The following is a 121,896-nucleotide window of genomic DNA, read 5'->3' on the forward strand; positions in this document are numbered from 1 at the left end:
GCCCATATTGGGGTATTCCGGAGGAGGAAGTGGGGGCTTTTCCTCCTGGAGGATAAGAGGGATGCTGGAGGACGGCGGTGACTTGGAATCATCCAACTCGTCTGCAAATATTATGGGAACTCCTTTCTTGATGAAAGTGGCCTGCTCCTCTATAGTCATCTTCCCCTTGCGCTTTTTGCGGTAGCAGACCATAGCAATGATCCCAGCGATGAGCAGCAGGGCTGCTACCACTACAGCTGGAATGACAGTGTGAAGGTAAACGTCGTCGCTGCTCCTACGACCGGTCCCAGGTGAAGGGGTAGCCGTCGGAAGAACCGGCGCAGGCACCTCTCCCGGTGGAATAAATGTGTAGCTCTGACATTTATTGGTGCCACGAATGGAGATGTTGATGGGTTTGAATTCGGGCTCCATGGCTTTGACGAAGGCCAGTTTCGGTGTCCCTTGGGGATCAGAGATTCTGTTGCTGAGAACTGCGATCTGGTCCTTTGGACAAGGGCTCTGCTGGAGGCTGTTATTGGTCCATTCCACGATGATGGAGCCCATCGTGATGCTTCTCAGGGTCACCGTGCTGCTGTTCCTATCCCCGAGGGCATAAGCCAGCTTTTTGGTCAAAAGAATCTTCTTATGGACATCGTTGCTTAAAGATTTGGGGTCCCCATGAAATCGAGCTGCAAAGACAACTGATGGTTTGTCATTGGAGGACCAACGGTTGACTCGAACCTCAAATGCATCCATTATGCTCTTCCCACCCTTATCAGTGGCCAACATGAAGTACTCATGATTCCCCTCGTGCTGCTCCTCTGGAAGGCCGTACAAAAGCTGGATGGTGCTGTTGAACTGAATCCAGGATGTTTCACTCACTGCTTCTTTGGGGGTCCTCTTCAGGGTCAAACGAAGCTTGTCAGTAGTACCGTCCTCGTGGTCATAGAATGCATCGGCAGCAATCTTAACCTCGAAGTACGTGCCGACCCATGCAGTCACCTGATCAATGGGGTTGCGAATATCCGGAGTTTGATTTGATTCTGGAGCCAGAGAGAGAGGAGTTGTCCGCCTCGGTGGTTTAGCAGTGGTGGACTTTGGTTCCCGAGGAGCTGGGGTGGAGGTTTTGAGCCTCTTGGGCTTCCTTGTGGCAGTCGGTTTGGGTCTTTTGGTGGTGCTTGGTGGTGTTGGCAAAGCCGTGGCCTCCACAAATGTAGGCCGAGTCATGGTAGGCTGAATAGGGATGGTGCTTGTAGTTCCCAGTACTCTGGTGGGCTGGGGAGGGCCTAAGACAGGTGTATGGGCTATCTGATCTCTGACCCTCATAGTAGGCTTCACTGGAAGAGGCAGAGGGCCTCGGACAGGGGGAGCGAAGTTCTCCGTTGCCGGGGCAATAGAGGGTGAAGTCGGCGTGGGAACAACACGTGAATAGGGCTCCTGATGGACAGTTGGAGGAAGCAGGGAGGGCACTGGAGTAGGAGTATTGTACAACTGCCGCCTTACCCGTTTCACTCCATGGGGCTTTTTGTTGACAATGTGCCAGCCAACCACAGGGTACCCGAGCCGGGATGACATGGTCCCATCCTTTGCTGAGGACTGAACACTACTAATGTCAGGGATGCTGCCCTGATCAAGGGCACATCCAACTTTCCACGACAGCAGGGCCCCGTTCTCCACCACCTTCTTAGCATTTCCTGGTCCAGCCATGAAAGCAGACATGTCAAAAAGGCGGTTGTTGACTACAGGCACCACCCTCATGTGCTCCAGGGGCACGTGAGAGAATTTCCTCATAATGCTCAGTAAGTTGACCCTCTGCTCAGCAACCATCTTTGTCAAGTCAGCATCCAAGATTACAGTGAGGACAGTGACAGGCTCCTCAGAGCCACAGGTGAAAGGCTGCAGGCCACCGATATCAGACTGTAGAGTGAGCAGGGCAGGCTCAGTGTCTGCCCGTTCTTCTGGGTATACTTCAATAGAGAAGACAGTACTGGGGAACACTTGGCTGCTAGTCTTCTCAATTATCTCCTCGCCCGACACCTTGATATGATACACACCTTTATCTTGCTCCAGGGCCAAACCTCTTAGAGTGCAGCTTTCTTTGTCCCAGTATAGCCAAGAGGGTAAAGTTTCCTTTCCCATCTCAGTGAGCTTCAGGAGGGAAAAGAAAAACAACATTAATGTATTACATCACGAGGATAATGAGAGAGAAAAAAAAAAGTGATCGATATGCATCAAAAGTAATAAAATGTTTCACAAAAGACCCAACTGATGTATTAAAGTCAATACTTGGTCTGAAAAGCCGCTTCAATTTTATGTTACAAACACAAAAAAAAACAAGAGTACATTTTTGAAGTTGTAAATAGGACATTTGGGGTTTTAGTTGTGTGAATAAATGATCACACATATAACTTTGCATTCACTTCTATTTTATATTGAGTAAGCTTCCGGTGAAACAGGAACTAGAATAAAAATGAATGCAAAACCGAAAAATATGTAGAGTAAAAGCATAAATGCTTTCACCCTCTCCCCAGCCCCTACTCCATTCAGTTTATCAAATCTTTCCAAATTTGAACAGGAAGCAGAGTGAGCTTCTATTCATAATAACTGTGTGAATCATCACTCATCATTTTGAGTTATTACTGTATGACAGGATATCATTCTGAATCACCACTTGGGCCAATAATAATAATCTCATCTCATCCGCGAATTTGACTGGAACAAATTGCAACACAGTCAGCCTCAATCAGCAGTGATCAAAACTGAACACTTAAAATGAAATATTATGCATTTGTAAAGTGACACAAAAATACTTTGGCCCATGAGCCCAGTGTAGTTCACAGAGGAGACATAAAAGGACCAAAAAGGTAGCAATATTTGTGTTTTGACAATTCACCGATATCCATTTTGCTTTCTTTCAGACTATACTGAAGTTCACCAAAACCTCAATTATAGGCCAAGACCAAAGAGCAGCACGTGTTAATGGGGATATCATTTAAATTCTGTACAATAATCAATTTTACACATTATAAATCAGAAAACTCAATCTCTGGTTTATCATTTTCAATTAAAAAGTCAGATTGGGGATAAATACATATTGTATATTTGTTATTTTATGACACAATCTAGTGAAAACCCTTAAGCTAGTACTTAAATAATACCTGGCTTGTGCTAGTTTCAACAAATATAGGGCCCTTCTAAATAAAAAGAAGACAGACTGACTTTCATGTTATGAGTGATTTCAGATTACATGGCAAATAACAGTCACATCTAATCAGCACTAGATTTATCTCAATAGCGACTTCTTTTTTTTCCCCCCTCGATACATCAAATCTGAAGCGTACTTACATGGACACTGCAGCTCGCATGAGCCGGTCCTGGTGGAACTTTCAACTGGAACACTTGGCCCACGATTGCCGAGGAATCCGGGATGCCTGTGGGCACTCCCCCGTTCTTTGCAGAGGAATCTGGGACAGTTATAGGTGGTCCTTCACCAACTGAAGACGCCGCAGTCTGGAGCTCTGAGAGCACAGAGGACCGCATGGAAGCCTCCAGTTCCACAGACATTATCTCCACCAGTGTCTCTTGCGTTTCTGGCACATTGCCCTGGGCCAGGGTCGCCAGAAGCCCTATTACCAGGGGGATAGTCCTGCACGATAGAAGCCTGCTCCTCACAGCATCCCCGCAGCTCATGTCTCTCCGTTTACAGTGCATAGCAATAGGCCTTTGGGCTGCCCAACAGATGTCTATGAACAACTGAAGAGGCCACATGCACTGAAGTCAGTCTGATGATATGCTTGTGGGTTAGATTCCCTAGTGATTGGTTATGCTCGCAAATGTAGCGCTTTCTCTTTGTTGTCCTCTGGGATCCATGAAGAGATCTTTGGCAGCCTGTTAGACAGCCATGTCAGCCCGCTATGTTGGGGGGTGGGAAGGGAGAAAAAAAAACAAAAAAAGCATGAGTGTGATAAACATACATCAAAACAGCAGTGCAAACGTACAAGTAGTATTACTGCTTACATAGTAGTTTTTGCAGATACCCATTTGAAGTGCTTTTAGGATTTCTCTGCCAACTAAGTTTACATATTGAATGCTAAATAACGTTGCATACTTTATTACGCAAGTAACATTGTAGGTTGAAAGTAGTATATGGTGCTACCGCAGCGTAGGATGGTGCTGGGTCATGGCTTCATTACATTAAGAAGAATGTAAAACTACAACACACTTCTCCTGTGTACAAAAGTCACTAAGTGTACCATTTGCTTGACTGTAATTTTATAAATATTAAACAATACATTACCCGTTTCTACTGAAATATAAATGTAACCAAAGTTTAAGATTGTTTGTGCAGATGGCACCAAATATTTTTTCAACTTTTATTTCTTATGACATTTGTAGTTTCAATGTAATAAACATCATTAAAAAAAAACTAAAAAAACAACAACACATTGATCACCTACTGATTTTCACTTTTTGAGTTACAGTGGTTCTCATGAGATGCGGCAGTGTCAAAGGTTGTTTGTCTTGGTTGTAAGTTTTAATTAGGTGCCCCGGGGGTTGGAATTAGAGTCTCCATAGTACTGACCCAGCCAACCCCAATCCTGTAGCAATCAAATGGGCAGAGGAGGGTCAGCCATTTGCCAGGAATCCTAATGCTTGATTGGCAAAAGGCTGTGACGTCACCTGATTCACTCTAAAATAGTGCCTGCTCTAAAATACATGCCATATTAATTATCTGTGCCATTATATCAGCCAGTTTGTACAAAAACAAGAAGAATGTTTTGCACAGTTTGAACTAAGCCCTGTGACACTTGAAAAGGGATCTCTCAGCAACCAACACCAAACATCCATACATTTACTTTATATAGGTGGTAACAGAGGCTCAGCCTCACAGTCTCATTACATTTAATGATCATAGTGAGAGGTAGTCATTACTGAAATCAACCATGCATACAACTGCACAGTCTACCAGTAAACTGTATGCCTCCAAATGCAGAAGCAAATAAATCAAAGCTTCAGATTAGTTTGTTCGCTCACTCACCTACTGGCTCTCTCCCCCTCTCGCTCCTTTAAGACCACTCAGACAATTGATTACATACATTTTGTTTAAACCTGAAGAACATGAAGACAAATTACCATTCCAATCCCCGACAATAACGCAAGCCCGGCTGCTCTGACATCCGACACTCAAACATCTGGTTTATCCCTGTTCCTGTCGGAAGGTACTTCAACTATCTGAAAAGACAAGGACACAATCCATAACATTTTTATTCAATCTTAGTTGCTACTGTGTGAGGCTATATTTTTTTAAACTCCTGAAACCTATTTAAATGAGGCTTGTATGCAAGTCGTGTATTCCAACGCTGCTTATTCAACAGTTGAATGACTTGGATTTTCCCTGCTGAACAATTTTCAATAGAAAACACTGTTGCAGGTGGGATTGATCACAATCTCTGTGGGAACTGAAACGGTAAATCCTAAAGATTATGTGAAGACCTCCATCCTGTGGCTCAGATTGGTGTCAAGGTAAAAAAAAAAAAAGAAAAAAAAAAAAGAAGGTTGATCAGAATGTTCCTAAACCGGCACCTCCTTTAAGGTTTTTCCACAACCTTTAACTCAAACATTGAAGAATTTGTGCTTATACCATACGGTAGAGGACAAAAATTTGTGAAACACATTTGTGAAAAGCTTACAAGACATTGACCTATAAAGCTTGAATCTTACGGGAATGAAACAAGTGTGCTTGGAAACTGTGTTTCGCCTTTACAGTTTAACAAAGAGAACTCAATCTTTGGAAAAGCCAGTTAAAAAAAAAACAAGATTGTGTCATTTCATTATCTCCGTGACATTTCTGGAAAATCAACACTCAGTCTTCTGTTAACGAGTCAACAATGTTACAACTAACAGCTATTTTTTTTTTTTTTTTTTTTGCAACTTTCAATTATAGTCTTTTCAAGTATATTCAGGTCCGATCATACAATTGTAAAAATCATTATCAGTATAGCGGTGCACAGCTCAGCCAATGCTATCAAGACATGGAGCCCACTGCTTTTGTATTCAAAAAATAAATTATGAGTCATCCCTGCCCAGTGGCCATAAACCTACATACAGAGGCAGCTGCAGTCAGTTACTACTGTTTGCTGGGAAAATCTACTGTGTCAGTAGAACATCTCCAGTTAATGACTAAATAAAACATGCAGGCTAATGCATGTAAGATGACAACAAACTATGCTGTGCAATCTTTGCAGTCTACTTACAGTGAATGGCAATGATTAATATTTACTTCAGGAATCTGTCAGCTGGGAAAACTATAACATAGAATCAACTTCCATCCACATGACTCCTGTAACCTCCAGTAGTGGTGTGCCGTTACATATCAATCATAATAATACAGAAAACGGTAGCTCATAGTAGCTTGGTTACAAAACACCAGGGTTCAACAAACCATGGTAATATGCAAGAGGTGCAACAACACTAGAACAGGAAAAGGGGGCAATACAACAAACTTATTTCACCATCTCAGGCAGAAGTACCTGGTTGGATACCAGGAGAACTCAAAAGCTAATAGGAGTTCGAAACCTTGCAGACATACTAAATTGACTCAGCACAGCATCTTTGAATCTTTGTCAAGCTGTACTCCATATGAAGAAAAGAAAACTATGTAAAGGAAATTACCGAAGCCATTATATTTTGTACAGCTAGGGATTTGAGGGCAGACAAATTTAGAAGGAAGACGTTACACAGCTCATTTAAAAAGCTAGACTTTAGATACAACATCTCTAAAGGCAATATATTTCAAAGAGAGCCCTCCTGTTTATGCATGAACATTGTGAAAAGTTAGCAGCCACATTATCTTCTGCAGAATACTACACCTCGATCACAGACGTCTGGTTGAGCAGAACTACACAGCCCTATCTAAGCCTGACTGAACTACATAAAGCAGTGAGTGGAAGCTGCCTTGAGATTAGCTATTTTCCTGAAGACCACACAGGGGAAAATATCACAAATGGTTTTGGATGTTGTACCTTACTTGAACGCAAACTATTTTTGCATGACTGTTGACGTTTACAAGATTGAGGGGTACATTTTTTTGTTCTTGGCACATGTTTGTGCACTTAAGTTTTGCAACGGAGTCTGTTTAGTTGGACTGTTCAGATTTTATACAGAATCCAAATCTCACTACTACTAAGTTACTGTTGTTGTTTACAATCTAAAAGAGAGATATTTTTGTAAAATTCTTACTGAATATTTGAAGGCAAACTGTTACATTTATGTGTTGTTGTTTTTAATCCACTTCTGCTATGATTCATGAGTAACATTTGTATTTTACAAATGTTTCTACACTTTCACAGATCTGTAATTTAGTTTTGCTACTATTGTAAAGTCAAATAAAATAACTGTAACCCAAAGGTTATCTGTTCTAATTTCACCACCAAATCACAAATGAACAGAGCATTGAGTTATATCTCACTTTTCCCATCAGCCAGTTGAGACATGCTCCTTTTGTGGGATTTTAATCTACTGGAGGCAGTTCAGTGGGCTGTATACAGCATAAACCACCACCACCCTACCCCTCCCCACCACTCCCATCCCCAGCCCTCTTCTGACTCAACCAAAAACAAAATACTACTGTTAGGGACACATGTTCATGCAAGAATACTCAATGACTGCATTTTCAATAGCCTACAATCTGCAAGCTGTGTGTAAAGACAAAATACATTGCTTGATTCATGTATCCATTTGTGTTTAAATGTAAAACAAACATTTACATGCAAATAGCTTTTACCCATGAACTTAATCTAATTCAAAATGAACGCTACACCTCACCTCAGGCTGTTGCCACACACAAACACAAACACGCACAAGAAAGAAAAAGAAAAAAAAGCAACATCTGAGCATCAAAGTAAGCTCTTCACAATGTGGCCTAGATTTTATCACGTTCTCATTTTCACAGTGTGCGAGTAATTCAGAATCCAAGTCAAACAACATCTCATTAAGAAGTATGAGACGTTTTAATATGTTGATTTGCTGTGTTCAAATGAACAATAAAAACAACATTAAAATGCAACATGTGCATAATAGGGTGCATTTAAGATGAGCAAACCTCAACAGTAATTTGGATGTGTCATTTGAGGAAAAGCTTAGTAGTCAAAACGTGGCTTAACAAAAAAAAAAAAAAAAAAAAAAAAAAAAAAAGAGTACAGATGAAGCCATGTCATCTGTTGTTGAGAGGATTGACCTTAAAATACCTTGGCTAAAACTTAAAAATAATAAAAATTTTACATGTACTTTATCACAAAGACAGTCAAAGCCTATTTTTTGATAGTTCACATTGCTCACAGAGGGGATGGCTGTGCGTCATAGCTATTGACATGATCATTTCTTTGCAACGGCATAAAGGCCAAGCTGTATGGCACTCTTAAATAGACTGCAATTTCAAAAGCCAGGGTTAAATCAAGAATTTTTTTTCTTGTTGATACATGTTGCAGAGTCACATACAACACCATTATTTCAAATTAAAGAGCGTATATGTTGACTATTTAACACAAACTTGTTTCACTTTCTATGATAAGCCCTTTGTGTGTATGGTAAACAGTGCAATGACACAGGTGTGTGGGGGGGGGGGATTTCTGCCCATTTCACGCTGAGGCCTCCTCTACTGGGGAGAGGGATGACACCGTTTTACAAACCACGTATCCATCACGCAGTCTGCAGTTCAACAGTAGTTAAAACTTGAAAACCATCAAAAATAATTAGGGCTGCGATGCACAGTGGCACTCAGGGCCAATTGAATTGACGTACCACATCCAGCAGCCTCTAGATAGTGCATGAGCTGAATAACAAGCATATCCACAAGACAAGCTTGCTTTGCAGTTGGATGTTTCCCTTGTGTTGCCCTCTACTCTGTTCAGCAAAGAAAATGAAATATGTGGAGAGTAAAACGCACAAGTCGGCCTCGGTTGAGTGAAAGTCTAAACTGGCACGGTGACCTGAGAGCAACTCCTTTAACGCTACAGGAAAACCCACAGTATGCTGTCACAGCCCCAGAGCTGCAAGTCAACACATCATTTTTGGTGTGTTTTCATGAATTCATAGCTCTCTAAAGCACCAATCAAGAGTGAATTGTGAAACTGTGACAACGCAGGCTAAATCTCTTTCATCTGAAAAGTAGCCTTTTGTTAAAAAAATAAATAAAATAAAAATGGAGGTTGTCGGCTGGTTTTCTTCAGTCATACGAACTGATTTAGTCACAAATGGCAACGATGGGGAGTTCACAACACGTCGGGATGTTCACGCCAATTAGCGCTAGTAGTAAAAACCAGGTTAAACCCGATCCTTCTCCGTGAAACGCGAGCAACCATACAAGATGCCGAGGTTGACGGCAGTGTGTCAAATCTGACGCGCGATTGAACAAACATCAACATCGCGGTTTACCGTTTCAAGACTTGACAGGAAAAAAAAAGAAAAAATTGCTGTCCCGGTAAAGCCGGTTCGTTTAGCCACTCGCTGTCCTTACAGCTAACGTTAGCCACCGGGCCCCCTTTTTTTTTTTTTTTTTTCCTCCTGTTGGACGAGGCCTTTGTAAAAAAAAAAAAATAAAAATGACAACGCCGCCCACGACGTTCAACCTTGATACATCATTTAGCAGCCCAACCTTAAGACAATAAACTCTGCTTTAATAGGAGGAGGAGGTATTGCTTAAAATGTAAAAAAAACACCACACACCCGGTAAGTGTCTGCGTTTTGAATGCTACCCTGCATCCGTCCATCGCTTAGCGCAGAGATGCACCTGCTTTTTTTTTTATTCTGGGCGGAAACGAGCTGCTGTGCGCCGGGGGTATCCGCCACGCAAACGCCCAGCTCCCGTTCAAAAATACTTGCACCTACACCGTTTGCAAAAAAAAAAAAAGTTAGCCGATACTACGAGTACAGTTATTAAAAAAAAAAAAATTAAAAAAAACTCGCCCCGTGGAAACAGCAAAGTCGAAAGAGGAGCGGACCCTCTGAGTGGGGCTAACTAGCAAAGCTAACACCGAGAGTGTGTGTGTGTGCGGCTGACAAAATACAAGCTCGTTACCTGTCCTGTCAGCCGACCGGAGCCCGTGGCTCAAATCTGTAAACGAGCCCGGCTAAGCACACATGACATGGAGGAGGAGGAGGAGGAGGAAGAGGGAGGGGGGCGGCATTTATTTTTTTTTTCCAGGACGCTGCACCTTGCGAGAGCGACAGGACCTGAAATTCAAACTGACCTTGTTAGCGAGCTAGCGTTAGCTACCTCGCGCCGTAATGTCTCCTCCTCCGCCCGGAGAGCGACGCGAAGACTTCCCAAATGCCATTAAACACGCGCTTCTTCCTCAGCGGCACAACGCAGACATCTGGTCCGGAGTGAGGAAGGAAGGAAGGAAGGAAGGAAGGAAGGAAGGGTTACCTGCGCGCAAGTCACCGGGGCGGATAATCTCTCTGGTGGTGGTTGTTGTTTTTTTTTGTTGTTTTTTGTGTGTGTGTGTGTGGTTAATCTACAGATAGTTCACAGCTCCGTGTTGTAATTATGTCGGCTCGCTACCCCTCCCCTCGCTGCCTTTCTCTCTCTCTCTCTCGCGCGCTTGTCCTTCTCCTCCTCCTCCTCCTCCTCCTCGCGCACAGGTCTTACAGGTTGAGGGCCGATCGTGTGCACGAGCGTGACTCCGCCTCCCTTATAATGGGAGACACGCAGGTGAACGCACGCGGTTAAATTAGGTGGGTTTTTTGTGTGTGTGTTTTTTTTGTACGCCGTGCCGACCGTCGCTTTGTGGTCACCTCGCAATTATTTAGCGCCCGCACTTAATGATGACGATCACGCATCGCCACGTATTTAATATTCCAACCTTGAGTGGAGTTACTCGCTTTAATCTTGAACTCGCCGCTGTGAAGGCAATTAGAGTGGTGACCTGTAAAGTAAAGGCTGGAGGAGCTTTTGTCTGCAAAGCCCCCCCCCCCTGGTAAACTGAGTACATCTGGTCTGGTTGTTGTTTTTTTAAAGTGGGAAAATTATATCTAAATTTTGTAGCGCTGTGACTGCTTCATCATATTTCTGAGAGTGCTGAAAACCATTCAGTATGTGGCCCTGGTAGGCTTAAAGAACCTTGAAATCATTGGAATAATTTATCATCATTTTTAGCTTGTGAATGAAAATATATAACGTATTAATGCTGATTCACATTTTGACCGTGAGAAAGTCGGCATTGTCGTCTTTGTTTCATATTGGACACGTTATCAGTCCTTTATTCATGCTGCGTAAAGAGGGAAAAGTAGAAACGAACAGATAGAATCCTTATTTCACAAATAGGACAATTTAAAGCTGGTAGAGCTTTCTTCAGCAACTGTCTTTGTCAAATAACGTTTTAATATGACAGATTGTGTCTGATTTCTGTTGTTTTTAATTCAGCCTTTTATCAAAATTGTATCTGAAAGGACTTTTGCAGAGAATGAGCCTACTTTGATCTGAACAGGATATAATGATGCTGGACAGTGTGCAACAATAGACATTAAACAAAGGACATGATATACTATTAGCACGTTTGAAAGATTTAAATTGCCTAAAGTTATCTTATAACCTCACCTCAGTTTTCTCAGCAACACAAACTTAGAACGTCAGTGAAGATGGATATTTCTCTGCAAACGTTGTTCTACATCTATAAGAATGTGCTTCTTTGATGATGATTAAAAGCCCTAAACACAGAGGTACTTCTAGCTAGGTTACTGTTCTGTTGTGAATGCACTCCAACAAGTGACAAAAATTACTCTGAAGAGATCTTTTCAATAATCTGCTTGTGCTTCATAACATCTTTCAAAGGGTTCATTGTAAGAGACTGGCAGAATGTGTAAGTTGTTGTTGAACTAGGGTCAGTGCTGCTTGCTTTTTAAAGCAGAACCATGATGAGTTGAGGACCATCCACGGTCTAAAGGTTATATTTGTACAAAGGAATGTGTTGTGTTGAAATGATTAACAACAGAACTGACTTGTTTTGTGTTTGCGCAGGTGAAAAAAATTGTGTGTCAGTATTTACACAGTCTTGTGAAAACATTTCTGCCTCCCATAAAAAAAGAAAAAAAACAGATTTCTAAATTGAAGTGGTTTTTTTTTTGCCAGCACAAATTCTCCTATTGATTGTGGTATCAGTACACAGAATGTCACGGGTGAAAATCAAATTTCAGGGAAAACTCAGTTGGATGAGGCATATTATTGATGAGATGTGTGTTGGACACAGCTTGCAGTAATGTGCATTTGCGTCAGTGCATTTGAGGAACACTTGACTGCTGAGTGAGGGCAACTGCGGTATTAGTCACAAGATGCCAGTATGTGGCTGTTAAAGGGTTCAATAAAGTGTTGTCAGGTGAAATTTTTTTATCACATAAGTACTTGATCTTTAATCAACGTCCAATACATGCTCATCCAATATTAAGTCTGCAGACATAAAAGATGTATATACTATTACTGTGTGTTACTTTTATACTTACTATAGCAATAATGGAAAAGTCAGTATTGATTTTGAGCCACTTCCTGATCTCTGACATTGCAAAAGATTCCTTGAGATCACCTTTCTTCACCTTGACAACTTCCTTCCTTCCTTCCTTCCTTCCCCTTTAAAGGTGGAAAAGAGACATTCAAAGATGGTGACATTTCTTTGCAGATATATTTTTGAGCCTATTTCAATGACTAGTTACATTAGCCTGCATTATTATGGTTTTAAATAGGGCATGAGCTCTATTGGGAAAGATACTTGAAAGAAGAAGTAAAAGTTTAAATAAAGAGGAACATCTCCCAGACTGACAGCCAGTGCAGAAGCAGAGGCAAGCCGCACAGTACATTTTTAAAAATGAAACAACAATCACAGATGTCATTATACTGCCAAATAAAACCGCCATATAAAGCAGAGGAAATGGGCATTTGTATCATCTGCTTTGCCAGCAAATGATTAGATGTCTTTCACCCCAAATAAAATATTTGTGTGAAAAATGTGGTGCCATTTACATGATGTCATCATCATACATAATCATAAACAATAAACTGTGCAAATATCTTGGAGCAAAAATTGCCTCGATGTTCATGGCAACAAAGAAAGGGCCTTCATACACTGATAAAACCCTTGGCAGGCATGAGTAGGATTTTTAAGAGAGAGAAACGGAGCCTGTCTGTAATCATTCAGAGAGCTGTCAATCATCTGAATCCTTCTAACTCTTTGTTCACCCCTGCAAGGCAACAGTGTGAAAAAAAAGGACCATACACATGTGTGCATGTAGACTTGACAGAATAGATCAGATATTGAGTATCAGAATGCATGAATGTTTATCAGTGAAGTGATTCTTTCACATTTGGCTGGCAGAGAAATCATCATCAACGGAATAATTTTTGTAAGATTGCACATTGCATTTACACATTACGTAACACATTCACGGTAATGAGAATCTTTCTTGTAATCATGTTATACCTAATCATCTCTAAATCAAATGAATACACCATCTGCACAAACATAATAAGTAAACTGTATCAGTATCAGTCAGCCGAGAAGAATACATGCATTTACTGGCAGTCGCTGTTCTCTCATCCCATTGTTTACACTCAGGACAGATGAGGGATTTTCATTGCAAATACATCATCCAGCTCTCATTTTGTCAAAACAGACATGCACAACAACACTTGCAGGTCTACTAGACCATGATAGCCCCACCGCAGAGGGGCTTTCATGTGATTGCACATATCAGTCAGACTCTTGATGTGTGAGCACAGAGAAAGAGAGAGGATTAGGAATCAGCTGACTCCCCACATTTTCTTCCAAGTGACTTATTAGAAGGGTTATTCTGAGCGGTCTGCTGGACCGCTGAGGGGGTTGGCTGAGTAGTGAGAACCTCAATGGAGCCAATCTCTCGCACAATAGTAGATTACTTTAGACAACCCTTCTTGGCTTTGCTTAATAATAAACGGAAGGACACTCTCTAGGTTTTCTATGTTGTGCTCACTCAATTCTCTTTTTCACCCTCAATTTTTTGTCAATCATAATTCAGAGTATCCATAATAGTTTTTTAGTTCTCACATGACAAGGCAAAGGTCTACAGTAATTTGCAGGGCCATTTCTTCAAGATCAGCCCTGAAACACTAGAAATAACGTTTTAGAAAGATGTAATTTATCTGTTTAATAGTTTTGTTCTTGGTCTGCAGTGGGTGCCTGCATGGTTCTTTCAAAACAAGTGAAAAGAACTTGTTTTGGTGAGCTGATAATAGAGCAGGAAGAAGAAGAATTTCTTTTCAGCACAGCGTCTAGACTACAGTACCGTTCCTGTTTGTGCCTGCTGGGGTTATCTGTTCTCCCTGCTCAGCACAAATACAATGTTTTAAAAGGAATCATCATTACTTGTGCATATTTACTCTGAAACACATTGTTAGCGAGCCACCTCTCTGTGAAAACATCCACTTGACGAAAAAGTGATTGGCCCAATATTTTTGTCTTATTGAAAAGAAAATTGGGACATGTCATTTCAGCACATCCTATTTACATGTATCCCAGTGCAAATTAATCCCATTCCAGAATTGCTGAAGCAAGTTATCTGACAATTCACAAATTACTCTGGATAATTAATCCACCATCAGAGACCCCGAAGGCAATTACAGTTGACTGGACAGTTCTGCACATTCGACCAGTGGCAGATCAGGCTACTCCATTACAGGGTAAACACAGCTCTTGAGGAGCTAAATGAAAGTCTGAGGAAAAGCACCTAATGACCATTGTGACTGGGGTAATAGTTTTGTTATCAGAGACAAACAGGCCTAATGACTCCTAAACACACCAAGAGGACATCAGCAAATGGAAAAATCATCAAAGGGAATGACCACAGGATGACCCCAATGAAGAGAAGGAATCAAATCAAAATGCAGTGACTGCCTCAATGGACCCTGAATGTTTACTGCAACTTTAACAGTCACCTGAAATACACTTAATGTAATCCAATGGTGCAGTAACATGATTACACACTCCAAATGATCCTTTTGCACATTATAGTTATGGTGACATAGTCACAGTAGCGGTTCTCATCAATTATTTATTTGCCAGTTTACTCAGTAAAGTTGTCAATCAGCTAAACTCATTCAGTTTATCCTGCTAGTGACCTGGTTGATCCAGAACTTCCATCCAAATCCCCAAAACTCAAGAATAGATTGGCATGAAACTTGGCAGAGAATGAATCTTGAATCTTGAATCTTGACAGCTGTGGTCATCTTTTGACAACTTCGCTGACATTCCTAATTCTTGGTGAAATGTTTCAACAACAACTGGCATTAAACCTGTTCCCCCTTCAGATGAATCGTGAATGTTTTGATGATGCTTAACTTTAAATTGATTATATGATGATATCACTGATGATATTCCCACCAGTCCAGCAGTATGTTGTGTTTTGTTTTATTAGACGATGTTCACTTGCTTGGATTCACGTTCCTATTGCCCACAGCTTCAGTCTTCGCTGTGCCTATAGTCTGGAAAACCTGCTTGTATTAAGGTCTCGAGGCAGACCGATCAGTGACCAGTTGGGGTGGCTAAATGGGATGACGTTGAAGTCAAGCATCCGTCCGTGCATCCGTCTGTTAATCCATCCATTCATCCATCCATCCATCCTCTAAACCCGCTTTAATCTAAACATGGTTCGGGAGGCTGGAACAGTATATTGTTTCAACAACAGTGGCTGTGATGGTTTTGGTGCTCACCATATGTTATATGGTTAATATGGTTAATGCTAAATGGTCTACACCCATTAGGATTTAACAACTGGAAACAAACACCAATGGAGCGTGACCAGAACCATGTTTATTCACACAGTGAATTTGGGTCTGATTATACTCAGCTAAATGTGCACATGCCAGCACACAAAATTAAGAAAGTAAATATAGTAAACATTGTCCCTGCTTAACAACAGGAAGTTAGTATTGCTCATTGCACCACTGTTTCTAAGAACAGCCTCACAGACTGCAAGCATGGCTGTAGACTTTTTTTTTTAAATTTTATTTAGTCCTTCCAGGTAACCTTGGATGTCAGACTTACCTACAGTATGTGGCCTATATACCTGGGAGAGTCCAATCCCTTTGAGAGTGACAAGCTTGTTCAGTGTAACCTGACTCTGTGTCCTCTCCTGTTACCTCTGTGGTCTAGATAATCATCACCTTCCTGTGTTTTCCGTCCTCAGCAGGCTAAGAGATTTATTAACTAGCAAAAACATGTAAGGTCCCAGGAATGTGCTCCAGTTTTGTCCATTGGACCTGACGGTGACTGGCACGCACGCCTAACGTGGCGGGCAGCTCCGTCTCATTAAGTCTACGTGGGCTGCCGACTGTGTGACGCAGCACTCCTGCTGAATATCTGTCTGAGGCCCTGGGCTTAGGGAGGATAGAAATGGGGAGAAAGCGAGGAGACCCAACACTGGGTCCCAGGTGTGCACTTAACACTACCTATCAATTCCTGCCTGGGGTTAGGGAGACTACAAGCCAGATCAAATCATGAGTTAGAGGTGGAGGATGCATTTCAGCCTGTCTTATTGCCTGGCTAGTAACATGTTAAGAGTTCAGACTGAGATGGAATGAGTCAACGGCTATGGGAATCAAAGCCACACATCAATCCAGGTGATATGTGGGAGAGGGTGAATTAAATCGAGACTCTGGGGCATCACTCATAATCCCAAGTTGATGTCATACAGTTGTATGAAACAGTTTGGTCACCACTGAGAAAATTACATATTTGTTGAAATGAAAAAATGAAATACAACCCGAGCAGGTCAAAACCTAAAATAATAGAAAGAGATTTAAGTAAACATTCATTGTGACCTCGGCAAAAGAACTTAGTAAACCCCTCTTTGGTTGATGTCAAGGCTTGCAAACACTTTTAGTGGCCAGTTTTTCTGTTCTTGATTTACGAATTTGCAACCACTCTTTCTGGCAGATCATTTCAACAGATATTTTTTAATCTTACAAGAATAGCATGTTTTAGATATCCTCAGTTTTTCTGTGATTTTAAAGTCAGATGACTGTGGGCTGTCCTAAAACCTTCAGCTTTTGTTTCTTGAAGTTCATTGCTCTGTTGAAGAAGCTAACTTCAGTTTCAGTATCTTGATGACTACATGACATTTGTACATTTGAATCTGACCATTTTTAAAAAGAAGTTATTATTCCCTGTTCCATGTTTTTGTGCCAGTGATGTTCAATATTTCCACTGCTGCACGTTTTCTATCATACATTTTTTTCTCCTTTTTTTCTCCAACCATAGTGACTGTGGCCAAATAGCTCAATTTATCTTCCATAGCATTTGTTTCCTAAATGATTCCAGCTTAAATGTTGCTTGTGCATACATTGACTTTTTTGACAAAGAGGTAAGAGCAGGTAAGGTTTACTTCAGATTAATTTCTGGTAATCCTGTTTGTGCAAGCCTTGCTGCATAGTGGAGCGGTGCACCACTAATCTAGTACCAGTTAACCTTAATGCAGGTCTTTTGCAGTCGTATGGGGGTTTCGTTTTTCCTTTCTTGCCAGCAGACATGCAGCTTTATTTGAACATTTTCTTGGTCTTCCAACTCTTGGCTTGACATGATATTTTGGACAGTGGAACTTACAGGCTGGAAACACCTTGATATGTTTGTTTTTGTAGCCTTTGTCGGCATTCAGATCCTCATTCAGTTGTTCAGAGGAGCCCATGGTTGTTAAGTGTTACTACAAATATAAAGAGTCAGAGAATTTATCAAGCTTTTGAAACGCCATCAGCTAACAGTTTCTAAAGGCAATTCTTAACAAGTCCTAATGAGTCAACGATTTTCAAAATCTTACACGTCACGACCAGTTGATTGCGCATGCCACAATTACTGTTTGATTTTTTTTCCTCCTTTTTTTATGTTCATGAAAAAAGGCTCATTTTTGATGTATCCTTGCTACATTGTTGGTATTTACGTGCACTTAAAAGTCGACAAAACATGCACGCATGATCAGGAGCAGAAAAGAAATACCAGCAGCGTTTAAAGAGAAAGAAAGGCAGAAAAGCTGCCTATTATGTGTCTCCCCGTATCCACCCACTGCTTGGTCCAAGGCTGTCTGTGCTTCTTAGCTCTTGTACAGGGACTCTCTGTGATACAGCAGCGCAGGGAGCATGGTGCTGATGCCAAAGTCCTGTTATCCAAATCCGTCGGCACTGTCTCATTTAACAGATAAGAGGCTAATCTACAGGGTGGGTAGGAGATAGACCTACAAATACAAGGGCTCTCTTGTCGCTCGCTCGCCATTCTCTACATTCCTGGAATGTGTATAGGCATGTGCAGACAAACAAAACCTGTAGGATCTTTTCCTTTTATCCCCTCGGCTCAGACGTGCTGTTATAGAATGTAAATCACAATGCATTTGTTTTATTTCTCTGCCTGTGTTGTTTTTGTTGTTTTACATGTACACCACAGCTATCAATGCACCTTTTTTTTTTTTTAGCCTGCAACATTTTTCTAAAGAAAGAACCATAGTTACAAGCGGAACAACAATGCCGGTGCAAAGATTAAACTTATTATTGCTTAAATATGGGTAAAGACCTCTGATCTCACACGATGGCTGATTAAAAATAGTCTATGAGTCAGCGGACATGTGAACAGGCAGCTAGTCTCTCTTCAGTACAGACAGTTGGCTTTGGAGAAGATTTTTGAATCCAAACTAGGACTGGCTTTAGTTGGGATTTTATCATGCTTTTGCCAAGAACAAACAACACCAAAATAAAGTGTTTTAACACAGATCGAAGTATATCTTAGAGAAAAGTCCCTTTTTTGAAGTTGAAGGTTCTCAAATTTCCATCATAAGAAATCATACAAAAATGCTTACTGAATAAAGTTGCCAACGGCAAGGCCAAGCTGTTAAAAATGTAATTAATATGTTACAACTTTCCAGTTTTTGGATACTCAGGGGAAGGAAATTTCAGTCATTACTAAAAAGGCTGAGGTAAAAGACCTGGCCTTGATATCCAGTCAAGTCTTTCAAAGGCCAACAGCAGAACATCGCTGCTTCACTATTTAGCCTCCACTGTAAATACATGCAGCTGAATGGGTGCCCAGTAAAATAGTGAATGGGACAGCAATGGCTTAAAAGTGATGAATAAACAATGGATTGAATAATTAAAGCCCAGGGGCACAGAAACAGGCACAAACTGTCACGCTAAGCAGATCTCCAACAGAGTGTTTCTTGCCGATTGTTTTTGGTCCTTTGTTAGCAGCATAGCTACAAACACCTCGGCCTTTAACCTTTATGTTGGGCCTTCGTCACTGCAAATCATCTGCACTGATGGACGCATGGTATGGGAATAAATGCGAGACCAACAAGTGGGTGTTTGTTATTCAGGATTTTACGTTTTTTTGAAATTGCAAACGTATTCAAAATAAAATGTTAGAGCAGGGTTCAGTCCTGTGTTCTTCCCGCCCACATGCCTGAGTGTCATCGGCCAAGACACCGAACCCTGAGTTGCTCTCGATGGCAGGCGCGCAGCTTGCACGACAGCTCGGTTGCCACAACCACAAACTTTCAGTACTTGACAAATTTACCAAAAAAACTTCAGAATATCTGGTGTTGCTACACTGACGTGGCATTGTTTCCAGGTTTGTTGTTGTGCTCCAGCACAGATCTCGTTACCTGTTTCCCCACCTCAGTGCACTTTCAAGATCAAAAGCTGTTTGAAGGTACTCTTCATACTTGACACATGAGACTCAGCAGATAGCACTCTCTCTGAAGTTGCAGTCAAGAGCCTTGATGGCATCCTGGAATAGAAAATTATCCAAAGTAAGTTCTTCTACATGTTGGCTAAATGGCTCACTAGCGGCCCCTTTTTGCTATAGTATGACTTTATTTTTCATAATTTGGACATGCTATAGTATGATTTAAAAAAAAAAAAAGTCATGGCAAAGCGGGGGATTGAAACATAAACCTTCTGCCTGAGAGCCATCCATGTTAAGCACTGCACCACCAATTTTCCCAAGCATCAGTCTGCTTTGTGAAAAATCTTTGGCTATCTGCAACCTATAACTCCACCGTCCACAAATATTCATTCAAATGCGACCAAAATTGCCGCAGACATTCTTTGGATAGTAGATATACATGTTTTCAAGGGGGTCTGCAGTGATATTAAACATCTTCCTGTAATGTGTAGTGTTTGCAAAACTTTTTCAATTTCTCCAAACGTTTCAACTTCACTAAAAGTTGAATCACCATCAACAGGCCAAGGTGGAATCTGAACCATTAATAGCAACCTTGGTGAAGTAGAATCTTTAACCTGTTGAGTTAACCAGGCTCAGTTGAGTCACTGGAAAGCTCTGAGTGAACTCCATGAACCACTTTCTCCGCCGCAAACAGCTCTTCAGCGCTGAAGATAGTCCAGCGGTCCACAACCTCATGAGGACACAGGTTTGAGCCCCGCCCAAGGTTACTCACACAGTTCACAGTGGGTGAGTAAGCCACATGGTTCACAGAGGGCGAGTCCCTGTAAGGGTAAGCCACATACTTCTGGGTTTACAAGTTTTGGGTTTGTGGTGTAAATGCAGTCATACTAAAACCAAACCAAAGGTCGACAATACAAAAAAAACAAAAAACAATAACAAAAAGTAAAGGGTGTGTCTAAATCTTATTGGATTTCTGTCTGAACTACCACAAACTTTATCCCCCAAAATCCCATTAATATATTTTAATGCTATACTATGACGTTTTTATCGTATTTTGGACGACATGCTATAGTATGACTTTTTTCTTTTCATATTTCAGACAACAAGCTATAGTATGACACAGTTGTGCAGTGGTTAGAGCAGTTGCCTCATAGTGAGAAGTAATTGGGTTCAATCCCCACTTGAGGCATGCATGTCAGTTCAGAAAAAGGTCATACTTGAAAAAGTGATTTAAAAAAAAGTCATACTATAGCATGTGATCCAAAAATCATTTTTGTATATAGTGCAGCCAGGGCGATGCGGCTAAGTTTGATGTTTCGCCGTGACACAGGAAGTTGATGTTTAAGGTCAAACGATGCTCCAAATCTCACGAAGCTTTGCGCATGCGTCAGGCACCAACTTTCCTGAGTTTTTGAAGATGCAAAAGCCGCCAAATAAAAAGCAATTTTTTTTTTTAAAGAAGAATAAGGAACGAGATCGAGAAAAAAAATGTAAACTACAAGGTGGATTATGCGGACCCTCGCGTGCAGCACGTTGAGGAGCCGGCAGCGTGCGAGGGCCCCGTATCACCGCTTGCAGTTTTAATTAGGGCCCGAGCACTGAGCATCGGTGCGAAAGCCCTATTGTATTTATATTATATTGTATTTCGTGAAAATGTTCTCGCTCTTGGTCGTTCTTCTTCTCCTTACGTAAAGTGATTTGCCTTTTTGGAGGCTTTGTCATATTCAAAAACTCATGAAAGTGGATACACATATGTCTCCCGGCGAAAAATGTCGTATTCTAGTGGAGTCGCAAGTGGGCGTGGCCAAATGGCTCGAGAGCGCCCCCTACAGAGATGCCCCGGCGGCCACATTTACCTAAATTCACAAAATCCGGTGGACACGTGTATCACCCCTAGACGCACAAAAAAGTGACGTTGCAACATTACGTAAACTCGACAGGAAGTCCACCATTTTGACTTTAGTCGCCATTTTGGCCGATTCTTACACATTATTCTTTGTTGAACTCCTCCTATGGATTTTGTCGTGCTGACTTGAATTTAAATTTCTATGGATAGATAACATGTTTGGGATTAAATCTTATCAAAATAATTTGTTTTCGTCTATGCGTGTGCCCGTAAAGAAGCGGCCATTTTGAGTGTCTGAGCGTCTCACCATGAAACCACGAGTTGCTTTAAATCTTATGTACATGGACGGTCTCCAAACATCACAGGTATGATAACAGCCCCACCCTGAAGACCTCTGTGTGGTAATATTCACTCATAGTCATAGCGCCCCCTGTTGGCCACTGGAAATTACACTTTTCATACTTTCACATTCTAAGTCGAGCTGGTTGATCACATGAACGTAAAGTCGGGTCACAATAACCTAAAAATGTAGTTGACGATATATTGAGACATTCGTTCGACTTTGTCAATGGGCGTCGCCGTGACGATGCGGCAAAGTTTGATGTCTCACCGTGACACAGGAAGTTGATGTTTAAGGTCAACGGATGCTTGAAACCTCACGAAACGTGTCACATACATCCGGCATGGTGAGACGATACATCTGAAATGTGTTTTGTGAGCAGGCGTGGCCAAACGGCTCGCCAGCGCCCCCTGCTGGAGACAGGAAACGAGACAAAAATAGCAACTTTAAGCAAGTATACGCGGTCCCTCACGGGCTGCACGTCGGGGAGACGGCTTCGGGGGGACAGCTTCGGGGGGACGGCTTCGGGGGGACGGTTTCGGGGGGACGGCTTCGGGGAGGCAGCATGCCGGAGTGCGAGGGCCCGTACATCAACTTGTCTTTTCAAATTCAAAGTAAAGATTCACTGTATATAATCTGCTCCATGTTTTCTTTACAGTATTTAGAGACCTTAAGAACATTAACACAGAAATAATATGATTTGTCATTTGTTAACATTATTTCAGTCTCTACTTTGGCAGTTTTACATTTTTGTTCCCTCTTTAGCACCTCTTTTCAATGAAAGCCAGGACTTCCCACACTTTCCCACCATACTTAGCAGATTGAGTTCCTGCCTACAGGCTGTTTTTAACCACAACACTGGAAACTATACCGTCATAATGTTGCCTCCATTGCACATTTGAACACCTGCGTGTGACACATTATCCTATGGCCTATTCGAGACATAGCCTGGAGGAACACTTCCTCTCACATCTGTCGTGATGTCATCCTCAGTTGTTTTTTTTGTTTTTTTACAGACACTGAATTAAGTTAACTATAGACCCATGTCCGTGGCTGTGGTCTTGTTACTGAGACATTAAAAATGGAGAAAAGTGCCCACACAAAATCTTCCCGTTTAATTTTTTTTTTTTTTTTGAAGGTTTCATTAAAATTGGAACACGGCTTTGGACAAAGCTTTATTTCTCTTAGTGCAGGAGTAGACTCCATTGTTATTAAATGAAAGGGAAAAGTGGTAATGATCTGTCTCTTGTAAAAGACTATGACGAATGGTGCAGATGGTCATACATTCACTAAGCTCTCAAATAATGCTTTTAAAGTCGTATCTTTGGATTTCAATGAAATATGTTTTAGCCCTTTGTGGTGTCACAGGATGTCTTCACCATTACAGCTAAAGCAAAGCTTTTTATGACGGTAAATGTGTACATCTAACTTTCTGCCTTTTTATAATGATAAATGTGATATTTGAAAGGTTTATTTGGTTTGTCAGGTCACACCTCTCTGGTTGCTGCTTACCTTGTAATTTAAGTCAATTCTATGCTTGCTGTGGTTTCAAATTTCTGAGAGTTGTAGAAACACCTATGAGCTGTGTTCATGCAGTGTTGGGCGAGCAAGCTTTGTTCAAGGACATGTCGATGATGAGTCGAGAGGCAACACCATTCATAATTCAATCTCCAATATCTTACTGACCATGCCTGAGATGTAACCTGTGACCTCGCTGCATTTGTATCAAGGGGCCTTCAATGCTGCTTAGAAATCAGATAATGTACGGGCTTCAGTAGATTAAATTGCCACGTTGTTATATTTCATCTTTTATTTTTGTCCATGTCAAGAATCATTAAATTACTCCACTCTATTTGGTGACCTGTGGGCAAAAGAATATGAGCAAAATGTGGTGAGGACGTAATACTATTTTAGGAGACAACTGTTGTGATCACTCCTATCAGATGCTTTAGGAAAACAACAACAACTCAATACTGTATTAGTCAAGAGATCAATGTATTGGTGTTGGTAGGACAACAACTGAAATTATGGTAATCAACCTTAAGGAAGTGCCTGAGTGGAGAGGTTAAACCTGCAATAACCAATGTGTTTGGTAACTTGGGGGCAGTGGTTTTGAACACAAGATCGACATAACATCACCTTTTCAGCTTTAAATACAAAACAGAAGCTTATTTAGCCTCCACACTCAGTTACAAAGCAACATTGTTGTTTGTTTGTGTGTTTCTGGCCACCTGATAAATGTCAGACCAATATCCACTCTATTTTAGCCCTTTTTTTTTTCTTTCTTTCTAACTCCTGAGGGAAATAATTGGATCTGTAGCTGCTGAATGCTCTACTTGTTCACCACCTAGTCGCTACACAGTCTTTGTTTGTGTGCTGGGCAGATAGTTTACGCAGGGATTTTATTGTACAGTAAAGTTGTTGGCCTGTCAACTAAACAATGAGCAGAAACCTGAGCTATAAAGCTCCTTAAAGGGGAAATAAGCTTCAGATCTGAGTGACAATTCTCTGTGGGTTCATCACATTCAACAACATATTTGTTGTCACATTGTTTTAAAATTTTCATTCGATATAAATATTGATTAGAACCGTAACGAGCCGAGCAGATAACTTCAATACATTAATGACAGATTGAAAACGCAGAAGGTTGTGAGGAAGATGAGAATTCTTTCTCTCTTAGCTTTGATACAAATATCAAAAGCACCATTAAAAGTGCCTTGATTCAGGAGGAACAGCTCTCCTGTGGATCTGAGGAAAGCTCAAACTGTAGATTTATTGAAAAGGTGCTTTAAAATGTTCTTTAAAATGTGCTATGACCATGTCTTTTTTGTAGAGTTGACATTTAACTTGTCTTATTTCATTTGATACATTTGTATTAATCCTTCCGACTTTGCAGGACTTTTTGTATGTCATTCTTGTTCATGTTTGTTATGTTTTATTATAACGTATTCATATGAACTGCATGAGCTAAATGGCTGATCAAGCAGTGAATGAAAAATATTGTGTCACACCACATGACATTTATATAAAATAAATAGAAATATGGAAACACACGGTCGCTTATCATCCTCTGTGTCTTTTCTGCATGACATTTTATAATTGTGTGTGGCTGGAAAATAGAAATCATTTATAGATCAAGGCGAACGTAATCCTGATTCTGTAAGTTATTTAATACCAAATCTCCTATTAGTATTCTAACTCCAGCCTGTTCCATCCAATGTTTCCTTTGCCTCCATTGTTCAAATCAAAATACTCTCCTCAAAGCAAAGCCATACATCTTCAAAGGAACATATGGTAATTTGTTTTATAATATATGTCACCATTATGCATAAAAATGCAAATCCTTATCACTGTTTGCTCTATACAAGATTTCACCTAGATGCACGTTATTTGTGTTCCTGTTTTATTGTTTAAAGATGTACAGTGGACATTTAAACACCTGCAGTTTCTGTAGTTTTATCCTCTGAATTATAAAGGAAGTGATTTTTTTTTTTTTTAGTTCGTAAAAGAAATCTCTTTCATGTTTTGTAAGTAAACATCAAAAAAGAAATGTCAAACTGTTACTCTTTGCCTGAGAGAGAATCAAAGATGATTTTAGCTTTCAAGAAGATCAAGCTTTAACTTCAGCTACTGCAGAAGTTACTTTAATGAAAGGCTAACCTGCTGTGAGCTCTGGTATGTGGAAGCAGACAAAAGCAGAATATGTGCATTCCTCCCTCCCTATCATTCACCTTTATTCACCTTTAGTCAGGACAAAGTTAAGAAATACCCTGGAATTCAATGCAGAAAATATTAAGCCATGTTTGTTTGTGCCTGAGAGGAATGGAAAGAAGAAGAACGATGCTGCACAACGGAGTAATTGTAGTTGTTGCCCTGGTGTCATCTCTTGTTGTTTCAGTGCCATTTAGTAAGAGAGGTATTTGTTAAGCTTGAATGCTCCCAGCCAAGCAGGGATGACGTACATTGTGTTTGTCAAAGCAAACGGGGGCACGTATACCACGGCTGATTACAGCGTAAGCGATGCTTTTGTGAATTTTGATCACCATCTAATTTCCAGCTCTATTTGATTATAGAAATGATGATGTAACAAAGAAAACACGTGCGAGCAGTTCAGGCTTAACCAACGTAAATGAGAAATTATCCAAATATAAGATGCATATCCCCAGTGTGTGAGGTTAAATCACTGAAAATGAATCCACATAATCAAATTAAACCAATATGAACACATAATTTCCTCTCTCTTTTACACCCTGGCGAAATACAACAGGCACACTGACTTAGAAGACAGTAATTATGATTACTGCAGCTGACGGTGTTTATTATTGTCAAGTGTATTTCTGCAAGCACAGTTCCTTCACTCATTTGTCGTATCTGACATCTCACTTTAGCTCACCATGACTGAGGGCTGGCAGTGCTCTGACCCTCATGTCCCTGGTGGAGATTTACATTGAATTTTTTTTTTTATACAAATCATCATGTCTCTCCAAGACGGATTTAAAATCACACAGCACCTCCTGCTGTTTGAAAAACAACATCTCACATGCTCCATCAATGGTCCAGATGGACCACAGAAAGTTATTCACGAAAGTTTTTGTACAGTTAAGTGCTTGATTCATGTGGTGCCACTGTGTAGAAACTCCTGTAGAGTTTTCTTTGTGAGGCTGACAAAAGTAAGCAAAAGTAATCCCAGCTAGAAATGATTCAATGTTCTGGGGAGGTTTTCAGCAGGAAGGTTTTTCTTTTTTGTTCGCATAATGTTCTTCTTAAAGGTTGGATAACATTCTCTAAAAACCTTCTGAAAACCTTTTGATTGTGTTACCACAAAACATTTGAAAAACTTTTTTAAAGCATGTTAGCCCACTCTAAGATAACAGTCTGGGAACATTTCAATAATGCTTGCTACTGAAAACCCTTTAAGAATTAGGGCATAAAAACATTACTGGAACATTGCATAATATAAAATTAAATTGAATTTCCAGCTGGGATGCTTGCTTCAAAGTTATATTCATATAGTTGTAAGTTATATAAGACATCTCATTAATAAGGCTATACTATCTCTTATTGACAGTTTCCTGTCTTCTGGCATTCTCCATCCACAAACCAGATTCCTCACACTTCCCTTCCTGTTCGCAACCACTCACCTGTGTCTCTTTCCCAAATCACTCCGCCCTGTCTCTCACACCCACCTCACCTGTTTCCCATCCCGTAAACCAGAGGTTCCCAAAATTTTCAGATCATGTATGAGCCAAAACACATTTTACAAATCCCACTTCCCACAAATACCAACAATTTTGTATCGAGTTAACATGAGCATTGTACTGACATTTTACATAGCCAAGCTTTGACAACTTAGTTTTCGAAAACATTTAAATGAATCCAATTTAATTTGTACAATATTTGATTGTGTTGTACATGTGTAATAAATATTGTCTGTACTAAGAAACATTAAATGCCAATTTTTTTGGGACTTGAGTAATGCCATTGCAAATATTAGGTTAGCAGGAGTACTACCAGCAGGTGGAGCCTCAAGTACCAACAATGGTAGCATGCCACAGTTTGGAAATCACTGCCCTAATTAATTAGCAGTATACATCAGCAATCGCTCCCTGGTTATCTACCTGGCTTTTATGCCATTCTTATTCCTGTTGTTGTTCTGTTCATGCCGTAGCCTATTTGATCCTGAATCTGCCACCTGTACCTGGCTGAGCGCCTGTATGTTTACTACAAATTTAACATAAACACTGAACTGTTCCTGCCTGATTTGTGGGTCTTTCCTCCGGCTTTCATCACGGGCCCTGCCACACTAATTGCATCTCTTTCGTCTCACTAAGTGACAGTCTTAGGGATTAAAATCTGCTGAGACCCAGCAGCTCCCTGTAGGCCATAATCGTCATCATACATTTGGAAAATAAACACGCCATAACTTTAACAAGCTGTGTGAATGTATATGTTTATCCACACCAATCTAATTCTTATTGTTGCAGCCTCTCCGCTCCTTTTTGACTTCCAGCCAGGACAAAAATGTCACCATCAAACAGACAAAGCAACATCAGGTAACAGCTTTACAGAGACACTAGTAAAAATGTCAAGCAGAGATGAATACAGGTCTATTATTTAGAAAAATCAACATGAGCTCACATCCATCCCCTTCTCTCATTGTGTTGTGTGAATGAGAGGCACCTGAGATAATTTGTGATATAGATGGAGATGTCAGGCTCAAATTACCGAGACGGTCCCTCCTTCACACAGGAGCAGAGGGAGCTGTCTACATGTCTTGCTTCAGTGTCTTTAAATTAATGAGCCGCTTTGTCAAGTGACAATTTATTGGAGCTGTTTTTCTTGGTGTGAAAAAGATTAATTCATGTCGTGCTGTCACTTTAATGTTGTTTGTTTCACATGCTTCAAATGAAAATAAAAATATAACCTGGATTTATTGCGACTGAGAAATCGCCATGATTTAAATTGATGTTATAGCTGCAATCCTTCACGCAATAAGAGGCTATATGGAAAATGGATCAACTGAGCATTAAATATAATATAATACATAAATCCATGAACATGCCCCTCCCCCCCCTCCACACACACACACACACACACACACACACACACACACACACACACACACACACACACACGCACACACACACACACACACGCACACACACCTCCCTTTTCAAAGGACCATTTGCAACATCAACATAAATTCACTAGATGGCGCCATTTGAGAGGAAATTGCTAATCCCAGAATTTGAAAATAAAACGTCACGAGAGCTCATATTTTACATTTCCAACGTCAACTTTAAATGAGCACATTTTTTTTTATTATTTCTTTTATTAGATTTGGCTCAAAATTTATATTAAACACACATATCATATTGATCTATAGCACAGCGTTAGACTTAAGCCTGTGACAATTTATCAAAGGCAGTCTGACCTCTTATGTGAATTTATGTATACATGTAGCCTATACATTATAATCAATGATGTTTTATTAATGAAAAAATGAAAAAAAAAAAAAAATACGATGACGCATTGTTCAGGCACAGTTGGCTGAAACTTTTCCCTAGACCGTTCATTTCTCCACGAAAATCCTCACTATGACTGAGATAACGTATATTGCTTCAAATTTTCCGAACACTGAGACTGATTCAGCAACTATAATTTCCCCGGTCTTGCCACGATTTCAGACCGCGCAGAGGCTCAGTGATCCTGAATGAGTCAATCTGCGGTGCGACGCAGAGGGAGAAGCGCTGCTGCCCTCCCAGCAGAGGTCCTTTGGGGACAGAGAGGATCTCAACGCACCACACCGGCCGAGGCGGGGATGCAAAACACATTGGAGACTTGACGGCGGCTGAGCCACCGGATTTTTTACACTGAGAACACTCGGCTCTGTCCCACGAGCTTCCGCGGTTAACGGTGATCGGGGTGATCGGGGTGGTCGCCGCCTGCATCTCTCTGTGTGCGTCTCTCCCCTCCTCAGCGCACAGGCGCCCCTGCACTCCAGTCTGCTGACACACCGGGAGGACAGTCCGCACTACGCCTCCGTGTGATTGGACTCTATGTGGATACACAGCCCGGTCAGCACTGATCCATGGGGTTAGTTTAGTGGCAACTGCAGCCTGCAACCTTTTACATGAAAACAGGTAAGTGACTTACAGGGGTTTTGTTTTTTTTCGGAAAGGCACATTTTTGGACAGCATGTTCCCAATTATACAACTTGAAACAGCTCTTTCTTATCGCTATCGACACTTAGTGTAGCCTATTATTAGTCGAATTACACGAAATGGAGAGCCATATCTTTTGAATTAAAAGCCAACAAACTCGTCTTAACGAGCAATTACCAAATTAAAACCACAACCAGGCATTTTAACTGTATATTTATTTCTGTCCCTCTGAATTTAAGTCCCTTGAATGTGTTTTTTGCTACCTGGACGCACTCATATGAGAACAGTGTAGGATTAAAAACCATTTGTGTGCGCAGCTGAATTAATGAAGCCATAAAGTGACTGTTATTTTGGTTGTTTTGTTTTTTTAAACCTAGCATATGGCAGGAAGTCTCCAGATGAGCAGGGGACAGCAGTAAGACCGAGGAGACAATTGGCCTCTTGTGTGGGGACGGTTTTATGATAATGAAAGTGGAGCCCGTTGGCCAGGCCAGTCCTGAACACAAAGATCATTCTCAACAAGTCCCGTACTGTGGGCGCCTCCTCGGTGCTGAGGCAGCGAGTGTGTGACAACACCATTATTCATTAAGATGCCTAATTGCACACTGGATGGAAACGCGGTCTTAATAAGCTGACCCAATTGAAAACCAAAAGTTTATTATTATTATTATTATTATTATTATTATTATTATTATTGTTATTATTATTTTACCATTACATTTAAGACTCTGTGGTCACATTTGATAACAGTTCAGATGGAGAAGAATACTACACTCTTTAACAGTTTCCACATATTTATAGTTAAGAGTTGGGCAACATATCGATATTGTATCATATCGTAGTACGACTGTAGATATCTTCTTACATTTTGGATATCATGGTATCGTGATATGCCATGAGTGTTGTCATCTGGTTTTAAAAGCTTTATTACAGTAAAGTGATGTATTTTTCGGAATGTTCCATCACTTTATAGTTGTTATTTACCTTCACGTCTACTTTATGTATGTCATTGTGTAACTATTTTGTGAAAGCACCAATAGTCATGACTACATTATTACAGCAATGTTGATATCAATATATTTAGTCAAACTATATTGTGATATATTGCATTTAGTCCATGTCTCCCAGCCCTATTTGTAGTTAGTTTTTCTTCTAGGCACAATTTGCAGCCCATAAACACCACTCATGTTCAGAATTACTTTCATTAAGCAGCGTTAAGCACATTAATTAACCATACTGTTGAGCTTCAATACAAATTTGTCTTGATATTTCAGATGAAATGAACATTTCTCCTCCAGTTTTATTTACATTTTGCATGTTTTGACCTGAATTTGTCCATTTTAGCAGCACAACATGGCTCACATGAAACTGAAGGGACTGATCTTCTTTCCAGTATTCGGTCCAAGACAATCAATAAAAAACATCTGAGTGTCGACCTGCTGATTGATTGATAGACATACTCATGAATCTTGCATGTGCATCTCCAGTATGTATCTGTGCAAACAAAAGCGCAGCAAATGACGACACAATTAGAGAACTGCACATCAGGGTGTAGCTGTTTGTGGCAGAATGCATTACATCGTGATGTAATGCATTGTGTGGCAGTTTTACTGAAAAAGTAGGAGAACATGATTCAGATTAATCTTCCAGAGCACATAACAGAGATCAATAAGGAATAGAAATTTCTTCTGCGAGTGTGTGTGGTGAAGGGGGCGTCTGCTCGAGTCCAAATACACTATTTATTCCTGGAAATGGAATAGGGCATACATTGTGGCTGATGTGAGAGGCACACACATCTTTTAGAGAGGCTCCAGGGGGAACAAAGTCAGGCCATCATGTATTGCTGATTCTCTGTCCAGATGCAATTCCTTAATGCACTCTGAGAGTCAGAGATCTAATAAGAAGTGGAAGAACATCTTCAATAATGAAAACCCACCTGCATCGCTGCTACAGAGAGGGCTGGGGCAGAGAGGCTTCATAAATAACAGAAGCCAGACCTGACACGTGCTGCTCCAACGTCTGGGAACTGCCAATAATCCCCCTCATCTAGTAAGATGCTGGTCTTGCAGAGTGACGTGTGTGTGTGTGTGTGTGGGGGGGGGGGGGGGGGGGGGGGGGGGGGGGGGAAGCAATGCCTGAAACAACAGGCACAATGCTTCGTTTTAGTTCGCAGTCATCAAGTAAATGCAGCCCAGCGCAGCAACTTCACTCTATTAAACAGTTCTGCTGTAAGACACCATGGATATAAAGACGCCTTTTACTGACGTGGAGAATAAAAGAATGATTTATCCACAAAGATCCCGGGTCTTTCCACTGCCTAAAAACCTTATGCTGATGTTTATTTTATTCAAATTATTTCATAAGTCAATATGCTGTCAAATTTGCTTTAATTTAAATTATACTTAAATTCTGTAATAAAGTGTCATACTTTTGGAAGAATCAGTATCATCATCTCTACTCTGCTGTTATTTTAGATGTTGTTGTCACAAGAGCATTGTTGTTATACATATTAATTTCCTCTCCAATACTCGAGATTAATCCCCTGTAGCAGTTAACCTGCATTTGAGTAATTAACCTGTGCTTGTCGCATTCTAATAACTACAGACTCTTGAGGCACAACTCCCCACTTTCTCTGGCTTCGCGGCTACATTTTTGCTTTGTGTTCTTTATCCTGATGTTGTACCACGAGGCAGGCGACGTTGTACAGGACAGCACGAAACAAAATCCTGTGAATACATGTTGATTTGAAATCGGGCAGCTTCCTTGTAGATAAACAGTGTCTATTGCTTGGCTTGTGACCTTCTTATGCTGCTATGAAGAGACCCTTTCTTCTGAAACACGATGTGACCCTCGCTGCTGCTGCTCTTAACACGGACCCAGTGGCTGACGGAGCTGCGGGCTGTCCCTGCTATGAAAAGATAGCACTGTGTCGAGCTCCAAAGATTGACCCAGCTGGCCTCGTGACTCTCCTGTTGTGTCTCGCAAAGAGTCTCATGAGCGTGATTTATTTAGTCAAGAAGTTATCCTCAAAGAGCAGCTTTCATGCTGTCTGTACTGTAACAGAGACTTGAGAAATAACGATAGGTGTATGCTAAGCACACCACTCCACCGAGTAAGTCCTGTATATCAAGCCAATAAGCTAAAAGACTGCCTTCGTGACAGTAATCCGCTTTGCGCCACAGTATACTAAATGGAGGTTTTCTTTCAATTGGCCATCTGCATCTGTGTGTTTTTTTGTGTTGAAACCGAGAAGGAGAGAAGCTTTTTTATCCCCCTTCAGCTGCCGAGTGCCTGAAATATTTAACAGGGACTGCACTATTTTTGGGTTTGTGCTCAGTTTGTTGTGGAGCTTATGTAATCTGTAGTTTCAGCTCAACGTGCATGGCAGTGTTTTATACCAAATAACACACCATCGACTCTGCTAACTTAAGCGTAGTGATACTGTAAATGGTGTAATTTTTCAGCCAAACTGTACACACCACTATAAAGGAGATTGTGCAGTTGAGATTTGCAATGTAAATGGAGCCAGACCTCCTGCGCCATCTGTGCACTCATGAATTGAATTGCCATGTTTCATATGTACATCAAGGAAGCTAGGACTGGTCCACATCGTGTCAGGTTTCTTGTTTCTTGGAGATATTGATCAACTCGTCTCTCTTCCTTCCAACTGCCTCCATCTCTCCTTCTGTCTTTCTTTCTCAATTTGTCTCCTCTCCACTGTCCTCCCTCTCCTCTCCTCTCCTCTCCTCTCCTCTCCTCTCCTCTCCTCTCCTCTCCTCTCCTCTCCTCTCCTCTCCTCTGAGGTGTCAGATTCTCTGACTCATGCCCTGGTGTGGAGGATGGGAGGAAAGTGGGGATGAAAGAGAAGAGAGAGAAGTCATTTTGTAGATAGAGAGAGTGACCTTCATCCAGTAAGAGGGATGGGATAAAAGCTGGAGTTAATACCCTGCCAAAGTGTATTCTCCACTATGCCAAAAAACCATTCAGAATGATATATGGTCCTAATAGAAGCTCTCTGATAATAAGAGCCATGCCATTGTGAAGCAAGGCAAGGCAAATGATCAGAAAATTCCAGTGCTGCATCCAGAGGGATAAACACTCTGGAGAAGTCCAAACATATAATCAAATGAAAACAGCACTGCAGCATGTGACATACAAAAGCAATTGAAGATTTTCATATGAAACCGTTTTTCTATTTCCAGATTAGTTTGTGACTGAAAGCTAAATGCCGTCGTACAGTACATAGGCTTGGGCCGCGCTGTCCCCATGCTAACTAATGCCAGCGTGAACACAGGCTCAGACAGTGTCACTGTGTCTGGAGCCCGCAGCCGCTTGGGAGATAACAATTGACAGCCCAGAAAAGCGGCCCTGTAAGGTTCATTATCGGTATGTTTGTGTTGTTTTATCCCTGCTGGCAATAATGAGAAGGAGGAAGAGACTCGGGTTTAACTAATGAGGAGATCTTTGTGAAAACAACTACATCAAAACCTGATCAATGGATGTTTCTTGCAGAGGCGCCATGCTCTTTCAAAGGTACACATGTATTAATAGTCACTGAGTGAGAACCCACCTAAATACTGCTCCATCCTGACTGTCATACAAATTGATGGCTTAGTATAGACAGCCTTAGTAGTGCGTCAATTACGCTGCTATTCATCAGCGGCAGGATTCACCTGTAAATATGCAGATTCTGCCACCAAAGGTGATCTGTACCTTGTAGACATTTTGACATGAATGGAAGTGATACGAAGAAACCCTGACAGTATTGATTGATGCCACTGTGACATACGGCAGACTTTACAAATGCAGCTATTTCTAATGTCAATAATTCATGTAAACTGTAGCTCGTGAATGATGAGTGTTATAATAGTGAGAAATAAAATGCTCTCGAGTCTAGATAAAAGACACTTGGTTCTGTGGGAGGTATTATAATTTTTTTTTTTTTATTTTTTTTTTTTAATATCAGATCCTCATTTAGTAACCATCCTGACAGTGCTCCTATTTTGTCATGCCAGCCAGAAAACCCACACTGCTTATAAGGCACGTTGATTTGTCACAGGACTTTGAAAACCAAAGTTTGATTGTCTTAGCAGATTTGTTTGTATAATCTGCATTAAATCTTGTACTTTTAAAACACCACATATCATGGATTAAAAACGCACTGCCGTGTGTGTGTGTGTGTGGGGGGGGGGGGGGGGTAATCTTATCAGCGTCAGCCCACATTTAGACGCAGTGGCTGCAGAGAACTGTTGGCCTCGTCTCTGCTGCAGGAGAAGCCAAGCTGGCTCCAGGAGCAGCAGGCAGCTCGGGGGTCTGATAACCCTCTCTGGGGCCTTGTGGTTGACAGGCGACTCGCACTGCAGGCTGACACGGCTATGCTTTAACACCAGATGAAGCCAGGGGCTGATAGGAGAGGCCAGTCCCCTCTGTGCCGAGGGCTGACCCCTCCCATTATATGTGACAGAGCTGAGATAGACACGCTGAGAGATGAAACACTGCTCTTTAATTTCAAGCCTCTCCTGTTTCACAGCAAAAGCGCTCTCTTTCTTTCTCTCATCTCGATAAGGAGATCGTGTAAGTGCGGCTATGAGATAGAGAATCCTTTTCATACTCAAATCAAGTGGTTGTAGGTCTTATAGTTGTAATCTTTGCCTGTCAAAATGTCATGTATATATATATATATGTATCTACATTATTAAGCTACTGTACTGTATATTTTGAAAGGGATACAACACATATTTTCTCCATCAGGTTCTTATTATTAGCAAAGAAGTCCTTCACGAACACACAATTTTCTGCCAAGGTTAGACCAGCTTTGGTTCTTTCCCATGTGACATTTTTTATATTTGGGCTTTTTTCTCTGCTCTTCTTGGTAGATTAAAGAGGTTGATGTCACATTTTCTCCCACCAATCAGGATTTAGGAACATTTGAATAAAAACTGGAAGAGAGTCGAAGGGTTTGCTTAAGGTTGCCAGCTCTGTCAATCAAATCTGATCAAACCACAGTCACCATGATGAGGCAGAATTTTAAACATTAAAGGTGTTTTTCTTCTTAACTACAGCTAATAGAGAATTTGAGAGTGATCATATGATGTAGATTCTTCCTCTGACAGGAGGTTTAAAGTATACTTTCTTTGCAATAAGATTCTTTATATTGTACATGCAGTCTTCTTTCATCTATGTTCATAACACTCTGCAGCACAGCTCACAGAATTACTGATGAATCCCAATATGACCTGTGGCTGTGATGTAGTTAAAGCTAATTCAAACATACAGTCTCTCTTTGAATATTTCATTCACAAGGAATTGAGTTCATTTAATCAAGAAGCCTCTGCATGAAGTTTAAATTCTGCTGTGAACGAGTGGTGTGTTCGTCCTCCACCATCCACTATTCAGAGCTGCTACATACACTCGCGTATGCAGTCTATAGTAATAGACATATTAGTCATAGACACATATGTGCCCTTGTTTGTATGCTGCACACATGTTTGTTCCCTGAGCCTCTGATTTAAGTTTGGAAGAGGAGTCTAGAGGATTTTTTTTTTTTTTTCCCCCTCTTGTAATTTTTCATCATTGTTCGAGTGGATGACGTTCTCATTGTGTCATCCCATGTCCTCGAACAGCAGTAGTCTGAGTTTGTTCATGACAGATTGATGCACAATGTCTTCCTGTGGAACTTCTCGGCAGATCAAAGCCTCTCCGCTTTTGTGTTTCCACTGGACACTTTCTGTGTGTGTGTGTGTGTGTGTGTGTGTGTGTGTGTGTGTGTGTGTGCGTGCGTGCGTGCGTGCGTGTGTGTGTGTGTGAATTGTTGGCTCCTTTCATCCCAGCAGCTGTATGTGGGTTTGTTTGAGTCTTGTTTTGGTGCCCACAGACCTATGAATGTCGCCGTCTGTATGTGTGTTGGGGGAGGGGGGCGCTTGTGTGAGCATGTATGTGGATGGTCTCTCACCTCTTGCCCCCACCGTGCGCGTGTACTCACATTGACACCTTCTCACTTGCTGCTCTATATGTGCCCACCCGGGGGGACACCCTGTCCTCTCCGCCTCTGTGTGTTTAGCGTATGGACACTCAATACCGCAGACCCCCTGTATGTACTGTATGCGGAGGGGAACCCTGTTTCTTGTTCGTTCACCATGGAGACCAGACGTGTCCTCTTACCTTACTCATTTCCTATAAGCCAGCCCCGAGCCGTCTGCTCGCCGGTCATATGAGGGACATGGTTGTCTCAGAACAGGTGTCCAGTCCTCTAGACAAGCGGGCTGTACAGCATCCTTTTCATCTCGACAGTCTCTCTGGAGTGGAGGCTCCTGAAAATATGGCAGGGAAAAAAACAACAACAATTGCTGGCGGCTGTCAAGGGATGTATGCCGGTTGCTTTTATCCGTGACATCTTTGATGTATAGTTTGCGGAAGATTGACAAAAAAACTCCTGGATTCTTGCCACATTTAACTTTCAGGATCATTTAAAATTTTGGTAATTGATCGGTTGTTATTTTTGTAATGTGTAATGATGTCATTTATCCTATCTGTAATTACAACATTACACAAACCAGTCAAGCATATTTTTGTATCTGTTAGATACATGCTGTCACATGTTATACACTGATGAGCCAGAACATTTAAAACACTTATAGGAGAAGTAAAACATACAACAGCGCAGCAGGAAGTCCTCACTTCATGATGATTATAATGTTCAGCTGTTATCCAGTCTGATTGAAAGAAGTGTTCATTTATTTAAATGATCGTTTTGGAGACTTTGGATTGTACTAAATGGTTTTCTTAACATCTTGTCTAGCCAATTTATTCAAATAGTCGGAACAAAACATTAGGAGCCCCCTGACAATGTAACCGTTCCCAGTTCAACAGCAACACAAATTACAGTTTCCAAAATGACTCTTTCAATCAGATTTTATAACAGCTGAATATTATAATCCTCATGAAGGGAGGATTTATTGCAGGGCTGTTGTGCTATACTTAATGCTTCACCTGTCAGTGGTTTTAATGTTGTGGTGGATTGGTGTACACTGTGGCATTCACGCAGTTGTTATATGTATAACATGAATAGATCATTGCAGGGAGTATGATAATGTCTCATAGAAACGTTTTGATAACTTCAATTTATAAATAGTTGTCACGATTGTTATTCCACATGTGAAATGTGAAAATGTGAAAGAAAAATGCCTAACCCAGTTTCCCAGAATCCATTGTGGTATTTCATTTACTGTCAAACTGTATTTGACACAGCAAAGAAAAGGTGGAACCGGCAAATTTCAAAAGAGTGATTGTCAATACAGCTGGCGATTATTCTTTTTTTGATCGACTGATTAATTAATTGTTTCAGCTTTAATACAGAATACAGGTACACCGTATAATTGTATTATTTACAACAGGTGAAAGTACCATGTATCACATGGAAGTTACAGAGGAAAACAATATGGTGCCAGTTAAGATGTAGAGGTTTGCAAACATGGGTGATAACAAGCATGTGACCCTTTTTGCAGTGTGTATTTTATAATATGAAACAGAACATTTAGTTGGTAAAGGAGACTCTGCTTGGATTCTCATGTCCTCGTGGAGTGGCAATCCGTTGTTGTTTTTTTGACTGCCTCCAGACTTGTGAGTACAATGGTTTAATTCACAAGAACGTTGGATTTAATTAGATTGGGCTTAATTCAAAGCAGAGACAGTCATAATAGAGGTGGTGGTCTTGAACTTGGACGTTGCTAATCGAGTTCCACAGTGCACACCCGCTTCATTTCTGAGGTCTGGAAAAAGGATTGAAGGTGGTGCTTTGAGCTAAAAGCCGATCAGCACGCCAGCATGCTTACAAAGACAATACTAACATGCTGATTTGAAGCAGATGTCATGTTTCCCGGACTATGGACTTACTTGAGGTGTTACCTCGAAATAAATTGGTTGAAATTTAATTTACAACTTGCTTTACAATTTTCCAATGATGGGCAAAATTTGCTAATTGCAAATCTAAGACCAAAATTTCAACAACTCAGAATTGTCCTTATAATACAGTTTAAACCTCGATATTTTCTTCTAAATTGCCGACTGAAGACTCTTATGGCCATTTGTTTTTGTGCCAGTCATTTGGTTTCACAAAGTCATGCTTAATTTAGTACATATAAAGATGAACACGAGCAGTGAGTCACACCTTAAAGCTCCTGCATGCTGTATTCAGTCAGGCATGGAAAGCCCAAGGTTATAAAGTCAGTGACAGAAGAGCAGGACAGCGAATGGTCTCTCGGCCTCTCTCTCCTGGTCTGACTGCATTTTGGCAGCCTGGTGCTACAGTCTGTACTTTGCTAATTCTCTGTTGTGAGTTATCAGGTTTAATTTAGAACAGAGGGGCTCTGTTCATCCTGGAACGCTGCTGCTTGGGATTCTGGAAATGAGGAGTTCAGAGGCTCACCGCCCTCACACAGACACAGAGCACATGCCTTGTTATCAACCCACAGAATTGTACATAATGATCCTTCCAACCATTAACTCCTAATGCAATAAAGTGCTAACATTTTAGCCATGCCCTTCAGTGCCTAAACGTAATGAAGTTAGCCCACGGGTTGCACAAATGTGCTTTGTGAAAACACACGTGTTCAGGATGCATCGATCAAGCTTAAAATCATGATTACTTGGCCTTACATCTGTAGCTAACGGCGAGTAAAATGCTCCAGCTTTTGTTTATCTTCGGGCAGCTCTAAGGGCTTTGCTTGATATTTGTGGAAATGGTATGGAAATAAGCTTCTAACTGATAGTTTTGTAAGTCAATCCAATGAGCATCATTTTTTATTTTTTTTTATTTTTTTTTTTAAAGCAGAGGAAGTTTGATTTAATGCAATATAATCCTGCAAAATGACACTCTGCTTCACTTACTGCCACATTTTGACCGGCATGTCAGACGATGGCATGGCCACGTTGGGAATATAAAACTCAGAGACAGTCAAGGTCTGTGATATCTTAAGAAGGATGCGTGCGAGCATTTAAACGTGTCTTTGCAAGCATCTGGTGCATAAATAAATCAGCCAAGGAGCGATGGCCTAGCGCAAGTAAAAGCAATAAACCTGCCTACAACTAGTCTCTCAGGAATTGGATCTCATCTAAAATAACACCCATTTATTAAACATGATCTCCTCTCATAGCTCACCAAATCTACAGACAGAATGCAGATTTATAAAAACACACACAAATATCAGCAGGATTGCAGCAATAGGCTGGTATATAGTAGCACTGTAGGCTGTTTGGAATGCATCTGGCAGACAAACAAACAGCCTTGATGAATCAAAGAAGAAGGAGAATTTGTTACTGAATACGAGTGGTTAACATCAACCATGGCGATAAAAGATTCCATAGACAGGTTTGGATTTCATTAAAATCAAATGCATTTTAATATTCTGTTGAAAGGAGAGGTGATGGTACATACATGGCTCTATTAACTGATTATTCAGTGAGATACATTTAAGTCATTCGTGATGGCAATTTCAGTCGGACCACCGCTTATCCTCTTATCCAATGAAATACTGTGACAGCATTTTTTTTTTACAGACATTCATGGTTCCCAGATGCCGTATCTGAATTGTTAAAATACTGCACGTGACAATACTGTACGAAAAAACAAATGACATTCCAGCCGGCTCTCATTCCCAGAGCGTCAAATACCACTGGTTTGTCAAAGCTGTCGGTGTCAGAGAAATATGCACAGGGTGCCATTTGGTGTCTGCACTGTGACTCCCCGGGTTCAGTTACACGTGATGGAGTAGAAAGAGCGCATGGGGGAGAGGTCGGGATGGTTGGATGGAACAACTACAGGACTTTTACCCAAGAAACTGGTATAAAAGTCTGCGTGGAAGCAAAAATCAACCTGGATTTCTTTTAAGTAAGTTACTTACATAACATTACGTATTTAGTTAAGTTTTGGTGCCAAAACCAAATCCATGTCAAATTTAATCCAAACTATGATCTTTCCCTAAACCTCACCATGAGGTTTTTGGTGCCTAAACCTGAGCACCAAAGAAACGAAGATGCCGATAAGCCGTGACACAACGTCAGTCTTTGACGCACTGATGAAAGCAGGTTGGACATTCCCATCAGCCTCAGCTGTATTTTAGTTAGCGCTAATGCATTAAATGCCGTATTCTGCTAATTATCACCCTCTCATTAATCCTTCTATATGCACTCACCCTGTCCACGCTGACAAATGTAAGCAAATATAAATCAAGAGGAAACATGAATGATTCCATGAACTAATTATATACATCATGCTGAGATTGAGAGCAGCCAGGTGTCTCGCACATTAATCACCATGCTGTGCGTCACATAACTGACATGCACGAAGCTGCTGCCAAACCGTCGTTATGCGATCAGTACCGATACTTCTCATTTGCCGTCTCCGTTTAAATTCTGCTCCGTCTACCTATACAAGTGTCTTTTTTTTTTCTCCATCTGACCATGATGGAGCAGATAAAATCAGATCCCCAAAAGAAGCTCCAAACATTTTCCATTTTATGGAAACTGTTACGAATTGAATTTGATTAACTTTGCATGAATCTCACGCCAGAGGAAAGACCTTTTTTTTTTTTTTTTTCCATCCAATTTAAAAAAAATCACTCTGCTTGCTGTGAGAGAAACTGCTTGTCAGGTAATGAAGACATAGATAGCGTGTTATTCATCGATGGCCACCCACAGTCTGTCAGGATCCCAACGCTCTGATGAGATGCAACGTCGCTGACACTGCTGGTGCTTCAGGTCAATATCCTGCACACACAATGGTGTTCATTATGACTTTGTTATGAGCATCTCCATCAATATTACATCGACTTAAACTCATGAAGAAGTTCCTTGCTGAGATACTTACAATTATAGAGCGCTGCCTGAAAGTCCTTTGACGTTATAAATGTGTTTGATTTCAGCTTTGATTTGTCTTCTATTCATCTGAACGTTTTGATCTCTCAGAATTAGCATTCAGCCAACAATGCAGTTAGACACAGTACAAGCATGCAATTTCCGAGAAATGAAGTACAACACAGCCATTAGTTTTAATAGTGCCACATAATGTTCAGTGAATGATGACACCGAATTAATGCTACTTGTCATGAATTTTTAATGGTTGTGTGGGTGCATCCCTGAGCTACATCTTGTGTGCAAACAATGGTGTATGTGTAAGGATATGAAGCACATTTGTGGTAGGAAACAAGTGTTATATATTTATGCGAAAGGATTACCAATTCTATTATTCTATCTTGTGTTCTCTCTCAGAGCAGCACTGAAGGACCCCGGAGAGCCAGAGAACGAGTGCTGGCCTTCACTTGACTGTGTGACCAGCGAATGAGCCTTGTTCATGCGTCTCCCTGCGTGCCACTCCCACATCACCATGAACTGTGAGCAGGACTTTGGCGACGGGGGCTTGGGAGTGACCCTCACACTACGACTGCTCATGCATGGAAAGGTTGTTTATGAATGAATGCATGCATGCTTGTGTGCGCACCGCATTTTTAAGCTCAAGATTTGTCACAGCATCATAAATTGTGAACCTGATTCATCAGCCTATTCTCGTTCGTCAGATACTGCTGTTTTGTCAAAGCCGTTGCTTCAGAGAGATGCACACAAGGTTCCTCTCGGCGTCGGCAGCACCGGTAGAAGGAGCACTCATATGCTTTACTTAAACTTAAAGTAAGCAATGCCACAATCAAAAAAATACTCAATTACAAGTAAAAAGTCCTGTATTCAAAATTTGACAGAAGTACTGTCAGCAAAATATACTTAAAGCATCAAAAGTAAAAGTACTCATTATGCAAAATAGCCAAGTTTTGTTATATTCATCATATATAAATAACAAAAATATCACTTCATTGAGCAGCATTTTAATGTTGTCATGGTGGAGCTAATCTTATTACATGATACTGTTGACGTGTCTAATCTCTGTATATTAATGCATATAAAGCAACTGATCATATATTTTAGGTATAAAATATTGTAACTAGGGAAATAAATTAGTCAAATAAATGTAGTGGAGTAGAAAGTACAATATTTCCCTTTGTAATGTAGTTGAGTGGAAGTATAAAGTAGAATCAAATCAAAATACTTAAGCCAAGCACAAGTACCTCTAAATTGTGCTTAAGTATTGTACTTGAGTAAATGTACTTAGTTACTTTCCACCGCTGGTCTGCACTGTGATGAGCAGGGTTGAAGAGGAAGTAGAAGTACCACAGTCGGCCTGTGGAGGCTGGAAGTAACACAAGACTTTCAGCCGAGAAATCGGCATTAGAGTCCGTGAGAAAGCAAACGTCAATACGGATTTCTTTTAAGTAACGCGAGTAAGTTACTTATGTAATGTATTCAACTTTTGTATCGTATGTAAGGTAACTTATGTGACGTACATAACACTACTTGAATATAATTGCTCATTTGAACCCAAACCTAGTAGTTTTCGTGCGTAAGCTTAACCAAATTTCGACCGTATCACATTTAACCCAAACCACGATCTTCTTCTACACTTAAACATAGTTTTGGATGCCTAAACCGGAGGCACCTTGTACGTATGTCTGAGACGCCAGCGGGCTGTAACTAAACAGCAGTATTTGACGCCCTGGGATGAAAACAGGCTGGATTCATAGAATTAAAGAATAAGGGAAAGTTACTGTGAGGATTATATGTTTCTGCTTTTCTTCGATTTTATGTAAGTAATTACCTTTATCTCTTTGTATTCAGGAGGTTGGCAGCATCATAGGAAAGGTGAGAATGACTATTTTTCTTCCATTTCAGAAAATACTGCATATATAAGAGGTATTAATCTTCAAAAAAACCAAATTAGGTCAATGTTTTAAAATGTTATACCTGGGTATAATCTTATGTAAATCAATAGTTGTTTTCTGTTGTTCTAAGCCGAATACTTTAATGATAGCTTTTATGTGGATTGTGATTCAAAATAAGATTTTGTAGAATAATATCTCTCTCGGCCTTGATTGTTTTGAAATCATCAGAACACAAAGCCCTCTAACAAAGAGTTGTTGTTCTGAATATCCCCAAACTAAATATAAGAGACCTCATCAGCTCCCCCACCTCCCATAAAGGACCACAGTTATCCATCAAACCAAAACATTTGTGCATTGACTGCAAGCCTCCTGTTGAAACTGAGCTCCAAACACATATTAGTGTTGGCTCCTCGTGGGCACTTTTAGTGTCTGCTAGGAAGGGCCTGTTGGGACTGTGCTGCCTCAGGGTCTCCTGCTATTAAGCCTACGACAGACATTAATGTGAGAAAGGAGAAAAATGTATAAATGAATGCCAAAAAATTGGGAAGTGCTAGAAAGAAAGACGCCACAATGTGTTGAAATTTCTCAGGAAACAGATATAAGAAAGCAAGCGGGCGGAAAAAGTGAGATGACTTTGGTACATACTGTGGAACTCAACAGAGAGAGGCTCTTGATCTGCAGCACTTGGACTAATAACTAACTTCTCCCCCTCCCTTCCCATCTCTTTGGCAAACCTCATCTCTTTCCCATCAATAGAAGCCCAGTCACGATAGACCACAAATAATATGTTTTCCTAGAACATAACATAAATGACAAAGTAGTCCAGGTGTGAGATGATGTTGCTTTTGATACTCTTGTAAGGAAGTGGTTGACAGCTGGTGCATGAAGGTGTGAACAGAGGTGTGACAGCTTTGATGGACTTTAGCCAAAATAAAATAAAAAAAAACAGGGGAGGGGCAATCAAAAAAAAACAGCAGAGGGTGTGCTGCAGTGACACAAGTCTGACAAAATGTTCTCGTCCCTGGCTTCTTCTTCACACACAGAAATATGCAGCCATGACAGTTGGTGTGCATATCCCTTGTTTAGATATACATATGATTTTGCAGAGTTACCGCAGAGGACACAACCACGCTGAATTTTATTCTGCTTCACATCCATCCGACGTGATATGAAATGACAGGCTTCACGTCGGCTCTGTTCAGACTGCAGGCAAAAATCAAATTTGTTCCTCGAACCAAATCTTTAGGACAGACTGTCCGCACTGCTATTCGTGTGTCCAGATATCACCTATCTGCGCTGGTTGCTGTGGTAACGATGTACGCGTAGCTACACTGGTGACGCAGCAATTCATTTCCTCCGTAGCGCCGAAGTTATCAAATTGATAACACTTTGTTTGTGGTAGCATATCGTTCCGCCCACTCTGTAACGTTTAAAATGAAGTTGTCATTGTGTGTCGCGTTGTGAACGACGCAAGAAATCTGATCTGCGACACCAGAGCGTTCAGACTGAGAGGCATCTGTAGAAACCGATTGGAAATAGAATTTCAAGCCACCACCGAATGTCGTTTGGATCCAATTTGAGCTCATTACACCGTGATGTGACTATTTTGATTCTGTTTAAAGCCCTTCATCTCGTCTTTTTCAGAAAGGAGAGACTGTGAAACGAATACGAGAAGAGGTACAGTGTGTTGAATGTTGTGCATTGAACCTCAACTTTTCATTCTTTCACTTGCATGTGGTTACATTCTGCTTAGTATATTTGACCATTTTCCATTTTTGTGTCATGTGAGATTACAGTTTGCATGTATTTTTGAGTTGAGCTGCTACCATGTGTACAGTTTGTCCCTTTTTTAAATGAAGACATGAAGTGACTGGATCTCTTATATTTTCTGCATTCATCTCAAGAGAAAACCTAATTTAATCTCAGAAGGCCCTCTAATACAGGTCAGGCTTCCTGGCACTTGTATGTAATAATAACAGAGATCGGTTCTTGTTGCTTGTTTGGGAGCTCTGAGTCTGAAAAGCACACAGAACAGGTACATCGTCTGAATTGCCTTTTGGGCAATAACATCACCTTTTCAATTTAAATCCTCTCACTCTACCAGTCACTGCACCTCCTCCAGCAGCCCTCTCACCAAATCCCTTTCCTCTTTCTTGTCCTGCTTAAAACCACTTTCTTTTTTTCTCTGTCTGACCCTCCATTCCCTCTTTATAAATCTCAAGGGTGCAGCCGAACTAATGCCGCTTGGTTAACTCTTTGCGTTAAGAAGTAATTAGGCTGACACTGTGGCGGCACATTTGAGTCTTTCACTGGCTGCCAAGGGTTTTTTGTTGTACTTTATGAGGCAGAAGGATAAACAGAGGAATGGTGAGGTCATAGGACAATGCAGCACTACAGAGCTGCTGGATAAATCACTCACCCTTGGTAGTCATCCATCCATCCATCCATCCATCCATCCATCCATCCATCCATCCATCCATCCATCCAGATAGACAGACAGGCGGTTTTGGCCTTTGTTACTTCCCAACTGTATGAGACTCACTGTCAGTCCCTCCCCAAGCTGGTCAGGCTTCCTGGCTTCCTGGCTTTTAGCCACAGCGGGAGAATGACTCACTGGACTGACTGGAGGAAATGTCCCACAGGTCAGGGCACTGCTCTGTCAATACTCATGTGACTTTAACTCGTAATACAAGGGCACAAAATGGAAGGAGACAAGCACAGGAGACGAGGGCGACGCCTGAGGGAAAAATAGATTATCAGTCTTAGATACAGAGATGTGCTGTAAAGCTTTCAGTCTCACCTCCTTTACCTCATGTCACTTGACTTTCTCACCCATGGATGTGCTGAACTGACCAGTATCTGGCTACCTAAAACCCTTTTTTTCCTACTTTGAAACCAAACCAAGAAGGGAGAGCTTGAGATTTGGGGAAATAATGATTTTGTACCAAGAGTTAGATGAGAAGATGAATACCTTTTTTATGTCAGTATGCTGAAGATAAAGATACAGTTAGCAGTTTAGCTTAGCATAAACCCTGAAAACAAGGGAAAACAGCTAATGTGGCTCTCCTGAGAGGTGAAGAGTAAATCTCGATTGGACATGGTGTTTCGGTCAGCTTAGTTTAGCATGGAAGCTATGGCTAGAGGGTTTCCGTCCAAACAAAACCTGCCTACAAACATCTTCTAATTTTACTAACTATATCTTGTTTATTTCCCAAAAAAAAAACAAGTTGTGTTTTTGCGGAAGGTACATGTACAGTAGGTGGATTTGAATGCTTTTGGACAGAACTAGAGCAGCCTCTCTCCTGACTTTATGCGAAGCTAACAGCAGTTTAATGTTGAACCTTCAGCAACTTTCAGCAATAACCTTTTTTTTGTAACTATTTCTTTATTGGTGACAAATAAATGATCTGATGACTTCTGTTCCAACAGAGCAGTGCACGGGTAAACATTTCAGAGGGCTCCTGTCCAGAGAGGATCATCACCATTACCGGTGCCACAGACAGCGTCTTCAGAGCTTTCACCATGATCACGTACAAACTGGAGGAGGTAACTTTGACGATTCAGCGTTGGGGAGGAACTCGTTGCATGTAACTTACGTAACTCAAACCTCGTTACATGTCACGAATTATGTAATTCAAAAAAACGTAACCAAGCAGTAACAGATTTTTGAGAAAAAGATATGTGATTAAATTACAGTTACTGTTCAAATTGTTGGTGACTAGAAAGATATTACATCCGACTATATTCGTTTGGGTAAAAAACAAATCAATATGCATCACTCTAACCAACCACACCGAGGCGGTTGGCCATGTCGTTGGATGACACAAAGTGATATTTAAAAAAAAAAAATCCTTAAGTTAGAGTTGGAGTTAGAAACTGCGAACATAATCAGCCCTATTTATAGTTCTCAGCATGGAGTCGACCTGAGTGTAAGACTTGGTTTGAGGTCATGATCTGTTTCAAAGTTATATGGAAGAATTTTGAACTAAAGTTTGTCAGTAATCAGTGTTGAATACTGTTGGGAGGTTTACCCTGCGTAGTTTAAATCTATTTTTAGGATTTTTCCGCTCTATTGTCCACTTCAAAACATTTGTTAGAAAAGTAATCAAAAAATATGTCTTACATTTTCATCAGGGTAACTAGTCATCTGTTACCATTACATTTCAAAAGTAACCTTTCCCAACACTAGAAGCATGCCATTTATTGACACAACAGAGACATTCATTCAGTTTGTCTCTTCATTTTACAATAAAACCAAAAGGGAATGTTGGTTACAATTGTATGTCTCTTACAGAGGAAACCAAAGATTTGTATTTAGCATGCTTTTGAAAGAACTCAAAAGTCTTATTGGAGCCAAAATAACTTTTGTCAAATCTGGGAAAAAGTGGTAGAAGCCATTACACCACCACATCTCGGCCGTACCACTAATGTGTTTTTATTGCTATCGATTATATTCTAAACTGAAGTGGTGGAAGGAAAATATTTTTAGTATTTCCGAGCACTTGATGTGCTTTCAGACTCTGCAGAGGAAAATTTGGGATACGTGGATGAAACTGCTGTTGCAAAACCATGTGGACTTCTTTAAATGACATGATGTTTGTTGTGCAGCAAGTTGTGAGATCACATAATTTTTTCCTGGATGACACATGTTAAGTTCAGTTCATTAAAGTACAAATGTTACAAATTTGTATCTGTTAATGAGAAGGATTTGTACACTACTAATGAGTTATAGATGAAAGTTTCCTCATGCTATTAATTCCCACGGTGACTGTCCATCAGGACACTAATTAATATGTCTAAATGAGAGCCGTTGTCACTCTGATTTAGCATCACAGCAGACGCTGGCACAGGAACAGGTGGTCCCCGCTCAGGTCGGCAGCCTTCAGTAAACATATGCTGGCTGGGAGCACAGTACAGTATTCATTAAAGATCTTTCACACTCACCTCTTTTCAACCCTGAAACTCCTGCGTTTCCATAGTAACGTGCTAGCTGACCCCCTCTGCGTCTCTTCCTGCATAGTTGAATTATTGTATGTCTGACACCTATAATTAAAAACAAAAGGTAATTATCAGGTTTTTGGCTAATAAGTATTAGACTCTGTATTTGTTTCTGTCTCAGTAGTTTATGATTACGGAGCACGAGCTCACTTTTTTTTTTTTTCACTTGGCAGCTGATCACTTGTGTGAGCTGTTTTATGGATAACATTTACCCAACGTCTGCCACATTTATGCAAATACAGTGATTTGATCATCTGAATTTTTTCCCCAATAAACACAATACACGCGCTACACTGTCGTACATGTGTTTTGCTCTCAGGTGTCGAAGCACAGCACACATGAAAGCCACATAATCTTTCTGTATGGGAGTCCTTAACCCACCAGCCATACAATATGGTTTGGGGATTTAAGCTCAGGAACTCGTTGTGTGAGCAGTGCTTCTGTCACCCACTGTCTTATATCCGCCAATTCGCTTTGAGAACAGGAAAGTATGGGAACATTCACAGTTGTTCAGATGTAACTCGTATTTTTAGATCAAATCATGAAAATGACGCCCAGAGTCTTGTGATTGTACAGAGGAGCTGCATGCTCCTCTTCTAATGAGACGAGACGTCAGAGAGCCTGATCTGCCTCACTAAATATAGATACGAGTAGAGAGGCACATCAGAATATGCTTTTTAAATAAAGTTCACAATTATTGGAAATATTGTGCCGTTCCCCTCATAAGCTAAATCCCCTGAGGCTACACATCCATGCCGTCCCCTCTTAAGTCAAACTCTACTAATTTTATTGCAAACTGGCCCCAACATAAACCGTTCAAAAACAAGCAGCATGCCTTGCATTCTGTCACACATTTGTTGTGGATTGAGCTCTGATGGGAAGAGAGATAGCACAGCGTATTTACATATCAAAGGTTTACAGAGACACTGTTCACTAATTAAAAGCTCTATCTCCACCCACAGCAGAGCAGATGGATGTTTGCTACCTGCACTATAAAAACACTCTTCAAATCGCTAAGGTTCTTGGTCCAAATCATTTTTCTAATGTTGCAAATACAATACATATAGATTACATAGACAGACTGCATGCACTCATTCAGTCCTAGGCTGTCTTTATCATCTGAAATTGTTCGTCATATATGTTGATTTCAACTTCTTCAGCAAATCAAGATACTGTTCCCTTCAGGTTGTACACCATTAAAATAATGCGTAATTTTACTGACATTTTATAAGAAAGATTTGGCAAGAGTAAGAGTTAAATGACAGGATTATAACTGGTCTCGTTTTTTTGTCCTTTTAACATACAAAAATATGACATTTGAGTCCGGAAGCAGTTAGCCTAGCATGAAGATCGAAAGCACGGCGAGTCAGCTCGTCGGGTTCAGTCAAAAGTGAATCAATACGTCCACCTCGTAAAACTGTCGTTAATTAGTGAGATGTAAAGATGTTGGTATGTTTCCCCCCGTGAGCTCAGGCTCAGTTTTTTATCCAGCATATACAGGAACATGCAGATAAAGAGGCAGAGGTTAATGAGGTGCAGATGTGGGTTGATCTTTGTTCTCTCTGCCTCGCAGCCAAAGCTCCACCTGACACCTCCAGTATGGATCCCACTGGCTTTCCTGATGTTGGATATTAATGTTGAAGCAGTAGAAATTAAGCTTGGCTGCACTGTAACTGCAAAACCGCGAGTGTGTAGAGCCTGCTTTGGTGTTTTTGATTTTGAAATAGCACTAATAGGCGGTGAAATGTTGACTCATCAGCTCATTATGATATGGAATAATTGGGAGAGATTTTACCTTTACTCATCTTTTACTGTTTAATTTTTAGTATTTACAAAATTCAGCCAAGTTACTGACTGAGTAAAGACTTGATCAAACTGAAATTATAAGGGTGTTTAAATTATTATGAACCTCAAAATGACCAATATAATGAGCTGAAATCAAACTTAGCTGCTGTTCAGTCCAAATCGTTGGAGTTAATGTGATTTATCTCTTCCTCCGTTTCCCCCTTGGCCCCTGCTGTCAGCTATTTTCCTTTAGGACGCTGTCTCCTCCTTCTTTTCCAGCAACTTACACTACATTATTTTTCCCATATCTCGCTCCAGGACCTGAATGTGCTGGTGGCCAATGGCACCATCAGCTCCAAGCCACCAGTCACCCTGCGGCTGGTCATCCCTGCCAGCCAGTGTGGCTCTCTCATCGGGAAGGGAGGGGCCAAGATAAAGGAGATCAGAGAGGTGAGCAGCCAGAACACAAATCTACTCGATCCTCTCAGTCCTCGCTGCAAAGACAGGTCTAAGACTGAAATATGAAAATAACAAAATCTATTCCTGGAAATGGGAACAGAAGCTGCAGCTGGAAGGGCCTGATATTCATCCTCTACAGTTTTGCTGAGTTTTGGTGCACTGCCCTATCCTGACTCCGCCTACCCGTTGCTCACAGCTTTAGTCTTTGCTGTGATTATAGTCTGGAAACCCTGTTTGAATTATGGTTTGGTCGGCCATTTTGGAGGACGGGCCAATCAGTGAACAGTTGGGGTGGCCGAGTGCTATGATTTTGAAGTCAGACATTTTTTCCAACAATGCCGGCATTGGTAGTTTTGGAGCGTACTTCATGGTGGTTAATGCGAATTCGTTAAAGTTGTAGACTTTATCGAAAATGGGTCAAGTGCAAAAATGCCTTAAAGTGCAATACCACTGAGGGCCTGGCTACAAAAACCCTCTGGCTCCCATTGAAAAAACAAGTCTATTAATATTTTCCACATCATTATTGTGTCATTTGCTAAATTTGCTCTTTCTGATCAGTGCTCTGGTTGTCCTTCTGAAAATAATTCCAAATTAATTTGATATTGGGGCTCAAAGAGACGCACATCTGGTTTGGTTGACATGCCTGGGGCGCAGTCAGTTTTACAGAATAGGTGGGCGGGCATAGTGTCCTTGGGATCTCAGTCATATCCACCCCTCAGTCATCCCCAACTCCTCCCAATATGGGCACTTCTGACTCAAAAAAAATCAAGATGGTGACAGCCGAAACACCCTTTAAAACAGGCAGTTCACAAACCAATGAGTGGGTTAGTTCCAAAATTAACCTGAGGTCTAAGGCCATTCGGATCCAACAACTGGAAACAATCAACTATGGAGGGTACCCAGAGCCATATATTCACACACAGACTTTTGCTATTGCTGTGTATCTGCAGTAATGCATTTTAGGTATTACATGCTCCAATTCAGAATCACTGAAATTACAGTTTCACAACATACACTATGACTCAGCAGTGGCAACTTTGAAAAGGAAAAACAGTCCTGACTACATTTAGGCCCAGTTGAAACATTAGGATTAGATTTATCAGATCTGTTGCCAGAGACATCTGACTCTGTAACTATAGCTCTGTACCAATCTACAAATAGAATCTCTCTCATTTGAGCATTTACTGTCCCCAGCAATGGTAGCCGACTGATTTTCTGCAGTTAGAAAGATTATTTTTTTTTGTCTTGAAATATCCGAAAGCTGTTTTAGTTGTAGCTTTGATTTATTTCTTTGGTTGCTACAGCACACATGTTCAGTAGCAGAAACATTTATGTGATTCAACCACGGCCTCCAGAAATATGTTGATATCAGCAAATGTAGCTAAAGCTTAAAAGTTTAAACTCAACCAGCACTCTTTGCCCTGATCTATCAAGTTACAATTAAGAGCATGACATCCTCTAATTGTAGATTTAATTTACCTGTCGACTGATTTGATGTTAAACACACTATAGTGCTGTTGGTCTCCTTCAGTATTGGTGGAAAACTGTAAAGGTCAGCAAATCCAGCAGAGAGGCACCGAAAGGAGCCGCGGCAATGTAATCACGACTTGCCTTATCTCTAAAATCAAACTAATCCCTTTTTAAAATTTTTTATTAACTCCTATCATTTGCAGAGCACCGGAGCTCAGATACAGGTGGCAGGGGATTTGCTGCCCAACTCTACTGAGCGAGGGGTGACGATATCTGGTAATCAGGACTCGGTAATCCAGTGTGTCAAGCTCATCTGCACAGTAATCCTGGAGGTAGGAAGCGTACCATCCTTCTCTTTATGCCATGCACCCACACCTAGCTGACACTTTGTCAGACATCAGCTGCTGCAGCTTTGTGAGCAAAATAATTATTGTTGACATGTTTTTATATCACCAGCATGCAGTTATTGTTTATTCCACTGCAACAAAGGTTAATGCATTTTTAGTGGGCGGTGTGTGTCTTTTTTGTTATGACTACGTTGCGTAGAAGTTGACTAAATTCAGAGTTTTCTCATTTAGGACAGAGAATACTGAAAAAGTACCCACATTTTTTTACTGTTTGGACCCTCTGTGCTGCAGTCTACCACGCGAGACATCGGCTAGAGTCGAAAGGTGCTGTTTTCAGATCGGAACTCAGTATTCTCAGAGAAGACACCAAGTTGCTAACCAGAAACAAACTGGCCCACAGCAAAATCTGTCCACCTTTAGACAACAGCTCTCTTGAGAAAATCGAGGAGGAGATGAGAGAAAAACAACCCCAAGCACAGTTTCTCCCTGTGTGTTCATGGAAGTGCACAAGTCCTTTTTGTTTTAGCATTGCAGCTGGACCTGACTGACTAATTGCTAGTTTGATCCAGTTTTCCAGGGCTTTCTTCAAAGGCTTGCAAGTTTCATTAAGATTCAGTGCCAGCAGCATCTTGCTTTTGGCTCCAAGATTTAAATTATGTAAAGTTATACAAAGAATTTGCTTCGACTGCTCTACATTTTAAACTCAAAAACTGTATCACTAACACGGCAGTTACTTGATAAGATATACAGTGTCTTTTACACGGTATAATCTTCTTTTCTTATTGGTGTTTGAAGAATTTTATCTGAAAATGTCTCCTTGTCAGTGGATGCTTGATTTATCCAGAGGAATAACCTCTGCAGAGCCTCAAGGTCTGATATATACTAAAGCTGAGAGCTATTATCCACAAAGAGCGCTTACTACACTCTTCAATTATTCAATGAATGATTAATATTATCAAAAGAAAACAAGGCAGGAAATAATGTTTGTGTCATTAGCAGTTTAGCTTGCATTAATTGATATTGTATATTAATGTACCATGGAGTTTAACACAATTTGCACTCCATTTGCAGGCTTTCACAGCAATCCTGTCTTTACCTCAGAATTGCAGTGTGGAGCTTATTTGTGTCTTCAAAGATGAATTCACAGTCATGGTTTATCTAACAACCTCTGACCCCGTGGCCTGTTTCCGATTCCTTAGTCTCCACCAAAGGGTGCAACCATCCCCTATCGACCGAGCCCCTCACCAGCAGCTCTCCTCATCGCCGGGAACCAGGTGAGAAAATGAGATTTTACCACACACATTGGGGGGGGGGGCTTATCAATGATAGACGAGCTCAGTTGTTCTTAAACCGCAGGGAGAATCTTCCTTTCCGGTGATAGGGGCTTTACAGGGGGTTCGACTCGGGGTGGGAAGGGGGGGGCTAGATGTAGGTCTTGAACGAGCAATTGAATGAATCGGTTTTATGTTGGAGCAGTAAAAGCACTTTCAAGCTATCACATTTCAGGGGAGTAACAGAACTAAATGCTGAGTAGGATGAACAAATTAATGACAGGTGAGAATAGAAAAATAGGTAATGACCAGTAAAAAATAGGATGGTCTTCCTCACGTGTTCACTGCCCATATCCAAGAGAAAAGTCTTTCTGGCACTGAGCAAAGTGAACCTATTCATAGTTCATCCGCACAACACAAGCTCATGTAGAAGGTGAAAGGAAACATACATTATATCTCATGTTCTAGATTGAAGAATAACGTGAAATTTGGCTTGTTTTGTACTAATCTCACAAATATAAATAAAGGTTTAAAGCATGCAGGCATGCTTGCATTTTATTTAGCACAGAAGACGAAGTACGTCTGAGGCTGATGGGATTGCTGTTAGTCTTTCAGTTTTCTGATTATAACCCATTGAATTGAACAAAATTAAAACCTGATAGTGGGAAAAGTTGAGAAATCATTAAAGTTATTACAAATCCATGTATAATCAAATTACCTACAACCACATGCTAGACAAAAAAGTTTATAGGTTTACCAAAGTCAAATGGGACAGAGATTTTTATCCCCAGAGCTCTGCCGCTAAAGGATTAGAGCTTGGTTACTTTTATTGCACCAACCGAATTGATACGGTACTTTCAATTGAAAAATGCCTCGTTATTCGCTACCAAGTTTTTATACACAGGCTTCATTCACACTGATGTTTTTTTTTTTTTTTCTTAAAATGCATAACGTGTGACGTTTACGCAGAAGTAAATCTAAGTAATCCGGAGTTAGTGAGCCACAGCATTAACCTTCCGTGGTGCCTATTTTAGTGGTGCCCGTGTTGATTAAAAATGACTCGGGTTCAAATTAGGTAAGTAAATCTTACATTAGGACGCATTATTTCACTCTTTTCACAGTATTTTTTGGCCACACAACTTTCTAATTTGCCTGGGATACAGTAACTAGAGGCCTACCTAGTGCCTGGGTGTTTAGGGAACATTGGTAAGTTGTAGCTACAGAAAAAAAAACCTGGGTTACATTCTCGCCCTCTAAACTGCATAAACATTAAAGATTTCTACTGTTATGTGTAATGTGACGGTATCGGTATTGACATTTATTTTTTATTGATACCCAGTCCCGCAACTCTAAAAAATTCGTAGAACGCTTGAATCTGCATTCTGATTTACATTAAACTACAAATAGTTATTGGAGAATGTTTGCAGGAGGTATTGCCAAGGATTACGTCTTTTATTGGAGTCTTTGATAACTCCGGTGCTGAAACAAGACTCATGTCGAAGGTCCTCAGTGGGGGATCGGGTGTTTTTTGTGTGTGCGAGTGGTGGGGTTGAGTGGTATAGATGCTGCCGTTTGAGAAGGGACAGATATCCACCCTCCCATGGAGCGAGTCACAAGATTAGCAAGTGAGTCTGGAGACCTGCCGTCTCCTCTGGCTTCAGCAGCAGCCAGATATTCTGCATAGCTGTCAGCAGTTCTGACACTGTTTGTGCTGCCTCAGGCTCTGGTCAATTTATGGAACGGCTTTGTGTTTTTGATATTCCTTATAATAAGCTATTAAATTAAAGCCACGATCCTAGTGACTGGGCTTTAATGAAGGTTGCACAGTGATAAGGAATGTTTGTACAACGTGTCAAGGAGAAAATGAAGTGGATTGGAAAAAGGTCTGTGGATGAGTCATAGCCTATAAGCCTGTTAGGTGTGCTAAAGTGTCAGAAATGCAGCCTCGAGAGCCCAGCTCAGGTCAAATTTGTTCTGTAGCAAAACCCCAGAAAAGAAATTGGAACTTTTTTATTTAAGATTTTCACATCAACTTTCCTGCTGCAGGTTTTCAGCTTGTGAGCACATATATTTACTGTCACTAATCATCACTCCTAATGCAAAAAGTAATTTATAATAATGACAAAATGTTGGCAATGAGCTCTATTTTTTTTCATTTGTTGCTATGTGTTCGTAGGTGTTTGAAGCACCGGAATTTGCACCGCACCCTCTTTACTCAGTCGCCCAGGGTGGCCTGGACCTCCAGCAGGTAATCGAACAATCATTCATGTGAAGTCCTTGAATAAGCTCTGTTTGGTCTGAATATAAAAATCTCTCGAGAAATCAGTTCATTTCCAAGCTGGAGCATAGGAACGAGTTTCAGGGCTGTGAGGCTCTGAGCAGTGAGGGAAAGGAGGGGTTGTGTGGTATGTCCAAAGTTACACAGTCCATCATATGGCATGAGGCATTAAAAACAACAGCTGAACATAAGCTGCAGCTATTGTTCTAGCCTGTCCATAACCCCTCCTGAAACACGATGCCATCACACACCACAGCTCTGCCATCTCTCTTTTAGTCCTGCCCAGCTCTGCACCAGAAACATTTCGGCTTTGGGAGTATTCCTCCCATGACAGCAATAGAAGATACTGTCATAATATCAGAATGGAAACAACAGCCTCTGATAAAACAGCCCTAGACTGAAATTTTTTTTTTTTAATTGCGGGTATTGTTTTCTAAAGAGTTCGCAATTTAGATCACTCACGCTGTAAATGGTTGGATTATTGCAATGAATTTGTTGTGTGTGTGTGTGTGTTTGTTTGTATAAATAAAGCTCTAATGTATTGATACATTGTAAAGATGAGCTCCCCTCCCCAATTTATGACCATATAGGATGGACTGGTAATAGTAGCCAGACTGCTGGCGTCAGGCAGAATTGAGTTAAGCTAAGTGCTGTCTGGTCAGGCCATAACTGTAACTAGGGAGGGCTGCACAGGCATCACCCTTTCTAATTAGGATAGATGGATGGATGGATAGATAAGATAGGATTGATAAGATAGACAGAGAAATACAGAGAGAAATATATATATCTTTTAATATTTATATATTTATATATATATATATATATATATATATATATATATATAGAGAGAGAGAGAGAGAGAGAGAGAGAGAGAGAGAGAGAGAGAAATAGAGATTTAGACATATAGACAGAAAGATATAGATATATAGAGATAGATATATAAAGGTATATAAAAAAAAAGCTACAAATATATAAAGAGATGTAGAGCTATACAGAGAGATATATAAGGAGACATACTTAGAGAGATGACTTTTGAAATTTAGTCATTTAGATAGAGATATAGAGAGACAGACAGAAAGAAAGGGGTATATATATATATAGCGAGAGAGAGAGAGAAATATATATAGAGCTATAGAGAGCTATAGATAGAGAGACTGACAGACAGACAGTTAGATGTTGGTGGGAAGTGATGGTTAGAAGAGGAAAAATTATAACATCTGCGTATCTGCATTATTTAGGATAAAGAGGGGGTTTGGGTGATATTGAAGGTAGAGATGAATATGATGTCAGCATCAGAAAATAGGAGAGAGAGGAAGCTTTGCTCTGGTAAAATATTGAAGGTGACATTATTGTATTTAAGATTAATTAATCAGACACCATCTTTACAGCTTGCTAAGATTGACATTTTCTACATTGTATACTTTGCGTTGCATGCAACCCGATTGCACCTGAATTACAAAAAAACCCAATGTATTTTCCATTTACCCCTCGTGGTCTGACATGGAGGCAGTTTTAGCTATTTGCCCTGGTTTTGAGATACTTGAGCTTTTAGGTGTCTGTTACCCAAATACAATGAAGGTAAAGGAAATTTCTGTAGCTCACAGCATTCCAAAAATTGTATAAGCTCAAAAACATGTGTAATACTGTTACCAGCTTAATAATGCATATAAACAGTTTTAACTTCTGTAGCTGCTACAATGATAACTTCCTTCTATCAGAGGTCTCAGACAGCCTGACTGTAAAACATTGATTAAAAACAATGGCTTTTCATATTCTTTACATCATTCTTTACATGTTTTGTCACCAAGCTCAGTTTGTGGCAAAGAAGTATTTCTGTACAGATTGGGTTTTAATAAATTCAAAAGAAAAATTGGTTGATTTGTTGCTGTTTTTTTTACACATTTAGCAGTGGGAACTGTGAAAACTTAAACAATGAGGATGTAAAGCCAATATTAAAAGAACACAAAGGGGAAGAAATCCAAGAGCTGCATGTATTTAAAAAAAAAAAAAAAACTATGCCAGTTTCACAAAGCAGTCTACTGCCATTTTTAAGTGAAACGACTTTGTACAGATGAAACAGTCCTTGTAAAAACTGTGCACATTAGGTGTGTGGATTAGCCAGCGTAACATGTCCCAACAGAGATGTTGCTGTTCAATTGTAATGCTGTGAGCACCACAAGCAAAATTCCCTTGACCTCCATTGTATTGGGGTTCAGGTAGAAATCTCAGGAAAGGATATTTCTAAACACGGACAAACAAAACCCGAACTAGGATGTCTGCATTGATAGAACCACTAAAAAAAAAAGTGAGTTTTTTACTATTGGTTGAAAATATGATCCTCTGGCTTTCTATATTCTTTTTTATTTTTTTTATTTCAGACAAACAAGTATGTATTGACTTCCATTAGGAAGCTGCAGATTTATTGCCTGTGTGTGATGGTTTTATTACTCTACTTTATCTAATGTAGGATGCCCTCTTTCAGGCCTACACTTTGCAAAACCAATATGGCATTCCGCACTCAGAGGTATGTCTTCGAGTATTACCATCTAATATAAGAGTTTACGGTTTAGTGTACTCTGACTCTCAAGTTCTTCCTCTTTGTTTTACAGCTGGCCAAGCTGCATCAGCTGTCAATGCAGCAAGGCCTGAGTCCCATTGCCCAGCCTGCTTCGACTATCATGCCTGGTATGTTAACATTAGTCCGTTTTCTTGATGTATTTCTCTGACGGTCAACGACGGCCTTTTTCCTCCGTGCAACACATCGTAGATATTCAACCTGCCCAGATGTGAGGAGTAAAGGCTCGCTGTCATTAGCTGTACTGATTATGAGCTTGTGTCAGTGAGGAGGGAGGAGAGGAGGCTTTATGGCTCTCTTACATCTTCCAGTCTGAGAGAGAAACTATTATGTGAAATGATATGTTCAGCAGAGTCAGAGAACTGGGGGAAAGAAAAGAATAAGCGCTGTGTTAAATATCAGTCCATTAAAATGGAAATGAACTGCTTTACTATATCTGGCAGTTTTCTGCTGAAATGTTTTAGTTTTTTTTCCTTTAGGTGCGTCACTGGTGGTTTGAATTGCTTCACTGACTAAAGAAGTTGAATGAACACTTTAAATGTCAATTTTATTCAGTCGATGCTTGTATTTTCTCTCAACAGGGATGGACTCAAACTCTCAGACATCTCAGGAGCTGCTTATTCCCAATGATGTAAGGAAAAGCAACTCATAACTTTGGGTTTCTGCTTCTGTATGTCGTTAGTGTTTTTCCCATCTGAACAACAAGAAAAAAAACAAACAGGATTTCAGTGTTCATCTCATGTACACAGCACGGGAGCAGGTGAATAGCTGCTACTGCAAAAAGATGTCTGGCGTGACTTCAAAAGAGACGAGAGACGTGTTGGCAACTTGCTAATTATCCTCATTATTCCAACCTCAGACTAACCCAAGGTTAAAGGGATTTTGAGCCGATATGGATCCTTTCGCATTATTGTCTGGGCTGCAGTTTGCAATGTCTTAGAGTGACTCCCATGAGTGTTCAGTAAATCCTCTCATGTTCCCTGACCTACTTAGAAGCTGTCTGCTGTGAAAACAGCCAATAAGAAAACAGACAAAGATCCTTTCCCTCTTCATTTAGCCTCCGCCCGGGTTTGATGAACAGTCTCTTCGATCTGAGAGCAGAAATCACAGTGCAGAGATTCATTTCAAAATCAAATCTGACTACATTTCTAGTCAGATGATCAGTCCAGTGTTGAGGGTTGGCTGGTTTGGTCTGAAAACGATGGCTTTTTGTTGGAGCAATTTGCTTCTTTCTGACTTCCATTAAAAAAAAAAAAAAGAAATAAGAGAGAAAGTAAAACAAATTATGAAGCCATTTATAATTTACCATTTAATTTTCGTCTCATATGTCCAGAACCAGAACCATTCACGAGAAATTAAATGTTCCGCAGAACATTAAAGGATAGGGCTGGTGTTTAAATTCGTCAAACAGCTGGGTACTGTAGTGTTTAGACTACTTTACTCAAATGGGATCAAATCTTGTTGGGGGCTATTTTGACCACGGAGTAATACTGTAAATACTAGCGAGTATTTAGCAGTGTGGCGGTTCAAAATACTCCCGCAGCTGCAAGTTTCGGCAATTAAAAAACAGTGGTAGAGACAAAAAATGATTTCACTTTGCTGTGTTTGTTGTACAATAAAGGGAAGAGAGAGAAAAAAAAACAAGCAAGAATTGGATTGATTACTCAAATGTTTCACATCCCTTAAACAACATTTCTAAAATGCCCGAGGGCTTTTTTTTTTTTTTCCTTGAGTAAACCCCCACACAGCGAGCAGCACAATGCATCAGAGGAACGAGAGAGTCCAGTGCTATACGTGACAGGGACAGCTGTAAGCTCCAGCCATTGTTCCAGAAGAGAGGACTTACAGCCATGACTGAGCCTCCCTCAGCCCTCTGTCCTCCCCCTCAGGCCAGGACACACTCCGACCACACAATCCTGCCCTGTGCTTACATACTGGACGCTGAAGGAGACTCGTGCGCACACACGGACGCATTCAGAAACTGCTTACACCCAGTCAGCAGTGCACTGTGCTTCTGCGGAAGACGGAAGATTTATCCGCAAGAAAAATGGCATCAGCTTCGCCATTCCTCTTCCTGTGTCCTTTCAAATGACTGCCTCAGCAGGAATTCAACCAAATATAGGCCACTTTCAGTACAGTAGGGGACCAGGAGCGCCGTGCAGCGTTAATGTTAATGGAATTCTTCGGAAAAAAATAATCGCAAAGAAAAAAAAAAAAAAAGAAGCTTACTTGAAATGCCTCCCGAGTCATTTATTCAACTCTACTTTGCTTAGCTCAAAGTTGTTGTTTTTTCAGATTCTTTGAGGTTGTTGATGCAGAAATGCTGTCGTCTGAGGTCATACACACCAAAGTGGGCGAGTTGTTGACAGCTGGTATCTTTTGACAGCTGGTGTAAAAGGCCAGCGGAGATTTTTGCTCTCAGCGGGGTAGAGACATTATCTCTGATTTGAAGTCTGTTGTGACCATTGTCTCTGGAGTTGCTCTTTAGGCTGGCTGTTCTCTGTGCCCCCCCTCCCCTTAAATATACTGCTGAGCCAATAATAGCCAGGCGGAGCAACCAGGTCGCTGTGTGACAGATCAGACATTGTGGAACAGGTCACTTACTTCTCAGGAAAGGAATGTGAAATGCGGGGAGGACAAGTGCAGCACAACACCGCATGTGTGCGTTTCTACCTATACGTCAGCCGCTGGTAGACTTCCAGCACACGCACATACTACAAGTACTACATCACTGTCTGGCCCACTGGTTATATATATGGCAGCATAACCCTGTCGCCTGAGCCCTGACACCCTGCACTCGAGCTGGTACGCAGCCTCAAGCTCCGGTTCTGCTAAATATCTATTGTCGCTAATAGGCAGGGGTCCAGGTTGGCTAATGAAAGCAGAACAAAAGTGATAATGTAGTTTGGAATGCAATAAAACTCGCGTCACTGTCTAATCTGCTCTCCGCGGAGAGAACACTCAAGCCGATGGGACTGTATATCATATATTTGAGTTATTTTCCCATTATGTTTTCCATTAGTGCAGAGATGCATCTAGCTGGCATGTGTTTGGGAAGTGATTTGTTTGGGAAGTCATCACCACTCTGAGGAATCAATAACCTTTTAGCCACTCAGATTAATGAGAGGCAAATGTGCCTTCTCTCATCTCTTTTACCGGTGTGCACGCAGTAGCAATTAAGGAAGACTTGAGGGTGGGGGAGGGGGGGCATTTGACATGCATGATGGATGACCAGTCCACTGAAGACAAACAATGTAATTGCAATATTTGAAGTGGTTTACATAAAGTCAGCTGAACGGCAGTGCAGAGTTGTTGTTTTTTTTTCCAGTGTTTCCACAGCCTTTTGCCCTTTTCGTCAGAACCACTTTCATCGACAAAGCAAAGGGGAAAAGCTGCGTTCAGTCAAAAGATTTATTGAACTCTTCTTTTACAGTTATTCATTTCTGCATCAAACTGACCGATCCGTCTCACCTCTGATTTTCTGCAGCTGATCGGCTCGATAATTGGCCGTCAGGGCACGAAAATCAACGAGATCAGGCAGGTGTCAGGAGCTCAGATCAAGATCGGCAGCCAGCTGGACGGGACGAGTGACCGTCATGTCACCATCACAGGAACACCAGTCAGCATCAACCTGGCCCAGTACCTCATTACCTCCTGGTAAGACCCAGTGACACGCACTGCCGTCTAATGATTGGTTGCGAGTGCGGGACTGAGAGAAATGCATTGGTTTAAAAGGGTCAAAAGGTGAAACTTTAAGTGATAATGAGCAATGTCCTTGTGCTGCTGGTAATTGTGCTTGAGGGAGTGAGCAGAAGCTGGCTTGTACCCTGCGTTGTATAGCTGCGTCTTGTTGGAATTCAGTTAATGCCGTGCAGCTCTGACACCTTCTGCAGGTCAAGGTTTTACATAAAAACATTTTGCAAGACAAGACATAATCTTAGGGTAAATAATTTAAGAACAGGCTGCAGAATAAATCTAGCACCTGAATGTAGCGAATACAAATAAAACGGAATTTAATCATACTGAATGCAAATAGAATAAACCAATGAACAGAGTAAAAAGAACAAAAGCAAACATGCATATAAAGAGCTTATATACTTCCTATTTAGTTTTTTTTTAATGAAACCATGTATCAGTCTTTTCTCTTTGAGATTTAAGAGAAGAAATATCTTATCTCTGATTTTATCTGACATCCTGTAATGGCAGTAATTCTTGTTTGGATAGTCCTTGAGGTAAAGAGAGAGCTGTCTCTTAATAAACACGGCTGAGGAGATTGGAGCGATGATTTATACAACCACTCGCCAATAATTTTGTTTCCTAAAAAGGGAATCAAAAGAGCCTTTCCACATTAACTCTTGTGGTTTGTCGAGATTGGTTTTATTTTATCATTGTCTTGCATCCTTCAGACGCCTTGGTTACATGTGTAAAAATAGATATAACAGATAGTTACTAAAGCCCAATCGACACTAGCTTCTGGGGCTCATGCTGATATTAAAAAAATTCCAACATCAATATATTGGCTTATAGTCTTTATACATATTTATACTGTATATATAGACACACATTGTTTGCACTGATCCCTCAAATGCGGTCACCAGTACAGCCTGACCTATACTGGATTTTTGCCAATACCAATTTTAGTGGTAAAAAAAAACAACTATATATATATCAAACACTGAATAAATGTCCAATAATAATTTCACTAATAGTAATCGTGAGTTACTTGGAACGGTTACATTTTTTGTAGCGGTGAAATGTCAAAAACATTTAGCAGCACCCAAGGGTGTTTCAACAGAATAACCAGGGGGCTTGTGCAAATTTATGTCGTGAACTTGAGACAGAAGAGGTTCTGTTGTTTAGAAGAGGTAGTCTCTTCAACATTAAGCAGAAAAAAAAAAAAAAACTATTGTGCCGTACATTCTAAACTGCCCACTTACAATTTGACAAGTCAGCCGAGTTGAGTCAGTCTGAGACAAGCCAGTTCACACTGTTTGCACCTTCTTCAACAATTTCGACTCGTTTCAAATCTTTGGTGTAAACTGGGCTTTCCAAAAAGTAAAATAAAATGTGGCAGGGGTTGTAGTGCATAGAATAAATACATAATAGAAAAATGTACTTTAAATAAAGGTGTTTTACAGAACAAATAGAAGTAATGCATATTTTTGTTGTTGTGGACTTCTGAAACATGACATCGGTTCAAAATCGTGTTTACAAGCAATGCAATTGCAATAAAATCAAGTTATATCATGTAAATATGAGCTTTTAAAGAAGACCCCGGGTCAAACTTGCAAAACATCACGGTTAAATGAGAACACTACGAGCCTCAAGCAGAAAAGAGGAACAGGCTGTAGGGGTCTGACAAGCACATTGCTAACTCAACACACCCTGACTGTTTTTCATTTTCATATTTGACTCAAGTGACCTCACCTCAGAATATGTATCAGACTTTGCACTACTCCTTCCAGAGCCGCACAATGCTTTTTTTCACATATGCAGTAATACTCCTTAAGACTTGCAAACAGACTTTGATACGTAACATTGGTGGAGTTCCCCTTTAATAATGGTCCAGAAACTTCCCCCAGTGTTGCAGCAACAGAATAATCCTCTAATCTTCCTTCCTTGTCCTGTCTCCATGTCTCCTTATCCTTTCTCATCCTATCATTGCCCTCGTAGTTTAGAGACAGCCAAATCCACGGCCCAAGCAGCCACCATGGCAACCCCAGTCGACCTCAACATGGCCTTCACCCAGCCGGCATCCCCAGCTGCCTCCCCCGCCCCCACCCTGGCCACTGTGGGCGGCCTGACCCCGGCTCATATGCTGGGCACTCCGTACGGTGCCATGCCCCTCTCCGGGCTGCTGGGGATGAAGTCCGTCCCCTTTCTGACTCTGTCCAGCCCCGGCCAAGCCGTGGCCGTCACTGCAGCGCCCTCCCACACCACTCTGGCTGCCTACACAGCCAAAATCTCCTCAGCCAACTGCATCAAAAAGCCAGAGAGACAGAAGTTCGCTCCCTACTGATGTAGTCTCTGAGCTCCGTGTGCGGAGAGTCAGATGAAGGACAGCTGCAGTGTTCTGTTCACAAACGCCTGATGTAGCCATATCCGCTGGCAGAGATGCTCTTGACTTTTTCTTCTACGACGCACCAACAGAGACGAGACCAATGGAGGTGTGGATAAAGCTATTAAAAGTTATTCTAGATAATTTGTGAGTTTCCCATGAATTGATGGACCGCTTTCATCGTCACCTCATCACTGTTATTGATCACTAAAAAAAAAGAAAAAAAAAAAAAGGGCTGGAACCTCACCTGAGAGATACATGTTTAACTGCTTTCACATGTGCATCTCAAGTTAGAGATCAGCTAAGTATTTATCCTTCAATAAATTTGTAAATTATACTCAGATGACAAATGCTCTACTGTATGATGCTTTTATACAACATGTATGTTTGTCTCTTGAAGTTTTTAAGAAAATTTGTAAATGTCTGGGGGGTGTTTCATTTTTTTTTTTTTTTTACATAATCTGTGCTCTGGTACTGTACCTTACTGTTCAGTGTTATGTCTGTTTTGTTGGATTTTATTTTGAATGTGCAACTTGGTTAATCTTTATTTATTAGTATTTTTCTCAATTATTAAAAGTCTTTGGTTCCTGATATGGTGGATGTATCCGTCTCTTCGGCCTTTTCATTTGTAGACCCACATTTGAATCAGATTAATGCAGCAGAACAGGAGCACATATTCAGGGGGGGGAAAAAAGTGTACACAAGAAGATGCAAGGTTATTTTTGTTTTCTCCCAAACACCCACTTGGATGGCAGCTTGTCATTTGTTACCAGAATTTATGAGACAACGCTTTTTACATTATTGTGCTCTTGTGCCCCAAACAATAACTGCAGAATGTGTCTCCTTCACAAAGGAGAAAAGAGCTCTGCATGCACGCCCAGCGAAGCACTGACATGCATCTAAGTGTGCAAACACAGATACAGAGGCACATGCTGCTCGGTGTGGAGAGTACACTCCTTGGAAGTCCCTTAAGACAAAATACAGTGAGGCTCTGAGGACAGAGGAGTTTGTGGGAGAAAAAAAAAGGCACAAACAAAGGAAGAGAACTGGAAAAAAAATGTGAGGCTCCACAGCGATGCTATAACAATGAATTTCAGTGTCTGCATCAGCATGCACCACAGCATCATCATCCTCAGGAGAGGCAGCTAGGATCCTTTCATCCCAAACTTCTCTTTTTTTTTTCTTCTTCTTGTGACTGCATCACGGATATGCGAGACACTAAGAGAGCACATTCCTCACAGTTACCAAAGACATTCATTTTCAGAGACAAGCACACAGCCTGCATCTCAACTTCAATGTCTGTCAGCTGAAGTCCAATGGGATGTGAAGCGAAATGTACCCATCCATCCATCCATCCATCCATCCATCGTTATTGTTTCATTCTAATTATTTTCAATCCGACAATATTTTAATGTATGCTATATTTTCAAACAAAACTGAGTCTGATATTTTGTAATATCCTTAAAGGACTTATGACAGGACTTTAACAGTATACTAAGTAAGGGCTGCACAATTCTGGATAAAATCAAGGTTTTCTTGCTTAGAATTGAGATCCCAATCCTCTCCAGTTTTTTTCAAGATCATTTTTATTGCGCTCATTTACCTGATGCAGAAGGAAATCCAACTTAAACTATGATGGTGCCTGATGTTGGACCTGCACATGCTTGTTGTGGTAGGGGTGTATTTGCCACAACCTGCCTTTGTACATGCCTTCCCTACTGATTTTGACCGTAACTCATTCATACAGTCAGAAAATATTCAGCGCTCTTCTAGTACTAATACCACTCCTAGTGATTAATAAATATATTCTTTCATTTTGAAACAGCAGCCTTATATGGTTGTTAATCAGAAACAAATTGAGGTACAACTTCACCAAAACATCACCCCACAAGAGCAGTGTCTCTCCGAATGCAGATGGCCTCATCAGCTCTATCCTACTTATAGACGCATCACATTAATGTGAAATATACACTAATTGGCCACCTGACTTCATTAGGTGCACCCACTCAACTGCTCATTAAAGTAAATATCTAATCAGCCAATCAAGTGGCAGAAACTCAATTCATTTGGGTATATAAATGCATTTAGTCAAGAGGATCCACTGAAGTTCAAAGCAAGCATCAGGACGGAGAAGACAGGTGATTTAAGTGACTTTAAACATGACATGGTCTTTGGTGCCAGACTAGCTGGTTCGAGTATTTCAGAAACTGCTGATCTTCTGGAATTTTCACACACAACCATCTCTTTATAGACATTGGTCTGAAAAAGAAATAACATCAAGAGAGTGGCGGTTCTTTGGATGAAAATGCCTTTTTGATGGCAGAGGTCAGAGAAGAATGGCCAGACGGGTTCGAGCTGATAGAAAGGAAGCAATGACTCAAAAAAAAAAACACTCGTTACAACCGAGGTATGAAGAGCAGCATCTCGCGGCACATCAAACCTTAAAGCTGATGAGCTCCAGCACAGAAGACCAAACCAGGTACCACTCAGGAAACTGAGGCTACAGCAGGCACAGACTCACCAAAACTGCACAATGGAAAATTGGAAAAACATTGCCTGTTCTGATTAGTCTCTAGTTCTGCTGCAAAATTCAGCTGTTAGGGTCCAAATTTGGTGTAAAAGACATGAAAGCTTTTTGCCCTATATCAACAACTCAGGCTGCTCGTGGTGTGGGGATGTTTCCTTGGCACACTTTTGGGCTCTTAGTACCAACTGAGCATTATTTAAACACCACATCCCTTTATGACCACAGTGTACCCATCTTCTAATGGCTGCTTTTAAGCAGGATAGCACAACCATAGCCATGTCGCAAAGCTTGTATCATCTCAGACTGGCCTCTTGAAAATGACAATAAGTTTCTGTACTGAAACGACCTCCACGGTCATCACATCTTCGTCTAATAGAGCACCTACGTGATGAGGTGAAACAGGAGATTCACATCACGATGGTGCTGCCTACTAATCTAAAGATAGCGTGTGATGCTCTCATGTTAATACGGAACAAAATCTCAAAGGAATGTTTCCAGCCCCTTGTTGAATCTAGACCACAAAGAATTAAGGTTGTTTCTTGAAGGTTAAAGGGGTCCAACCTGTTCCTGGCAAGTCAATGAGAGTATAATCTTAAACTGCACATCTGCGAACTCATCAAATCTAACACTATGCGTGACATTTACACAATTGCTAGTATTCTCTGTGTTGCTACCGCTGCGCATCTCACATATTGTTTATACTGTGTACATTTGGAAATAGCCTCACTTGGGAATTCATTTGATTTAATTTTTCTGAGGCCGTTTCATGGTTAATTCAATGATTTGTATTCTAAGACGATGATGGTCCTCTGGAAATTTTGTTAAAGATTAATTAATTTTAAGGTGAAAATCGAACAGTTTGTGATGCGTTGAAAAGTAGCCTAACACAGGAGCCGTAATTTGCTCTTTAAATTCAATGAAGCAAAAGGGAGCTAAAATATTTTTTTTAAAAAAATGAATAAATAAATAAACAGTGAATTTGAAATCGAAGCACAGGTCATATTTCATTGCTGCACAAAATTTGTGCTTTACCAAACAAACCATTAAAACCCAAGCCTGAGCACTTACTGAGAGGCTGTGATAAGTCATCTGATTTACTTCACACAAATCAAGCTCAATTATCTAAATCATGGCATTACCTGGAGTATCACCTGCCAGGTTGTTGTGTATGGATGTGGCTCTTCCTCGGCAGCGGCCTCCTCTTCTTTCACCTGTAATACTGCAGCTAACATTAATTACGTTTTTGCTCACACTAGTATCGGCAATGTTACTTTTGAATAATTTTTTTTTTTTTTAACTTACAACATTTTGTAGCATCAGTCTCGAGATTATTTTTTTTTTTATTGTTATACTTTCTGATCTTTTCCGCTCCATTGTTTACCGTTTGGGACCCTTAACCATTTGCATTTTTGATTCCTTATCTTCATGATAGCTTCTTCCGGTCTTAATTTGAATATTTCCCGCCTGACCTCGGACGTCGATGGACCGATCCACTTGCAGAGGTGGGGGAGGGGAGGAGGTAGCGACGGTAGTAGCTCCTGTACCTTTCTTACCGTCAACGTATTTAGCCCACCTTGGACCGTATAACCCCGAAATAGATGGACTGTTCCAACATCTGGGGGACCTCACCGGGCAGGTCATCCCTCCCTCCCCCACACTATTTATTTCTCCACATTACTGGTGTCTTCCCGTCTCACTAGGTGGACCAATCCGTCTGTCATTTGCGTGTCTTTGCTTCGCAATATTCGAAGAAAGATTTGTTCATAGCTTAACAGATGATTCAACTCACTCCGGTGTGAGCTATGTTTGCCATAAATGATCAAATGCAACTTAAATCCCAGCTGCATTTACCACACAACAGACGACAAGATATGTCGCACGTGAATATCGAAGCAGGGATGTTAGTGACAGGATGAAGTGTGAGCTGATGAGAGCAGGGACCTTAGCTGTCACTTCTTTATCTGTGGCGGACCCGAGGGTGGTGTGACATGCTGTTATCTACGCACACACATTCCAAACACACTCACACGGCAATGAAAATAGCACAAGTATCTGCATCCCGACCACTTTAAGCATCACTCTGGTAATTCAGTGACAAACAGCGCCCTCTACCGTCGACTCAATAAACTACTCAACCATCGCAGAAGAGAAAGTGAGGAAGAGTTAGAGCTGATAAAAGATTGTCTTTAATGTTTGGCATTGTTAATGAATTCCATACCACAGCAGTTATGGGAGTAGGAAAACCACTTTTACAACCAAACACTGTTCATGCTAACACCATATGTACAGGAAAGCACATTGAAAAGTGTATAAAGTATTTATATGAGAAGACTCATAGTCAAGAACGGTGGAGACAGCCACAGTCTAATGGATTTGTCTTTTTCCAAACACTGATTATAGATATTTATCAATTACATTGATCTCTGGAGTACATGTATATACACATAACAACATTAAACCTTTTTGGGGCTTCTGCAATAATTCTCAAAAATATTTCACAATACTGCTGTATGTACAATAACAGAATTTACATTGAAAAATTCTATTGTACCTATATTTTGAGTATCACTTCAGTCGCCAGTTATTCTCAATGCAATCAAACTCACAAGAGATACTCACGTACTGTATATATCTAATAACCTTCGGTTCAACTCCATACAAAGTACAACAGCCTTAAAACCCAGTACCCGGGCCTCCTGTCTTGGTACGGATTCTGAAATATGTTCACACAACTGATGATCTCACATACAAAAATAGATGTTGTCTAGTCAGCTGACAACTTGATGTACAGTAACACAAAGCATCCACCTGCAAAAAACAACCAGGAAAACAAGTAATTTTTAAAATATTAGCTATATCCTTCCAACCCACAACATGACAATAAACAGCGCTGTTCTTCTGCTCCACAAATGAAAGTCAACGTCTCCGTCAGTCTGCGCTTCAACGTTCTTCCGAAAAACATCATCATTTTCCAAACAACAGAAGGTGATTGAGAAAGAGCCGCAGGCAGAATAAGAAATATTAGCGCTACAAACCAAACAACAATCTGAAACCAAAGCGGGACGAAACCATACAAAAACATCAGTAGGTAGATATCTTTTTTTTTTTTTTTTCCTTCAGGGAGCGTATAAGTGAACAGAATGAAAAGGAGAATGGCTGTCACTAAATGAGCTTCTCATAGTCCAGATGAGAGGTCAAACTGCATTTGAGTGCACTTAAGGCAGGTAGGCGATTCCAACGCTGTCTGTGTGGGCTCCTCGACCGGCCAGTCAGCCGTCATCAGACGCAACACAACGCCACTGCAGCTGTCCAGGTCAGTCCTCACTGCTTAACATGGTCTAACAACCATACAGAGAAGGAATATATGAAGGGAAAAAGAGAGAAAGAAAGAAAGAGGGAGGGAGAGAGAGAGAGAGAGAGTTCTATTGGTGTTAGTTCTGAGTGTCCAGAAGGTGGTTGAGGTGTGAAGTGGAGAGTCCTTGTTCTTCATTCACTGTGAACATGAAAGCTGACAGGTGCAGGACCTGTCATTGTCCTCAGTTTCCCCTCAGTCGGCCAATTGCTCTCGTTCCTCTCGAGATATCTTTGTCACACAAAAGAGACAAATAGAGACTTCTTCAACAGAGACTGAACTTAAAGCACTTAAACAAAAAAAAAAACCTAAGATTGCAGATTGTGCAACAGAAGTAGAACATCTCATCTGAATACATTCACGTAGGTTTCCATACGCATGGTACGGATGGGAAAATCGCCAGTGACTGAAGTTCATGTCCCTTGAGATGCCGGTCCAAGAGGAGAGCCTGCAAGTTCAACCTTAGAGACCTGTGATGTATGACAGCCCGGCAGCAACACGTATTAGAGTGCGCCATTTGATATGATTCACTATTAAGGAGCACTTAACAGTGTTTTGAAACATAATGGACATAAGCCTTTGAAAACACTATAATGTAGCAAATTTATCAAAATAAGAATTCATATATATGAAGCATTTAAAGCAGAGAAGTCACTTCTGTAGTTTCCTTGTGTTGTGAAAATGACATGAAAAGCAAAGTTAAGGGTGTTCAGAGCTTGTACTGCACCTGGGATCATGTTGGTTATGATCATTGTCGTCATATTTCACAAAACTGTTGTCATATTATTCTCAAATGAAAAAACATGCTCACAGACAAGTTGTACAATTGTGTACAATCAATATCAATTTTTGAACAAAGTTAATCTGTGTCATTGTTCAACAGATATTTTTCTTTTAATTCTATCTAGGAGGCCACACGGAGCAGTGACGGCAGTTGTGCCTCAAACTGTAGCTTCATTGAGGTTAACTCCTTCTTTTCTTTCCTTCACTGCACTGAAATTCAAACCCAGAGCATAAAAAGTCAACTGAACACACTCCCCTGCTTCTCACCAGACTCTATTACTGCTCCTTTTACTCAGTGCAAATGAAGGGAAGAAGACAAGGAGAAGAAAGGTCTGACAAAAATCTGGCTGAAGCCTCCTCATTACTGTGCCTCCTCGTGCTCTTCGCTGATGCACTGCTCCCAGGCGTGTTTCCCCTGGTCCTCCCTATGGCCGTGAGGGGAGTGGAAGATCCTGCGGGGCAGCGGGATGGGCTGAGGTGTCAGCTCCTCCTCGGGGATGCAGCCCTCTCTCAAGTAGGGTTTGGGGGGCACGGCTGGAGGCTGAGGCCTGCGGTAGGGGATGTGATGCGGCCCGTGAGTGGGGCCGTGGTGATGAGGTGGCGGTCCATGGGAGTGGCCGTCCAGCCCGGGGTGGGCGTGAGCGTGAGGGTGTGGGTGGGTGTGCGGGTGTGAGGCAGGGCTGCGGTAGTGGAAAGGGCGGACTGGGTCCATGGAGTCGATTTCTGGTCCGCCGTAGTGGAGGTGTAGGTAAGGAGAGGCCAGGTACTCATCAGGCGGGGACCACAGGTGACTGGGGAGAGGCTCCAAGGCATCGTTCCTGATGGGACCAGGTTCAGGATACTGGCCTCCGAAGTTACTCTCACTCAGAGAGGAAACACCGCTGCTGGCGCTACCTGACAGAGTGGAGTTACTGCCCCCCAGAGCTGATTGAGGACTGGTGGGGGAGCCGGGGATCGGGTGGAGAGGAGACTGGAGAGGGTGAGAGAGACGATGGTTGTCACAGCAACAACTTTAATTTCAGCACTCCTCATGCTGCCATCACATGCAGTCAGAGATACAGGAAATAAAAACCGCAGAAGGAATAAAAAGCGGACTAGTTCGTCATGCCGAACAGTTAAAACACTGAGTCAATTGAATATGGTGTAATTATGACTTGCCTGCAGTCTACACTCAATCATCAGGCATTTTGGGATTTGTCATTCCACTGTGTGTGTGTGTGTGTGTGTGTGTGTGTGTGTGTGTGTGTGTGTGTGTGTGTGTCTGTCTGTCTGTCTGTCTGTCTGTGTACAATTTGAGAATCAAAAGCAGGGTTACTATGGAAAATGTTCAAATGTGTTTTCCAACACTGAGTTTCCATTTCAGCATCATATCAATGAGGTATCCAAGTTAATCGAAATATAAAGGATGACAGTGAAAGAAAAAAAAGCAGGAGGACGAGGAGGACAAAACGAGGGAGGACTACATGAACTATGATCTGTCTGAAATTCAGTTTACCATTTGAACATGAACATAGTAAAACCATCAAACAATCAAACTCTACGTCACTTCAGTCTGCTTCAAAAGCGGAAGACAAATCATGAAGCATGACTGAAATTTCAAACTGGAAAATATGCATGATATTCCAAAACCGAAAGTTCTAGCAAAGCTGTTTGTCTGATATGTTATCTTGTCTGTTGTAAAGTAAAAATGTTGGTATCTGACCAAACAGAATGATGTTTAATTTTTGGCTGTACCTTTCTGAGAGAACGGACAGGCAGGGCTGGAGGAGGGTCGCTGTTCTGGTGGTGAAACGCATCACAGTGCATCAGGAAATGTCCTGCAAAGAGAAGTTAAATTCATCAGTGAGGAGAAGGACTCTGGTTAAAATAAAAAGGTTTTTAAAGCCTGTCTTAATTTCACAAACTCAGATTTTACAACTACACTTCAGTCTAAACCGTCAGCTGCTGTAGAAGATGAATCGTCTGCTAAGCAATGAAATATGTTTAAAATATTATTACACGCTCCTACCGCCAGAAAAAACTGCGAGGTGAAAAAAGACAGTACCTGGTGGGAAGGACCTGGGTGGGACAGGGGGCATGATCACCCCTCCAGTGGAAGCTGGCATGTAGGACACCTGCTCCCTGTTCTCTCCATCCAGACTCCAGCTGCTGGCAGCGTTGGGAAAGACTGGAGGGGAGAGAAAAAAAAACATGTCAGCACACTGCAAACATGTCATGTACATGTAATATTACACGTTGTTTGTGAGTTACCTTTCTCTGGTAGGTTCATGTGGGGGTCCGCACAGGGCTTACAGGGGCTAACTTGCTGAAGTAAGGCACGCTGCATGTGGTTGTTCTGAAAGAAAAAAAAAAAAAGCTTTTAAAATAAGACAAACAAAAAAATAAATGTTATATATACACCGTAATATATTTGTAACATTCAATACCCATTAATTCCATTGAATTCGCATTTTAGTATGTATTGCAGATTGATACATTGATGAAACTGTATATCTGTCCTACCTGTCCATTCTCTGTCATGTTGTAGTACATGGAGTTGTTGACCCTCTCACGATGAGACGGCAACAGTATCATCACTTCTCGGTTGTGTTTGGCCTTATCGGGCAAGGACGGAGAGCCTGGAGAAAGAAAAGACATGAAACCTTTCAACAACCCTCACTATATCTAACGGAGATGTTTTGTTGTCCTAAAAATGCAGGCATTTAGAAGGTCTTGTTATCTTGTAGTGTTCAAGGTTTAGAAAAATATGTGTAAGGCAGCTGTGATTGGTGACAGTCATAATATATTTATAGATATACAGGGAGACTGTCAGGATACAGTAATTATCTTTTTAGTCTTTGATCCATCTGAGGTGAGACTTCTGCAGCTGAGTAACTTACCTCTGGCACTTGAGGGAGCGGAGTTGATAATCTGGGAAGAGTTGGAGCGGATGGAGCTCAGGCTGGAGGAGGAGGGGCTCGGCTGCAAACCAGAATATGTTCAAAAATCCTCAAAGCACTTTCAAAGCAAATCATCTTTATCTGTCTTTTATAGGTTTTCTAGCAGAGGGGAAACTAATGATAAAATCGTATGTGCATTAATACAGGAACAAGAAAAGTAAGTATTATTAATGGTTTACATCCTAAAAACATTAGATTTCATGCCAATTGCACTTTATAATGCAGACCACAGATCATTTTTGTTTTTTGAAATCCTACCTGCATGTGTAATGCCTCCTCAGGGTGCTCCCCCATCAGGCCGTCGGTCATTATGACGAGGTTTCCTGCCTCACTCGACGTGTGAGAGGACAGGGAGGAGGATGAGTGACGGATCGAACCCTGCAGGTTCAGAGGGCTGCAGGACAGAGATAATGTTGGACAATGTAAAAAATAAAAAAAGGTATCTCTGTGTTCATTCACGTGTGTTTGTGTATCTTTCCCTTAAGAACCAGTGCAGCATTATTTCACATACCAACTTTAAACCTTTTAATGGATTCTGTTTTGTTGCCGCAGGATTACACATTTGCGATGAAGTTAAAGAGTTCAGTTCATGCAGCGTTTGAGATTCAAGTCAAAGGCCTATCTGAGGTTTACATTGTAAAATAGGTTTAAGTATTAAAATTGCTTTGGGCAATGTTTTTATGTATAATGCACCAATCTTATGAGCCCAAATCTCCTGGTGGGACGTGCACATTCTCTGATGAGCAGTTTGGACAATTGATGCATGCAAAGAAAAGATCTTTTAAGTTTAAACATTCCTCGAAGTCAATGTTAGTGCTGGGTAGATATGAGTAGGTATGCAGCACAGTTTAGGTGGTTAAAAATGTTGTCTGTGGCTACAGATGTGCCTGTGTGTGTGTGTGTGTGTGTGTGTGTGTGTGTGTGTGTGTGTGTGTGTGTGTGTGTGTGTGTGTTTGACTGACCTGTGTCTGTGTATGAGGCGCACACTCTCAGGGCTCATGTGGCTGTGGGAAGAGAGGATGCCTCTCGGAGAGTTGACACCTGGACAGCCAGCGGTGCCGAATCGATCCACACCGGGGACACCCTGCTGGGAGCCAACCATATACTACTCTGAATATTTACACTGCTCAGACATGCATTAAAACACTCACATAAACATACATTACTACACCATTTAAACATACCTGTGGATGCGCAAAACCCACAGCACAACTCTCAGTCTGCCAAAGAGGCAGTGTGTCTGTTTGTCAACAAGAGCCATAGACTTTACATAAAGATGGACATTATAACAGTTCCATAAAAGACAAGCCAAAATGTCTCGGAAATTGATGCTGAAATCTTGCACTGGTGGCAACCAGAGTCTGTGCAGTAGTTACCGGAGCGTAACATCAATACCGCGTCTCCACCGGGTGCGATTCTGGTTGCTAATGACGTCGCCAGCACAACATGTTAGCGCCCATTTCAAAGGTACTTTAGGCTTCATTTTTTAACAGTAGGACAAAGTGATGACATGTTGTCCATCTTTATGTGCAGTTTATAGAGAGATGCCAGTTCAAACAGAAACATGAAAATTTGAGTCACATGTGGGTGTACTCACATGGTGTAAACCTGTCCTCATCATGTGGAACTGATCTACAAGCTTTTTGTGTAGAGGACGCATCTCTGGATGCACCAGCTTCTCGTGAACAGCCAGCCCCACTCCGAGAATGTGCACCTGTTGATGACATCAGAAGAAAAAGCACTGAACAAGATGTTTCTTTAGTTATCATGTGAGTGTATTTACCTAGAAGCTGCACACATGTTGAACTTTTTTTAAGTCGAGTCGGACCTGCTCCTGCATCAGATCCTTCAGATGCGTGATCCTCTCTGTATCCTCTGGGTGACTGCTGATGTAGTCCTTATCAAAGAAGGCCTGTAGTAGAGGAAGGTTCAAAAGATGAAGATCTCACGCAACATGAATTCATCATTCACCATTTTTACAGTTTTCCCACCCGCTGCTCTGCAGCAGTACCTCCTGATATCTGGCGATGCCTCCGTTCACAGCAGCATCTATGACGCCATTGAGGCACATGCTGAGCGGGTTGATGTTGCCATGATGCTGTCTGTGTTGGTACTGGCTGATCAAAGTCCGCAGCTCCTGGGTCTTATTCTCCACCACATAAATGGCATTCTCCAGAGGGCTCACCTCCACCTTAAAACAAACATAGATATTCAGTCTAAGCTATGATAAATTATGGGGTAGAAGCATGTGTATATAAGAAACAATACATAAGTCATTCTGATCTGGAGTAAAGGGGCTTGAGAAAACACATCCTTCATCAGATAGTAAGTGTAATATTTGATGAGTGAGTGCGGTGAATGTTTGAGCTCCTCACCACTTCTCTCCTTTCCACCTCCGCCCAGCGGGAGATCCCAGGGAGAGGACGGGAGAGGATCAGGGTTGTTCTCTCAATCCACAGACTCTGTAAAACATGCAGGCACAGATGTGAGGTTATGCTGTCTTGCGTCAACCTCAAAACAGTGTTGCCGAGTATCATGTGGGTCAGATGCGAGGTCTGATCTCAAATTTGGGTCACTGTGTCAGAGGAAACTACACCATCATGCCTGGTCCAAGTCTCTAAAGCCCTGCAGGTTGTAAGTTTTCTAGCACTGTTAGCTGTACTACATACTCAGGGCGAGTAAAGTACCAACAACGAAAACATTAGGGATGAAATGTTTAACAATTGTGCAAATTTATTGATAATTAAATATGAAACTAAAGAACAGTAGCTTCTCAAAATGTGAGAACATTCTGCATTTCTATGTTACAGCAGTGAGTGGGTTTACATGTGAAGTTTCCTGGTTATAATCAGATTTTTGGAGAATTCTAGTTATAGTTTGCACATGAATACATAAGCTGGTTTCAGAAACTGGCATTCTGGCTTTAAGACACCTGGATGTACTACTTTGGATTCTGTGACGGAAATCGGAATACTGTGACATGTAAACGCCTGATCCAGGTTTGTGGACATGATTTGTTTGTACAGACCACAGCGTCTGAGATGGTGAAAAATAAAAACACAGGTGTGTGCAAATGATCAGAAACATGGATACCGTCGTGATCCTGTATGCAGGGAATACGAATAACCAGATTTCTCACTTTCAACTAATAAACTATTGACAGCTTAACTGACAATTACATGAATCACTGGTTGTAGCTGTACAAAACGAAAATTATGTCGTTAATTGCATTCCACCATCTTTTTTCAATATCTCAATCATTATATATGTCATTTTAAGTTTGTCAGGTTTTAAGAAAATACATTTCTATTTATTTTGTGGGAAGCTATGCGTGCCTATGATTAATTTAGCTGTTTTCTTGAAATTGAAAACTTTTCCTCTTGACACATTACATCATTTTTCTGTGATTATGACAAATGTTCCTGCAGGTCAGACAAGGACTATGGGAATAGGGGAATAAGATACCATTACATACACTCCTAAACTAGCAAGTCATATATGAATGTGATATTACAATTACAATTTAATACCTATAGCAGATAAAATATACCAGGAAAAAACGTCTCAAAAATGATATGAGGTTATGTAACTGTATTATGGAGGGCTTGTGTCACTTTGACCCGATGCGATGCTGATGTGGCTAAAAACCAAATCAATCTGATCAAATCTGATCAAACCAGTAAATTCTTAATTAATAAAAACAAATGATGTTTCTTCAAAGTTGATCTTCAGTTCTTGGTTATGGAGGAGAGAAATACTCCAGATTTATTGCGTCTAAGCATTTAGGGGATTTTAAGATAACACTGCTTAAAAACTGTAAGGCCTTTGCTTTGGCCACTAGGGGGTGTTACAGCTGCTTACATCACCTTAGCGCTTTGTTACATCTTAAAAAAACCTGCATTAATAAACCACAGTTTCCCCAGAGTTGCATCCATGTCACGTTTTTAAACCGTGTTGGATCTGAATTTAGTGTTTTTGCCAAACACACTTCACTGTGAGGCAGAACTGGGCCGAGTGTGCCACTGCTGGCTCACCGTACCCTGAACTCATTCTCGCGGTCCTTGGGCCCCTTGTGGAAAGGCCTGTCATAGTGGAAGCGGCTGACATTGTTTATGCGGTAGAAACTCTTGATCCTCTCAGGCACACGTTCCAGCTGAGGCACATCAGAGATGTCTGACACTGGAGTCACCGCGTAGATCTGCAAGTCTAGAAGCCGAGTGTCAAGGAAGTGACAGACAAGTCAGACGAACATGCATATTCAAAGAAGAGGAAGAGCAGGAGGGATATTCAAAGGAAATGCTTACGGAGAGGGTTTGTTTTTACTGTCTGACTCTGGAAATCATCCCCCACGTCGGGTTCAATGTTTGTATTTCATCTGTGATAATCTACTGTGAGAATACTAAAATCATTAAATTAGTAATCGTTTAAATCCAGATTAATGAGTAGCAATTTTAAATGTTAATCAGTTATTCAAGTTGTTTAATCTAAAAGCTAAAATCTGGTTCCTGCCTCTCAAATGTATCATTACAATATAAACATATCTCTCTCACTATTAAAAGAAATAACAGAACACATTTTTGTAAAATAACCAATTATCAGGATACACTGAGCGTCACTCTGCAGGATGGTGTCGTCCGGTTGGTTGGGATGCTGCATGGCGATGGCTTGTGGAAATTCTCCCAGCATCCTTTGCTGAAAGTCCTCAAGCCGTTCATAGTCATAACCCCGACAGACAAACTCCTTGTTCTATAGAGAGGAAGACGACAGCTGGAGCAAAACTGGCGGCTTTCATCTGGGAGTAGATGAGAATCTGTTGCACGTGACTCTTTCAGGCGTCAAGGGAACAGCAAAGTAATAAGGGAACTAGTTTTCCGGATTTAAAAAATAATAATTTTTGTACTAGCAGTACTAGCTTTACTGATAGTAATACTACTTTAGTTGCTTTCGGACAAGTAGGTAAAACAGTGTAATGGCTGTATGGTTGGATTCCCAATGCAGTGTTGCTAAATAAGCAATTCTAGCTGACAAAACATTAATGTATCATCACGTTTTGAGTTGATAGGTTGAATTGTTAGAAGTTAGAAGGCCACATTATAATTCATTTGGACTCCTGTTTGTGGCCACTGGGTAAATGTCAGTACAATATTTACTCTCCTTTTGCTCTGTTTTTGGTCTCCAACAACTTCTGATTGAAATATTTGGCAATTTAGCTCCTAAAGGTCCTCTGTCCTCACCTGCTAGTTGCTAACTGACAGTCTGACTCTCCTTTAGTGCTGAGCAGGAGGTGAACGGATGGTTTTTAGAGCATTTGTGCTGACAACAGCTGCCTGCTGTATCCAAGAACTAACATTATCTGACGTCACCCTGCTGCTGCAGCTTGAGACCGAGGCGCTCTACCGACCATATGAGAGCAGAGAGTGAACCAAAACATTAAAGGTGGGGGACAGATAGCTAAAGTATGAAAGAAAACTTGTGAAAAAGTATGTAGGTGATAATTACCCCTGGTTCATCACTCACTACGAACATGATACACTGTCATTTAACACACTGTTATTGCAGCGTATAAAAATATCAATTACAACTGCTTCAATAAAGTATACTGGGCATTGTCAATAACAAATTTCACCTTTAGAGCGAGTTATTTGTTTTGCACACATAACAGCAAATGGGTTTAATAAAAAGTGACACTCAAGCAGCTGTGGAAAAGTTTCTTTGTACTTTAGGATCATGTGACAAGAATTTCTGTCAATTTCATTCACAAATGAATCTGCCAGGATTGTCCTGCTTATAAAATAGTGATCCCAATGCAATAAACTGGTTTAGCTTACTACACTGCACATGGTTTTCACTATGCTGTTAGGAATGGACATTTATTCTTATTTTTTATTTTCAATTTCCTCACTCAGTCTTCTGTCTTACACAAGCTACCATAGCTACCACATCTCTTGCTGAAGCAGGGCAGATGCGTAAATGTGACGACAGCAGCAGAATCATTACTGCATCAGGGCAGAGAACATGAGACTAGATTGGAGAGTCTTACCCTGAGAAAGAAAGGAAACTTCCTGCCATAGAAGCCCATTCGAAAGAATTCAGGTTCAATCCTCTGCTGTTCAATGATGTTGTCGTAGTAGGCTGCCTCCATTTTCTGTCACACAATAATAAACATGCAAAAGAGTAATGATGAATAATGATTTAATCACACACAGCTGAATGCCCTGCATTTCCTAATGAGTGTGGGCGTGCACAGGTAATTAGGACATTTTGTTTGAAGCAATACGCACTTCACACCACATAACAGCATGACAGTGACAGAGGGGGACGAGAAAATATCACCTTCAAGCATCACAGAGGATGCTTGTTTGATAATAACAGCTGAAACAGACTCTACTTACCCGTATCCAGCTGAGGCTCTGATAATCATATAAAGTCTCATACTGGAAAGCCAGCTCCCGGCAGAGAGAGATCCCATATTCCCAGCACTGTAGAGTCATATAAAGGAGATAAAGCATAAATTAAAAAATAATGAAAGCTTAAATGATCATTTATAGTCAACAAAAATCATCATATAAATGTCAAGTCATCACGCTGATGACTGTTCGTTTGAATAACAGTGGTTCAAATCATGTGTCTGAGGACTAGAAAGGTTTCATAGACTGTAATGTCTACTACTTGCACACATATTTACAGTAGGAAGACTAACCGAGACAGCTGACAAAAAAAAATACAGCAGTGTCCTAACCATGAATAGAATATATTTGAACGAAAGAGTCGCCAACATCATTTTGACAGCAGGAAAAAAAAAACTTCACAAGACTCTATAAGAGTCTTGATTTCCTTCTGAGTTATATTTATATTCCAAAGGTCAAAGCTTAGAGCAGGAAATATCATATTTAGACTGAAATGCAGCTTCAAAATGTGTTGTAATCGGGCCAGTATAATGTCAGTCTTTCTTTATTCAAGTCTTCTCTTTCCAAGAAGTTGTATGTGCATTAACATGCATCTGTATTTACTTTAAACACTAATGATAATGTAATAGTCTTTTAAAACAGCAACTTGATGACTACTTTAATGGATAATATTATTTAAAAAATATAATGTATGATTTTATTAATGTTACTTGACATAAGGGCAGAAATTCAAAGGACATAGGGGGGATTTTTGTGTTTTAGGTTTATTCTTAATTTATTTCTTAAGTATTAAAAGAGAAATGACACAATGGTCTCGTTAAACTTGCCATAGCCTGGCTGTGTTACCCGTGGTGGATATAAAGTAAGACCACAGGTACAAGTTGCTCTTTAAACACATACAGTAAAGATTCCCGTTTATCGTAGATAAGCTTCAATGGTTGCGGCAGAGGGGGAAATCTGCACGTACAGAGCAGCTACTTATTATTATTGAAGAACAGGGGTAATAAAAACCAGAGATGACAAAGAGTAAATGAAGGAGGCCATTTTTATTTCCTTCTCAGCTGCTCCCAGAGTCCAGAGGGCACAGTTCTCTCCAAAGCACAGGGACCAGTCAACTAATTGAATTTTGTGGATGGATGCCAGACAGGGAGGAGAGATTCTGGGAGGCAAATCCCTTTTGAACAGACATCTGACTCTCACTGAGTAGCATATATGGTGTGAACAAAGGCTAAACATTTGTATTTATGTTATGATATTCAGCTCTAGTACTCTTAACTACTAGTTAACTGGCTGTAGTTACTGTGATTTTACATATAAATCACATGATCATCTCATAAAAGAGGATACATTAATAAAGATTAAAGTACTCAACAGTACACAAAATATTTAAAATTAGCTCCAACTCCACAAACTTCAACATGGAAGTGCTACATACACATTGTTGTGTAGCCTATATTGGTGATAATCAAATAATGTCTTGCGTTTATAAAACAATAATTTGTAACATTTCAAAGTAGCTACACTGTTATAGTGTAGTATTTTACACTGTGGTATTGATTCTTTTACTTCAGTTAAGGATCTCAGTGCTTCATCCACCACTCTGTGTTGTAGTTCAATAGATACAATCAAGAGTAATTTATTTAATTTCTAAATAAAAAAAAAATTTAAAAAAAGAGTGCAGTATGCGACAACTGGGGCTTGCATAAGATGTAAAACATGATAAAAACTTTGAGAGAGATAAGACTGCCTCACTCCCAAAGTTAATGAGGGCAAAATTTAATTATGCTGGGCAACAGCTGCACTGCAGATGAGAACAAACAGCCCCTTGTAAAGAAAAAAAGAAAAAAAGAAAGCTATTTAACATAATGCCACTTTCAGTTATCTAACTTCATTTATTTTGTGATGTGTCTCATCCAGCAAAACCTGCTAGTATTGTTCCATTATATGCAGTAAAGTGAACTTGGCCTTGCCTTTTTTTCCTCATTGTACTCAGTGTGTGAGACTCGCGGCGGGAAAGGTCAGAAACGATAGGCCTTAAACATTCCCATGAAATACTGACTATGTGGTTTGTGAAAATAGGAGGAAGAGACAAAGCTATAACAAATTCACTTGCCTTGCCCTTGTTGAAGTAGTGAAGGATTTTACGGCTCAGGTTCTCCTTGCGTTGCCACTCACTCTGACAAGGGTAATGGAGAAAATCCCTCAGAGGCCGGTCTTCCCACTGCAGCAGCTCCCAATACAGCAGAAGCGTGAACGCTGCCTCTGTAGTCAGGAAAAAAAAAAAAAGTGTGATTACCTCCTATGTAACAAAGCTACAGATGTTAAACAGTGTTCACCGTCCGGCCTCAGTGATGAACTGGTTGCTTCTGGACATTTTGGGTCTAGTTTTTGTGGACAGATGTCGCACGACACAAAGCGCAGTCAGTGGGCGCAGGTTGCCCTGAGCGTGGTGACTGTGATCTGGTATAATGGTGACCAGAGGGGCAGAGAGCACCTGCACAGTTGAAATCATATCAGCCCCTCTTAGTCCCCATACAGTTCAGCTCAGTTGTTTGGAACAATCTTCAAGTTAAAATAATTTCTAAAAACGCCGTGTGGAATTGTCTTATTTTGTCTCAACAGTACACGCAGTTCTAAGTACCGAGAGTGTGATCTTTACAAATGTATCACAGCTCAGTGAGGGACAACAGACTCTCATACAGAAAGGAAAGGTTGTAAATGTGTACTGTATCCTCTGTCCTCACGGTGCACATATAGGTGTACAGCCACACAGGAAGCTAAACACACTTCTAATAAATGTTGAAGACAACTCTTTGCCTTTGAGGATTTTACTGGAAGCAACTACCAAAACAGTTCTGAACCACAAATTCAGCCATAGAGATTAGTGATGAGATTTCATAAATCAGAGCTGGATCAAAGGTGTTGTAAACATGAGTTAGTGCAGTAATGAGGCAACTGAATTCACAAATGTACAAAGCTGTCAAATTAGTTACACTGTTTTTCATGCAAGGGAACCTTTAATGTTGATCACCAGCAAAAAGAATTAGCGGTAAAGGTTCCCTGTGGATCTTCAAACCTCTAATACCACAACAGAGCTTGTTTTCTAAACGTGCTCCCTGTTCTGTGTGACTCATCCATGAACATGAAGACACATATGTGCACGTCCGCCAAGATATGCTGACATATGTGGCAGGAAGAAGACTGATGTTGTGGTTAAAATAATTCAAATTAGGGGCTATGCTATTGTTTTATATGAAAGGAAATGGATACACAGAATGGCCTTTTTAAGCTCTCATTGAAAGTGCAACTGCAAGATTAATCTAGTCAACAAGTCCACGAGAAAAAACAGTTATCCAAACAGCAGCTTAATTCTAGGTTGATGCTGCATACTTGTGTTGTTGCTGTAACAACACATTAACAGACAGCTATCACTAGCTTGGTTAGCAGTAAGCAGATCAACCAAATTCTACTAAATCAGAAATCAACCATCACGAAAAAGCTGCACTAAATAGAGAGCTCAATACAGCGCAAAATGCACAAAGAAAAAAATGCAGACAAACTAAGAAAACTTCTTCACAAGTCTGACAATATGTGTAGAGTTTAGAAAAAAAACAACATCGGCAAAGTCAGAAAAAAACAACCGAAAACTGAAAAACAAAAAGGTTAGCAGCGGACACTGAAAAGGGATGAACACCATTACAGCATGGTTGTTGTTGCCATGGTGACCCATAAAGTTAAGCTGACCGTCTGACAGCAGCGAAAATGAGCTTACAAGTAAGTGGTTTGTTTGTTTAATCAGTCTGATTACATGATTCAGATATTATTCAACATATCTACTGTTAATCCTGCAGTGTTTCTGTATTTGGTTTCATTTCCTGTACCTGCAGTTCATTTTTGTATTTGGTTGTGTTTTCTCATTTTGCAGAATTTTCTCTCAAAGCTGTACATGTGACCGTTTATAAAAATTGCATTTGTTGTTTTCTTAGTTTGCTCATTTTTTTTATTATTTCAATGTGTTTTCATATGTTACAGTTCTTTAAGCTCTCGGGGACGCTGTAGTAATAAGAAGAGTACCTACAGATGATGCTCCAGAGAGAGACGATGTAAAAGATGTCTGTCAATATTTGCTTGGTCACAGATCTGACAAAATGGTGCATGTAATAATGTCTGTTACGCTGATAAGGAACACTGTCAGCAGCAGTTGCTAATAGCAACAGAAAGTTTGACTAAAAGCAGTCGCTGGTGGAAGAATGTGTGTGTTTAAGTGCTGGATTGGTTTGAGGTGGAGGTGGAGGTGGAGAGAGAAGGAAGAGGAACAGGAGGGAGGTCAAAAAGGTGTGGGAGGGGAATTACTTGTGTATTTACACTTTAAAATAACTTTTAATTCACCTGAAAGAAGACTTATTTTGCAACATGTCCCCAATTTCTTAAATTTTAGTTTTTTCTCATCCTGTTTTAACTACACTTTTTTCTATTTTTCATGGTTTTTACTGCGCTATTATAAATGTTAGTCATCAGCTTTGTATGTTAAGCACTTTGTGTTGCAATTCATGCATGAATTGTTTTATATAAATAAATATAAATATAATAAAAATAAATTCTACTGTCTGTAATATTGGGTTCCCTTCACTGTTTTGACTGTTAAAAAAAACCCAATTAAATAAAACTGTTTTGTCACAGCATACCGCAATGCACTATCCACCACTACATACTGACTGTTTGTAGATTTAGAAACAAGTTGTTAAAACAGATTTTGATGAAGTTCATAGTCAAATATAGTAGCTGAAATCATCAATCGATTGACAAAGAGCTGTTTAAATATTAGGATTTGAATTTACTGCTTTTTTATCTTATGAGATGAGAAATTGAATATCTTTGTGCTACAGTGTGTTGATTTTTTTTTTTTAGGAGATTATGACGGACCTCTTGGACAATTTTATCACATTTTAAAATAAAACATTAGGCGAAGAGGCAGTTTAATCAATAATGGAAACAATCATTAAATGCAGTACTAAAATAAACAGTGCAACAACATGAATTCATTGGAGACATTTTGAGCTGAATCATATCCTCTGACGTTTTTTTAATCCAGCAGTGATTCACAGAACAAACCACATGTGCAATCACACCCAACTCTGCAGGACACTAAAATCTGTTTTAATTATCTTCCCAGCTGCCTGTTGTTTGTTTTATGTAAGTGATGAATAAGGTTGGATTCAATTAGTCATATTTGGCTACATTTACAACAATGAAGCCACCACTGCCAAAAATGTGAGTAAAGCAAAAACACTTGAGCCATTTCCACAGTTACATAAGCCGACAACTTCTTTTGCTTTCCTGTTGGCGTGACTGAAAGTGGCATCAACAGAATGTACTGCAACCTCCTCTGTTTTCTGATATGTAAAGGACAGAGGTGATATAAATCCTAGAATTACAACGCACATGAAAAGAGCAAGTGGCAGTGAAGATGGTCAAGCAATAGTTTTATGTTTTAATGGTAAATTACCAACACTGATGATTATCATCATTTGACGTAATGTCAATTTAGCCGAAGGTGCTTCTACACTCTTGTGTGATAATAAGCTCCCAGGCCTCTGTTTTCAGGACACCCTTCTTATCTACTATCTTCCTTATCGGTGGCTAAACAAAGAATCCAGTCTGCTATGATAAAGTATCGCCAGCTTTTATAAGATGTTGCCCCAGACTCTTCTTTGGACTGCTGAAGGCTCAGCTACTAAAATTGTTTGCTAAATAAAAGGCTCATGGACTGGATATTATCACTGTTAAAAACTCTGCACTTCTGTCTTCTTAGATACTCTCATTCATAACACTCCAATTCGGGATAAACGTGGGCGTAGCTAAGGTGAGAGGTGTGGGAAGTCCCCAGGCTCTGTGTGGAGGACCAGCTAAATTTTTAAAAGAAAGGAGATGTCTGTCAAAAACAATCTGCACATATTCACAATGTCCTAAAGGTGCAGTCAAGTTGAATTTTACAAGGCAAAATCTGCCTGTGTGGTGAAGCTGAAACAAGGTGGGATATGAAATAGTGAGAGCTCACCTGTTCCTACAGTATAAAATGTAGGTAGCTAGTACTGCTAGCAGGCTAATAACAACAGCCCTCAAAATTGTAAATTATAGAGCGTCATTTATCACCTTACACTGACTACACAGCCGAGCAACATCCTCGCTTCTCTGCTGCTGGTGGCATTTTGTTGTTCAGTCATAAAACTACAGTATACAAGGTCAGTATCTCAAACTGTCTGGACATTGAAGAGCCGCATAATCTTTTGTGTCAAAGTCAAATCATTCTGAACTCTGCAGGGAGCAAAGAAAAGCAAGTTAACTCATGTTGAGAAGGGTATCAATCTGACACCATTGCTTTCTCTATTGTATCTATTCTACTTATTCTCAGGTGCCTTTATTAGTAAAAACCAGATTAAATGGTGTGTGCACGCAACAAAAATAACACTTTGTCAGTACAAAGACCTGACACCAAGGACCATAACAGAAAACGTTCCTGTATCTCAGTTACCTGTGAAGTCCTCTGCTTGGAGATGTAGGTCACACAGCTTGTGGATGTATCGGATGTACATGTCCTCCTTGTTGACCTCTGATTTGTAGAAGTTCTGGTGTTGAATTAAAACGAAAACGAGACGTCAGAATCTCATTCTTATGTGTGAATATATTCATGAATGTGTTTGTTTAGTCCAGATTAAAAACTCTGTCATGAATGTCTCACCATGAGGTTGACGGAACCGCCAATTTTCTTGTTCTCCATCTCATCTCCTTTCATGCAGTCCCTACAAATAGAAGTTTCTTTTTTTGTCATTGCTCTGCAATTTATTGACATAAACCAACAATGTTAGGATGTGCAACTTCATTTCAGCACACCTGTAATCCAGTAACCGCTCCACGAGTCTTGTGACTGATGTAACGAATGAGATTCCCGTTTCTCTCCAGGTCTCCTGCTCAATCTTCTCCAGCAGGCTGCACAGAAAATACAGTAAAAGGAGGTGAGAACAGGAAGTAGATGGACATGAATCAAAAGGTTTCTCAAATGTGAAGACGCAACACCTTACCTCGGATATGGACCAAACAGCTGAGTCCTGGGGTGTGACAGTCAAACAAACCAGAGAAGTATTTTAGGAGGAAATCCTTAAAGAGCAGCTTCACTTTACATGCTCACTAAACACAGGTTTGATGCTTACAACAAGCTGAAGAGCTCTCTGTGGTTATCATCGCCTTTCCCATCCGACACCATGCTGTCAAGTTTATCCATCAGCTCTGCTTCCACCTACACGTACACAAACACATTCAGCCAAGAGATGTGGGTTTGTTACGTGACAAAGAGCTGTTCGTTAACACAGCACACAATCTGTAATTCACAGCATAATAATATTATAATGACCTGTTTGAAGTTGCCGTTTTTCCTCTGCTCCCAGTCCATCATGTCATGGAAAATTGGGATCATAATATTTCGAACCTCGGTCTGAGGTACCAGGGTGACACCGAGGAAGGGACCCATCATGCCTGGGATGAAGTGGGGCTTGTTGTCACCTGGATTACAAAGATTCATACTGACATGACGACTTTATTTTCACAGACTTCGTAAAATTATGAATGCTGGTGCTTCTCTATGATACATGTATGTGTGTGTGCATGTGGGTATGACGCACCTAATTTCTGCCACATACTGAAGAGCTCATACGCCATCATGACTCTCATATCTCCATGTCTACAAAGAAAACAGAGGAAAAAGAAGAAATGGAGAAAATTTGATAAATAATTAACACAGCGCCTGAATGGGATGTTCACAATAAATATGCAGCAGTTTCTTACTTGTCGAGGACTTTCTTTCTTTTAGCAGGACCAATCGCCTCCAGCTGCAGACTGGGCTGGTTGATGTACAGTACAGTGAGGCTGAAAAACGAATTCCACACCTGACACACAAAGAGAAATACACAAAAGTAAATAAATGCCACACTTAATGATATAATCAAGAAAAAAAACATACAAGATTTTGTGGCATTATGGTCTATCAGGTTTCCTAAATTCTAGCCACAGTCCGGACACACACCTTGAAATCAAAGTCAGCCTCTGAGAAGTTCTTGTGCAGCGCCGGAGACAGAAACTGTGTTGTCACTACGATGATACTGCAGAAAGCAAACATCAGCTTACAAAACAAGCTACGTGCCAAAAATAGATGAAAAAATTTGCAACACAAGCGTCACCTTCAGAGCAGGATTATCAGAAGAGAGCCTGATCTAATGGTTGGCTGTATTCCCTTACCATCTCTGGGACAAAAGACTGCATGACAGAAATGAAAAGCAGACTCACTGACTAGTTAGAAGCCGCATGACACTCCAGTCTCGGGGGAAGATAGTCAGTTTCATCAGATTGCGAAACACGCAGAAAATCTTCAACAGGAACTCCTGCAGAGAAATAGAATAATAAAATGTCTTGGTATGAAGTAAGCAGGCCACAGAAAAAAATTATAATCATCCTCAGCTCTGAGGCTCAGAGGGTTTCCCACCTTCAGTTCCTCCTTGCTGTGGAAGTTGTTGAGAAGATGGTGAAAGTGGATTTCTGTCATCTGTCGGAGCAGAGAAAGAAGGCAGGAAACATACTCCCCCTGCACAAAGAAAATGACAGATACAATAATACAGACAGTTTTATCAACTCAAAATACAAACAAAATTTCACTATTTTTCTTGCACAATAAAGAGCCATTTTGATTGGAAGCTTACCGTTATCTCAGCAGTGCACTGGGGACATCGTTGTCCTCTGGACGTCTCCACAGAGTGAGATTTGCTCATGATGGACAGCAGAGTCTGCAGCAGCACATCTAGCAAGCTTTCCACCATCATCTCCACCTCCTCCTGAACAGAAGACTCCTAAAAAGCAAGAGCAAGTTGAAGAAAAGCAGAGGAACAACAAAACAACAACTGCTACTAATTGGGAATGCCTCTATTTTTAAATTTGGAAGCTACTTATTCAAAAAGGGAATTTTCCAACACAATCTTAGCCTTTTGGTCGGTTAATAAGACTTTTAGTCGTATTTGTTAAATATGCTTATAAAACAGTACCATGGAGCTTGTCTTGATTATGGAAAAGATGCTGGTCAGAATCCCAGAACAAATGAGCAGCTCCCTCTGCTGGCGAAGATGCAGGTGGATGTGATGCAGAACCACGGGCAGCAAAATACTACGAGACTCTAAGGAAAAGAAAGGAGGAAACATAGTGAGGACGAAGCTAACAAGGACTGTCTGCACATAATGCTTACATTTATGGACTGCTGTTGTTTGTTTTGTTATCTAGATAAAGACATTTTTTCTCACCAGGGAAGAAGAAGAGGCGACTCTCAACTGTACGAGCAATGGACTGCAGTTTGACTACATCCATAGACTGGCCGATGTCCACTGTGCTGGGCATGCTCCCTAGGGTGCCCCTGACATATTCGGCTACCTCCTGAACAGTGAACATCTGCAGCAGCTCATCAAAGATATCAGGGAAACTGTTCAACAGTGCTGCCTTCGGAGGAAAACATAGGACACAGAGAAGCAATTTGTAGTGCACGTATGTAATAAATATCTTGTTTCAAAGAAGCTACACACAAATATAAAAACAAAAATAATACAGCTTGTAAATTTATGAAATTGTCAGACACAAAACAGACAAAACCCACAGCCACAGAGTGCATCCATGATGTTATGTGGGAACACAGTTTATCGTTTTTAGAGATGCAGTTTCGCCAAATTTGATCTCAAATACACTGTTAAATAGTCACGTCTAAACCACTCACTGCATATTAGTCACTTAACAACACATCATCCTGTTTGAGCAGCCTGGTGGTTGCACAGCGTTTGCAGCATTGTAGAACCAACACAGGGGGGCGCTGTGACTTACTTAGGAGGCCGAGAGCCCAGGAGCCTGAGCACAGAAAGGCATGCAGCTCATCACACCCCTAAACTCTCCAAGATAAAGCCGAGGATGGGTCAATAATGGGGCGAAGGATTGAGGCATCAATGTACAGAGTGTACATAAATGAAAAGCAAGACAAGAATAAGAGAAAATAAGTTGACAAACAAAAAATGTATGGATGAAACGTGAATGCAAACTAAGACAAGGAATAGAAGAGAAAATAAAACATTTTTTGACTGAAAATAAATAGGACCGCCGAGCAGGTGACATGCTGCGGAGCAGTAGACGTGAAAATATTTGTCATCACTGTCTGACCTGCGTGAACACCAGGTTCTCTGAGCTGCGGCTGTCCAGACTCAGGACGAAGCGGATCGACTGGAAGAGCTCTTGGATGCTCGCTCTGAACTGCTCCTCCTCCATCCCACAGGTGGCTCTCGAGTACAGGATACGAGACTGGACGATGAACTTGAACAGGTACTCCAATGCCTGAGGTGGTTGTTGGAAAGATGCAGCCAGTCACATACAGTCAGCTGACGTGTACATCATATTGTAGTATCAGCTCTCTGACAAAGATCACCAGCTGAGTACCAAATCAATACATAAAAGAAATGTTTCCAATGAGGCCTCATGTCAAAATCTCTCTTGACAAAGGAAACTCAAAGAGGACATGGAAATACTGCACTCTATACGTCAATATCTTGAGAGGTTTTTTGATAACTTTCTTTCATTAGGTTTTCGCTCAGCAGGGAATTCACTTCCTGGGGCCTCATGTGGTGTCACATTACTTGTTATCAGCACTTCTGTTTGACCGTTTCCTCATGGTGGGCTAATTAATCCCTGCTGAAGGAGCCAGGGCAGAGCCAGAAGCAAGTGAGCGTGATACTTTACCCTCATGGCTTCCTGTATGTGGTCCTGCCGGACGACCTCGGCTGAGCGGTCCATGTACCACTTCAGACATCGAATCAGCTCTCTGCAGACAAATTGTTTGAAATTGAGAAACTTTGGAGGCATCTACACTAACTCACACAAAATAACTGAAAAGAATTGGGTAAATATTGTTATACTTGTATGACAAAGCTCCAGCAAAATGGTTTTGGATGTAGGAGTCCATGACAGGTCTGAAGTGGTAGAAGCGGCTGTCCCTGAGCAGGTTAATGATGAACACCTGTGCACACAAATACAAAAGGTGTTACACATATTTCTGCTGCTTGGAAGTCAAAATACATATTTTAATTTATGTGTACAGTTCTGTTCCTTTAATTTTCCTACCAGAGACTGGAAAACCAGTGGCCCGTATTTATCAGTGTTGTCATCTAAAAGACAGAAGAGCGTATCCAGGACATCTCGCAAGAACTGTGAGTGAAAAACAAAGAAACAATCTCAAAACAACCATCACATTAAAGGCCTTACGGCTGACTAAAATAGAAACAGGGGAAATAGAAAAAAGGATAGCCCGTTTATCCAAAAACATGGCAATAAAACCTTATTTTATTCTGAGATGATAATGTGCTCAACAGTCCCCAACACAATTCTACTAAATACTGCAAAAAGCGTAAATATATTGTGAATACAAAAATGTGAACAATTTCTGTCATTAAAAGATAAGTACTTAATCAGAATATCAATAATACTAATGGCAATATAATCAAGATACAATCACAGTATGAAAATAAAACCAATAATCTTCACACTTCAGTCAATTAAAACTTTATCTTACGAAATGGAAAATGTCTTTTCTTTCTCAGTCTAAATACTATAATGGTGGGAAATATTTGTAAAGGGTAACCACAGGGTTACACAGTAGGTGAATATTCTTCATATCCTTGTCATTGTTAGACAAATATTATGACAACAGTGACCTTGACAATTTCCTCTCCGCTGATCTGACGAAGTCGACCGAGGATGTCCAACACCCTGTCTGGATGGGCCTTCCAGTTCAGAAGAGCCAGAAGGTCCACTGAAAATACAATCAAATCACACTGAGTTGAACTGAATCCAACAGGAATATAAAATAGAAGAACAGAATGTGAGGTGTTAAATTACCATTTTGTGTGAGTTTGGTGGAGCAGAGGATCGTGGAGACCCAGAAGGTTTCTTTGGGGCTTCTCTGGAAGGGCAGGTTGGCCGGCAGATTGGGGCAGCTGTTGAAGTCCTCCTTGCAGCAGGGCAGGCTCAGGTACAGACCCTGGTTACTGAAGGTGGCATTTTCATCACACTAGAGGATGAACACAGGAGGGATGAGATAGATTCATCAATGTTTCAGTGACAGAGTGCTGCTGCACCAATGTCATGGGACAAAGAGCTGGAGTTGTGGGTAATAACCGGTCTGATAAAACAGGGTTTTTAAAGGGTGCTTTCATGTTGGTAACTGGCCTGGGAGCACAGAAACATTTGAAGGGCTCTTCTCACTCTGCAGCAAAGTGTTGCTCGGCTGCCACTGATGAAGTGGATGTCCACACCGTTACGATACAATATGCAAAATACTCAGAGGACTTAAAACTTTAAACATTCAACATATCAATATCATTCTAACAAGTCAACATTATTGATGATTGGAAAATATATTGCAAGCATACTAAAATAATGTTGTCATGTTAGACAGATAGAGGTATAATGTTGTGGCTAGAAATACCTAATCCCTGGGTTTGGCACTCTGTTTGGAGCTCTTTCCTCTGCAGATTTGGTCACAGAAGATTCCGTGACCATGTTTATAGGAGCATTAGTGTCCTTGTTATATCTGGTTTATTGGAGAATCCTGTTAATGTGCTGCACTTGTAAACATCACAACCTCATTTCAGAAACTACGACAGGATGTTTAGGCTTCAAACTGTTTTTGAGAGACCTGGATGTGATACCTGCAAAAGAGACAAATAAACTGCAGCATGTTTCTGAGCATTCTCAGTCGAGATCAGTTGAGAAAAGACAAACATCCACCTCTGGACAAAACACCTTGTATGTTACTGATGGATCACTCATCCAGGGCTGCTCAGCTTTCACACAGTGGCTACATGTTTTGGTGAGGGAGAGGAGAAAAAATGATGGTGCATTTCTTTGCATGTTATTGTGGCCAATGATGAGAAAATGCAATAATGACAGAAGGTAACTCCCAGGATGTAATGCCACCCCAAAAATAACTTTAAAGTAATTTAAATTGCAACGCTGTCTGTTTTGCTGTCTTTGGCGTGATAAGCAGTAATAGCAGCTGTATTTTTGGACTTTACTTCCCAGAGATACACCTCTGTGTCCTGTTTGACGTCAGTCAATTTGCTTCACAAACAGGTTAGTTGAAGAGCTAGCCTGTTGCGTTAGCTAATAGAAAACTGTGTAAAACTTGAGATTTTTCCTGGGAAATATTGCCAACGACACCAAGCTCATTTAATTTATAATACTGCAACTGTAAGGCCTTTCATCAGAGGGCCACAGGCTCTATCAGAAATGTGGTAACTCATTCAGCAATAGACACTGACTTAACAGACATTTATTCAAAGGTAAATCTTTGAGATTATTACTTTAAATGTAAAATCTTAAAAGTAAAAGACACAATAAAATGTGTCTTAAAACACAGTCACATTATTAAAATTTTTAAGAGACTAATCTCTACTTGAAAATGACAAGATTTTGCTACAACGCACCATATATCTAATGTGTGTGTGTGTGTGTGTGTGTGTGTGTGTGTGTGTGCGTGCGTGCGTGTTAAACCTGATCCTACCTTGTACACATAGAGCTCATGGCTTTCATCTGACAGTGTGGTCCCATCTTCTCTCATCAGAGGAGTGAAGGCAAAACCAAACAGTTTTTTCTCCCCTTTATCTTTAGCTGAAAGGAAGCGCACCATAATATCATGCATCAGATGCTTATCTACACACTACACAAACGACACACACTTGTATAGCCCTGAGCATGATCCAATCTGTCCTAATAAACTTGTGCACTGAGGGCTTGACTGCCACTGGGATGCATTACTGACTCACTGGAGCAGTGTCTGAACTCGAAGCGTAGGTGGGACCCTCTGAAACGGTCTATGGGAATGGGCAGCTTGACCATCTCACTCCAGCGAGGACTGTTGTTGTGATACAGGACAAACGAGCGATATTCACAGGTGTTGGGCTCACCGCTGCCCAAACTGATGCAGTCCTGCAAAGGAGAGGATGCGTGGAGGGAAGGTTACGCTCGTCATTATTCATATGCTGATGATATGGCACATAATAACTCGTGCACATGCGTCATACTTTGAGTGTGTCCCCGTCGGCGTAGAGCACATAGAGCGTGACTTCGATGTTCTTCTGGACGCTCTTGCCACCCCTCTCAAACTCGCCCCGCTCCAGGGTCAGATACAGGTCATTGCGTGTGTCACCTACGACAATTACACAGAAGAAACTCAACTTAAAGTGCAGCTCCACGAATTTTACTCATTTGTGTCAGTAAGCAGTACTGCCACATGGAGCTGCACGAAATCCGATTGCCTCAAGTGATGTCACTTCAACGTCAACTGGGTCTTTAAATGCCAACGTAAAAAATCGAGAAGTGTGGCGTTAAGCTACGTTAGGCAGACACATTTCAGAAATTCCCCAACCAAGACAACAAACATGTCCCAAGTGATGTTTATAGGTTATAATGTCCATGACCGCCTCTGCTCCACAGATGAACTGTGAGTGGTCAACATAAATTAAGCCTCCGTGTGGACTAAGATGTGCACAACACGTCACAGTTCTTTTCAAGGCGAAATGACCCCGCTGAGTTGTAATACACTGCAGCTCTTGACTGCCTCAGCACCTTTTGCGAGGTCAGTGTTTAATGGAATAAATATCAGTGGCAACAGTGGAGGAAGATATTGCAGTTATTTATAAAATCAGATTACAGTTATTTATATCGAAGTCATTTCCTTGGGGACAGATGACTCACAAGGAGTGATATTGGAAGGTATTTCAGGCTAACTGGAAAGAAGCTGGAGAGGAGAGGAGAGGAGAGGAGAGGAGAGGAGAGGAGAGGAGAGGAGAGGAGAGGAGAGGAGAGGAGAGGAGAGGAGAGGATTATACATTCTCAGTAGACACGGAGCACAGCAATGTCAACTGATGAAATATTCCGAAATAAACACACACCTCTCCCTCTCTCTGCCTTTGACTTATCTTTGAAGACCTCTGCTCTCTACAATGTCTTCAAAACCTGATCTACATGCCGATCTCATGCAAACAGGGAGCAAAGAACAGAAAGTCTATGAAATACCAGCAGAGGAATAAGTACTCAATCCATTATTTTAGTGAAAGTAGCAATACTACGTGACAAGTGGAAGTCTGGTGATCAAAAGTACAAAAGTATCTGAGCTTAATAAGCATTGCATTTGTACTGAAACTGATGTATTGTTACATATCACATTATTATAAGAGACCTGCTGTTGGGGTGGAGCTAGTTTTAACTACTTTATATAGATGAACCTGAAAGTGTAATTTAAAGGAACCATCTGAGAGGTGTGGAGGAGAAATGTCTCTTTGGTTGAACTTAAAAAACTTGCAGACATCTAAAATATGGCAAGAGGCCACACGTGTTGTACAAGAACTACATGTTCAGCCCCGTATCACACAAAGGTGTATAATACAACCCTCAGTCCAGTAGAGGATACAGTGTCAGCATGATGTTTTGCCTTGCAGAGGCGTGGAAAATACATGAAGCTATGACCAGGATCGAAGAAGCAGGTCATGTGACAAAGCACAAAGCGTGATGAAGTCTGAGTAGGGATGATGTCGGGGGCAGTTGGATGGAACAAAAACAGGACTGGCTGTTCTTTGAATTTCTGAGAAAGGAAAAGTCAACATGGATTTTTTTTTTTTTTTTTTTTTAAAGGTACACACATGTCGTAACGAATTTAACTTACAAACTTACATTAAGTAATTATGAGACGTGCGTAACTTTACCTAATATAGAATTATTTATTTTAACCCAAACTGTGATCTTTTTCTGACCCTTACAAAGTAGTTTTTGGTGCCTAAACATAATGCACTTGACTTTTTACACCTTGGTGAGACAAAACATGACACTGAAATGTACCCTCTAGTGGACTGACAGATGCATTACACACTTTGGCGTGATACTGGGCTGATATTTTATAAGCATATTCAATGGGTTTTAGTTGTAAAAATGTAATCTGTAGAGTAATAAGTAATTACAGTTTTGAGATGGATGAAGTGCATTAAAAAGTTGAGTGATGTTCAGAGGGATAAAGTAGTAATAATTGGAAGTCAACATTTTATCTAGGACAGTACTTTAGTAAATAGTTCATTTCCACCACTGTGAAATACAAATCCAACACATGCTGTGAAAGACGCACCGATTTCCTCGTTACCTCAGCCCCCTCTGCTCTCTCCTTCATCTTTCTGTGGCTATTTGTTATTGTTTCCTCTCATTCAATCCTCTCTTTCCTTATATCCTTCTTGCCCTATTCCTCTCCTCCTTCATTTGCTTCCCCTTCACTGGGATCTGTGACCTTCCACTGTTTTCATTATTCCTCCAAGCCATCTGGCCTCTGATCTGAACCTCCTCTCTGAACCTCTCCATCCCTATTAGTGCCTACTACTCTTTGCCTGCTTACCTGGCAGGATGACATCTGGGAAACCCAGTTTGCGTGTAAGTGCCAAGGCCCTGTTGAACACAGCCTGGTTCTCCCGTCTGATCTGCTCCAGCTCACCTCGCAGCAGCTGCAGGGAAATGATGAGGCCTGGGGGCAGGAGCGAGGGGGTGGAGGTGGGCACATGCGAGTGTGTGTAAATGGAGGCGAAAGGGCGAGTGAAGAGGTGTGGGGTTGTGGGAGGAAGGAGGAATGGAAGGGAAGAAAGCACAAGGACAAAAAAGAAAGGAGATGGGAGAAAGGGAGGGACAGAGGGGTATTTAAAGGACATTAGTCAGAATGTGGGGGAGGAGAAGACAGACAAGAGAGAGAGGATGGAGAGATGTGATCAGAGGCAGAACACAGGGAGGGAGGAAAAATGATGGTGTGGAATTATGCAAAAAATAAAATAAAACAAGGAAAAATAAGAGTTCTGCACAAATCTAGTGACATATTTTGTGAGGCATGAGTCATAATTTAAACAGTGAGATGCTGGTAAAAAGACAAGTCATAGTGAAAGTTCACATCTTGTCAGAGGAGCTAACACTGGCTGAGCCGATATAGCTCAGCATTCAGTTACATTATTTTTTCTCCTTCAGGTGTTTATTATCAAAGTGACAGTTAGTAACAATCCTGTGTAACATAAAGGAATAGTCATTGTGTTTTACGAATATCATAGCACAGCGTACTTTCTGGAGTTATAATGGTAAAATTATTATTGATCAAATCATCGACGGACAATATTTGTTTTTGGATAATACGGTGAATTAGAGAAATCGTCCCCCTTTTTATGAAGCGTACTCTCTTTAAAAGCAGAAGCTTTTAGATGATGAATCAGTCGATCAAAAGAGATAATCAGCAGCAGTTTTGAAAATCGATTGTTTGCATTATTCTTCTTTGGTTTCTGCTTTTTAGATGTGAATATTTGGCTGGTTTTTTTTAAATAATTGTATGTGATAATAATAAATATCGTTGAATTACTGAAATATTTTAATCAAGTGGCTGTTTTCTCTTCACTCCACTAAAAGCTGTCCGAAATAAAAACTGTTAACAGCCTGGTCAGCATGACACCGGAGATGTTGCTTTCAATGCTTTGAATAATCAAAGCATTGAAAGCAACATCTCCAAAACAAAAATCAATCAATGTCTATAGTGTTTTAGTGGAGGCATAAACATAAAAAAAAAAATCTGGGAAATGTACAACCATAACTAACTGTGTAGATAGATAGCAGGACCTGACGATTAGATATCCTTCTCTATGTCCAACATTATCCATGTGACCTGTTGGGAATTTTCCTGAGCCAATTCACTGCGAGTTACTCTGGATAAAACCTTCTACAGATGAAAGAGGACGTTAACCACCAGGTAAGAGATGTGCAGAGACAACATATTTACCATAGTTAGTGCTGGGGGCTGAGTACTTGGTGTTGGACTTGCGGATGATGTTCTCGTGTATCTGGTACCACTCGTTCTCATTGTTACATCTGCAGAGAAAGACAGTCGGGTAGCTCTGTTAACGACGCACCCATTAGTGGGTCCAGATGGAGGGTTCAGGATTGTGTGCATGGGGACTTCATGAACAGCATGTGTCCCCAAGCCGATTTCCTCCTGGAGAAAAGGTAGCAGCAGGGGGAGGCGCTATCAAGCAGCACATTAGCCCAAATGCACAGCACACTAAGCAAACCTGACAGCCAGCTCTCTACCAGCCTTTTTCATTACTGTGGGCCCGAAGGCCCGTGGGAAAGGCATGGGGAAATGCACAGACTGGAGCGTTATAGGAGCCGACAGTTTGGAGGCAGCTCAGCACTGAATCACTGCTTGCTTTTTAAAGAGAAGGGCTCTTCACGTCAGCAGAGAAATCAAATAAAAATGACAGCGATCTAGAAATCTTTATGTCACACGGCGCTGTATAGTTGTCCTAAAAGTACTACACAAGAAAAACAACATGTAACAAGAGAGCGGTGTATGAATGACCTCTGACCCAGAGCGGATGCTGAGAAGGACAGCGCAGTTACAAGGAGACATTTTAGCTGTTCACTGACAAGAAAATATGCTGAGCGTGGTGATATTTTGCTTTGTCCTCTAACTTTGCTCAATTATCTGTGTCATCCCCCTCAGTCTCTTCCCCTCTCCTTCTCTGTATCTTCTTCCTTCACTAGATTGGCCGGTGTACAGCAGTGGCTCTCTGTGGCGAAGCCTAACAGAAGCAGCCAGATTCACAACACGCCAAGTGCCCTATCTCAGGCCCAGGGTGAGCAGCTATTGATTTTCCAGAGGACACTTCATTATCATTCTGGTCAAAACACACCGAGCGTCAACAGTGAACAACTGGGTTGTCACGCACAACATTTTCGGAACATTCACACTTTCCTGCATCACTGCAAAGACTCTTTAACTCAATTTCCAAGAGTACACAAGCCATGAAACTACAAAGCAAAGAGAAACCTTGCATAAAGGGGTAAAAAGAAGAAGAAAAAAAATGATATCAGGCATTTATAAAAAAAGAAGTATTCGAAATGCTTCAATGGCAAACTCACGTATAAACTTTGAGCACAAAGTCCTTCTCCTCTTTGAGGTCTGTGATGGTGTGGAAAACATCGCTCATGGCAAGTACAGCACAGCCGTAAGGCCGTCGATACTGCACGTGAGGTGGGCCTTTCTTTGAGTCGTTCAGCAGCATACGACCTGGAAACAAAACAAGAAAGAATGTGCTGAGAAGAAAGATTGATAAATCATAATTATCAATGACAGGTCTTTGTACACCGTTCTACTTACCAGTTCTTATGACATGTGCGACGATATACAGGTCTCTCTTCAGGTCTTTACTGCTTAGGTCCTTCAGAGAAATGGGATCAGAAATGTTAGTGGATTCATTTAAAAGTTGAAATAAAGAATATTTGCGTTTATGTCAAGAAGGGAAAGAAATCTCACTGTGAAGAGAGCACACAGACGATCAACCTTCTCTGGATTCTTTGGTCCTCCGTTTTTGTTCAGTTTCACCATGAACTTCTCACTGCAAAAGAAGCCAGTTCACAGTTTCAGAGTGTCTGTCAGCCACAGAACACCTCAGTCAATCTGCTGGACAAAGATAGTGTGCAGACGTCCATGTGTGTGTGTCTGTTTGCCCTTTCCCACATGCAGGATGTCCTGCAGGGCCATTCAGGGCTGCTGTGTGTGCACTGAGATTCCTCAGCGTACCTGATCTGTTTGGCCTCGCGAGTGTCGTACAGAGAAAAGAAGACGTCTGCGTCCTCGCTGATGCTGTTGTAAGTAAAGCTCTTCAGGTTGATGAAGAGGTGGTGCGACACGGGGACACGGCAACCGTCACCGTGGCGCTGTCTCGTGCTATCACCCTGGGAACAAAGAAGAAAGTGACCGCTAATTAGAAAAGCCCGCACTGCGAGGGAGGCCAAATACCTGCCATTCTGTATGCAGATAAGCTTATATAACAGATCAATGGAGATACTCTAACTCGTAAATAATTGACATAAGCTATACAGTGTGCTTCATCCTGTCACAAGTACAGTAGAGACATATACTGTCACCCAAATTAGGAAATGGATGGATGAATGTGTGATGTAAAGCTGGTGTTTCTGTTATTATGGGCTACTATTCTGGGTGCATAACTGTAATGAAAACTACTGTATAATACAGTCAAAGGTACATTAACAACACCATAAAAAACGTAACATCTTTGAGTGATCATTTTTATCTCTTAAGCAATGTTAGATCATTTGGAAAATACGCTGAAGTGAAGGTACAATTGCATTGGGACATGTGTGACCCCAGTGGGAACCAGTGCTCACCCCCTGGTGTGCAGTTTTATGAAGCATGAAAGTGACACTATAACCACCAGGATTATAGTCAACCAGTGGTCTGAAGAGTCTAAAGGTGAAAGTCTTTATTTGGTCTAGAGTGTTTGGAAAAGAAATGATAAATGAGAGCTGAAGAGAGAGGCAGAGTATGAAAGGTGTGACGAACAAACAGCTTTGAAATGACTGTACCTGGTTTGTGCTTTGCTGACCACAATGTCTGCTGGAAACATGCTAAAAAAGAGTGAAGTACAAAGGCAACATGTCAGATCAGTCAGTCCATTTCTTTACTCTTCCCACACAGCATTGAACTTATTTACCTCATAGCAGCTTCAGACACACACCAACTGAGCAATGCCTCAGTGCTTCAAATCTGACCAAATTTCCCCTACGTATGTGCCGAGTGGCTACAGTAGTGCTCCCACAGCGCTAAAAGAAGCCCACATGAGGCAAAACGTGAGCGTGTGGGAGGGAAGAGGACAAAGCCAGTATCGCCCACACGCACACCCTTCTCTGCTCGGCAGCCTAAAAGAACTCGTGTACTCCCATACCTGAAGAGTTGCCAAGGCCTTGCGCCCTGCCAAACACAAGCTCACTTTCATCGACAGAGTCAGGAGGCTTTTTGGCAAGGAAGAGCCACACTGTTGTTTCAGGACAGAGCATTTAGTGCACAAACATTCTGCGTGCAAAGCTGAGAAACATGGCAATGGGATAATGGGAGGCTGCAGGGCAGTTGGAGAGCCTTTTCATCAGCATATGGAGCTTCAACTGCTGACCAGAAAGGATCTCCCTCCCAGATAACAGTCTCCAGCAGCATTACATTAGATTTCATAACATCTGTGCTGTAATCGCATATTTCTAAAATTGGATCTGCATCAGTAAGTCTCCTCTCTGTCCGTGTATGTACAGGTTTAGAGGTCCCACATCACTACAACCAAAATACATTTGAGACATTATTTATTTATGGAAACGTGTTTCTAGTGTGGTTCCTGGTTTAAAGCAAACAAGACTTGTGTAATTTATTTCAAAATAACAATAATAAATGCATTTGTATGTTCTTTCCCATAGCCTCACCTTGGCATGTCACTTTATATTATTTCTGCATTGCTAGCTGGCAATCACACTTGTGATAGTCACGTGCATGCAAGAAAAGAGACACACTCAATATGGCGGTAAGATAAGCATAAAGAACAGGTCACATGAGGCAGCTCCAACAGCTGAATCGTGCTCTCTCTTGTGAGTCACCTTCTTATGGATGATTTGATAATCGGTACATTCACACATCCCTACACATCCAACAACACATTTCTATATGCAAAACCAGCCTGTGCAATGAAAAAGGCATATAGTGGGTAAAAAAAAAAAAAGCACACAGTGTGCAAGTCAGTGAGACACACCTACAGATATAGTTTATGCATGCAGCAGCGACGTGTTTAATTGCATTTTATCATGCAAAGAATACATTCACTTTAATAATTTACTCCATTTAATAATTCAAGGGATGAATTTGTACGGCATGAATTGGTTCAACAATAATCCCAGCCAACATACCAGTTTGTAGAGCTCTGATACGCTGATCTGGTCTGGATCCACCATTTCAAACTCTTTTCTGGGAACAAGGTCAATGCCGAGGTGCCTGGTAAGAGAGGGGTGAGGGCAGTGTTAAAAAAAAAAAAAAACACATTACAACTTTTAGTGAAAGTGTATCAAATGTTTTGCTTTGCTTATGACATCTTTCTAACTTCGAAGTACTAAGGTGATGCATGCTAGTTTATATGTTTTAGCGCTACATTTAAGGAAAATAATTTACTTTTTATTGCATTTATCTGACATTTGTATATTAGGCTGGTGGAGAATTAGAAGAGAAGTCTGCTATTTTTCTTTCCTGTCAGCCAGCATCCAATTAAATTAGGTTAACAGTAACACAATCCAAGTACTTTCACTTTTAAAGCTAACTAATAAACCCAAAAGTGTAACAACAACCATTTGGCTTACATGTAACTTCCTTGAGTCTCCGCTGGTTGCCTGGCAACCACTCAGGGGCCAAGAAATAGTGTCTTCTTTCAAATTTAATATTCAAAACACATGATCACTTCATCAAATATCATGAATTTTTTAAGATTTAGTCTCTAATTTTTCTCACATTAATTCATGTCTGCTGACTGAGACATTTTCAATATTAACCATACACTGTAACATGAAAATAGAATATAGAAAAATCGAAACAAACAAGAAAAGCACCTGTATTTCATTAACATCACTTCTATTTATATAAACTGTTTTCTATGTCAGTTGGTACCAAAACTTTAAACTACAGTTTGATGTTTCACTGATACAAAATTGAAATATTGAATCAGAAGGCTACATTTTTTTCTGCACCACCACATTTAACTGTCCATTTTAGATTAGTATTGTGTAATATCTTATGCCAACAACGCTGCAAGACATTTCCTGCATCTGTGGAAACCCTCGGATCTTGCAGTAGAATAAGGATTCACGCTTTTGAATGCAGTCTAACCACTCAACTTGAGTTTGTATGACAGAGACCGACTAAGGAGTCTGTGGGACTAAAGAGGTTAGTCCAGGAGGAAATGTACTCTTGTTGTCTTGCACGAGTGGCTCATGATGCTGTAAATCATACTGTAACTCTTCACTTAAGCAAAACTGTGCAGCCTTAAAATCATGGAGAACTACATGCGCTGCTATGATCTTTTGACCATGAAAGTATATCACAGCATTGATCCCAACACGCACGGTGAACAAACTGTATTTCAGGCTCCAATTTTGAGTGTTTTCTACATTTCATTCAAGCATGATTTGCACTAATGTTCACCAATTGAGTGATGTAGTTCAAAGTGAATACCTGTGTACTTTTGTGTGCCATTGTGCATTGAATCTTATATTAAACTGAGAGATGGTTTCTCCACATAAAGCTCCACCTCAGCTGAAGTGGAGCCCTCTCATCTTTATCTCAGTTACGGACGCCTGTCACAGCTCAGTTGGATGGAGTTTGAAACTGTAAGAATATGGCTTTACAGTTCCTCCGGGGGGATTTGCATTGACTTTAAGCTGCTTGAGAGTCACTCATCTGCTAAATGACTATAAAATTACATCATAGCGTTGCTGTTGCACACCCATTCATCCAGTGTTGTAGATCCCTCCAGTGCCAAAGAAATATTGTATTCTTTAGTGACCAGCGGTTAGAAGTAAATGTTTGTTTAGGGTCCCCTCCTGCTCCCTCTGTCTTGATGTAATGCACTCAGTACAAGAGTTACTCACTCATTGCCCCAGTCAAGCCGTACGGTGATGTGTCGCTTGATCTCACGAGTCTGGTCCTGGGCGAGGTGACCCTGGATCAGCTGCCGACGCAGGTCGATGAGCTCATTCATAACATGACGCAGCTTATGGAAGAGATCCACCTTGTGTTTCTTTGAAAATAGCCAAAAAACACCCAGTTGAAACATGTGATCTGCTTCTCTGCAGCATTTCTATATTTTATTAATGAAGCCGCTTTGTGAGATGAAATGATCATAAATACACGTAAAAAGCTTGACACTGAGAAGTCTGGAGTCTAGATGGGTCTAATAGATGTCAGAATTTAGTGAGTGTGATCAAGATAAACTCGTGCTCTAAATCTAACCCTTGGCCTTCACCCTTGTGCATCCAGCAGAACAATATGTATTGCAACTGAAATTGAAGCCCACTGGTTTCATTAATGAAACAACGAAATAAATTTGGCTTACACATCTGTTTTGACCTCCTCACAGTAATACATTTCATCACCATTTCCCGTAGACCAAGGACACCATTTTTAATTCAGGCATTCTCTGTTCTCCCTAATGGGATGACAAGCCCACATTATCACCCAGGTTTGTTTACATAAATGCAAAGATTAAGCGCCGCCACAATGCCCATGTAAATTTAATGAGGATAAGCACTGCATGTTCTCAAAGCCTGGTAGCTGCAGAAAACAAAGATTTTTGTCAGGGTTGATGAGCCCTTTCAGAACTCTATTCTGCAGGGCTAATTACATACATTATAACAGATACACAGTTGTGGTTAGGCCATTGCTCCCTGAAGTAACTCTATGAATTCTAATAGGCAACAATAAGGTGAAATGTATCAACATTTAGCCAATGCTGCATCCTATTATAATGGATGCAACTGTGGCAACATGGCCCATATCACACAAGGGGGTAAGCACCAAAACCAGCACTGTTAAATCAGTGCTTCATATTAGTCGAGCTTCAGAGGAAGTTACATCACCACACCAATGCCTCAGGCTGCTTAGTTGCTCAGAGCTTGAGCAGTCCTCAGCGAGAGGTTATGTAAAAACTCGCTGCCAGCCCTGCAACATAGCCACTCAGCTCCAAACTCCAAACCCTAGCAACCACTTCCGCCTGCCCCCTCGACACTTAGCAGGATTAAGCATGCTTTAGGTTTCCAGTAATCTCTTCTGTCCAGCAAGTAAAGGCTGACTTAAGGTGGTGGATCTTAAGATGATGCAGAAACTACGAGGGGCAGCCCAAGATCAATCAATGGCAGAGCATGAAATCGCACACGACAAGTCGGTAGGCCATTATCTGTGCCCAACCGCCATTTCTGCTCCTACATAGATAGTATATGAAAATACAGGGTGACAGTAAGAACGACATGCTTCGGGGAAATATCTTAAGCTTTGTATGTTTGGGCCATATTTCAGGGGAATCACTACTCTTGCTGGCAAACCTGGTGATACCAGGTGTTGATTTACTTGCAAGGAAGAAAAACATAGTGGAAAAGTCTATTCCATCCCCTGAGAAAAATGAAAATTAAACAAAGACGAAAAGCAATTTCTTTGCAAAAGCTGTTCTTCTTTCAACTCCCTTGGAACTCTTGATAATGTTAGATCCATTCTCACGTTTATTGCCTGGAGTTTTGTTCTGTTATGAGTGAGATGAACTGTAATAAGCTGCTACTGACCACATAGAGCTGCTTCCACAGGATGCCCCATTCCTGCAGTGTGGAGGTGGTCTCTGTGATAATAGGGTCCTCGAGGGGGACCACCGTCTCGCACAGCCTGCAGTAAAAAAACAGGAGCATGAACATGAGATCAACCCCCGAAGCATCAATACTGCAGCTACAAAGTCTTTTTTTCACGTATCTACTGTCAATATCAATGTACAATTTTTTTTTTAATCAATATCACATATATCACATCCTGGGAACACGAAGGCTCTTTTAGTGCTGCAGAGATTGCTTCTTTACTTTTCTTATGTGCAGTTAAACACTATCTGGTGTTTTAAACATGGCTGTTTTCAATAATTAACAGACAACAGTAAAAACAACTGCCTCATGTCTGGCAAATTATTTGGGGTTAGTTAAAATATATGGAGAAGCTTCTTATATTTAAATAATTAAAAGTGACATATTCTTGTCATTTACAGAGCATAGTAGCTGCTTATAATTACAGCCTGACCAATAATGGATTTTTGGGGCTTATTCAGATATTATGGAAATAGAAAATTTTGATACTAAATTATCTAAATGTGGTTATCAAACACTTGTGACAAAGACATGTAATGGAGGAAGAATATTTTACAGTTTAACAATAAACTTTATGGTCCAAAAAGACATCAGTGCAGTTAAACAGTGAACTTCATTGGGAAGGTAATATTTATAACTTTAAACTCAAAAAAAAAAACAAAAAAAAAAAAACACAAATAGAACAATTAATAAATTATCCTGAGCATCTTTCTTAGCATTTTCTCTATAAAAGTTTTCTTATCAGCGCATACCGGAAAGAATGTCACCAATAGCCCTATATCTGTGATAGGCCCATATTGGCTGATTAAATTGGACTATAGCAAAATCTGTCGAGTTCTAATTTTAATAACAAAACAACGTATCAATATCGGTATTCATATTGTAGGGCCCTGGTACCAGAGTCAAACCTAATTTCGTGGCATTACCCGCCCACAGTTACCATCTGGTTTTGTTCACAGTTGAAGGTGAGGGACGGGGCTGACGTTAAGCTAAACCAGCGCTAACATCCTCAACCTCATCCTCCCCGCCCAAGTGTGTAAAATAATCTGAGATGGCCTCGAAACTCATGATAAACATGAAAGGCCCTCTAAAGAGCCAGTGTTTGATTTGTCCCTTCTGGGCTACTGTATAAACATGGCAGTACAACATGGTGCGCTACATTAAAGAGGACACGATCCCTGTGTAGGTATGAAGGGTTCATTCTAAGACAACTTTAAGGAATGTAAATACTTTTTCAAAGGATTCACATGTTCTGTGTTAATTATTACATTTTCAAGTAACCTTCTTAACACACATACACACACAAAACCACAGATTACACATGTCCCTGCTTCAAGACAGCTTTTTAAGGGTGGAACTTTGAAATGACAAAGAGATATCATCATGTAGAGTAATATGCCTTTCTCTGGCTGCAGTAAGGAACCAGAGCGGAGCTCTCCAGGAAAAACCACAACACACATCCTTCCTGTGCGGGTAAAATCACAAGGAAACATTAAAGCAAAGGTCAGATCTCTTGTGGCACTTTACTGTCGAAGCTGCACTGCCAAGTAACTTTGATACTGTATAATGTTTTTGGAGCAAGGAAAGCATCTCCATCCATTCCACAATAGGTCAGGGCAGGGATGCTTTGGGAGAACTACACAGATGCAGTAGGTGTGTCACCTCATTAACTCCGTGAGACAGAAAAGCAGTTTTCCCAGAGTGCAGCTCCAGGAGCGAGGAAGTATAATAATGTTCATTTCCAAGTTTGCACTTTTAATTGTTTGAGTGCAAACAAGAGTCCTCCTACTATGTGGGAACTCAACTGGAGGATGACGATATAACAGAAAACCCCCAGTCCGCATTGAGCCACAGATCCCAGCCTGCAGACTGATAAAGCGCTCCTCTGCCTGCTCCAGTCTCCGCCTCTATTCTGGCCTGTGCAGCCATGGCTGGCTATTGTGATGAGACGGATGTGGTTGACCGCAGTGTGTGTGTGTGTGTGTGTGTGTGTGTGTGTGTGTGTGTGTGTGTGTGTGTGTGTGTGTGTGTGTGTGTGTGTGTGTGTGTGTGTGTGTGTGTGTGTGTGCATGTCAGCAGCTGTCAGGTGGTAATTCTCTTGAAGATTGGATTGTCACTAATCAGTGATGAGGCGAAATTAGATGGCAAAGGAGGGAGGGATACACATTCTCTGACATTGATCAGTTGATGAATTTGTTTCACACTGCCTGTGTGATGAGAAGGAAGAGCTCCATCAACTCCATCAGAGCCAGTCAGTCTGACCAGTGAAGAACAGACACATCATCCTCACATCATCCTCCGCTATATCTCAATGACGGTCTGATAGTGACAAATCTGTAGAGAGAAATTGCTGCTGAAGTTGTATGCAACAGGTCAGAATTTTGAGATGAATTCCCTCCCCTGTAAAATGCTCTGTGCTGAAATGGATTTAGTTGCCTTTTATCTACACGTGTTTGCTTAATAATGACCAAATTTAAAGTCAATGACGTATGTACTGTTTCTTATTTGTGAAAGCTTTTTCTTCATTCTAATCTCATGGAGGCTGTCAGGTTTGATTGGCTGGTTGTATGGCTGGGCAAGGTGGATCTATCTTTCTCTGTCACGTTATGTTGACTTTCATGTATATCACAACATTAAGGTATATAGAAATGTTGTACACTAGGTGGTAAGAATGGAGAATACAGCTTTATATGTTAAAGCAGACGGCGCTGACGGTTTATGGCCACATTAAATAGCAGACAAATCAAGGTACTTCATCACACTGACGAAGAAAATCCTGTAAATCCAACTGTGCCACAAAGAGGCCAGACTCACTGCCCCAATACAAGCAGAAATATTAAAGGGATTGCCAACATCATCCTCGAAAAACTCCAGCTGCTTTTTTCTGCCATGCAGTGCAACCAAAATGATGTGTATAATTTCTGAGTTTGGCTATTGGTCACCTGAACTGAATATAGAACTTCAGCAAATACATGCAAATTCTGATGCTGAATAAGTATCTATACTGGTGTGGGTAATGGACATGACATCACAGATCCACAATAAGGCCCCTGAAAACCGGTTGTGAAAATTGTTAATATTTCTCCACAACATTAAATATTAATCACTGGCAAAACAACATTTTAGTTTAAGTTGGGGGAAAACATCCTTGGTTGTTGTTTATTAAGAGTTTAACCTATTAACATTCATACCCTCTTTTCCTAAAAAGTCTAAAAGCTTGGAAGCATTTTGTTCATTCGACACTCACTATGAAAACAGTGTGAAATGCTCAGTGAAATATGTGAACCCATTGGCAACAGAAAAGGAAAAGTAATATAATTTTGCCTAGCACAGACTTGTATTAAATTAAGGCACCATTACTGTTACTGCTGTTGTTGTAGCTGTGGTATTGGTACCTTAAAAATGGTGAGCACAATTTCAATTATGAGCCTTTTTGCTTTCAAACAATGTATAATTTAGTTCTGGACTTTATAAGTGTAGTTATATCAGATTTGTTTAACAGCAAAGGCAACATAAGCAAAACACTCCACAACTGTTGTCAACTTCAGTTGCTAAACTCTGATTGTGAAAATACACGTGTTTTGTGAGGTCACTGTTATCTTTGGCCACTAAAATCCAATCAATTTATCCTGGAGTCAAAGTGAATGGAACACATTGAGGTTGAGATTGAAATCGAATTGACAACAGATCACATTGGGCTTCACCTTTGACCCCTACCATCTAACCAGTTAATTTTTGCTTCAGAGTGAATATTTGTGGCAAATTTTAAGACATTTCCTCAAGGCATCCGCGAAGAGATATTTCTTACATGACAATGGGTTACCGTTGGGTCACGTGAACTTGACCTTGACTTTGACCTTGACATTGACTTTGGGCCTTAGGCCACTAACATCTAATCAGTTCACCTTTTGGACCAAGTGAATGTTTGTGCCAAGTTTGAAGAAATTCTCTCAAAGCGTTTTTGAGAAATTGTGTTTAGAGAAGGGAACATAATGCCTCTGACTACGGTTGTCACTGGTGGTGAGGCATAAAAATGCTGACGAAAGCATCAATGCAGAAATCTCTTTGGTAGAATAACCTAGATCAGTTCTAACTTTGGCAGAAAACAGTCAGTTCAAGTAGAACCCATTAGTCACTGTAAGAAGATGATTGAGAAAATAGGTTTTTAAGGCCTTTAGGTACAATTTCTTTGCTAGTGTTGTGACAAAATTGGGTTTTTGCTTATGGTAAGCAAAATATACTCTCATTCAGTTGCACAGGAAAGCTTGTCCTCCTGGTTCTCATAAGTTCAACGCAGTGAGGAGTGCAGATTTTACATTATGAAACAAGAAGGTTAAGGTAGATACCCTGAGCTGAAGTTTCAAAATGAGCATCGAGACAGAAACCATTGGTTCTGTGCATTCCTTCATATGATGCTGTACATGCTTGAGTAAAAACACTTTATCATACAGCTTACCCTCTGTTTGTCACTGTAGATTTCTTCAAGTGGACATAGCCAACTGGGAAAATGCCCTGTGGAGGGAGGACAAAGCAGAGATGTTACTGGGTGTGACAGGATTACATTTATAATTCTCCTGCACCACATGACCAAAATGTAGAGTATTATGCCTGTGACGTTAGGTATTCTAACCCATGTTGAGTGCTGCAATGGTAAAAAAAAAAAAAAAAGGAGATTTTACAATTCTGCTGGCAACACATTAAATGCTTAAGGAAGTGCAATATGACAATTCCTTTCTGTGTGTTTCGACATTTTCTGCTGTGTGTGTTTTCACACACCGCAGAGACGAGAAGCAGAGCGATGTGCAGGATCCCTATTGTGGCTTGGCTTAGCAGGGGAAGGGCATGAGAGACTGAGTGGTGCCAGCTGCCCCCTTTTGCAGTTCATCTTTCTTATTCTAATCTGCCAGATGTGAAGAATTGGCCACAGTGAGCACAACTAATTCTACTCAGCGCTGAGAGAGTATGGGGGCGAATGAATGTGGGCAGCAGAGTACATAACAAAATGGAGGGGTGTTAGTAAGAACTGTAAATAGCTGATGAGAGTAGAGAAGGACAACATGTAGCCACTAACACCTACATTTACCAGGACTGGACAGCGTTTGTGCTTTCTTTAAAACATTCCAGCAGCATCGCTCATCACTTCAGCTTCTGACATTTCAGTTAAAAATGTAGTAGAGTGCATGTACAAAATAGCTAAAAATTACTTTCATGTTTCTATCAATATATCTGGTATTTGTGTTTTTGGTGATGCTACTCTTTGTATTATGGCTATAGAAAACTTTACATATTTGTTCTCCAGCTTTGTACAATGGTTTTACAAATAGATCTGCTACAGTTTATCTGTGGTAACCCTGCTTTAGTGTACAAAATATTCCAGTGGAAGCAGCTGTGTCATGCCTTAATCATTTACTGTAGTGCAGAGCATTAAACTCTCTTTGCTGTGATGGTTGTTATTATTCGATGGTCTATTTGCATGTACAGTCTCTTCTTACTGAACATTGTGCAAAGGATTAATCGTAATGATGCTGCACAAAAAGAATCTGAAATGAGAACTGAGAGGTTTGGATTTATTCGCTCCATTCTGCCTTGCCACTTTCTTTCTGCTTGATCAGAAATATAACACCAAAACAAATGTTGCTGCATCTGTCCTACAGCCGTCACTGCAGAAAGGAATTTCTAAAGTGTCATGGATTATAATTGAATTGGGAATTTAATTTTTTTTAAATCGTTTTTTGGGCATACTGGCTGGTTTTCAGATTAATAATTGCACCATCTGCTGGTTGATAGGAAAACAATATTTGGATTATCCAAAGAATTCTGCTCATGGAGGAAAACAGCCCAGTGGCAGTGCAGAAAGGGCCATATTTACTGGCGCATGATGTACACATACAACTTATCTCTGCTGTGTTTTTTTCTCACCATTTGTAAATAACATCTTGAATGTGGCAATACTTTTTGTGCTTCTATGCTCTGAAGTTAGAACAACTTGGTTAAAATGATGCCTTTATGAAAGCACCTCTGGAAACCCAAGTCAATAGACTTCTATTTCTGTCTAATCAAAACTCTATTCAATAAGTTAATCAGCCATTAAGGTCTTTGTTGTCTAGACAAAAGTTATTTCTGGGATACACATCTCTCACATCACATTATCATTCACAAAAATGCATTTGTCTTTGATAAAAGCTTCATGAAGACATCAGTGACATTCTAAAAAAAAAAAAAAAAGATAGCCCTATATTTTGGCAAAAAATAAGTTTTGTGAAAAAATCCCGCATTATTGAGGTACACACAAATACATATGCAAAGCTTTCATTTACAAGTCATGCCAATTGTTTTTTAAAACTTCTTTTTTTTTTACCTTTGTGTGCTTCAAACATGGGTCTAGATTGATCCAGATGCATTGTTATTGTCTTATTTGAACACAAACCATGGTACCGACAGAAATCAGCACAATGTCAAGCCAGTAACTTGAGCAGGCTGTAATAATTACCTTGACAGAAGGCTTCTTGGTGGAAAAGCCTCTGTACCAACCTAAAGACACAGCAAAGTGCACATGAGAAAACCTCACCAACACAACAAAACAAAATACGGTGCATCTGTCGCTACACTATTTGGATGTGGTACACAGTAATGTGATACAGTTTGAAGGTAAAATGTTAGCTATAGGGAGAAACAGCCCAGTCCCAACTGCAAAGGCTCAGCTGTTTTACTAACGTTGTGTTTTTATTACAAAAGCTGTAATGTGTTTTTGTGATGTTAATTTCTTGATTATAGGAGTAAACCATGTTGCTTTCACGTGTGCAAACTAATCAACCTAATATTAGTTTTGTGTAGCGTACCGTAGCCTAGACCAGACTAGTTTAGCCTAGCCTCGCTTTCTGCATTATGTTTGCCGACATCGCTGACCATGAAACACAAACCACACCATTTTAACTGATGATCTGGATACTTTGTAGTCTGTTATTGTGTTGGTCACGACTCATGGCAGAATAAACGGATCTGGGGCAGCAGTAAGGTTAGCTCGGGTTTTATAATCATTTATTGGATAAATATAATTTGAGTGGCTTTCTAGAAACTAATCGCTGTACCCAAAAATGTAAAGTGTCAAATGGGGTTGGTACTGATATTTATCAGAGTTTAGTCTGCAGCAGTTCTAAGGCCGTATCAGTGGTTTGCTTTTAAACTGTGCCATCAACTAGGCTACTATAAAGTACCAACAACTACCTCCCTTCAGAAAAGCTAACAATAATTGGAAAAAAAAAAAGAAAGAAATATTTTCGGAGTTTTTGTATTTTATCCTTTGAGCTGGCTTTATCTCCAAAGTGCAGTTATTTCAAGGAAATTCCCAGAGAAATCATAAAGCTTTTATTTTAAACAGCTAACATGAGTAAAATGTGTTATCGCCTCTATTTTCCTACAACTAGCACCAGCATACATATTTCTCAGCAGGAATCTTCTTAAGAATTTATTAATAAATTATGAACCCATATAATAAAGTGTGAGTGAGTCTAAATGCTGTTTGAAAGCCCCCTGTATGCCACTAAGAATCATTTTCTGACAGAGAATTATTTATTTATTTTGCAGAAAAGTAGCTAAGTCTAAATACTGTGCTTGAAAAGACTTTAACCTGTGCAATGTAATGTAATGTGCCTCAGATGTCATACTAAGGTTGATATTGAGACACTGGGTGTAAATTAACCTGAATCTGTATTACAATAATTTTACCTTCACTCTTCTCCAGAATCTGTACAGTTTCCCCGATCTCCAGGACCAGCGCCTGACATATTGATGACCGGAAGTTGCAGATCACTGTGCAGAAAAAGGAAACAAAAGGACAGAAACAAAACTGGTGAAAAAAATATTCAACCATGTAATAGTTTTTCTGTAAGTCCTGGCAGTCAGCAGAAATTACATTGTACAATTTCTGATTAAAGATCTATGCTTACTATCATCTCCTGTGACCTCTGATTGAGCGAGGTGCATCCTTCTTCACCGTTGGGTGTCGACACAGAACGTGTTTTGAGGATTGTCGCAGGGCAGTTACTGCAGCTTTTTTTTTTTTTCTTTTTTTTTAAATAAGCTGTTTCATGCAAACATCTAAACACAGTGTCACACAGGAACCACTGCTTAGCGAACTGTAAACAAGCTCCCACCCTGGAGTGGGAAGTCATTTTAATAGGCAATTAATTCTTAAGCGACCTGATTTTGTGCAATGTTAAGTTAATTGAACTGTCTCCCAAAATAGAGCCCACACAAACTGCTAAGTAATATGGCTAAACACTGATTTATCATAAGTCGGTATTAGCATAAGTCTTCCATGCCACCTCCTTTTGCAGCACCATGCAGTCTTTGACCATACACAGAAACATCCTGTGACTCAGACACTGATGACATGATTATTCTTTCGAGAATAAATGACACTTTAAAGCCTTTATCAATTGCGTTGCCTCTGGAGTCTGTTTTTATCTATGCAGCACTGCAGCTCGGCACCATGAGCCATGCAACAAACTGCAGAGGCCTCAGTAAAGACAGACTTGTTTAATAATGACTGCGCTCCACTGATGATTTTAAAAACCTACAAATGGTGGCCCTTCAAGGAGAGTTTGGTGTGAATCATTATGCTAATGAACTAGCCAGGGGACCCAGTGAGGGGGAGGAAGAGAGGGAGGGGCTTGAGCTCAGCTCCGTTGCCTGTTTGAGGGTAATGAGTGTTCAGTTCCTGTGCTCGGGTAACTATGGCAACAGATCATCCACAAACTGGAGGGCTTTCTTCACTGTAACTGCTGCGGGGACCTAGGCATTTTAAAATGGCAAGCTTATGGATGATGCATCATACTGGAGTTCACATCAAGCGTATTGGGCATTGAAGAGAGATGGATGGACTTAAAGAGCGTCCTTGTCACCTTTTTCACTCTGCCTCAGGCCCTTTTCCAACCATGGCTAAGTCTTTCGTATGCGAGAGTCCTGTTCTTTAATGGCTTCCATTTCATTTGAATTGCAAAACCTGCCCTCACGCCATTTGAAAACTCTTCAACACGGGCCACGTCAGAACAAGATGAGATTTTGAGCAGTTTGAGAGAGCTGGGCGCACTACACAGACTCATATTTTCATAGTCCTCCCTCACAAAACCTCCAAGCTGTGTAAATACGCAGTCAAACACTCATTTCATTGTGCCTAAAAGCTGAAGAGCATTAGCATATCCACAAAACACTACCAACTAAATTCATCTCTAGACTTCAACATGTTGAACGTAGGATGTTGGAAGGACTGACGGGACCGGGAGTGGAAAATGTTGGCAAAAGCAAACAGTTCTACTCAGCATGCAACAGTATATCAGTCCAGACTGTCCCTCTATTCAGTTGAATTCATGATCCACACGGCATCTGATAGCTGCTATTGTGTAACCAGTAGCTCACTAGGAGGAATTATAGGGATTGAGCAGCACAGGAGGAGGCTCCTGCTGTCCTCTACTTGCCTCTCACCTTCATCACGTATGACACACATACATGTCTACTTATCCGTTAAAACAGCTCAAACACCACCTGCATATTATTTACTTTTCAACTATCATGCGCATCTGTGACCCAAATTTGGGGTTTGGGGTGCTCAGTCGTATACTTTTCTCACATCCACTGTGCCAAGTTTCATCTCCAAAGAAGACGACCATAAAATTGTTAAAAGTGTTTTTAAGAGTGGTATATTTTTGTATATCCAGGACCCCACTCAGTTTGTGGTCCTGGATTGTAAAAATGTATATTCCCCTGCTACGACACCACAGTGTACAACACTTGAATTCATCAAAGGTCTGAGAATCTTCGGAGCATGAGCAGAGACACGAACCTTCCAGCGATATGACGAACTGGACTCCTTGAAAAAAATTGTTTGTAACTTTCAGTGCAGTTAAATCAAAGTGACGAGGAAAGGCCGTTTCAGAAATAGTTATCAACAACAGCCAATGAATGAAGGACTGTTTGGAAACGAGGCAGTGCGAATGGATGAATCATTTTTTTAAACCTGCTAATGAAGCAAATTTTCCAAAATAATAAATTCAGTTTTAGATAGAGTGACAAGCAATGAGAACTATTAGATACAGCAGGGGTTTAAAATGTATTATCAGAAGGTATATAAACTCCAGGCACATAACATCCACTATCTCATGATATTTTCTTAAAATAACTGCACAAAGTTTTTACAGCACGAAATCAATCTTTTAGGAATCTATTCTTCCGTGTTGGTGTGAAGTACGAAACAAGCTGCAGTCAAAACCGCACCTATAGAAACCACCAACAACAACTCTTCTGAAAAAAAAAAGTAGCGTTGTTTATTGGTTATCTCATGCAAAACGTTACAATATGAGGTACCAAATTAATCCTGTCTAATGCATTACTTTGTCATCCATTATAGAGAATCACAGGGAGAAAATCTAAAGGAATCAAGCATCTTAGTTTAAAAAAAAAAAAAAAAAAAAAAAAAAAAAAAAGCCATTGGAGGCAGTGAACTGCAAATAAAATGGTGTCAATCGGAAAATAAGATTTAAAATAATTTAGGCAACCTGCGTGAGACTCAATAACACTCTTCCCTGTGCCTTCATTTTCTAACTCACTGCTCTATACCAGCGGTGCTGCCACCCATGGTGTGTAGGAAAGACCCTGATGTAACCAGAGCGGTCATGTTATGCGAGAACACGCTCGGTGTGGCTTCTGAAATGGGAAGCCTACGAGTGAACACTAAAATCCTTGTTGATTGAATCCTGCAGTGATGCGGTGTGAAGGGGGCTTTTATACGTTAATTGCAGATATATGTGGCAATTCAGAGCCTTCCACAGAGTTAAAAGAGAGAGTTACAGACATTGTGTCTGTGTCGAGATGTTTGTCATGTACCACCAGCAAATACTTGCATCCCATCAGCAAAAATGTATTCAAAGCAGAAAGTCACATTTAAGTTGTATCTGCTATCAATGATATAACTTGCACTGACATAAAAAAAAAAACAGTGATAACATATGGAGTCAGTCCAGAAAAAAAATATTTCACCCTATACTCTGTGGTATGTCTGTCTACAGCACTTTTGTTTGAGTCTGACCTTTGACCTGTCTCGCTTATCTAGCCCTCACTTTTCTGTTTCTTGTTACAGCGTACTACTGTTCAGCTGAGAAGAGAAATGTCAAGATAGATGACTCCATGTTATATCTCTGTAATAAAATCTATTTTCTTCTGTGCAGCAGAAGAGAAGCTTGTATTGTCTTCCAGAGTAAATACTATCGCATACTGTCATGTCCTGAAAAATGTTTTACAGCTACATGTAATACAGTGAAGCTGAAACAGAGCATGCAACGCCTGCTGACCTTGCTCGAGAATTAGTGATAGGCACACGCAACACCTAACAGTACAATGGCCCACCGGGGAGAAATATTCTGCAGAGAAGGGGAAGATGTCATCACAAACCTGCCAGTAAAACAGTAAACACTATTATGGCTTATAAATTGCCTGCTGTATTTTCAAAACAACAAAGTGCTAATGGCACCACCGTACCGAAAACATTTTTTTCAAAAGGACACCGTGCTCATCTAAACTACAGCCCTGACATGAACTTATTTTCTTGGATTTCTGTTTTCTTTTAGGATCCAGTCTCAGTCATAACTAGTACAACTGAAGCTGAATTGCTCAGTGAGTGCATCCCTAAACCCTTCAAGTAATGCAATGTGAGTATGTAGACCATGAAAATCCGGCTCTCCCGTGTTGAGTAGTCCTGTCCCAGATCTGGCGAACTTTAAAATTACACAATGGTCTTTGGGCTTCGCCCACTGACTCATTTCGTTGAGCACGACTTGAATGCACACTCACTTACTGAGGCACATTACTGCACCAAAGTTTTGCTAACCAAGGGACTTCTCCCACAGAGGCAGAGGAGCATTTCACCATATCTGATTCCAAATCTGTGTCCCAGAATGCCACCCACTGTGTGTCACTGTGAAAAGATTACCTTATCAAGAACTCTTCAACGACTGTGTATTCAATGCACACACATGCAACAATAGCTATATTCACTGTGCTGCGGTGCAAGTTACTTGAGGCACTTGAAACTACGGTACTGATAAACTTCGTGATCTAGAGCCTGTGATGAAACCAAGAAGTGCTCACCCATATGAAACTTCCCCCTGCAGACAGGAGGACGGGTTAAAAACATGACAAAATCTGTACAGAAATGCTAGTTCGGGCCAATCTCTCTAATCCCTCAGATGAGCATTATCTTTTGTTCCGTCCTGAACACATTGCATCCCCGAGTTGTTTGTTTCAGATAATGGTGGCCTCGTCTGCTTCATTATTTCATGTGCTGCTGCTACTGCTGCTGCTGTAGTTTTTGTCTGAGCCACATCCATGTGGCCACAGATGAATCCATCTGATTCATTTCACTCTCTCTCATGTGGGCAGATACTAACTTATAGTCAGAGCTCTTTCTAATGAAAGTGTAAAGAAATATTGCTGCGTATATGAGAGCAATCCATCAGTGACTCATTTGCAAATAAGAAAATGAAAAAAATGTACAGCTGAACCATTTCAAGAGGACTGGATTGAGGATTGGTTCAATAATCATTATAATTTTGATAATCTGTTTACAACTCACATTAGTTTGCATGTATATTTCAATGTAATTGTATGATATGTTCTTTGGACATTTTACAGACTTATTAACAGAAAAAAGACAAGTGATTACTAGATAAATTGGTGATTAAAATAATCATCATTAGTAGTTCAAGAGTAAAGCTGGGTACCACTGCAGTAGAGTCATACAGGCCTTTGCTGCCACAAGTGATTTTCAAGCAAATATTTATTGCATAAACACAACCAAGGAGAAAGTAATGAATAGGTAGTGATTCTAAAAAAGCTATTAACGTTTCATGAGGTGGTCTTCAACTGCTTCCTTTATGATGGAGCCTATTAAGATAACGCAGGAGTGAAAAAAAAGAAAGAAAAAAGGCCTGGCTGACTACAGACAGACTTTGTTTCATAAATCGGTGCATGATAACATGCATGATAACGTGTCAATTTACACGCAATCACAGAACAAGGAAAGAAGGTAGGGAAATGGGCAAAATGGTGCCACTAATACCACAGATGAGGCAGGAGAAGAGCTGATAACAGGCTGTGGGGCTGCGCTGCCAGTTAACGTAACAGTCCAGCAGCGTGGGCATCATCCACAGTGATGCTGGAGAAATACTGAACCTCGCATGTCAACATGTTAACTGAGGCGAAGAGGGAAATTCACCAGAGGGATTCGGGCTTCTTTTACAAGGTACAGTATGTACTGTGTAGGTACAGAGCGGCTCTGCCTTCCCCGCATTTCAGCATCGTGGACAGCGTCATCTCCACATTTCAGCACCACGGACAGCGTCAGGTCAGTCCGCACAGACTGATGCGGAGGCTGCGCCGAACTGTTGCTTCCCCACACAAAACTACCTTCTCCTCCGCCTCCCTCCCTCCCTCCTAAAACACCCCGCTTATTAACGCATGAAAAAAAAGAACTGCAGTGATTCTCTGATGGATGGATGGACGAACATACAAACGATTAAATGCGACGCGGTGATAACTACAGCCAGCAGAAGTGGCGATATTACAGTGGGCTGCCATTGGGGCTCTCAGCCTGCAGTCTTTATGAAACGATCATGACGAATGCAATGCCTCTAAACAAAGTGTATATGTGTGGGCGTGTGTATGTGAGGGAGTAGGGGGGGGGGGGGATGTATCATGTGCGAGCCAGCATGAGTAGCCCTGCAAGTATAACAAGCTGTAGTGCATCTGGACATGACTCATTCCCCTAATGAAAACCCTCTATAGCGTAATCATACGCTATAGACACTTTTAGCTGTGACTGTGGGATCCAGCAGTCAATTTATAGCGACCGTATGATATTTTATGGTGGTATTTTTTGCTTCCTGTTCCTATTACACTCGATATAGCTCGCTTTAAGAGCTGTTTTTTTTTTTTTCCCCCTTTTTCATGAAATGCTGATCTCTTATTGGACACGTTTTCCTCCTCTGTAGGGGTCAAAGTGCACACATGCAGGGAGGAGATGCACAGTGTGGTCCCTTGTTGTTGCAGCAGCAGAAGCAGCATCTTTTTTTTTGGTCTACAGGTAGACTCCAGCTTCACTCCAGCCTACACCTGTTGGAGGGACGCAGTCACGATGCCCCCTCGTGGTTTCAACACGAATCACTTTCTTTTTTTTTTTTTTTCTCCCCCTCTCTTTCTCCTTCCAGATACTCTCCTATGAAGAAAAGGCTAAAATGCCACATTGACGCATTTCTACAAAACCACCCAACTAAGAGCAGGAGCGTGATTTAACGGCCCGCCTACGGTTATTGTGTGCAGACTGCGATGGCATCTTTAAGGTGGTGGGTTGTATGCTGTACCATCCCACGCAATTTCCCTTTCTATGCAGTCACTGGCCTGTGTATATCAGCCATTATAAGTGTATGTGTTTTTCTTTGGGTGTAATGGGATTAACAACAGAAAAAAAAAACGGTCTGAATAAGCAATTGAGGATGTCGATGAGCAAAAAATTGGGTGTTTCTCGTGCAAAAATTACCACCATTACGCTGTATTGACCCAAAGAGCTGGAAAGCAAGCGTCGTTAATTAGCAATAAAAAAAAAAAAAAAAAAAAAGGTGCAATTGACTCACCAACTCCGATTTTCTCCTCTTCTGTAGGTATCCACATATTGGTTATTTTCCCTCCGGTAGAGCAAGCCACATTATGTCGATATCTTGAGATGATGATGCTAAAAAACGAGCGCTGAAGGCTACAAACGATCCCGGCTGCTCATACATGGGACTACATGTCTCGACCGGAGTCAGTATCCTGACGGTTGTGTGTGTGTGTGCAAAGGGGGAAAGGAAGGACCATCAAAGCCTCAATATCTCTGCTCTATTATGTCCCGGCGTGTGTCTCCAGTCTGATGCAGTGTCCAACCTAATGTAACGCACACACACACACACACGCAGGCGCGCACGCACGCACGCACACGGCGAGCAGTTTTTTTTTTTTTTCTGGTCTCCACGAAAGGTGTTATTGCCGCCGCATTTGAAGTGGAACGGAGAATATTTCTTTCCCTCGAAGCTTATTCATTTAATTTCTTTGCGTTTCCTTGTTTTTCCAGCCAATCGCGCTCAAGTCCATCTGGTCCCCGATGAGCTGCGCAGCCAGCGTGAACGGTGTGGATCGCGCGGTGATTAGTAGGTAATAGGTCGCGAGAACGTTCACCGGTCCGAACTGTCGAGCTGGTGCGAGAAAATACTCAGAAAGCTGCAATATACCATAAGCTGCGCCATCTTCGTGATCGTCACATGACTTGTTTTGTCAACAAGCATTTGCGAATATATGCGCCCCCTCTCTCCCTCTTTCTCTGCATGGCACTTCCATCCATCACAACACACAAACTGCATCTTCTCCTGCTAGGATGCTGGAAGGCAGTCTGCTTCTTTTTTCTTCTTTTTTTTTTTTGATTGAATGTGTTACTTTGGGGGCCCTGTTGGCCACAAGTCGCTCCTGGTGTTACACATCAGGCCAAACCATGTGGGGAAGCACCTCCTGGTTGAGTCATTTCAAAGAAACTGACCCACTACTATCAGCGATGCTTTGTCATAGTGCAGTCACGCTCCCACACAGATGCAACTAATTCCGAACGGCCAATTTCCCCCTTTGCATTTGATTGATAGGTTTGGCAAACTGGATTTCCCACCAGGTTCCCATCGCACCACGGCTGGCTGATGCATGGATACCACTCACGTAAAATAAATGATGAGCTCTGCCATCTTGGTGGTGATTATCTATTCACTACCCAGCTTCAGGTCTTGATTAACGAGGTGTGGACACGACTTTGGACTTGACCTTAGATTTGGACAAAATATTTGTTCACACATTTGTTTTATTTTTCCAATTTGTTTTTATATTCAGCTATATTTTCTGTAAAAAAAATAGCATCCACGCATTAAGGTCTTAGTGCTGTTTCAAAGCCCCCCA

The 121,896-nt window shown here is 40.8% G+C and overlaps 3 protein-coding genes across 10 annotated transcripts in view; 1 reads left to right on the forward strand and 2 right to left on the reverse strand.

Annotated features, from left to right (window-relative positions):
* LOC138193141 (dystroglycan 1-like) overlaps positions 1 to 10,620 on the reverse strand; it is an 11,960-nt gene extending 1,340 nt beyond the window's left edge. Inside the window, exons 1-4 of one of the 5 annotated variants that reach the window (XM_069140992.1) lie at positions 10,406 to 10,620; positions 5,113 to 5,211; positions 3,325 to 3,891; positions 1 to 2,127 (exon numbers count right to left, since the gene is read on the reverse strand). The exon at positions 1 to 2,127 is cut by the window's left edge and continues 1,340 nt beyond it. In XM_069140992.1, the coding sequence (XP_068997093.1) occupies positions 1 to 2,127; positions 3,325 to 3,747 (2,550 nt within the window). In that variant the 5' untranslated portion in view covers positions 3,748 to 3,891; positions 5,113 to 5,211; positions 10,406 to 10,620. Of the gene's footprint in view, positions 2,128 to 3,324; positions 3,892 to 5,112; positions 5,212 to 10,054; positions 10,201 to 10,226 lie in introns of those variants that run through there. The other 4 variants (XM_069140988.1, XM_069140991.1, XM_069140993.1 and 1 more) reach the window with 4 other exon arrangements.
* An 18,322-nt stretch (positions 10,621 to 28,942) lies between these two features.
* LOC138193098 (poly(rC)-binding protein 4-like) lies at positions 28,943 to 65,103 on the forward strand. Of its 2 annotated transcripts, none has more exons than XM_069140907.1 (14): positions 28,943 to 29,490; positions 41,776 to 41,965; positions 43,228 to 43,251; positions 44,916 to 44,948; positions 46,701 to 46,817; positions 50,373 to 50,504; positions 52,187 to 52,315; positions 53,530 to 53,604; positions 55,778 to 55,849; positions 58,362 to 58,403; positions 58,489 to 58,564; positions 59,036 to 59,085; positions 61,942 to 62,111; positions 64,128 to 65,103. In XM_069140907.1, the coding sequence occupies exons 2-14, from the start codon at positions 41,858 to 41,860 to the stop codon at positions 64,471 to 64,473; spliced, it is 1,374 nt and encodes a 457-aa protein (XP_068997008.1). In that variant the 5' UTR covers positions 28,943 to 29,490; positions 41,776 to 41,857; the 3' UTR covers positions 64,474 to 65,103. The 2 variants fall into 2 exon arrangements, with proteins under 2 accessions (XP_068997008.1, XP_068997007.1); XM_069140906.1 differs by having other exon boundaries at positions 28,944 to 29,490; positions 58,347 to 58,403.
* A 4,099-nt stretch (positions 65,104 to 69,202) lies between these two features.
* On the reverse strand, positions 69,203 to 121,480 carry LOC138193484 (dedicator of cytokinesis protein 3-like). 3 transcript variants are annotated; one of them, XM_069141585.1, is made up of 54 exons: positions 120,558 to 121,480; positions 113,602 to 113,685; positions 112,367 to 112,407; positions 110,333 to 110,388; positions 105,814 to 105,910; positions 104,131 to 104,279; positions 102,403 to 102,487; positions 101,044 to 101,085; positions 100,238 to 100,392; positions 99,971 to 100,052; positions 99,815 to 99,875; positions 99,577 to 99,724; positions 98,435 to 98,523; positions 97,025 to 97,150; positions 94,671 to 94,795; positions 94,413 to 94,575; positions 94,151 to 94,257; positions 92,485 to 92,656; positions 92,301 to 92,398; positions 91,711 to 91,794; positions 91,506 to 91,606; positions 91,330 to 91,411; positions 90,757 to 90,927; positions 89,859 to 90,051; positions 89,607 to 89,734; positions 89,268 to 89,414; positions 89,054 to 89,152; positions 88,858 to 88,952; positions 88,598 to 88,673; positions 88,360 to 88,460; positions 88,197 to 88,255; positions 87,929 to 88,077; positions 87,729 to 87,814; positions 87,600 to 87,626; positions 87,412 to 87,507; positions 87,260 to 87,320; positions 87,053 to 87,146; positions 82,634 to 82,782; positions 80,506 to 80,592; positions 80,154 to 80,258; positions 78,718 to 78,859; positions 78,153 to 78,319; positions 76,489 to 76,575; positions 76,125 to 76,304; positions 75,942 to 76,025; positions 75,711 to 75,827; positions 75,076 to 75,197; positions 74,372 to 74,507; positions 74,054 to 74,135; positions 73,677 to 73,792; positions 73,425 to 73,509; positions 73,219 to 73,341; positions 72,909 to 72,991; positions 69,203 to 72,144 (listed from the first exon to the last, which is right to left on the reverse strand). In XM_069141585.1, the coding sequence occupies exons 1-54, from the start codon at positions 120,592 to 120,594 to the stop codon at positions 71,536 to 71,538; spliced, it is 6,240 nt and encodes a 2,079-aa protein (XP_068997686.1). In that variant the 5' UTR covers positions 120,595 to 121,480; the 3' UTR covers positions 69,203 to 71,535. The 3 variants fall into 3 exon arrangements, with proteins under 3 accessions (XP_068997686.1, XP_068997685.1, XP_068997684.1); XM_069141584.1 differs by having other exon boundaries at positions 75,076 to 75,200; XM_069141583.1 differs by having other exon boundaries at positions 75,076 to 75,218; positions 120,558 to 121,479.
* Positions 121,481 to 121,896: the final 416 nt, after the last annotated feature.

The sequence above is a fragment of the Embiotoca jacksoni genome, unplaced genomic scaffold (assembly GCF_022577435.1).
Source record: "Embiotoca jacksoni isolate LCO1_2020_lvr unplaced genomic scaffold, fEmbJac1.0.p SCAF_9, whole genome shotgun sequence".
NCBI classification, from domain to species: domain Eukaryota; kingdom Metazoa; phylum Chordata; class Actinopteri; family Embiotocidae; genus Embiotoca; species Embiotoca jacksoni.

What these genes read in the sequence shown, in the direction of transcription:
- LOC138193484 (XM_069141583.1), bottom strand. Translation starts at nt 120,594, where the DNA reads ATGTGGATACCTACAGAAGAGGAGAAAATCGGAGTTG. An exon ending in AGAGGAGAAAATCGGAGTTG is followed by an intron (nt 113,686 to 120,557) that starts GTGAGTCAATTG and finishes TTTTCTGCACAG; the next exon opens with TGATCTGCAACTTCCGGTCA. An exon ending in AGGAGGCATTACACATGCAG is followed by an intron (nt 74,136 to 74,371) that starts GTAGGATTTCAA and finishes TCTGGTTTGCAG; the next exon opens with CCGAGCCCCTCCTCCTCCAG.
- LOC138193098 (XM_069140906.1), top strand. Translation starts at nt 41,858, where the DNA reads ATGCGTCTCCCTGCGTGCCACTCCCACATCACCATGAACTGTGAGCAG. An exon ending in AGATAAAGGAGATCAGAGAG is followed by an intron (nt 50,505 to 52,186) that starts GTGAGCAGCCAG and finishes TATCATTTGCAG; the next exon opens with AGCACCGGAGCTCAGATACA. An exon ending in TGCTTCGACTATCATGCCTG is followed by an intron (nt 58,565 to 59,035) that starts GTATGTTAACAT and finishes TTCTCTCAACAG; the next exon opens with GGATGGACTCAAACTCTCAG.